General features: G+C 41.6%; 15 protein-coding genes across 19 annotated transcripts; 6 read left to right on the top strand and 9 right to left on the bottom strand.

Annotated features, from left to right (window-relative positions):
- The first annotated feature begins 2,666 nt into the window (after positions 1 to 2,666).
- agpat9l (1-acylglycerol-3-phosphate O-acyltransferase 9, like) lies at positions 2,667 to 8,164 on the top strand. Its single transcript, XM_061072057.1, has 14 exons — positions 2,667 to 2,736; positions 3,413 to 3,625; positions 3,718 to 3,781; positions 5,141 to 5,289; positions 5,394 to 5,539; positions 5,693 to 5,767; positions 5,857 to 5,946; positions 6,028 to 6,121; positions 6,209 to 6,324; positions 6,654 to 6,709; positions 6,815 to 6,900; positions 7,004 to 7,132; positions 7,250 to 7,329; positions 7,658 to 8,164. The coding sequence occupies exons 2-14, from the start codon at positions 3,482 to 3,484 to the stop codon at positions 7,764 to 7,766; spliced, it is 1,338 nt and encodes a 445-aa protein (XP_060928040.1). The 5' UTR covers positions 2,667 to 2,736; positions 3,413 to 3,481; the 3' UTR covers positions 7,767 to 8,164.
- Positions 8,165 to 10,540: 2,376 nt separating this feature from the next.
- On the bottom strand, positions 10,541 to 12,454 carry myl7 (myosin, light chain 7, regulatory). Its single transcript, XM_061071618.1, has 7 exons — positions 12,413 to 12,454; positions 12,081 to 12,179; positions 11,449 to 11,524; positions 11,092 to 11,196; positions 10,914 to 10,992; positions 10,783 to 10,831; positions 10,541 to 10,707 (listed from the first exon to the last, which is right to left on the bottom strand). Exons 1-7 carry the CDS (start codon positions 12,413 to 12,415, stop codon positions 10,603 to 10,605), a joined length of 516 nt encoding a protein of 171 aa, XP_060927601.1. The 5' UTR covers positions 12,416 to 12,454; the 3' UTR covers positions 10,541 to 10,602.
- Positions 12,455 to 13,403: 949 nt separating this feature from the next.
- Positions 13,404 to 18,351, bottom strand: gck (glucokinase (hexokinase 4)). The gene is made up of 11 exons (XM_061071401.1): positions 18,153 to 18,351; positions 17,562 to 17,724; positions 17,275 to 17,429; positions 17,024 to 17,143; positions 16,848 to 16,943; positions 16,660 to 16,759; positions 16,379 to 16,562; positions 15,572 to 15,727; positions 14,813 to 15,046; positions 14,542 to 14,657; positions 13,404 to 14,149 (listed from the first exon to the last, which is right to left on the bottom strand). Exons 1-11 carry the CDS (start codon positions 18,231 to 18,233, stop codon positions 14,109 to 14,111), a joined length of 1,446 nt encoding a protein of 481 aa, XP_060927384.1. The 5' UTR covers positions 18,234 to 18,351; the 3' UTR covers positions 13,404 to 14,108.
- A 5,502-nt stretch (positions 18,352 to 23,853) lies between these two features.
- ykt6 (YKT6 v-SNARE homolog (S. cerevisiae)) lies at positions 23,854 to 28,558 on the top strand. Its single transcript, XM_061070940.1, has 8 exons — positions 23,854 to 24,042; positions 24,371 to 24,551; positions 25,123 to 25,205; positions 25,315 to 25,415; positions 25,511 to 25,615; positions 26,220 to 26,285; positions 26,584 to 26,685; positions 26,792 to 28,558. Exons 2-8 carry the CDS (start codon positions 24,448 to 24,450, stop codon positions 26,825 to 26,827), a joined length of 597 nt encoding a protein of 198 aa, XP_060926923.1. The 5' UTR covers positions 23,854 to 24,042; positions 24,371 to 24,447; the 3' UTR covers positions 26,828 to 28,558.
- A 956-nt stretch (positions 28,559 to 29,514) lies between these two features.
- sb:cb288 (uncharacterized) lies at positions 29,515 to 33,395 on the top strand. The gene is made up of 5 exons (XM_061071251.1): positions 29,515 to 29,646; positions 30,012 to 30,066; positions 31,294 to 31,365; positions 32,359 to 32,443; positions 32,660 to 33,395. The coding sequence occupies exons 1-5, from the start codon at positions 29,578 to 29,580 to the stop codon at positions 32,706 to 32,708; spliced, it is 330 nt and encodes a 109-aa protein (XP_060927234.1). The 5' UTR covers positions 29,515 to 29,577; the 3' UTR covers positions 32,709 to 33,395.
- A 2,308-nt stretch (positions 33,396 to 35,703) lies between these two features.
- Positions 35,704 to 74,610, bottom strand: LOC133001911 (rho guanine nucleotide exchange factor 28-like). Of its 5 annotated transcripts, none has more exons than XM_061071621.1 (40): positions 74,447 to 74,610; positions 73,276 to 73,319; positions 69,588 to 69,729; positions 68,634 to 68,743; positions 68,142 to 68,328; positions 64,429 to 64,612; positions 63,764 to 63,965; positions 63,438 to 63,513; positions 62,660 to 62,706; positions 61,337 to 61,409; positions 52,365 to 52,486; positions 51,785 to 52,170; positions 50,866 to 51,043; positions 49,959 to 50,070; positions 49,660 to 49,740; positions 48,707 to 48,749; positions 47,282 to 47,371; positions 46,547 to 46,670; positions 45,623 to 45,767; positions 45,312 to 45,367; positions 44,116 to 44,173; positions 43,083 to 43,221; positions 42,822 to 42,952; positions 42,574 to 42,714; positions 41,941 to 42,191; positions 41,739 to 41,864; positions 41,517 to 41,634; positions 40,503 to 40,757; positions 40,344 to 40,420; positions 40,059 to 40,237; positions 39,881 to 39,978; positions 39,600 to 39,791; positions 39,019 to 39,150; positions 38,764 to 38,900; positions 38,628 to 38,675; positions 38,256 to 38,360; positions 37,954 to 38,118; positions 37,364 to 37,615; positions 36,911 to 37,274; positions 35,704 to 36,821 (listed from the first exon to the last, which is right to left on the bottom strand). In XM_061071621.1, the coding sequence occupies exons 2-40, from the start codon at positions 73,306 to 73,308 to the stop codon at positions 36,628 to 36,630; spliced, it is 5,553 nt and encodes a 1,850-aa protein (XP_060927604.1). In that variant the 5' UTR covers positions 73,309 to 73,319; positions 74,447 to 74,610; the 3' UTR covers positions 35,704 to 36,627. The 5 variants fall into 5 exon arrangements, with proteins under 5 accessions (XP_060927604.1, XP_060927605.1, XP_060927607.1 ...); XM_061071622.1 differs by having other exon boundaries at positions 35,704 to 36,818; XM_061071624.1 differs by lacking the exon at positions 47,282 to 47,371.
- A 1,198-nt stretch (positions 74,611 to 75,808) lies between these two features.
- Positions 75,809 to 81,546, bottom strand: utp15 (UTP15 small subunit processome component). The gene is made up of 12 exons (XM_061071489.1): positions 81,410 to 81,546; positions 80,744 to 80,858; positions 80,549 to 80,641; positions 80,239 to 80,423; positions 79,758 to 79,936; positions 78,934 to 79,059; positions 78,662 to 78,797; positions 78,477 to 78,561; positions 77,246 to 77,398; positions 76,937 to 77,038; positions 76,639 to 76,772; positions 75,809 to 76,547 (listed from the first exon to the last, which is right to left on the bottom strand). The coding sequence occupies exons 2-12, from the start codon at positions 80,831 to 80,833 to the stop codon at positions 76,256 to 76,258; spliced, it is 1,575 nt and encodes a 524-aa protein (XP_060927472.1). The 5' UTR covers positions 80,834 to 80,858; positions 81,410 to 81,546; the 3' UTR covers positions 75,809 to 76,255.
- Positions 81,547 to 81,940: 394 nt separating this feature from the next.
- Positions 81,941 to 84,514, top strand: LOC133001594 (transcription factor BTF3-like). Its single transcript, XM_061071205.1, has 6 exons — positions 81,941 to 82,002; positions 82,817 to 82,885; positions 83,013 to 83,126; positions 83,514 to 83,715; positions 83,804 to 83,866; positions 84,142 to 84,514. The coding sequence occupies exons 2-6, from the start codon at positions 82,817 to 82,819 to the stop codon at positions 84,186 to 84,188; spliced, it is 495 nt and encodes a 164-aa protein (XP_060927188.1). The 5' UTR covers positions 81,941 to 82,002; the 3' UTR covers positions 84,189 to 84,514.
- Positions 84,515 to 86,612: 2,098 nt separating this feature from the next.
- il12b2 (interleukin 12B 2) lies at positions 86,613 to 88,887 on the top strand. Its single transcript, XM_061071302.1, has 7 exons — positions 86,613 to 86,677; positions 87,021 to 87,102; positions 87,217 to 87,465; positions 87,716 to 87,818; positions 87,965 to 88,155; positions 88,523 to 88,671; positions 88,765 to 88,887. Exons 2-7 carry the CDS (start codon positions 87,021 to 87,023, stop codon positions 88,885 to 88,887), a joined length of 897 nt encoding a protein of 298 aa, XP_060927285.1. The 5' UTR covers positions 86,613 to 86,677.
- Positions 88,888 to 91,178: 2,291 nt separating this feature from the next.
- Positions 91,179 to 94,448, top strand: LOC133001674 (protease-associated domain-containing protein 1-like). Its single transcript, XM_061071303.1, has 5 exons — positions 91,179 to 91,328; positions 91,532 to 91,632; positions 92,434 to 92,543; positions 93,179 to 93,346; positions 93,438 to 94,448. The coding sequence occupies exons 1-5, from the start codon at positions 91,226 to 91,228 to the stop codon at positions 93,556 to 93,558; spliced, it is 603 nt and encodes a 200-aa protein (XP_060927286.1). The 5' UTR covers positions 91,179 to 91,225; the 3' UTR covers positions 93,559 to 94,448.
- Positions 94,449 to 96,364: 1,916 nt separating this feature from the next.
- LOC133002155 (G-protein coupled receptor 183-like) lies at positions 96,365 to 98,497 on the bottom strand. Its single transcript, XM_061071917.1, has 2 exons — positions 98,467 to 98,497; positions 96,365 to 97,221 (listed from the first exon to the last, which is right to left on the bottom strand). Exons 1-2 carry the CDS (start codon positions 98,495 to 98,497, stop codon positions 96,365 to 96,367), a joined length of 888 nt encoding a protein of 295 aa, XP_060927900.1.
- A 2,468-nt stretch (positions 98,498 to 100,965) lies between these two features.
- Positions 100,966 to 101,856, bottom strand: LOC133001304 (G-protein coupled receptor 183-like). The gene has a single exon (XM_061070849.1). It carries the CDS (start codon positions 101,854 to 101,856, stop codon positions 100,966 to 100,968), a length of 891 nt encoding a protein of 296 aa, XP_060926832.1.
- Positions 101,857 to 105,565: 3,709 nt separating this feature from the next.
- On the bottom strand, positions 105,566 to 106,456 carry LOC133001306 (trace amine-associated receptor 1-like). The gene has a single exon (XM_061070851.1). The coding sequence runs from the start codon at positions 106,454 to 106,456 to the stop codon at positions 105,566 to 105,568; it is 891 nt and encodes a 296-aa protein (XP_060926834.1).
- Positions 106,457 to 112,740: 6,284 nt separating this feature from the next.
- On the bottom strand, positions 112,741 to 113,631 carry LOC133001305 (melatonin receptor type 1B-B-like). The gene has a single exon (XM_061070850.1). It carries the CDS (start codon positions 113,629 to 113,631, stop codon positions 112,741 to 112,743), a length of 891 nt encoding a protein of 296 aa, XP_060926833.1.
- Positions 113,632 to 115,503: 1,872 nt separating this feature from the next.
- LOC133002153 (G-protein coupled receptor 15-like) lies at positions 115,504 to 116,556 on the bottom strand. The gene is made up of 2 exons (XM_061071916.1): positions 115,694 to 116,556; positions 115,504 to 115,540 (listed from the first exon to the last, which is right to left on the bottom strand). Exons 1-2 carry the CDS (start codon positions 116,554 to 116,556, stop codon positions 115,504 to 115,506), a joined length of 900 nt encoding a protein of 299 aa, XP_060927899.1.
- Between the last annotated feature and the right edge of the window lie 2,245 nt (positions 116,557 to 118,801).

The following is a 118,801-nucleotide window of genomic DNA, read 5'->3' as shown; positions in this document are numbered from 1 at the left end:
TTGTCATCTGATGCTGAGTGTGAGACAATTTACTGCCTCTCCCACAAAGAAAGAGAAAACTACCTGGAGTCACTTCACAGGAATGAAAACGTGCAAAGAGGGATTACTTTAATGAGACTGTTTCCAAATTGTCCATGTAGTGGAAGATAAGATTTGATACATACACTAAAACAACTTCCAACAATATACACTTGAAAATCAGTCAGATAACTAATTGGAATCCATTTCGACTATCAGTTATTTACTTTCTTAGTTTCCAGATTCTCAAAATGTCTATAATTTGCTACTTTACCTTCTCTTAAATTGTGTGTTTTGGGGGTTTTGGACTCTTCGGTCTTTAGGACCTTTTAAAGGAGATTTTTCAGTTTTCTGATGTTTTAGAATCCAAACAATTCTTCACTAAACCAAGAGCGTTGTCAGTTAAATGGAAACACTGTGTATGTGTCATATGAATGCATATAGGAGAAGACAGGTTTGCAAAGGTATGTGCACAGGTTATTTTATCATGCATTTTCCTGTGACATCTGTACAGATCTCTTCATTCATGAAGAAGATCGGGTCAAACAACAGACAAATCCTCTGCAAACACAGGCTCTCTGTGGTTTTGTTTAGACATTTGTTCTATTCATTTAGCTGCTGCTGCTGCTTTTGAAACCAGACTTATATGGACTTCTTTTATTGTGCTCGATCCTGCTGAAATGTGACTAAATCCTCAGGAAGAGTCCATTGTGCAGGATTTGTGAACAGGACGTCAAGAACCTCTTCATGCAACTACAAATATTGATTTGCTTCAACCCTCTGTTGAATTGAAATATGATCTTATGTTTGTGGAGGACATTATTTTTTTATAACTGTGTCACACTGTAGCTCAGGGTTTATTCTGAGACATCCTTTGAAGGGGATCCTTGAGGATCTCGTCTCTGCCTGAGCATGAAAGAAGTCTATATATAGACATAAATGGTTATGGACCAACCACATACTTGTCATCTGCTGAGTTTTCCGAAGATCGGCCAAAATGAACAAAATGTGAGTCAATGAGGCAAACGGGGAAAAATCTCTTTTGGAGTAGAGAATATAGGTCATTTTGGAAAATGTAGGACCCTGCTAAAAATAACCCTGGATGGCCCACAGTTCCAGATTATGACACTGGAGCCTTGAGTTGATTTCAGTCAGCTCTAACCTCACACCCACACAGTGAGGTGTTCTCCCCTGACACGACCCAATAAAACAGTGAGCAATGCGTTCTTTGTTTCGAGACTTTAAGATGAATAACAGTTATTTGAGAAGTAACAAGCCAGGCCTTACTGGAACTGACACACCCGGACATTAAAGGATAAATAGTGTGTTTTACCGCACATCTGGAATGTCTGCCTCATATGAAGTGACGGGGCCAATTTGTCTGAATTATTGTGAACAATGGATGAAGATGAAACAGTTCACAGCTCGATGATCGCGCAGATTTAGACAAGTGGAGAGATTCTAGACTGCCACCAACATATGGTATGCGTGTGTACTCCTGTAAGTAACTGTGGCAGAAAGCCAGTTTTGTATTAGAAATGGATCTCTCTCGATTATGTTAGATCCCAGAATGAATCATTTCATCATTTACCCAAACTGCCCCCCCGAAGCAACCCGTTACAGTAATGTGCAGCAGACTGTGAAATGTCTCAACCTGGGAAATAATCAGGTCCTTTTGTTAGTCTTAGGTGGTAGACAGAGAGGGGGGGGGGGGGGGGGGGGAGGAGAGATTGTGGCTGCATTCCTTATAAAGGCCTTCTTGTGTTGTGATGACTGAGGGGTTTGTGGTTTTTTATTACAGTAGAGTGACTGTTACTCAAAAATCAATTTCAAGTCATCGTTGTTGTCAGATGTCAAAGTATCAAACGACAAGAGGAAACTATAGTGATCAACGAACAATTGAAGCATCAACGTAACATTAAGTTAAGTAAAGCTCAGATCTTTATTTTCTCAATAGTTTTTTGAAAACATCTAATCATGAGTTCTACTTTCTCTGGACCTTTCAGTCGTGTCCTGTGGTCTTCATCAGTGGCTTTAGAGTTCACTCAAAACAAACTGTTCTCATGAAGGCTATTCAGACTTTTGTCATTCTGCAATTTCAATGGTCAAGATCTTATTATATTTGAGCTGTTATGACTCTGCTCTGACACCATAGCAAATAAGGGATGACGTGGAATGATTGAAACAAAGAGATTTTATCTCGAAAAAAGATAAACAGAAATGGCAAATTCTACGAATGAGACTGGCAGGAGTTCAATGCCAGAGCAACAAGCAGACTTACTGATAGTTTCTAAAGTCTTGGTTGAAAATGAATGTCTCACAACCCTCTGCTTATCTTTTAATCTGCGTATCTGCCTGTTGGAACGTTTTATCACTCACCACTAGAAAATGTGAAGACTAAGTTAATAAAAAACAAACATTATTATTATTATTATTATTTGTATTGTTATTATTATTTGTATTGTTATTATGATTATCATTAGTAGTAGTAGTAGTAGTATTAGTATAATTATATTTATATCATTATTGTTATATCATTATTAGAACTGGAGGAAAGTCCAATATTTGTAATCCCCCCGGGTCCACTTGTCTCTTTCTGCAGGGGGCGCTATTGCAACGCAGCTCAGTGAACTTTGTTCCAGTGGTGAATGGGTTGTTTGCTCCTCGGGTCCTCACAGTTATTCTTCAGGAAGTGAAGACATGGACTGACGCTTGCAGGTAACATGAGCTCCGATCACTGGGAAACTTTGTCGCTGCAGACTTTTTAAAAGAACAGACCGAAAGAAATAACGCAGATTTGTAAACAGTCATTCAGTGTTAGTCAAGATTATCACAGTGATAAGTTTGGTTATGTGTGGATTTGTTTATGTTGAAAGGAAGACATGTGACACCGATCATGTGTGCGTGTGTGTTCCTGCACTTCTAAGCATAGACCCAGAGTGAGTAGGGTTATAGTTAGGGTAAGAGGCTAGGGAATGTCTTATTTCAAGGGTGTGTGTGTGTGTGTGTGTGTGTGTGTGTGTGTGTGTGTGTGTGTGTGTGTGTGTGTGTGTGTGTGTGTGTGTGTGTGTGTGTGTGTGTGTGTGTGTGTGTGTGTGTGTGTGTGTGTGTGTGTGTGTGTGTGTGTGTGTGTGTGTGTGTGTGTGTGTGTGTATGTGTGTGTGTGTGTGTGTGTGTGTGTGTGTGTGTGTGTGTGAGCGTGTGTGAGGGTGTGTGTAAGTGCGTAAGTGTGTCAGTGTGTGAGTGAGTGAGGGATTGTGTGTGTGTGTTGACACTTTCCTGCTGATTCAATCAACTGCAACATTTTCGTGACATCATGTTGCCCCCTCTGTCATTGTGTGTTATGTTGACCTGCAAACTGCTGACACCCCCCCCCCCCCCACCCCCCCTGCAGGACGACCTCACCTGAGCCACTGAGCTGCACTCACACCTGTACACACGTACCTCGGGGAACAAGGCGGAGATGGAGGACTTCTGGGCCGCGGCCCTCTCGGTACTGAAGACCTGGCTGTACCTCATCGTCGGCCTCATCATGATCCCGGCCATGTTTGGCTTCTCGCTGGGCATCTCCGAAACATACATGAACATCCTGGTGAAAACCTTGGAGGTACTGTCCACTGTGCAGCACTATGTAAATATTCTGATTGAGTGCAGATCAGAACTGACCCTGACTCTCTCTGTGTCTGTCCTCGTCCACAGTGGGCCACTCTGAAGATACAGAAGGCAAACATAAAGGAGCGGTTCCAGGCCTCGCCATCCAACAGTGAGAAGAATATTAATACCTAGCTGGTTGTGGCTCAGGGGGGAAAGCGGATTGTCCACTGAGGTCGGTGGTGCGATGGCTGCCTCCTCCTGTCCACATGCCGATGTGTCCTTGGGCTTAATAATGTGTTAACAGTGTATGAATGGTGTAATACACGTTTAGTGGTCAATGGGACTGAAAAACGCTTTTTAAATACAGTCATATACTACATGCCTGGAGATACAGACAGACAGACAGACACAGACAGACAGACAGACAGACAGACAGACAGACAGACAGACAGACAGACAGACAGACAGACAGACAGACAGACAGACAGACAGACAGACAGACAGACAGACAGACAGACAGATAGACTCTTCTAAAGTAAATTAGTCATTTCCCTTATTTTGAAAGATTGGCATTTGGTGACAGTTACGTGTTGAGCTGCAATACTGGATTTCATAAGATATTTGATGACAAGTCTGGGCAGGCATGTTGCAATGATATTGGCAAAGAGTATTTGATTTACATGCGGAGTGAACAATGCCTCTTCACACACGATGAAAACCCTGCGACTTAACGTAGAGAAATGGGTTTATCTTGTTCTTCTAAATGTGCGTCTTGTAAGTGTGTGAGAAGGTTTTTACAATCAGTAACAAACTTTATCAAGATGCAAATACACAACTCTCTATCAGTCGTTAGGCGACACAGGGTGGGATCTCCTGCTGTGACGCAAAGAGATGCATGTCAGATAAAAAAGACACGGTCAAGGCAAAGTTCAACGTTTGTCACTGTTACATTTTTAAATGTGGACGATGAACAATAGAAGTTAAAGTGATTAGTGACACATGTTAGTTTCAGGACTTTGTTCATAGATTTTTCTAATGGATATTGAATGCGGGTTTTGGACTTTGCCCTCTGAGTTATAAGATAATGTGAAGTCTGAGCTGAGGCCAACTCTGAACTGTTCTGAGACCTGTTACAGGTGAAAAGTGTTTGAACCCAGGTGTTGCAGTCGTCCTGACTTCACACTGCTCTCTGAACAGATCAGCTCTTGTCCTATTGAGGTGTATTTCAGGTAAAAGCCATGTTTAAGATGCGTTGGTGATAAATTCTGTTGGTTCATAAAACATTTCTGCTATAATTACAACAGGTAAAGACGTATCTCCTCGTCTGGTCTCTTATCAGTGCCAGTATTTCATGATAGGTTATACTGCAGAGCTCTTGTCCTTTCTAGAAACTCCTCCCTGCATTCTCGAAAGAACTTCATCTCCTAACACCTCTGATATGGAGATATATTATTATCCGGATTGCTTTGAAGATAATGATTCGTATCAGATGATTGAGTCTGGGTGTGTTGCTCTGTGTGTATATCAGGTCTCATCCAGAGGGAGGATGGCTCCATGGAGAAGGAGCTAGAGGAGCTCCGACGCACTCGCCCCAAACCACCAGTGGGCGGTGACTTTACACTAAGCGACTGTTTTTATTTCACCCACAGAGGCATTGAGAGCATCGTAGAGGATGAGGTAACGTTGTACATAGCAAGAACACAGTTTGACATGTAAATGATAATAAGTTTGGTTTTTTTTGGACCTGTAAACACTAGGTGTTTGTTTTTTTTTAAATCCAGGTGACCCAGCGGTTCTCTTCAGAGGAGCTGGTGTCCTGGAACTTACTCACTCGCACAAACATTGATTTCCAGTACATCAGTCTGAGGCTGACACTGGTTTACGGCCTCGGCATCTTTGTGAGATACTGCATCCTCGCTCCGCTCAGGTAAAGAGCTGACTGCCAAATGAAGCTGTCAGTTTGAGAGGCGTTTTCTATCAGACCAATGCGTCTGGTATTTAAACTGATATTTTAGATTTCAGTCAGATTAAGTTTTATTTTCTGTTTGAAAATTGACAGCTGTGATTTCTGTCCCTCCAGGATAACACTGGCCACTATCGGTCTGACCTGGTTGGTTATAGGAACTTCAGCAGTTGGATTACTCCCAAATTCATGGTGCCCACAAAATATAACGGGTCCAGAAATACAGATTTTGTGCATCATACGTTCTTTTAACACTTTCACTCACTTGTGTTGATGTTCAGGGTGAAGTCTTGGCTGAGTGAGTGGGTTCACGTCATGTGCTACAGAATCTGTGCCCGAGGACTTTCTGCTACTATCCGCTATCACAACAGGTGGGTGAGCCCTCTCTCACTTCTCACACAACAATAATCATATTGTTTTACCTCCTCATGTTTTCTCCTCACAACCCGTAGGGAAAATAAACCCAAAAAAGGAGGAATCTGTGTGGCCAATCACACGTCTCCCATCGACATTGTGATTCTCTGCAACGATGGCTGTTACGCTATGGTATATATTTTATGACTCCTTTTTTAAAGGTGATTTTTCATGTTGAATCATGACGTGCTGTTGTAACCGTCCTTGTGTGTTGATCAGGTTGGTCAGATCCATGGCGGCCTGTTGGGAGTTATTCAAAGAGCCATGGTGAGGTCCTGTCCTCACGTCTGGTTTGAGAGAGCAGAGATGAAAGATCGCCACCTAGTGACTAAAAGGTCAGTTTCTCCAGCTCATCTTTTCAGGCTTGTCACTGCAGGTCTTTCTTGCTCGTGTTTTCTCTCCATGGAGAAAAAACACTGGCACTAAGAGCGGTTGGCGTTTTCCTGGCAGTGAGTGAAAGTCTTCTTAAGTTTGACAAGGACAAATATGTTTTGGAAAGTTGCTCCTGAGCAGTGACTCATAATATCACATACTCACCCAGACACTCGCTCCAGATGTTTGAAGCATTGTCCGTAGCGTGAAAAAAAAAATCTTCAAAGGTGCAACATGTAGATATTTGTCCAGTCTGGGAGTGGTTTCCATTACCTCTTTGTGTTGCCCTTAGGTTGATGGATCATGTGAACGACAAGACAAAGCTTCCCATATTAATATTTCCAGAGGGTAAGTGTGACCGTGTGAAGGAGACAGAGATACAGCAGACAGAGATCCAGTCTGATGTTTGTCTTTGTCTGTCTCCTTTAATACCTCGATGTCTGCTTTCTGCAGGAACCTGCGTCAACAACACATCTGTCATGATGTTCAAAAAGGGGAGTTTTGAAATCGGAGCAACAATATATCCAGTAGCCATTAAGGTACTCTATTCCCCTTCTGTCACTCAAATCACACGTCTACTCATACACGTCTGACTCATATATTTCAAAATACTATTCATCACTACACCCCTGTGTTATTTAGTACGACCCGAAGTTTGGAGACGCTTTCTGGAACAGCTCCAAGTACAGCATGGTGAATTACCTGCTGAGGATGATGACCAGCTGGGCCCTTGACTGTAACGTCTGGTACCTGCCAGCCATGCATCAGCAGGTGTGTATGTACACGTCCCGGAGCACGTGAGCACATGCTCCCCCCCCCCCCCATCCCCTCCACACACAGAGACACATGTCTGACAGAGTTTTTTGTTGTGTATTAAAAAATTTGAAGGACGGGGAAGATGCTGTGCAGTTCGCCAACAGAGTGAAGTCGGCCATCGCTCACAAGGGAGGACTGTTAGATCTACAATGGTGAGATTCAACCTGTTTACATATATAAATCTCCTCTAAAATTAAAAACTTACTCTGTGATTGAGAAACTAACCCACTGTCTTTTAACACAAAAATGATTTAACCACCACACACACGATGGGAGAAAAACTTTTATCAACTGAGATTCCAACTATATATAGTTTTACACCACAGGGGGGCATGCCATCCTTTGTCTGAGTGCAGGCACAACTTAAAAAATAGATGATTTTTTTTGTGTGAAAATGAAGCACTGTATTGATCGTACAGTCTGCTGCATGTGGCTGAATGATGAGTCACCACTCTCTGTTTGTCCCGTCTGCCGCTACAGGGACGGAGGCCTGAAGAGAGCAAAGGTGAAGGAGACGTTCAAAGAGCAGCAGCAGAAGAAGTACAGCAGCATGGTGGTGGGAGACGACAGCAGCGGCAGCAGCGACTGAGGCCTCCCGTCGGTGTGAGGGACAAACAGGCCTCGCTCCTCCAGCAGGTTCTTATTCGCTGGACTCGACCTGCAGATGCAGCTCTGCCGAGTTGGACTAAATGAACACTGTGAAAACTACAGGAGCGTCTTGGTGATTTGGAGGAAAGACAAGTGCAATATTGACCTTCGACCTTTACGTGGAACAGACTGAAGATGAAAAAAAGGGGGAAGCGCTTTGTTTTATCGCTGCCTGAGATGTCTACTGTTGTGATTTAATATTATTGCTGAGAAAAACTAATTCTCTGAATGTGGGATTGAAGACAAACTGGATTCACAAAAGTCTCGATTCTCACATTCGGTCATTGGCTGCTCCTTTTTTTTTTTTTCTTTTAAATAAAATTAAGTTTACAAATTGAATTTTTCTTATTAAAAAGGGCCTACAGATCCTGGACATACTTTTATAACAAAACATGAGTATTAAAACAGATTTAAGAAAAATACTGAGAAAGTATTTTAATATAGACTTTAGGTATTTAAATCTTGCAATGCTGTGGAGTAATTAACACTTAATCATAACATATGTTTTCAGGTAAAACAAAACCTGCTCACACAGTTTTCCAACTTTGAATTAAACACTGTCGACATTTTACATAGTTTTACATGTGCTTTTACTAACATTTGACCCCTCACGCCTTTTTCTACAGAACACAAGAGACACAAGATTTTGGCAATTACATAATACATGACCACATTGGGAGTTAAAGCCCAGTGCATTAAATGTCCACATTTAAAAGAGAACACACATCTGAGACTTTTTGGAATTCTCTCCGCTGGAAGGTTCCTCCTGACCCTCGCTGCCTCCGTTTGTCATGGGGCTCTCATCTTTGTCCTCTTAAAACAAACGGAGAGAGATTTTAGTTTCACTTGCTGTAACTGTGTGAATGTCGACACAATCCTGTTTCGTATCGTCTCACCTTCGTTCTCATGATTGCTCGGTTCTGTGTTGTCCTGTGTGACCTGCGAGGAAAGACAAACATCTCTTAATCTGCTCAGCGGCAGTCGCAGTACATCAATGTGCAAGGCAGTTTTCGAACCATTCAGTTCTGTGATGACAGCACTAACCTGCAGCACGTTACTTTTGTTTCTCTTGTTTAGCTCCTTGTATCTGCGAACGTCATCAACAACGAGAAGGAGTTCAGATAAGATGTATCTACAGTAACGTGTGGTGGACAGCAGCCAGTGAGTCCTGGCCTTGTTTTTAAATGGGACTTCCTGCCTCTTCCTTTTCATTAACTCAGCCAAGACAAACAGTACGGTGAAATATTTATGAGGCAGATTAGTGCCTCACATCTGTGTCTCCCTCTGTACAGTTCAGATGACAAACAGGCCGCTGTCGACTCACTCGGGCGAGAAGATGCTTTTATCTCTGAGCCATAAAACACGAACACATGAAATCGCTCTGTCACAAATCATCTGTGGTTTCACCTCGATGGTTTTTACATCCAGCTCTGCAGACTTTAATTGCTTTGTTATGATTGTAAATTTAGCTACTAAGTTTTTGTAATTTAGCGGTAACTTAATTAGTGAAGTTAATATCAGCCTGCTGCTTGGTTAAAGTAGCATCTCTATCTGGACCAAGCTAAATGGTGACGCCATAAAAAGTCCCAGTTCCACACAAAAACATTGAGTTTTGTACTGAGAAGACTAAACATTACTGTGAGTTTCCCATCATCAAACACTGTGAATCAATCATCCTTCAAAGTGCAGCTACATGTCAGAACACACATGCAGGGATCAACCCACCGTTGCAGATAAGAGTCCCAGCTCTTGTTTGCAGCTTTGGGTTTCCTCTTCAGTCCATCTGGGCTCCATGTTGTACTCGCCTCTCCTCCCACGTCCACCCGGCCTGCGGCTCCAGATGCAATCGGCATCTCTGCCAGCGCAACCACAGATTTCACAAATCAAAGATAAGCCCTCTGTCATCTGGATGCGACTCCTCTGTAGCTGGACGTGCTGAAAGAAGAGCAGCAGCTCTGCAGAAGCCTCCGTCCTCCTGCTGATGACCGGCTGTTTGCTGTGTGAGCAGCCAAATGTGGCCGTGCGGTTTATGGACATGTTTGTTGTTGTATCCACGGCAACAGTGTCCGAAGAGAAAGGAACAGCAGTGAGGCCTTTGTGAATGTGATGGATCCACTGACATCTAGTTTAGTTTACTTTACTTTACTTTACTTTACTTTACTTTACTTTACTTTACTCACTTTGTGATTTAAGAATTTAAATTTGAAGTTAATGTATTCGGATTTTATATAATATTGGATATTTTTCAGTCTGTACAATGATTTTAACACTTTTCTTTGTTGTAAAATATTGAGAAAATAGACCTGTCTGCTTTCACAAGCTGTGTAAGTAAAATCTAACATTTTAAATAAACAATGGTAAGCATGCGTTTTTTGAATCTATTCACATTTGTAATAATAATAATACATTATTATAACAAATTACAAATTTGATATTAACATATTACTATTATTATTGCTATTATTATAACTATTATAATTATTACAGCAGTGAGGAGTTTTTAGTCTTGTCCCATTTGCAGTGTTACTTCACAGAAATTAGCATAATAATTATAACATAATAATCAATAAAGAAGCTTTTGATGAGCCACCGCTTTATTCTCAGAGAATACAAACAAATGAGCTGATGAATACATCAGACATTCCAACATTATTCGATCTTTTATTAATTTTTCTGAATGTTACAAACCAACATTAAACACCCTGTCATCAGCAGGTTTAGATGACCTGACACAGTTAGCCCACAGCAGGTCTCCAGGGTGAACTGCCTCTGGCTTATTAGGATTCTTCCTTCTCATCTCCATGTGTGATGATGTAGCAGAGCGACTTGTAGTCGATGTTACCAGTCGGGTCAATGGGAGCGAGAGAGAAGGCCTGATCCGCCTGCAGGTTTATAAAGGTTTACATATGATCTTATTCATTTTGAAATCTCTCAGTTGAAAAAGAAAAGACACAAACCTCCTCAGCTGTGAATTTGTCAGCTTGGTTCATCAGTAATCGTCTAAACCTGGATAAACACAACAGTACAGTGTAAAAGGAGAAATTAATGTTGAATTATAGTGAAATCTACTGAATATAATGTGTCTTACTCGTCCTTGTTGACAAAGCCTGTGCCATTGGGATCAAATAGTTTGAAGGCAGCAAGTATAGTGTCCTCAGGGTCGGTACCTGACGACAAATAGAATTTCACCCAACATCATCTCAACATCTTTCATTAATCTAAAATGAATAAAGAGGTTTATTTCATCATCTGTGAAAAGTTCTCACCATTGAGTTTCTCTCCAAACAGAGACAGGAACACGGTGAAGTTAATGGGCCCTTTCCCCTCGTTCAGCATCTCATCCAACTCCTCGTCATTGACATTGAGCTTCCCTGGTACACACACACACACACACACACACACACACACACACACACACACACACACACACACACACACACACACACACACACACACACACACACACACACACACAGACACACACACACACACACACACACTCAGTTGAAACAAATACAAATTATCAAATGCAGTGCGAAAAAAAATTGTTAAGTTAGTCGAACCCTTTCTTATGTATAACCACAGATTAAAAACAGGAGGATTTAAAAAGTAGATCTAAATACCCAGCTGTCCATACGTCTCCTTCAGGTCTTGTTTCTTGATAACACCGTCTCTGTCCTGGTCGATACAACCAAAGGCCTGCGGAGTAAAGCATGAATAAAAAAGTTTTCAAGTGCTGATAATGATTCGTATTCTGCCCTGCACAGTTCACAATGATTAATCTTTCCTTAACCAGTTGTATTAATGAATTTTTCAGTTTTTGGTCTTCCACAAGCTGCTACCAAATTTCATTTGGTGAATCTCCACGAAAGTTGTAAATTTCTCTTTATAATGGGAAAATTCTGCAAAAGATTCTGACACTAATCTTTTATAGAACAAGAAGCTGCTCATCAATATATCCAATGTTTTTTTTGTCCGAGATTATTGATGGTTTTCTGAACATTGTGATATTTTCATTGTTTGGTTTAAATTTAAAAAAAATGTAGGTTGCTGCTTGAGAGAAAATTATAAATCATTTTTAAAACTATCGTGCACGACACAGAATGATTTACAATGGGTGTATACTTGTCTCAATCATTTTGGTAGAGATATATTTATCTAAAGAAGTTAAATTGAATATTTTCCTTCCCTTGTATCAGTTTGAAAATCGACAATCACAGGTTCCTGTACAAATTTTGAAAGTTCAGTAGCGTACCTCCTTAAACTCCTGAATCTGGCTCTGCTCGAACATGGAGAAGACGTTGGAGCAGGACTTCTGTCCCCTCTGTCTCTTATTGGAGGCCTTCTTACTCGCCTGACAACATGAAACTCAATCAGTTTACACACAGATACTTTAACTGCAGGCTCAGGTTTTGCATTCAAATCAGTTAGAAGGATATAAAACAAATATTTAAACCACTGCAAAAATATCAAAAATACACATATACCCTCTATACAACACAATAATGAGATTCAGATATTTCGTGATTTCTTTAAAATCACTGAAATCTGAAAACATCACATGGCTGTAAAGGCTGACTGACTCACCATGTCTGAATGATCGTGTGTGGACTCCCAGCAGAGGTGTGATGCTGGGGTGGGTTTTATGTATGGACCCATCTTATCTCCTGCCCTCTTATAATAGCCTGCGGTGGGCAGCACAGTCCCTTACATGGCCATGGCTGCTCTCTGTGTGTCACTGAAGGGACCTGATAAGAGGTGAAGCAGCCAGGATTCCTCCAGGCTGGAAAACAGAGATATGGGAGAGAGGAGACGGGGGAGAGTGACCTCTGACGTTCGACAGGCACTCAACCAAGTAGTTATCGTATGTCAGAGTCCAGATCAAGCTCGAAATGTTAATTAAATGTACATCTTATGTGCAATTTTATTAGGAGTTTAGCAGCCTCCGTCTGTGATGCAACACAACAGCATACGAATATAATAATTCCCTGCAGCAAATGAGACATGATAAGCTGAGAAGTCTCCTCTTGGGATTTTTTGGGTAATTCAGTTTATCTCCTACTTCTATCAATTCTTAAATGATAGAAGAATCATTGCTAAATTATAGAAATATGGGAACTGTTGGGTTCTCTCTATAAACTTCAGTGTTTGACCTTATTATGTTATGATTTGGCTCTTAACTTGGACTGAACAGAATATTTTATATCACAATCGATTCTTCATTTTGCCATGGACTTTTGTTTGAAGCACTATGTAACCTCGTTTAGATAAGTGCCATAAAAATAAAGTTATTATTATTATTATTATTACAAGTTTTTGTTTGAAAATGCTGTAAACAAATAACACCAGTTTAAAACTGAAGATTTTAGAGCTCATCAATGATCACATTCCATTTTCAAATAATTTAGCCCAATAAGACTGCAGATGAAAATCAGTTGCTTATTCTTGAGAGGAATGTTTTGAACAAGTTAATACTCCCGAATATCAGAAATAAGTGAATCATGAAGTAAATTACTGAGTTAAGTTATTGAGTATGGATGTGAATATAATGATGTTTGTGTATTACAAAAGCACAAAATTTAGCAAACTGATTGTAAAAGTTTATTTAATCATATTATGTTCATGCTTGGAAGCTTCTACTTCATTTATGTAACATTAATAGGATTATTACACTACAGGCTTCAGTTTACTTATTGTTTTAATGGGAGATAAATCTAAAAAACATACAAAACAATAAGATGAATTAAATTCAATTCTTTTTAATTCTAATTGAGTTGTTTTATTTACAGTTAAGCGTATTCACATACAAATTACATTTCATCGTGCACATGTGAAAAAATTACAAATTACTGGCAAACACACACTATAGAGTTATAAACATTTAGATTTAAACATAAGATCTCAAAGAAATATGTTGTCGTTTACAAACAGGATTTACTAAACAACAAACAATGAATTTGACGTGGTCGTATAGTTTACAACAGCATTTACAAAAACAATCCATCATGCTTCACATCAACCAGTTTTTACTGGTGTTATCATAAACTACCATCAATAATAGATTTGCCATTTTCAAAATGGAGCAGCCCACTATCTACAGGCAGTGATACACAAGTTGATAATATTTTAAATGACTCGTCCAATGTTTTGGTTGCTGGAAACCAATTCTTTAATTTACAATAACACTGATATTGCTACGACGTGGTTCAAAACTATCAAATACCGTCTACAATACTGTTTGCTGATTTCTTGTCTGTACATCATCCAGTGTTGAGTGTGCAGCTCACTGACACACATCCCTCAGAGCCTGGAGAAGCTGCACGTCTGTAGATGACAATCATCATCATCATCATCATCATCATCATCATCATCATCATCATCATCATCATCATCATCATCATCATCATCATCATCATCATCATCATCATCATCATCATCATCATCATCATCATCATCATCATCATCATCATCATCATCATCATCATCATCATCATCATCATCATCATCAACATCATCATCATCATCATCATCATCATCATCATCATCATCATCATCATCATCATCATCATCATCATCATCATCATCATCATCATCATCATCATCATCAACATCCTCATCATCAGATCAGGGTTCAGGCTAACTTCACTGCTGTCCTGCGGCGGGCAGCTCAGTGCACAGCTCCCTTTATTGTGTCAGCATGCATGCGGCCATCTTACAGGCAACTGCTGAGATCAGAGCCGCTCCACGGCCGCTGCCCTCCTCCGACTGGATGAAGGTGGTCTCACAGTGAGGCGTGAGGGCCCTCACCACTTTGTGGAACCTGTCACGGAAACTGAGACACAGAGGCAGCACGTTTAATGTTCATATTCAGTCAGATCTCAATCTGTCTTTTCACTTTATCCTGCACTGTTCAATCATATAATTATATATAATTTCATGTATTAGGGTGGACTTGGAAGATGAGGATATTTAAAAGGCTTTCCTCACCACGGGTGCAGCTTGTACACAGACCCGTCAACCCCCACTGTGATCTTCAGGGCGTCCTGGCTGCGTCGCTCCCGCATTATGTTGATCACACCTGCGAGTCCTGCACCGCACATGTGAGCAGAGCGGGTGGAAACGCTCTCACAGGCCAGACGCACAATATCACAGTCCAGCTCGGACGGCAAAACGCCCAGTGATGACAGGATGTTGTAGATTTGTTTCCTGTCTCCAGTATCACTGGGAAAAGGCAAATGGCAAAGTCAAAAAGAGCAGCAGCTGCAGAATGTGTCTCATCTTCAGTTTTCATACGTATCTCTCATTGTTTTATTCTGAATTTGCCCTGTTTATATATATATGTCTAAGCACACACATATATAAATAATAGAAATTCTAAAAAGTATATTTTCATTTTTATACGTTTTCAATCAATATTATGATTTTAAATCAAGCCAATCCAAATAATGTAACTTTATATGAAGCAAATGGGTCTCATCTATATGTTAAAGATATTCTGAAATGCTCAACATTGTTTTAAAAATTTAAATGCTGTTTAATCTAATTCTGATCATGTGGTATATATATATATGTATATATGTGTGTGTGTGTGTTTGTGTGTCTGTGTGTGTGTGCGTGTGTGTATATATGTAATGTTATTTATCATATCTACTTGTCTCATGTGTTTTATACTGTACTTCTTTTTTACATTTAGCCATCTGTAGCTGGTGGAAGACGGAAGCCAGGCATGGACTGGCTGATGCTCACCTCTCTACCTGTGAGACGTAACGCGCCTCAAAGCTGCCGCGTGTCTTCAGCAGCTCCGAGGCTTCCCCGTTACACAGCAGGTCTTCATTTACCAGCTTCATCAGAACAAGCCGCACCAGCTCACCCATATATTTCCCACTGATCATCTTCTCATACCTACAGGAGGCAGCAGCACCAGAAGAGGTCTCTTTAAAAACAAAGGAGTACTCACGGAAGGAAGGGGTGAGCTGAAGAGAGGATGTAGAAACAGTGGGAAAAGAAGAGGAAGTTTGTGAGAGTCATGCAACGTGCGAGCAAACAACTCTCTGTCTCTGCACCAGGACGATAACGTCAGTGCAGAGGCTGGGCTCAGCAGTTGTCTGTGTGAAGGAGCTGCCAGTGCAAAAAGGCAAACAGCCATTAGGCCGACAGGCACAGTGACAAGCACCAGAGAGAGGTCATTAATCTGACACCCCCACCCACTGACGTATGAGGGCTCTGGCCATTTACAAACATCCTCACGAAAAAAAAACAGCTGGTAGCTTAGCACCTCCCCAGAGACCCCGGAGGAGAGTCCGGTGAGGATCGGCACAGAGGCTTGATTGATTCAGAGAAACAGTGAGAGAGTGGGGTGGGGGGGGGGGGGGGGATTTCAAACTCCATCATTACTACAGTGAGCATGTATAGCAGTTGACTAACACTTGGATTGCATGGGCGTGCACCAGACGAAGTTGGAAAAGAGGCAGAAAGGTTTTGCGAAATGTGTGTTGACCTTTCCCACGTGGGAATTTGAACTTGCGGTGGAACTGACTGCGCCCTTTCACTCACAGCTGTTTTCCGGGGTTAATGGAGGTCTCGTCCACCACCCGGTCGTACTCCAGTCTGAACTCCTCCAGCTCCCCGTTGCCCCCGAACGCCCCCCACTCTGTGTTCACACACATCCGGCCCTCCTCCCCTTCTACCAGCTCCACAGTCCTCATCTCCTCCATGTAACAGGCGTTACAACCAGTTCCTGGCAAAGAAAAAGACAGTGATGAGATGAGTATACATATGTGTACATAATTGTTGTTAATTTATAAGAGCGTGTGTGGGCGTGTTCAATTTCTTACCGACAATCATCCCGACTTCGCAGCTGCGGTCCTCGTAATAGCAGGAGATCATGGTGGCAACTGTGTCGTTCACCATGGCGACCACGTCCATCTCAAAGTCCTGCGTGATGACAACATCACAAGACATCGTATTCAGTCTCAAGTGGCTCAGTATTAGAAAAGATAACTCTTGATGAAACGTAACTCACTCCTCGTCTCTTGATGGCATCTCGGAGTAAACCCACAATGTTGTTCCCCTCGGCCCCAGAGGCCTTGAAGCCTTTGGTCCAGTTAATGAGGATTCCCTGTGGAGAGAGAGGGACTTGAATATAAACAACTTTACAATACAATTTAGAATAGAATGGCAGAAAGATCCTCCCCCCACCTTGTCAATGTTCTCATGTCGCACTGGAAAGGAGAAGGTGAAACCCAGAGGAAGCTTCTTGTGCTTGATGTGATGTTTGTCCAAAAAGTCCGACATGCACTCTGCTACGTAGTCAAACAGCTGCAGGATGTGACAGGTGGGGAACATGCACAATAATTAGTAACGAGGGCTTTTGTGTCAACAGCACGCTCGAGCTCACAAAGACCAGAGCAGAAGTTTGAGTTTTGTATCTAATTGCTGGGTTCCCTGACCATTTCAGCCGTGCCTGTCATGGCATCTTCAGGAATGGAGTACATCTGGTTTTTGGTCTCTACCTTCCAGCTCCCATCTTCGTCTTCACCCACTATGACCAGCATGACACGGAAGTTTGTACCCCCCAGGTCCAGAGCCAGGAAATCCCCCACCTCTGTCAAAAACACACGCTACATGTAAATGCACATACTGGCTTCACCTGCCCCCAAGTGATGAGGTTTTAAATCACATATTGATAACTTCTGTAGGATTTTACGAATAAAGGTTTCATATTTTGACTATCTACCTGAGCCCTCAGGGGTGGAACACACGTAAGTTGGCAGCATTTTGACACTGGACTCCTCGTGCGTCTCTAAACGAAGTCCCCTCTCCATTTCACGCTGCATCCGCTTCATGATTTCATTGAGCTCTTCCTCATTCACTCTGAACTCTGACAGGATCTGCTCTACCTGCAATGAGAGGGAGAGGAGAGCAGGTCAGGAGCGGCACACAAAACTATAGTTTTACACGTGTGTTCTGGACCAAATGTTCAGGTTTACTTATAATAAAACTCATGGTGCAGTGAAAACCGGAGGCAGAAACAGAAAGAAGGAGCAGAGGTGCAGAAACAAATGAGAATGAACAAGACAAAACTTATTTACAATAGAAAACATTGGAATAAAGTGAAGAGGACTCTTAGTTCTGGGACAGAATTCCCACATTTTTTATAAAATACAGTTGAAAGTTGCATCTGAATTGTCCAGTTTCTTCTCAAACAGCATGGACAGACTGTTGTCAATTCACACAACTGTCAAGTGAGATGAAAACACAAATCCATTCCAAGGTTCAAATCACTTAAGTCTTATTTCAGCGCTGGAGGCAGAAATGTGAATCTTACCATGAGGATTTTATCATCCACAGAGATGTAGCTACAAGGCATCTTCCCCGTCTGGTCGAGACGAGAGCGGGCACACGGCATCGTCACAGGTCGGACTAAATGAGCTTCCCTGTGTGTTTCCCGGTGTGTGTGGAGTGTGTGTCCACCCTGTGTGTGTGCAGAGTCAGTGAAGTGTGAGTGCCCCTGAATGAGAAGCTCAGCTGTTTTTATGCTTAGGTGAAGTGGGCTGGAGGCATCAGACGTACATTCACACCCCTTCCCGCTACCTCACCCCATCTGCCCACGTAGGTTCACAGACATTACACACACACACACACACACACACACACACACACACACACACACACACACACACACACACACACACACACACACACACACACACACAACACACGCAGGACACACACTTACAACCTCTGTACAAAGTTAAAAAACTAATAGTTTATCAATTTTATTATATAACTGAGTTGCCAGGGATTTTTTAAATGCATATTCATATATTTCATCCACAAATGATTTGAACAAGAGCTGCATGATAATTTAATATGCACAGTTTTTTTTCCTTTATTGAAAGAAAATCTCAAATCAACCATGGAAAGATGATCAACTAAAAGATATTCTGAACTATATTGCTTTTATGAATGAGATTTTCAATGGATTTACAAATGCTGATAATTAAATTCATCACAAATTATTCTTATCTTATTCCGACCTGGTTATATGTGTTTTGAACAAGTTGGCTCATGAAGTTCGTCTGTGATTCAGTAACTCAGCAGATATTGTCTTTGCCTTGAAAAGGAGACAATTTTTATAGTCTACTAAGATTTTCCTTTTTGATATGAAAAATTAAAATAATCACGTTCTTTGTCAGTGTCAAGAACAATATACAGATTTCTATTGATGAGCTACATCAGATATTTTAATCCAGCACAATAAAATGTAAGATTTGACTTGGTGAGTTATTCTTTGCCATCACGTTGCAAAGTGTGATATGTGACCTAGAATCCACAGACTGAGATTTTACAGCCCATCAATATGACAAAAGTATCATCGCAGTCATCATTTTATTTCAAAGAGCAACATGCAGCGCCGCAGGTTTACTTAACGAGTCAACATCATAAGTCTGAGAGAGTTACGCATATATTTGTAAAAGAACTATGTTACTAAAATTAGAAACAGTGAGGGATGAATGACCTGTAAAACCAACACTACTCTTTGCAGGTGAAGGCCTTTTGGTGCTTATCTGCTCCTGAGGTTTACCTGACCAGAGGTCAGAGCTTTTCTTAGCTCGGGCTTTCGGCTGAAACTGTGACCCTGTCCCCAGTGACCTGACTGCAAAACCACCCCATTGGTGACAATGACCCAAACCCACACATTTATCTAAATATAACCACATATTCTACATTGCCTCCGATGTAATACACATTTTAATCCTCTTAAATATCTCCTCAGGTAGCTTTAACTCTGGGGTTAAATAATAATATACAGTATATAATAGTTTTACACAGTTAAAACATTCAAAAGATAATATATTTGTTTTGATTCTAATATTGTTATCATGGGATGCTCATAATTTTCCACACTTTTCCACAAAATAGCCGTACGTACAGTATTTGTGTTTGGTATATTATGTATATAAATTATATATTTGGCATTAATGTTTGAATCTGTGATCGATATAAAACGCAGAGCTTCGAACAAAACCTGTTTGAACAAAACGATTTTGTAAAAAGTGTAATCAATGGAGTGGAAAAGTGGAACTCAGAGTGATAAAGTGATTAATTATCAATTTGCCTATAAACTCCAATTTTTATAGACATGTATTTCATCAGCTGCACTTTCAATTTGAGATCTTTAGTGCTGCCTTGACTTTGACCGGGCGACGTGTATTTGTTGATGTAACAACAGTTCATTTATGGCTAAGAGTTGAATGTGTGCCAAGTACTTGTCAATGGCTGATTATCTGCTTAATTTAACCTGCTGGCTTGTTTGCACAGAGAGCTGCCTGATGGATTTCCATTCAGCCGGCTGTCTCCCATGACTGAGCCGACGTGTTACTCGATTACAGCAGAGGGACATGTAAAGATCGACATTATGGTATATTACCTCATACTTTACATCCAGGAATTTGTGTCACAGCGTGTTCACTGCTGAACGTGAGTTGATTCATTACAGTTAGTCCAATGAGGGGGAAAGATTTCAACTCAGACTGGTCACATGCAGCCTCCTGGCACATGTATCCATTTAAAGCAACAATCGAAGAGTTATGGCAGTTTTTTTCTTAACCTGAAATTGTGGGTTTTCATGAACATTCTTTCACCTTTATTTATTTTCAATTTTTTGCGTCAGCTCATCTTTTAAAGTGCTCTTACACTATGAATGAATAATTGTTTATCCTGTAGCCATTGGCCCATAAGGTCACTACTTACTAACATAATATCTTTCATTTATTAACCTAAATATGCAACATTAATAATACTTTATTTAACTACTTAAATAGGTAGGTAGTTGTAGTTATGTCCCTGAAGCTGTTTACCCACAAACATTTAATCAATTAATAGATAGATAGATAGATAGATAGATAGATAGATAGATAGATAGATAGATAGATAGATAGATAGATAGATAGATAGATAGATAGATAGATAGATAGATAGATAGATAGATAGATAGATAGATAGATAGATAGATAGATAGATAGATAGATAGATAGATAGATAGATAGATAGATAGATAGATAGATAGATAGATAGATAGATAGATAGATAGATAGATAGATAGATAGATAGATAGATAGATAGATAGATAGATAGATAGATAGATAGATAGATAGATAGATAGATAGATAGATAGATAGATACATAGATACATACATACATACATACATCCATAGCATGAGCATGAGCCCTATGTCAACAGTTATACATGAACTTGAACTTTCTTGAGATAAATCTTTATGCTTTTTCTATCTTACCTTATCCATCGTATCACGACGAGGATTAAATCCCAACTGTCCTCTCGACCATCAGGGCTTTCCAGGGGATGTTCACTCTTTCTTCAGGAGTTGAGGAAATTCCCAAGTTTCAGTTGTTGATGTTTTCACTCCGAGTTTGAAGAGTAAAGAAAACGCTAAACTTTTATGGGAAACTGTCCAAACATTATGTTCCCAAAATGTTTGACATAATGTTCAGCAGCTAGTTTCAAACACACAGGCCGATATCTGCAGCGGTTTAAATAGTCAAATGAGATGTTTAGGAGCAGATACGTTTCATAAAAAACAAATGGATTTGTCTTCATTCGTGACAAAAGGAAAAATAATGCCAAATCTTGATTCTTATTCACATGTTATGAAAAATAAATGCTTCTATTTTCAGTCTTAAAGACATCAAATAAAACATGTATTCATCTTCATCTCTGTAGATAATATTGTCTAAATAAAAACCTGAGGATTTGTCTTCGTTCTTCCTTTCAACTGGTCCGGTTAGAAATATCCGCATGTGCGCTAAGCCTGGGCCATCAGCTCCACCAGTCAGTCAGGCCACAGAGGAGATGGAGTCCATCCAAGTCTTCGTTCCACTGATGAAACAATATAAGTTTAGAGCATCAAAATCTGAGAGAAGAAAATATTGAGACGACCTCTGGTTCTACAGCTGAACGTCTCACTGACACTGTTACTTCAACATCTATTGACCTATTCCAGGAAAGAAAAGGGAGTTCTTCCTCTACTGGTGCAGCAGCAACTGGGGAACAGATGCACCTGGAGGCTCAGCCGTTTCCATGCCAAACTGGTTTCAGTGTGTTACCTTGGAAATGAATTACGGACACACTTCTACCATGGAAAACACTTAACCACTGAGTTAAGTGGCCGGGGGACATTGTTAAATGGAGCAAGGTCACCAAAGAAAACATCAGGGGGGGGGCAGCTGAGGGTGGCTTGTTTTTGTCGCCAAAACACTTGAGACTCACAAGGACAGCAAGCTGTTTCACACTTTTTATCATAATAATCATAAGAAGAAGAAGGATGATAAGAAGAACAGTAACGATAATAATGATAATAATGATGAGAAGAAGAAGAAGAAGAAGAAGAAGAAGAAGAAGAAGAAGAAGAAGAAGAAGAAGAAGAAGGAGAAGAAGAAGAAGAAGAAGAAGAAGAAGAAGAAGAAGAAGAAGAAGAAGAAGAAGAAGAAGAAGAAGAAGAAGAAGAAGAAGAAGAAGAATGACGATAATACTGATAATAATAATAATAATTAAATATTTGAGTTAAATTAACTTCAAAAATTTAGTTAAATTAAATCAAATATTTTAGTTTAATTTAAGTAAAAGTTAAATTAAGTTGAAAATTGAGTTGAATTAAATTCAAGAATTGAGTTAAATTAAATTCGAAAATGTAGTTAAATTTAAGTTAAAAATCGAGTTAAATTCAACTTAAATTCAGTTTAATTTAATTCAAAATGTAAGTAAAATTAAAGTTAAAAATTGAGTTAAATTAAATATGTGAGTTAAATTAACATAGAAAATTGAGTTAAATTAATTTAGAAAATTTTATTAAATTAAATTAAATACCTGAGTTAAATTAACTCATATATTCGAGTTAAATTAATTTAGAAAATTTAGTTAAATTAACTCAAATATTCGAGTTAAATTACATTTTTGCAAGACATAAAGATTCCTTTGATCTTTGACCACTGACACTGCCATGCAGGAGTGGAGTTGTTTGTTTATGGCTCAGCATCAAAGGATTCATGGTCCATGTATGTCCGCAATACAGAACATCGTGTTTTAATGGCATGTAGTCAAACTTTGACGCCACACCACGGTCACACCGTGTGATGAAAAATCGATCTTTGAGTTAGTTTGTATCTCCATCTTTTTGTGATAACACTCATCTCAATTTGAAGTTGATCTGATGTAAGTCCTGGGACAATTACCTCATAGTAAAAATGTGGAATATGGCCAAAATGGCCGCTAAATTCCTCCAGAATACGTGAATTGTCACCACTTTCTAGTTTTCTGTAAATTTTGGTACGAATTGGACCATGTTAAAGCCCTCAAAAAGCCAATTCATTTGCCTGACAAAAAAATTAATAATAATCCTTACAATTTCAATAGGGCCTCACTGTCTGTCAGTGCCTGTCAGCGCTCGGGCCCTAAAGACATCACCATTATCATCATCATCATAATAGCATTCGTGATAATTCATTAATTACATTACAAAATTATATTTGAAAATAAAATGTAGTTGAAGATGACTATACTGGGTACTTATACTAATAATCAATATTCTTATAGTCATCATATTGAAAATATTACTTTATACAAATGTTAACTTCTGCGTTTATCGTATTAGTGCTTTTACTGTTTAGCTTCATGCAGACAGGTAGTGAGTGGTAACACTTAATTAGAACATGACATATTCAAATTAATTGGGTTATTTAAAAGACATTTGACCTGAATTATATTTACTTCCCCAAATATGATGTGTATTTCTCTTTGAAACATTAATTAGTTTCCGTCTTTAATCACCTTAATGTATCAGGGTTGTGATTATGGGGTTTTGCAATTCTTTCCAGATTTACATTTATTAGAACAATTGTTTAAACAATTGTATAACGATGACATTTGATTTTACTTTCTCCAGCGGAAACTACGAGGAACAGCAGACGTCTCTGTTTCCACCGGAACACATTTCGCGTCGGACCGTGTGAGGATCGTGACGTGGTGATTGGTCGCTGAGCTGCACCTCGGAATTTATCAACTTAGCTCAAACTCCTTCGTGACCAGGTCTCCGGGTTCGACCCACGGACACGACTCGCTTGACGTGGACTGAAGAGAACATTGCCTTGTTTCTGGTTCTTGACTCAAACAGGTGTTTCCTGCGGGATTGTGTCTGGTAAGTTCCCCGCGGCCTCGGGACAACTGCAGCTAGCATCGAGCGTCACTTCGTTTCTTGTGTGTTGTTTAAACTCGTTTTTTAAACCCGGGTCACTCCGGTTTCGGTCTGTGGCGAGTAAGCACAGACCGGTTGTCAGTGACCCACTCGATCTAGCCCGGGTTAGATAAACAAGTATCTAACCCGAGCGTGGCTGGCTAGCATTAGCCGGTTAGCTTGCTATCTCCAAACAATGCGTTTACTCTCACTTGTCGCTGTGAAGTTCCCCGAGCCGGTTGAGTGGGGGGGTAATGCGTCTCATGTGATTCTGCTTGTGTTGTCCTCTCAGATCGGATCATCAGGGGCTTGTGAGTGTGTGTGGTTGTGTGTTTGTGTGAGAGAGAGAGGAAGAGGGACGGCGGCAGCATGAAGCTCTACAGCCTCAGCATCATCTACAAGGGATCCAGCAAGTCCAACCTCCTGAAGGCGGCCTACGACCTGTCCTCCTTCAGCTTCTTCCAGCGATCCAGGTGCGTCACCACCTACACACCTTCATCACACTGCTATCCATTAGATCCCCAGCTAATAGCCTGTGTTTATCTTCACTTTGTATACATCTCCTATATCTGTATTTTTCTATATGAACTTGTATTCTTGCACTTACATCTGATGTACCATTAGTCTAAGTCAGAACTTTATATCACTTCAGTTATTGATCTTTTAATCTGTATTTCTATTTGGCTCCAGTACTCTGCCTGGGTTACTTGTGTCTTTCCATCACCTTATACTTCAAATATTTGTATTGTCAGTATCTCCATCAGCACACACTTCTTTACAGTGAGAGTTTTGTAGTAGTTCTGGTGGTGAGACTTTCATCTCACTGCTGTGAACTTGTTCTTGACTCATTTTGACCTTTTATTATCTTTATGCTTTTATGACTGTTTTGTGTTATACTGGAGGCCTAAAGCTCCCTCGGGGTCAATAAAGTATCTATCTATCTATCTATCTATCTATCTATCTATCTATCTATCTATCTATCTATCTATCTATCTATCTATTGATCTCTTACTACGTGTTTGTTGTTTGTTTTGGTTTGTTTAGTATTCAGGAGTTCATGACCTTCACCAGTGCCTTGATCGTTGAGCGAACATCACAAGGAAGTCGTGCCTCTGTCAAAGAACAAGGTAAAAAAAAGTTAGCAGCAGTGTAATGAAATCTGAGCATTTCTACTTAACGTAAAATAAGCTGATTTCTTTTTGATGGTGGCACATTTGTGGTTTCTCATTCCTTCAGAGTACCTGTGCCATGTGTATGTGAGAAACGACAACCTGGGTGCCGTGGTCATCGCAGATACTGAATACCCACAGAGAGTCTGCTTCACATTGCTGGAAAAAGTGGGTACAAAAACATGTGAACAAAGATGTATCAGTATTATTGTTATGGCACCTTGTTGTCAGCGTCAATACTGAGATTTCTGTTTGTTTTTCAGGTACTCGAGGAATTCTCCAGGACAGTGGACAGTATAGACTGGCCCTCTGGTAACCCTGGAACCATAACCTATGCAGCCCTAGATAGTCACCTCTCTAAATACCAGGTCAGTGTGTATGTTCTCTGTTTATTAGAAAATACACCAGAGGGAATCCTGATCACTTAAAATGAGTCGACCATCATCACAGTCTCAGAACGATATCAGTTCACTTTAATGCCTTCAGATTTGTTTCTCATTTCATTTAATATTGTTTAGTTAATAGAACTGAGAAGGGTTACAATACAAAAAATGTAGTAGTTGATACACGTACCATGAAATTTCTACGATTCTCGATACTCATTTAGATACCACGGCAAAAAACAAAACAATAAATCCCATTTACTTCAACACACTCTCCTTTTTAAAATACTTAAACATACATAGAACAACAGTGAATATTTAGCCTTCAAGTAATAAATACAATAAAAGACCATTAACATTATAAAACAGAACAGTGGCATGTAGGAAAATGAGATTTCAGTTGTCAGGTGTAGCTCAAAGAAAACAGCAGAGGCTACACAGGCAATGAACTCACACAGAAACACACACACCTCTATATACTCAAGTATATTTGTTTGTGGCCAAACAAAAAGCTTTTTCACAAAATTCTGAAAGTAAAATCGGTGTACCTGACAGCTTGTTGTTTTGATTTCTGTGTTTTTGTTCCCAGAACCCCAGGGAAGCAGATGCAATGACCAAAGTGCAGGCCGAGCTGGATGAAACAAAGATCATTTTGGTGAGATAGCTCTCGAGACGCGGATCACTGGCTGGAAAAATATGCACAGTCCTCCAATAATTAAAGTTAAACTGAGCGTGGTTAGAAGCAGTTTCTTCTCAGCCATGAGATATGGGCCTCACCACTATAGATATTAAGTCTTAAGAATGGTGTCAGTTACCAATGCATCAGTTTTATTGACCGATTTGCGACTCTCTCCACATGCCTGAAACATTATGTGGCATTTCCCAAGCACTGGTCAAGTCATAATCTCTTTGCTGCTCAACATTTTCTTTAACAGATATTTTGTTTCATGTAGCACAACACCATGGAAAGTCTGTTGGATAGAGGAGAGAAGCTGGACGATCTTGTTCAAAAGTCGGAACACCTGGGAAACCAGTCCAAAGCCTTTTACAAGACTGTGAGTATTGATGACTCAGCTTATTAATATTGGACTGTCATGCTGTTGTCCAGTCGCTGTTCAAGTGCCTGACTTGTGTGCATGTGTGTTCATGTTACTCCTTCAGGCACGGAAACAGAACTCCTGCTGTGAAATCATGTGATGTCGCTGCCTCGTCCTCGTGGACACACTCGTCTCTTGCCTTTCTGCTTTTCCTACATCTCCCATCATGCACTGGTCACCACCTCTCAACAACCACAACGGACAGAACTGACGCTGTCTGGCGCGAGGATGTCAGCAAGAAAGGGTGGACGGTGTTGGCCAGTGATGAAGTGTGACGAATCTGGATTGTGACTGATGGGGGCTGAAGGAGTGATGGGATTTGGTCAGGGGAACACGTAACCTTTGAATTATTTTTAACCTCTCAAATGGTAATCATCCGTACGCTGTTTCGATACCAGCTGGGGACATAATAGTGTGACGTTGTGTATTGGTGATGTTTTACCTTCAAACCATTCAATGTTATTCAGATTGAATCAAATCTCAAAAGTTTGATCTCAGATCTTAATTTGGTTTGATATTAACCACAGTTGTGCTTTTGCTTCAAGGCATCTCTGACAATCCCACAGTCTTAACTTGTGAATTCATACAGTGTGTCACTGCTTAGGTTCAATTCTTCAAAACTATTAACTGATTCTTTTGCAGGCTTAACCTCTGCGCCCACTAGGTGGCCCTGTTTATATACTTTATCGCTCCAATGAGCCTCTGTTGAGGTCAAACAAAAAACTCTAATGTCAGCGAGAGACTGCTTAGACGTGTGAAATCAGAATCTCACAGAATTTTACATAGATTTTTAAATCTCTTTATGATACTGGATTAAGTTACATGGTTTCTTTGATTATTTTTTTTCTGAATCTCATGGTGTTAAATGAAATCTTAAACATTCCCACTCTGGATGATTGAGTTATTGTGTGATGATGCATCTTAAAAATGACGAGAAGTTGGAGATTAGATGTTCAATGTAGAAATATGTTTCTCCAGAGATGCAGCCTTATTGCAGTGTGGCTTAACATGTGACTCTCCTGTCCTGTGTAAGAATCCTCACCTACAATGAGCAGGACTTGTGAGCTGTTCTCTTCGTCTCTGTGTACCGTAGCTGCGCTCTTTGCTGTGGAAGCAACACATGACACTTTTTGCAGGATTTAGTTCTTTTGCCCACTCAGACCGCTGCAGTCCACGGCTCGTCTGTACCTCAGGTGCTGTTGCACTTCCCTTCCTGTTGTGTGCTGTCATCTCAAAATGAGTGATTCCATATAACACTTTTATTTGAAGACACTCCACGGTTGACTCTTCGTTCCTGTGCTTGCGTTGTGTCCGGCTGGTTAGAAACGTCTTTCTTCGTGATCTGCTGATCGGTTTCAAATGACGACATGCCTTTTGGTTCTGTATTTTAAGACGCGTCTGCTCTCTCTCTGCTGTATGTGAGTATGATTTGCGGATATACAACATCCTCAGGCTGCATTGATGTTGAGTGCCTGTGTGTGTGTGTTTGTGTGAGATCAGAATTGGCTCTTTCGGCTTTTACAGTGTAAACGTTTGTGCAATATCTCTGCAGACTGTTGGTGTCTCTCTCTGAAGCAGGGGGAATAAATGGAAATATTTCCCATAAATGACAGTAAATTTGACCTTTTGTATTTGCTATATATTATGACTAACTCATATGTGAGGCTTGTCCAGGGTTCTTTCTGAGATATTTGTCTGATTTCTTCTTTTCAAAAAACAAATCCCAATTCATGCGCTGAATTTGAAGTCTGTGGAGTTGTATTATGGCTTTTTGCAGGTGAGGTCTTACCGACCAGTGTGTTAAACGGTCTGCATTAAACGTTTTCCTCCAGATGTGGTCTACACAGTTTAAACAGTTAAAAATGACTTCAGCTTATAAACAGTTCTTTCCTATCTGTATTAACAGTTTGTATTTGGAACACTGCTTTGTTCAAACACAGATTATGTGATAAACAGAACAATAACGTCCAGTGTGCCACGTCTTCCTTGTAAGAAGCATGCAGGTGATGCAAATTTCTCTTCTTCTCTTCTGGCAGTGGTGTCGTAGGACATCCTGTACAACAATGTAAAGGTAAAGCAACAGGAAGGCAACAATCTTATCTTAAGTGTTTATATCTTCGGTCAGCAAACTGAAGGTTAGCTGATAATCTGGTGCACCCTTCCTGTAGTAGGAATTATTTTAACTGAATCAGTGAGATATTGGATTTAGTGTTTTGGGTTAAACGAACAAGATGTAATCAACGGGGACAGAAACAAATAGATTATCTCTACAAAATAAAAATATAAAACGGCATGTTCAATGTACACAAATAATAAGGATAAGAAATAAATTCACTCCGCACTATGTTGACGGAGGTGGTGGGTGAAGTGTTTGAGTCCCTCAAAACACTTTTTGGAGTTTCCAGGGTAAATAGTAGTGCAGCCAAATCCAATACAACTGAAGCAGCTGGTGACCACTTCTTCAAAAGTTAAAAAAATAACAAAGTGCCTCCACGCTGCTCCTGTGGTTTCATCCAAGTGTCTGTAAGCCCAGACATTCAGATTCAACTCCAAACGAGGTCATTTACACCAAGTTTTTAGCCTAAATGTCCTCTGATAACCTCATTCATATTCGTGACAACTGTAACCTGTAAAGGAATATGCATGCAGAAGTTATTGCATATCCAAACTATAGAGATAACAGTGAACGAGAAATGCCTTGAATGTGCACCGACTCAGAAACACCCTCGATCCGCCCCCTGTAAGAGTCTGTAAAGAACGCGATCTGACAGCTGCCCCTGAACGCAGCACGGGGACGCGCACAGCTGAGAGGAAAACAACGTGAGAAGCGGATGAGGACAGAAAGCAACAATGTGGACGGAGGAGGAGAAGAAGAACCAGAGTGAAAGTTCCACCATCGCAGCCGGAGACAGCTCGAAGGTGAGTGGGAGAGGGGATCCTCGGAGGGATTCGAACCCTGCACGCTGCGGTCACTTCTCACTGGAGTTTCCATGACACTAACTGGGAGTGTTGTCTCCACTGGGAAACGTGTGTGTGTCTCTCTCCTGCTTTTTTTTCTTATCTCTGCTCCTGTCGCTCTTGTTTTCCACATGAACTTCCTCCTGCAGCAAGTTTCCTTTCTCTGCAGCAGACAGCACCACTTCTCTTTTCCCCTTCTCCACCCCCCTTAAACTAATGTCCATGCAAGAAGTGGCTGATTCTCTCACCTGCACAAGTTGGGTTTAACCTGAGCTTCCTTCACTTCCTTTTTGTACAGACATGATTGTTTTTGCTGCTTTTTTCAGATGGGCGACCCAGATCTGACAGGGCAGCTCTTCCAGGCAATTCAGCAGAGAAACGGTGAGGAATCTTATCTTATCTCTTCTATCTGCTTCTCCAGTTCCAGTCAGGAGGCTCATCAGGGAGCTTCAGGATGTTTACTCTGTCAGGCCCATAATAAATCTAGTGTCATTAGAAAGTTTGAGTTGGCATCTGTAAGTCCTGGTAAGAAGGGGAAATGCTGGTGTGCACCACAGTCAAATGTATAATCTTCACATGGATATTAGAAGAATAAAAAGTTTCAGATTACTGTGCCGCAGTAATCACATTTAGAAAGAAAGAAAAGTTTTCTTTAGATGGCCGTGAATTAGAACAAGTGTAACACAGGAGCTGCTGGTCACTGCGAAATGTGTGATATGAATGTTTAAAAACACAAAGTGCATCTAATAAAATATAGTAAACTAGAATGGCTCTCTGTCATAATAATAATAATAAACTTAATTTATTCAGCACTTTTCAAAACCAAGTTACAAAGTGACTTGGTTTATTACATGAATAAACAGGGATTAGGCCACTTCAGGGCTGAGGCAAATAAATGAATGCACAAAAGAAGATGGAATAAACCACCTAATGGTAATAACAATAGACGAGAAACAAAGAGGTTTTAAAAGGTATAAAAGGAATATTGTGCCACTAATAAATGTCAAAAAAGGCCCGATCTCTCAGAATGTTAAAGATAATTCTGCTGAAAAAACACTACTAAGAAATAAACAGGACTGAAAACATAACATCCTCGTTTGGGGTAATTAGTTTATCAGAGAAGGGAGGAACTGACTGGAAGTGAGATCAGGGAAGTTTATCTGATGGGTTCTACAGGGGATCATAACAGACGTGGTTACACTGCAGGAAGTAAACACAACACTGAACAAAACTGTAATACTCAGAAATGGCCACACGTTTTAATGAAAAGCTGACACAGTCCCAGCAAACCACAAGCCTGAGAAACCGGTTTGGAATAAAAGAGCAGAACCAAGATCCACATAACTAAGGATTTATCCTTCAGGTTAGTTCATGTTTATACTTGCATTTTAATAGTGAGTCGCTAAAGTGCATCATAGATCATTAGCTCTTTGACTCACAGACATTTTAAATCCATCCACGATCTATAGCGCTTATCCTATCAGGGTTGTGAGGGGAGAGCTGACGTTTACATTTAATTCTCATTAATTACTCTATTCCCTAACCACACACACATACACAACCTTTTAATATCACCATTGTTTTCTGTTCTTTCTCCTCGTCATGAAGGTTCAGCCGCAGCGGTCACTCTTCCCTCCAGCACAGAGGACCCTTCAACCACCATCAGTGGGATCATCCCCGGTGAGCACCACAGGCTCATGGCTTCATAGACCCACAGAGAAACACCTGATAAGTCAGACGTTTCCACCTTCAGTCAAAAGTGGAGACTCACAAATAAACAGGAATCGTGTTACACCAGCAACAGTCGGCCCAGAGTTTTAAAACATTTAACTTGGCAGGTGTTGATGGCGTGACTGCAAAGCAAAGGAGGCCTTTTGATTTTTGATCAGGTTTCTTGGTGGGGGTTGTTTTCATTGGCCGAGAGCAGAGTTTTCCAAAAATACTCAGACAGTCAAAAATATCACACTTCCATATATGCACTCTTCTGTGTTTTTAAATACGCAGTGTTTTGGTGACTTACTCAGCCTGTTTCTTTCTGATCGGACTATCGGGACCCTTTGTAGCTGCACCTTGACCCCAGGTCCTTCATGTCTCCGTGTCTCTGTTTGCTCGGGCAGGGTGGAGATGGTTGTGTGTCTCTAGTGTTTCACTGTGAGAGCAGAGCAGACAGGAGGCAGCATTTCTGGGAATTGAACCTGGAAAGTGTGCGTCACGATGAATTACCTTTTCAACACAATCCCGTTAAACCGTTCACTTCTTAAACTCAAACTAATGCTTACTGTCTACAGCTCAGTTTTGAACCACAACTTATTCCTGGTCTTGAAAAAATACTGTGTATGGATGTTTTCATTTTTTTAATTAAATTTGTTGATGTAACCAGACCCAACGTAGAAATGTGGACAGTGAAATTCATTGGGTCTAAAAAGCTCTGGAAGGAAGCTTTTACAAAATAAAACCTTTGACAGGAAGGAAGTCATGAAAAGTGGATAATGTGGATGGTGCATTTACACAATACCTTTTTATTCTGCTTCATTCAAATCACCAGGTAAACAAATTATTTCCACGGTAGCAGAGGATACAGCCTGAACGGCACTTGGTTCTCATCAGGTCGTATGTATGAGACATGAAGTTCTATTATTAAGTGCAATTCCTTCTATGTTTTGTGCCTTTTAGGTGCGATCGCAGCCGCGGTGTTCATCACTTTTCTCCTCGCTCTCTACGCCGTCCTGTGGAAGTGCATGGTGTCGCCACCACAACGGTAAACAACCCACACACCAGCCCTAACGTCACGCTGCCGGAGCTTTAATTCCACGTTGTTAACCCAGCGATGATGCAAACTGCTTATTTGTTCACCTTCCTCTTAGCGTCACATGTCCGAACTTTGTCTCCCGGCACATCAGAGAAATCACTTTATACACTTCACATTAAACTTTTACTGTAGCCGTCACGTACTAACACTCGTGTCCCTTTTCAGAAAGCACAGCAAGGTGAGGGTGAGACTGCAGCCGAGGAGTTCTGTGTGAACACCGGCGCTCTGGCTTGTCTGCCCAGCAGGTTATTTTGGATCGTAATGGTGCGGACTTTGCCCCCCCCCAGTCAGGGAAAAGCACCAGACTGACATTATACCACTGAAGAGGATCCTCCTAATGGATCCAAAGATCAAACCACTGAGGTTTGACTGAACTGGAACTTTACTGTGGCTCCATGATGACGTGAAACTCTTTTTATTACCAGGTCCGATTGTGCAGCTTTTAGTTTTTTTTCTGTGGACTCTGCACTACTGAGGAACGACACAGCTCGCTCCACTGACCAACAAACTGTGTATGACTGAGAGAGGCCTGATATTCACTGTATATATGTACATATTTTATAGCTGCACCAAATGGACAGTTGCCTTTTAAACACGTCGTCCATTCCTACCTTTTATTTCTAATGACATCACCAGGTTCCATCTACATCCATTTTATTCTCTAGTCTAAGATCTATTGGAAAGTCTCCTAAAGCTGTGAGGATGTCCAGGAGGGTTTGAGACCTGTACTGTGGAAATCTTTCACTTCAAATTTGCTTTAAGATTTTTCCTTTTTCCGTTTTGAATCCACATTTATTCAATTTTCTCAGGATGATGTAACTACTGAAACAATGACTCTATAATAAACTGAGTGTAAATATAAATAAACAGTGTCTGTATCACCACTTGGTAAAATCTCGAACCAGACTCAATCACTTGTTTTTCCTTTGCTTCGCGGTCTTAAATTAAATTATCTTGTCTCGAGACATATTCTTCACTGTGGATAGATTTATGCAGAACTTTGTCCCGACTCAGCAGTAAACAGATTAAGTGTCAGTGTGAATGTAACAGGAAAGGAATGCTCATCTCTCATCAACAATGTCTGCTCAGACTCTATGGTTCATGTGCTGCCCAGTCTCCTTGAATCTAAATGATAAACATGATGAAAGGCACAGTGCTGCACGTGTCCTCAGTCCCTCGGCCAAGTGGACACATCCACATCGAGGACACAGTTCAACTGTGATCTAGTGTTTCACAGTCACAGCAGAGGTCGGACATGTTGTCAGGACCAGTTCTGCAACTTAAAAATACAAAAAAACAGGGTGAACAGGGTGAAGTAATGAGCAGGGAATGTAGTCTGGTGGAAAGATTTCCTCAAAGCAAAGAATGTTTAACAGATAATTCATTATACCTGATGGATGAGATACGTGCTATGCGAATGTTGAAATCAGGATCTTGAGGAATATGAGTGCAACTGAATGCAAAAAGGTTTAATGAAATTTCAGATAAGAAGCTGCATCAAATTAAGGATTATATTATTTACTGTTATTCCAGAGTGGTCAGACTCTTTTGAAGATCGGAAAATCCTCTGGTCTGATGAATCAGGAGAAATTGGCAGGATTCAGTGTAAACAACAATTGGTGGTTGTGTTTCCTTGACTCACTTTGGGCACGTCCACCACTATAATGCATCAGGTCACCGTCTCAAACTGGTTCCATGAAAATGACAATGGTCTGTGGACTTCACTGGCTTTCCCAGTCACCAAATCCCGATTTAAAGTCTTTGTGGTTTGGTAGAACAGCATCATTCTAACCTAGAGACAAACCTGATTCATATTTACACACAGTTGTGTTCTGAACAGATATCCGTCTCTCGGTGAAGCTCCTCTCTTCTCCTTTCGCTCTATACTTTCAGCTAAGTTATCAGTGACACCATCATCATCCTGGAGATAACAATCTCTGGTTGTTTCAGTTTAGAAAATCTGTTCAGTGACATTCCTCTCAAATGTCTCTGACTCAGGTCTCTGGGCTTCTGGGGAACTACATCACTGACAACAATGAGATTCAGTGGAAAACAAATGTTTCAAGAATGTCAAACAGAAATGACAATAATTCAAATTCCCGACTGACACACGGATCAAGACTGAGCTGAGGTTTTGAACTTTGATGAGTGGTGTTGTAATAGTCTCGTTTCCGGCTCCAGTGCTGATAAGAGAATATTTGCCGTCACTGAAGGTTATGCTGGTGATATTGACTGGAACAGTGGTGCCCTCTCTCAGCTGCTGGTGGAATCTTGGTCTGTATACAAATAAAGTTATTATTATAAGATGCAGACAATCAGTGGTGCAGCTAAAACATCTATAATTCTGTGTAGGTGAGTGTAATTCCTATACTTGCAAATACAATTTACAATAGAAACCTTACACATTTAGATTATGTGCAGTCTTGAAGAGGGAGGAGCACTGCAACACACACAAGCAAAGGGGGAAAAAAGCATTAGAGCCTCACTTTAACTTTAAGTGTCTATGTCTATCTGATGTAAACAATCTAAAAGTTAAGGAGAATACTTGTATTTAGTTTAGTTTTTCTAACATACGTACGTTGATGATTCATTACCTTTTTGCTCCTGGGACTTCGGACAGACTGATAATGTGGAGCCCTGAGTGGCAGAGGCAGATCAGAGGTCCATGTGCAGAGGGTCCAACGACATTAACAAAACAGGGAAACATTGTGTTGCACATCCATTGGAGTTGATGATTATCTTTGACATCCTGTTGAAAGCAGGATAATTGATACTGTGTAATTACCAGGATGCCTTTTTAACAACATGAATTCCAGGGGGAGGAAAAAAACGAAAGTACTCGCAAAGTAAAACAACGGTGCTGTTTTCAGTGCGGCTGATCTGGATCTAATTAATGTGGCCCACTGAGTCACTGTGGTTTACCAGCTCACCATCGGGCTTCGCTCGTCACCGACAGGCTGCCGAGGTATGAAGCTCGGTCGTGGTGGAGGATAAATTGGCACAACATAAAAACGCAATGTGTGTAGAGCTACAGAACATATCTGTGGAGGAACTCAAAGAATTTCTAGAAACGTAAAACCAGATTCAGACATTAACCAATCGCTGTGCACACTGACTGAAGTAATAATGACTAATATCATCATTATATCACATTTTTATGTCACATCAAACCTGTGATTTTACAAATGTCACCTGATGTTTCGTTTTTGTTTGACAAAGCAAAACGCACTAAAAGCTGATGATTTCCACAGTAGTTTTATGTACAGCACAATATTAATATGGCACATCACAGTTTGTGATTACAGAGATTACAATAGAATACATATCAAACGCACATATTATTACTGTCGACAGTGCATGAAGCAATTTACACACAATAAATAATCAGAAAAGGAGATTAACAGAAAAAATACAGCCGTTTTTTTTGTTTGTTTTTTACAGAAATCAATTACGGTATCAGATAGATAAAGATTTTTGGCACTTGTGTGAGAAAAATGGAGTTCCTCTTCCAGAGTAGTGTGCATAGGTAGCCTTTCCATAAAACTATACATATATCAGATTTTTATACAATAATGTCAGTATATTTGTTTACTTTTAGATGCTCATAATCCCTCATAAATATTATTAAAAGGTGATGTGGAGAAATATTTGCACTCTCTAAATAGACTCAAATAATAATTAGCTTCTCAAATATTTTCTTTTAAGTGCTCCCGGGAAAACACAGCACAACTTCTGTCCACTTGTCCTAACGCCTCAGGTCCCAGTGTTTGTAGCACAAAGGTGCGTCGGCCATCCAACGTGTCCGAGTGATATTTTAAAAAACGAATCGTGACAGAAGTGAAAGTATAAGAGCTGATCTACAAAGAGCTTCTTTGCAAAAAGGCACAATGGCTTGATCACACTGCAGGAAGAGAAGGAATAATGGCGGATATACGCTGATAAAGGCACACACAGTATTTCGGCATATACTCCCTCCTTGCAACTATTCCCTTATGTGATTATACAGGTTTTTAAACATGAACTCTGCATCCGTCACATTCAGACGGATGCAAATGCAAACATTCACAAACACATATAAGCAACAAGTACATTTCTGTTGGTCCAGTTATACGTCAGGAAGCTTGGTTTGTTCCTCAGAGATAAACAACGTTCTCCTCACCTCCCTCCTCCCCGTTCTGTCCCTCCAGGGAGAGGTAAGCCTGCGGCGGAAGGAGCGGGGTAAGGGAGGGGGAGGAGGAGGAGGAGTAGTCCTCGCAAAGTCCGTGACCTGTGACCTCAAACCTCCAGGGACCCAGGGATCGCCTGTCCAATGGTGGGCTGAAGTCTGCTGGAAGGAGAACAACAGACGCTAATGAGACAAAGTAGAAACCTGAATTAGTGTCTCCCTCTATGGTCTGGCATGGTAACTCGTCTTACTGTTGTTGCTCCTCTGCGGCGGCGCGGTGACCCTGCCGCTGAACGGGTGGGCCGAGTCAGTCAGGGGGCAGCTGGGGCTGTTGCTGCAGTTTGGGAAGGTCAGGCCGTCTGGAGGCTGTTTGCTGTGAGCCTGACTCAGCAGGGCGTTGAGGCTGTTGTAGAGGCTGGCGCTGAGGCCCAGGCTGGCGGTGTAGCCGGAGCCTGGGGGGCCCTCGTGGTTCTTCCTGGACGTGGAGTGCAGACACTGGTTGTTGATCCCGGGCTGGAGGGGGTGTTTCTGCTGGAGAGAGACGAGCAGAGCCGCCTCGTTCTCGTAAACCGAAGAGCTGCCATCCAGACTTCCTGTGCGGCTGTGGCTGGACACCTGTGAAGAAAAGCAGAGGGGACACGGTTAACTCAGCAGTCGGTTTATTTCCCCCCCCTTCCTGTCTGTCGTCGTCCTCCCTCTCCTACCTTGACTCCATCCAGTGGTATTGTTACAGGCAAGCTGCTCTGGCGGCTGTGTTTCCAGCTCTGGAGAATCCTCTGCTGGTTCTCAATCTGCTCCTTCTCCCTCTCCACACTCCTCTGGCCCTCCCTCAGTCGGTCCAGGTTCTGCTGATACTCCAGCAGCTGCGCCTCCAGCTCCTCACGCTCACAGCGGAGACGCTCAGCCTCCAGGAGGCACTGCTGCTCTCGCTGTTCCAGGACGCTCTCCTGCTCATTCTGTTAACAAACAAGGCACATCAAAAATCAGGCACCATAAAACCCTTACTGCAGTGGTAATAGATTTCGTGCACAGGATATAAAACTTTAAAAAAATGTGCTTGTGAAACTTCAGTGCAACTGGGGTTTCGATTTGCAGGGTTAAAAGCTTTACATAAACATATTTTCTATTGTATGTAAAAAAGTGCTAGTGCATGAGTGAGAGGGCAGGAGGAAAACATGGCTCTACCAAAGGGTATATAATGGGGTTTTTTTCAGATTATATTCAGATGTGGTGGAATCAGCACCTTGCAGAGGTGAAAGACGGGTGAACCTTCCGTGGAATCAGAGATGCTCACCTGCTGTTTCTCTCTGACCAGACACTCTCGGTCCCATCGCTGCTGCTCCTGTTTCAGCCTCATGTGGAGCTTCTGCACCTCATCCACCTCCTCTTTCTTCCTCTCTAATCCCTTCTTTTCCACTTCGTCTTTCTTCTTGTCGAGGCTTCTCTGCTTCTCCTGCTCCTGGAGGAAAACAGAACCTGGTCATTTAAAAGAAAAGGTCACAGAAGTAAACGTCTAGTTTAAATTCCTCAAACTGCTCGATGAACTGGTGTGAGCCTACATGTGGTAAAACATATTGAATCTTATATGACTGGTACCAGACAGTTTTGGAGAGAGGAGAGGGTTCGGAGCTGAGGTCTCTCTCCCTCCTGGAGGAGGACTTTCTGGACTTCATAGCAGCTGTCCTGAAGCGTCACAGCGGCCTGCAAACACAAAGAGGAAACACGTTTATAACTTGACATAAAAACTGCCATTTCAACGGTGGATATTTAACATAAATTTAATCCAAATCTCTTGAAATCCCACATTTAAGCTGTTCAGGTTTAGATTTAAATCATATTTACTTGCTACAATATCAAATTCAATTGTTCCTTTTTATTGACATGCACTGTACCAACATATCTTATATTAACTATGTGCTTTCAATCCAGTTTTAAACTCATCACAAATGCCCAGATGTGTTTCCTCACCTGCAGACTGTAGAGGAGCTGAGTCAGGCTCTGCACGCTCTCTGCCACCTACAGAACAAGCCGTTATTACCGGGGAACACTAACTTACAGTTATCCACTCAGAAACATTGCTTATGGGGAACTGCATTAGTTGAACCTTTAACATGGTCCCTTTGTTGTCTCCTCTCCTCAGCTCGACGGCAGAGCTCCACAGCACACCGTCCAGCCCCCCCGTCAGCTCAGAGTCCGATCCGAGGGACGTGGAGCTCATGCTGAGCGTGCTGAGATAATCGGCTGTAGGGACGAGAACACGGTAAATGCTGCGTCAGTAAAGGTCAGGTGAGATGCGAACAGCAGTGTCAGGACAAACATGGATTTGCATTCAGAGTTGCAGTGCATGTCTGTGGCTCACGTTCAGAGGGAGACTCCTGGATGCTGCTGCCGTGACTGTTGTAGCTGCAGCACTCGGGTCCTCGGACAGGAGAGCTCGGAGTTCGGACAGAGACGCCGTCACGAGCCTGGAGAATGCTGACCAGGTTCTCTGCTGCAGGGGAAGCACACATCCGTCAGAACTCAAGATTAAGTCTGATTTCCAAATAGGCTATATAATATCGCTTAAACATAAATATCACACTTCATGTTTTTCATTTTTTTTATGGCCACATGCAGTTTATGTGCGATTCTTTTACTGACAGGTCCAAATGTTTGTTGTGAAAAAGCTCTATAGGGCAAAACAACTAACAGGACGGAAGGGGCAGTCGATAGAGCAAGGTGAGCACAGGCCTGTAAAGAGGGGTCATCAGCCAAAACAGGTAAAGCTGGTTTAATTTAATTTTTAAAAATTGTCTTTCAGGAGGGGGTCAGCTTGTTTCTCATGTTTAGATATTGTTCGAAATTTCTTCTTAAATGGATTTGCCACTACCAAAAAATAATTTGTATATGAAAGTTCATGTGGCTGACTGAGGCTGAGAAGAGAGTGAGCAGCTCCGTCACCTTCTCTGAGTGCGGCTGTGAGCAGTGAGGACGCCTCTCGCATAGTCTCACTGTCTGTGTCCGGTTGAACCAGCAGGTGGCGATGTGGCACAGCTTCTGGTGAGTGGAGGGTTAACTCGGTGAGCTCAGCGTACAGATGCAGCTTCTCCTCCAGGCTGGTGCAGATCTGCTGATCCTGACCCAACAGATTCTCTGCACAAAATGTAATAAAAATAAATAAATAAACGCTTGATAAGAAGGTATCAGATAACACGTGCATGTGGATACTCATATTTTCCTACCTTGGAACTTGGTGATCTTCTGGCCCCTCGCCTCTGCAGCTCGCCTCACCTCCTCTGACTCCGCACTTCGGTCCTCCTCCTCCTCTTCCTCAGGACACCTGCCAGGGAGATCAGTGGGTTAGATAATGAGTAACACGTACACACAGATTCCACATACTGTACACTGGACTTGTCGCACCTCTCTACAGCTTGGCGAATGTGTCTCATCCACGCATTCCTCTCCTCTCTGGTGGTGGTGTGAACTTCATACATCTCTGGTCCCACTGCGGAGGCAGAGATAAGGAACATCCCTCTCTCCTCGTTGGCCACTTCTCTGACAATGAGCTTCTGCAGAGGAATCACTGGAGGCTTCTGGTCCTGAAACAGTTGATAAAACGCCATAAACAAACGTGGGTGAAACTGGTTAGGAGGTATCGAGAAGCGGATGGACGGCAGGTCAGGGGATGTTCGGGTTGAAACTTACAACAGCAGCAAATACGAAGCGCTGGTCTTTCTCTTGTAGGAAAACCACGACGTCTGTGAGCAGCAGTGCCAGAGTGTCTGAAACAGGAGTGAAAATATATCTTAGACTTGTTGGCCCAAAACTTCACAAACCAACTGGCGATGATGACGTCATACAGACCTTTCAGACGTCCTGTGGCAGTCTTCCAGAAGACCAGCCCTTTGTGCTGCAGAACCCTGTGTTTGTTGAGCAGGTCCTGTTTGCGGAACACTTTGTCGTTCTTCAGCTTGGCAAAGCTCTTGTTCTCCAGCCGGGCCAGAACTTCCTGCAGCTCCTGCCACCTCTCGTACGTATTCACAGTCAGGTCCACGGCGGCGATGACGTCACGGATCTGAGCCAGGGCACGCGATAGGTCAGCGTGTTCCTGACTTCCCTCTGTCAGGAGAAAGAGTTTACAGAAGCGTAATTAAGAAACATGCATTAAAATGACAGGTTTTCAATTATACTGGCCTTAAAGTTAAGATTTAACTTTCAAATACTTGGCACAAGAAAAGAGCAAAATCAATCTTATTTATAATATTCTGCCACTTTGAAAAAAACAAATAGCTGAGTCACATGATGAACACAGGAAGTAACAGGGTTGTTTGTTCAGTGGAAAGTTATTGTATCCTCCTCTTCCTGCTCTGCTGGTGTATTGGGACTTTTACAGTGTTTAACCATTGTCCTTGTTCTCTCACAGCAGCAGGGATGTTATGTGAGTGTGTTTCACTCAGAACATTTAGACCCTGAGCCACGGCGCTGTCTTTTTTATTAAGTAAATAGCTAAGTTGTTGATTTCATTACTTTATATTCATGTAATAAAAACACATCTATTAGCTGGTAATGTGCATGAGAAATTTAAATTAAAGTTATCATAAACCACCTGATTGTAGAGATCAATTTGGCCATTGACAATTTGATGCTTTGATGCTGTTGCTAATACAGTATCTAGTTGCATAGTACACAGCAGTTGTAGTAGAAGTAGTCATAGTGACAGTAGAAGTAGTTTGGTAATATGTAGTAAATAAATATCTGCAGGATAATGTTTAAAAACATTTAGCTATAAACATACTCACATATTGGAATGAATTGTAAAAGGCTCTGGGGGCTGCTTGTGTTTACAGTTCAGTGCAGGACACAGAAGACCTGACTTACCCTCAGTGTAATGTAATATCCTCTCCAGCAGCACTGGATACTTGGTGATGCGCTGAGTGACCAGCAGGATGAATTCAGGCACCTCTCTCCGTCGGACCAGAGTGTTGTTGCTCTGTTGCTGTGAACGGAGGTGATAATCAAAAGGAGAACATCAGCAGCTCAATCAAGATGTTTTACTGTGAAACTTTAGTCTTTACAAGCACAAGAGGTTGAGGAGCTTACTCTGACAAAGTTCTGGAGCTTCTTGTTCTGCTGCTGCAGCTCTTTGAAGACGTTGACAGCCTCAGTGTGGTGACTGCAGAACTCACCGTACACCTGCTTCATCTTCTCAGCATTTTCATCTGAGAACTGAGAGAGAGACCGTCAGCCAGCGAGTGCAGACACGTTTCTGTTAGTTTGGATCCGCGAGTCAATCTCCACCAACCTGCTGAAGCAAGATGTCTCCAATCTGGTGGATGAGATAGTTCCGGTGGTTCTCGGGTTGGGATTCGGCCTCTCGGCGTTCCTGCAGCGCTCCGAAGAGGTTCTTGTGGAAGAGCAGCAAGGGATCCAAGCATGGGAAGATTCGGGCCACGCATTCCCAGTCGAGCTGCAGCTCCTCTACCATCCCTCTCCGGAACACCTCGGACATGACCGTCAGGGTCTGGATGTGGTGCAGCTCCGTCTGCATCAGCTCTGTGGGGGGGAGGCAGTGAAAGTGGATTATAGGAAACATCTGGAACTCCATGTTAACTGTTGCAGAGGAGATTATTTGGGCAAAGGTTTATGACATATTCCTTGTAGTGGAAGAAGTGTTGGATAAAATTGGTAAAACACTTTTTATAGAGGTTCACTTTAATGTGCAAGAAGGACATTTGAGGAAACATTTTGAGAAGCAAAGGTTTTCCACTGAGCTACAGAGAAGTAACTCTTTGGTTGAACCCAATAAAACCCATATATAGGATCTGTTTTACAATCACAGATAAATGTTCCTATAAAATGACACACCATTAAATACGAAAAGAAGTAGTAAGGAATAAGAAGAAACGAAGGATAGAAGGAAGAAGAAGTATCTCACCGTAAATGACATCCTGCCGTTTGATCGTGTGCCTCTCGTGTAGTCGACAGAACTCCGGACAAACCGCCAGACTCCACGACTCCACATCAAGTCCGAGCAGGTCGGCTGAGAAGTCGCTCAATAGAGGAGCATCGACAGCATCTGTGAGAGCAGAAGATAATTAACAAAGTCTTAACTCTGGCTCACAGCTCCCTTTACGGTAATTACCAATGTGACGGCTGAGAGCTTTAAAAGTCTCTCTTCCTCACCCTGTGCGATGATTGGCGGGTCCGTGGATGGGGGAGTGGCTGTGACCGGCGTTCCCTCATCAGACTGTGAACTGTTGGTGCACGCCGTCACGCTGAACTCTCCGTCCACCGCTGCTGAGTCACTCAGACGTCTGTCGGGGAAACAAATCCAGTCGGAATTGAACACGTTTGCATCCGGCATTGATCATTCAGTAGAGGTCATATTCAAATGATTCATATTGATGTACTGGTGACACCAGCGTGGGAACATTGTCATCCTACCTGCTGTCTATAGAGAGGGAGAGGCTTTTGGTGAGAGGGGCGACTGTTTCCCTCTTCTCTCTGGTCATTGCTGGCAGTGACGAGGAAGAGGAGGAGGCAGAGGAGAAAATGGAGGCTTGAGAGTTGTCTCTCAAAAAGTCTGAAGGGGGGACGAGGAGGAGGAGCAGGAAGAAGGATCAGTCACAGTTCAGATGTTTTATCTTTATCTTTGTGGACACTGAATGTAACAGTAACTGGATTAAAAAACAGGAGGTCTGCGTTCGTTATCTGTCATCGTTTTACTCTGCCTGGAGTTTACAGTTATAATTATGTGTTATAACCATAAGGTGGATTGGGTTTGAAATCAGAAACCAACAGGGACTACAGTAGAGCATGATCGATATGGATATTTATATATCGGCTGACATGTACTTTTTTTAATCGAGATCAATACGATTTCGTTATGAAAACCTTTTGACAAAGAAATGTAATTGAGGCTTGATATTTAACAGTTTAACCATAAACCTTATTACAAATAACTTTGAATGAAAACACAAATTCAATCAAATATATAGAACTTAAGAAAATAAACATATTTTGTAACATAAAATGTACATAAACGCACATATATTCTAAATCGTTTATTCAGCAAACACTGATATGTCTGTGAAAGGCACAATCGGACGATTTTTATTGGACAACCGATAAATTCGTCAGACTCAAGAAGACAGAGCTTCACATTTAAACAAAAATTCACGTTGATGAGAGAGACGCACTCAACCTCAGCACTCGGGCACAAACACACGTAAACACAGTCCAGGACAGATCCCCCACTGAGATGGATTAAACTGTAACTTCTTCACCAGGGAGAGAACAACAGGACGGAGGAGGAGGAGGAGCGAGTGGGGGGATGAGGAGAAATGGTTTACTTAATGCACTACAGGAGGAACGAGGGAGGACAGGTGAAAACCACATGAACCAAAGACAGAGGGGAGGACATGATGGCGGAGGAGGTGAAGAGGGGGGGGGGGACACATTGTAATTTGTGACTCACTCTGTGGGAGAGACGAGGTTTTGCTTTTCACCAGCGATAAATTCCTCTCCTGCAGCTTCTGGGGAAACACACGCTCACATTAACATCAACAGACGTAAATCATACTTTCAACTATAACATAACAGATTATTGGAGTCTAATAATGTCTACATGAAAAATATTTTTAAAGGACCCCCCTACAATACAATGATCGTGTTATTCAACACATTCCAGGAGTTCCTTTGTCTCACAGTGTTGGACAGTTGTTACCCTGCTGTACCACCTCCTCTCAGCCTGCCTCCACTTCAGGAATTGATTTATGTATGTGTGTGTGTGTTTTGTCTTTACAAAGAATAAAAAGAGGAGAAGAAGGAAACACAGGGAGCGAAAGAAGGAATAAACTGATGCAGAAGATCTGAGCTGGGGATGTTGCTGCACACCTCTCAGACTGATGGATATGGTGAAGAGACAGAAACAGATTTCTAAAAATGTCCTTAAAATGTATAAAAATGCAACATGAAAAGCATTAAGGATGACTGCAAGCTAATAAACACAGATGTAAACACAGCTTGATTGAAAAAATTGATAGCACCAACGTTTTGCATGGGACTGAAATGCGCCCAAAATATTTGCCGGAATTCACGAATGCAGAAAAACACTTTTTGGGGGGGGGGGGGATTACAAAAAGTAAACATAATTTTTGTATTTGCATCTCCACAGTGCTTCGTTGATTCAAATGAATACAGTAAAGAAGCAGTAAAGAGTGGAGGATTTGTCAAAGTCCAACAAATTCTGACTTTCCAAACTAGAGGTTGAACTGTGATAACACGAGATCCTACACTACCTATAACTTTTCTGTTGCAGAATATTTTAATCCTGCCAAGATTACGTCATCTGTTATTTTCTCTGACTTTATAAAGACAAGTAAACATTGTTTGACTGATGAGATCATACAAAAGGAAGCCCGTGTGTGACCCTTGATGTTCTTGCAAACATTTTAGAATAACAACACGTGATCTGTATCTGCGTTTTTTATCCGTGGCTGAAAGAAAAACACCCTCAAACATGCACTGTCCTTCCCTAGCAGCTGTTTCTTCTAGTGTTTGTCAAGTAATTTAGAGTGAACGTTCCCCTTGAGCTATCATGTGACCGTTCATCATTCTTGCTGGTTAGCTGGTTTTGGGGGATGGAATGAGGTGCGTGAGGTTGGTGGTTACCTTCCCACAGGCTGCAGCAGACTCTCTGCAGTTTTTATGGACGTTCAGGAAACAGTCTGCGGAGACAAAAGCAAAACCCGGATAATCATCATCGGTCAGGTGATAATAAACAAGATTGTCCAGATGTCCCTGCTCCTCCTGCTCGGCTCCTCGCGAGTGATGCTAAATGAGTGGTAGGAGGAGAACGGACTTCATGTCCTCTACTAAGCAAAACATCAAGGTGACACGTGCGAGGAGATTTAGACAAACCTTAAACAGCTCGGCCACCACAGGACATAAAACAACAACAGCACTGACAGTGTACTACTTACTGGAGCACTGCAGCAGCTCCTTCCCAGAAACCGACTTATCGCAGGCCACACAGAGAGCGGGACCAGATGGAGACACGGGAACAAACTGGTGGCCGTTGGCGGCTCCCGACTTCTCCTTCCCCTCCTTCACCTCTTTCCCCTTCACCTAGAATACAAGGCGTTCACAGCTGACGTTTACAAAAATCACCTGAACCACCAACGCAGAAATAACACAACAACGAGCAGTGGGCAGGAAGAGGCCGGCGGCGGCTGCGGCTAAAACACACCTGTTAAAGTGAAGCTGCGATAAAGAGGCCTCTGACTGAGCGTTTGTGTTTACTTGGTTAAGGTCCACAGGGACGGCTGCTGTTGTGCTGCTTCATCCTAGGGGGGGGGGGGGGGGCGTTAGGGGGAATCCTCTGTGCATGTGTGTGATATAGTTCTGTGTTTATTTTCTAATCAAACTTTACAAGGAAGTCTAAGAGTGCATGTTTGTTTTTGTTTTTGGACTGTTCGTGTGCATCGTGTGTGTCTGCACATACATGGAGGCGCGTTGTCGGACACATGTACCGTGTTTAGAAGAGTATACTATGGAATGTGTTTTGGTTCCTCACGCTGTGTGTGTGTGCGTGTGCATGTGTGTGGGGGGGTCTTCGTATTATGTAAGAGGATATTTTCTCTGTGTCCCGTTGCTAAGACCTGTAGAGAGAGCATTTTTCTCCCTCGCCAAATAAAAGCACAGTGAACATACAATGGCTCCCCAGCAGAGGAATTCTGACCTGGCTGGTCGGAGAGGTGGTAAAACCTTTTACTGCTCCACGAGTCAGACTGTTTTTCTCCACGGTTCAACTAAAGGGGCTTTTCAGTTATGTATTTAACACATGCCCGTGAAATCATAGCCGACAGAAATCACATTTTCCACTGGCGCCCAGTGTGTCGCCTCACCTTGGTCTTGTTGCGGGTGCTGGACATCCTGCTCTTCAGGAAGCTGAAGGTCCGGCTGACTTTGTACTTCTCCGACTCAGTCTTCGATGGGATTATGTATTTATCCCACTCCTCGTCCTCGATCCTGTTTCATGGGAGGGGGGGGCGGGGGGGGACATTTCAGTCAGCAGTTGTCACGTCTCCTCGCATCATTTTGGCTTGTGGAAGACTGCGGGATTCAAACCCAACATGCACACGCTTCATTTACCATATCTACATTTTGATTGGTGTTAATACACTAAGAGTTGAATGTTCAGGTTACACTGGTGTCATGCTGGAGTGGAGGAATGTCCAGACAGTCTTCCAGGCCCCCTGGTCTGCAGATTATTACTCTTAACAACATGCTTGGCATGCTTGGAAGTCACTATGGACTCTAGAGGATACTATTTATAGGATGACCTTGGCAAGATGCAATTAATAATGTGTCAACTATTTGTAGCAACTTATGCCAGGTACATTAGACATATTAGGTGATGGCTACAACAACACATCTAAAAGAAGGAGAAACACATGCAACAACTAAACTGTGGCATGACAATAAACGTGTAAACATGATTTAAGTGTCATATGTGACCAAATACAGCTGCAGAGAATCCGCGTGGTTAATGGATGAGTTGTGGAATGATTTGAGGGCGGGGGTTAGAATGAGTTAAGCCACGCATGCAGGGCTGTGAGGTTGCTCTGGTGAAAACATACTCTTTGAGGAACTCTGTGAGGGTGAGGTGTTGGACTGGTGCGCTGCTCTCCTCCTCTGCTGACTGGGCCCGCTTACGGAAACCCAAAACCCTGCATGGATACAACACACCTCAGACCGGGTCGCTGTTGTTCAGCTCATCAGGAGACTCACAGTGTTTATGATAGGTGGGACGTCTAAGATGAGAGACTACAAATCGTTTCTGGGCCTAATAAATATGAAAAGCTAGATGGAGACAGGATTTACATGTTGTTAACATTGGATGGACTGAGATATAGTGAGGGACAAACATGAGCCGATTTCAGACATGAACTCCAGAGGATGTCCAGACTTTCTCCAGAGTTTCCTTTCGAACACGAACAAAGCAGCAGGAGAATCTCTGCTCAGGCTGGTGCAGCAGGCAGAGTCAGGACGTAACGTTAATTCTGCTGCGGAGATCTCGTGTTTTTGTCATATCAACACTGCCGTTGATCTTTATTGCCAAAAACTCTCTTGATATCTTCGTCTGTGTATCTTCTTCGTGTGTGGCACCACTCTTTCATCCATTTTGCCGTGTATTAGGAACGTTATCAACACGCTCACGGTAAATCCTGCTGTGTCCTCACATGGGCTCCTCTGGACATTCTGCTAACTTTTTACTAAGGGACTGCCTGGAGAAAGTCCGCAGAAAGTCTGGAGGCTTTCACTCATACAGACTCTCCGGAGTTCAGTGCATGTCTGAAAGCAGCTAAGGTGAATGCACAATCTGGGGTTCTTCATATTTTAGTAACAATATGTTCTATTCTAAAATAAATAATCAAATAATCGAAAATGATCATCTAATTAATTGAAACAATCGTCTCAAATGTTTCCACTGTTAGCAAGGCATGGTCAAATAAATTGCATTAGCACATGATACATTTACGAAGGCAGTGAGATGAGCCATGAGGTGAATTATAACATGAATATGGATTAGAATAGTTATGGAATAAAGTAACATAAGCAAATGGCCACATGGCAGGAGACAAATGTTAGGTAAGTACAAGTTGAGGTCTATATCCAAAATAAATACTAAAATACTGTATGTACACACGGCCAATACCATAAATGTGGTCTGGAAAGAAGCTTGATGTTTCTGAGGTTTTTACATCGAGGAGAGACCTGAGAGTTTCTGTTTACTCAGGGTTATTTTGAGGTTAAAATCAGAGCATAGTCTGGCCCCGGCCTTGCAACAGGAAGTACGTCACATCCTGCACGCTCAGACCTCAGCCACAGGTCTAATAGATACACACACACACACACACACACACACACACACACACACATATATACCATACACACACACACACACACACTCGTCAACACCGGTGCCTAAAAACGGAGGAAGATCTGAGCAGGACTCTGCACAATGGAGTGGATATCGCCTGAAAAGTCACACTGGCTTTTACCTCTTCTCTCTGGGCGTCTCCGTCAGGCTGAACGCTCGCTGCTCTGTAATGTAGAGTAACAAAGACAGGCACATGAGTAAACCAGAAACACACGTCAATGAGACATCATTACAGAGGTCGAGACATTATTACAGAGTGAATCAGCCGAGGAGGTTGGAAACCATCATCACCGAATCAGAAGTGAGTAACAGGCAAAATGCAAGAAGTCCTCAAAGAGTCTGGATTCAGCAAAACCCCTCAAGAGAAAGAACAAACACAGCCAACGAGTTCTGCTTTGAAAGACCAGATGAGTGTAAACACGGAAAAAAATAAAGAGGGAAACAAATCCTATGCCCAAAGGGAAGCTAAAAGAAACCTCAGAGTAGAAACAGCTCCTCCTTCAGATAGAAAGTTATGCAGAGAACATTTTTCCAAAGCCTCAGGATTCCAACCTTTATTTGTGATTCATCGCAGAGAAGACAGAGGATTTTTGTTGTTTTTTTGACTATTGTTTCACTACTGAGAAACAAGTCCTGGCATCAGGCTTTGGAGAACGTCTGCTTCTGATCATCCAGCAACTCGAAATAATATTTGATACGTTCTTTACGGAGACAGTGATTGATGCATTGCACATTTGTGAGTCACCGACAAGAACTAGATCTCACCCCACACACAGAGCTGCACAATGTGGACAACGACGAGCAACATCATCGCTTTGTGAAATCATTTAACACCAAATGAAATGATTTGATTCCTCTGAGATGCAATTGTGGTACTCCAGTTTCTCCATCTTGTTTAAATATCAGCTATAAGCGTGTTTAATACATAAATTGTGTTTTTGAAATATAGCAAGCATGTCTTTGAATTGTGCAGCTCTTGATAATCAGCAGTTTGTCCAATGGTTCCCCAGAGAGAGCAAAAGAAGCCGCAGTGACATGACCTGAGCGACCAGCCGGCAGCGTCCTTGTACTTACTAACTTGGTTGAGGCGAGAGAGGGATTTAGAGAGAGATAGAGCCTGAAGTAGAGAGCGACCGCTGCTGCTGAACGCACCATCTACACGGGATAAAGCAGGGCCTTAATGCTGCACACTGCCACACTCCAGTAGTGGTGTTTTGCATCAAAACTGTAAACACACACGTAAACGCTACACAAGTTGATATATGACACCTGTCTGCCCCCCCGCCCCCTGTCAGACATGTGGCACATGTGTCCGTTCAGCTGGCTCCTGGGAACAGAGAGGTCACAGGGCCGAGGGGTCAAAGTTCGCTCACCTTCTGCCAGGTCGCCGATGGCTGCGTCTCGGTTTAGCAGCGGCCGTGACGGCTTTGCTTTGGGGGAGGAGTAGGAGTAGGAGCGCAGGCGGACCTCGGCTTCCTCCGGGTTCTTGGGTGAGAGAAGAGATCAGGAGTGAGCACAACAAGTTCCCAGGTTCGACTCCTGTGAGGAGCACAAAGCTGCAGAGTGCACAGATGAATCTGACTTTTCATGTTATTGATGGTTTTGGGCCTTTCAGCTGACGTTTGTCCACGTGACAGTTGTGTCTGCTGCAGTAAACTTCACTGGATTTTAAGTGTTTTATTGTGATTGATTGTGAAACATTTTCAGTTCAAACTGCTGTAAAAATATTTTGAAAACCTCTGATAAGGAGGGGATGTTTTCACCCCCTCTCCGTTTGTTTGCTGGTTTGTTTTCTGAGCAAGATTAAATAATAACAACCCAACTGGTTTCCACGAAACTTGATAGAGGAATGCTGCAGGGGTCAGAGAAGATTCAAGTTTGGTGCGAATCCAGAATTTCTTTCATCACTTTCTTGTTATTTTACATCTTCACTGATTTCCCATTGAATAATTCATGGATCTTGATGGAAATAATAAGGGAACTGATATCTATGAGTGTGTGGAAATTTAGTGCAGCTTGATTGAATTAAAAGGGAATATAGTATGCTCTTTAATGTCAAAACATAGGATACATGGAGTCTGTTCAGCACATCATGACTAAGTGAAAAGAGATCCTAAGGTGACCTGCTTCTCTGATCTGTCAACAGACTCTTCTACTCTGTCACTCTCAATTCATTCAATGAGTTCACAAAGGTCTGCATCAATTAGAAGAATCAAAGAAACTTTTGTATCTCCATCTAAAGGAGGGGGGGGGGGGTCTCCTGTCCTGATGAGGGTGTACCTTGGTGGACGCCGGTGTGCTGTTGGAGTGTGTGTGGTGGTTGAAGTCGGGCGATGTGTCGAAAGAGTCCCTCTCCTCTCCGGAGCTGGATCGCAGGAAGGACTGCTTCTTTAAAGATGAGCAGGGGTAGGAATGTCCCAGTATGTCCTCTTCCCCACTGTCACACTCAAGACTGGGACTATTTATACATACACACAGAAAGAGGGAAACTCACACACATGCTGAGGTTGTGATCCTGCAGCTACGTCAGCCTACATGGTTCAAGGAATGCTGTTCAGATTTATGTCAACAACAAACTGAAACTAGAGGATTTACTTAAATTTGGGTCAGTTTAGCTGAGGAGGCAGTCTTGTACACTACATCCTACAGTCTTGTACACTACAATATAATATGCTGCTTATGTCACCAAGATAAACATTTAGTATAAATCAATGCAGACAATCTCTATTATCTTAAAAAACTCATGATTGCTACAATCAGACAAAGATCAGGCTTTGAATCCTGCAGCTTCTGTCCCGACACAGAAGATCCTGCAGCTCGGAGGAAACTGGAAGGAATGTTCAGCAACTTCAACGCACAAACAGCTCAATTGTGTCCAGGCTTCCTGTCACTTTCCGCACCTTCACTGACGACAATCGCTACACCAAAAAAAACACTTTGCTGAAATTCCAGACGGATGATGCTTGGTTGTCTCAGTCTGAGTTGGTCACAGGAATGTTTATGTTTCTTATCAAGGAGATCAAAGCTTCTGCATCGGAGCAGAAGTTTAATCAGCTGCATTGATTTTTCAAATAGAATAAAGGGATTAAGTTAGTGTAGAGCTTTCATATTCTCAAATCAAAAGTTCTTCAATGAAACTGTTTACCCTGTGAGCGTGTTTGTATTTTTAATGCAAGGATCAGCGGCAGCAGTGTCCTACCTCAGGCCCCGGCTCGGCTCAGTCAGGCTGCATACCCTGCGATTCAGAGCAGGAGACGCTGGCAGGCACGACTGTCTGTGACGTCTCTGCGCTCCATCGAACAAACGGAAAGCGGAAGCCAGCGGGGAGGAAGGAAAAGACGGGGAGGCAGCAGAGGGAGAGAGGGGAGAGGTGCGCGGGGATGGCTCCCTGGGATTCTCCGGGCCGGGGCCTTGGATTCCCCTCTCCTCATTGTGGGGTGAGGATCTGTGCCGGCTCTTGGAGAAGTTCCCTGAGTCAGGGGGGGGCGTCGTGGAGAAGGATTCCCAGCACTGGCTGCCTACACGGGCCGCGGGGTTCACCTCCTCCTCCCCTGGGGAACGGTATCTGATGTCAGCGTCTTCCACCTGGAACAGATGAGCCAGATATTGACGCCAAGGAAGACGGACTTCACTGAGTGATTTGTAGCCACGGTAACAGAACATTTTACATCATATTGAGACTATTCTTGACTTGATGATCTAACTATGTAACGTACACTGTGTATTGTTTACCCAGTAAAACAGCAAAGTAAAATAGTACCAATGTCAGCTTGACTCACCTGGTCGACCAGCATGGTGTTGGCGTAGACTCGGTCTTTGCCGTGTATCATTGCCGACAGTCGGGCAGCGGCAGCCAGAGTCGGAGAGGAGGCCTGGCTCTCCCTTATGGACTGGCTTTTCTCTACAGAGAGGAAGGGAGCCACACAGAGAGAGAGAGAGAGAGAGAGAGGGTGTGTGTGAGAGAGAGAGAGAGAGAGAGAGAGAGAGAGAGAGAGAGAGAGAGAGAGAGAGAGAGAGAGAGAGAGCGAGAGCGAGAGCGAGAGCGAGAGAGAGAGAGAGAGAGAGAGAGGATTTTTCTATATTACATTTGGTTTCCACAGCAACACCGAATAACTCCTCACAAACACAGGAAGTGACATAGACATCCTGGGCAGTTGCATATCATTGTTCTGGACCAAGTTTCTCTGCATGAGTGTGTGAGTGTGTGTGTCTTTACACACACACACGTGAATGGGTGTGCATGGACTTGTGAGTGGGCATCTGTAGACATGTTTTTTTCCTCCACCCAGCCTTCGATACAGTGGCTGAGTGGAAATAACGCCCGGTGAGCACACAGTAGCATTGACTGGAGCCGCCTCAGCACAGTGGAGTCACTGTGAGCCGTCAGCCTGGGCTCGCTGTTAAACAGGAGAAAACACTCCTGCTCTCAACACACACACACACACACACACACACACACACACACACACACACACACACACACACACACACACACACACACACACACACACACACACACACACACACACACACACACACACACACACACACTCAATAAGTATTTGCAGCCTAACGTTATTAACCACAGCGCTCACGACAACGGGGCTTTGATGAGGCCTCCGTGCAGCACAGGGAGATATTGTTCAAGCTTGTTTGTACAATGTCGAGAAACTTAACACAATAAAGACTGAAGCTAATTGTGGCAGTTACATAAGCAAAAATAAAATCATGTTGAATCATAAGTAAAAAAAGAATGAACTCAGTAAAACTGAAGTGAGTAAATAATGGAAAATAAGGATCATGTGATCTGATTGGAAATTCCAAAGCAGCAACTGAATGGACCTGAAGCTGGGATTCTTTGTCATACAATGTTTCGAAGGTCTTGAACATCCCTGAAACTCGACTAAAGCCAACATGTACAAAACCAGTTTAAATGTAAAAATAGAAATGCAACTGGGCCAGCCCCAACTGCTGGTGAAGATCATGTGACATGATCGAAGCCTCCAAAACAGCTACTGACTGGGATTTGTCAACTCATTTTAAGGTCAAGCAAAAACTGGAACTCCCTTTGTTTTCTCACGGATGTGCAGCTCCAGATGTGCAGTAGTTTCCATTGGGTTTTACAGAGCATAACATTGTTACCTTTGTTTGTTAGTTAGCAGGATTACACACACACGACTCAACAGATGTCCATGAATCATTCATGGATCTTGATGTAAACAATCAGACCTGTTCATTTATGATTGTGTGCAATCTGGTGTGGATCCAAATATACGGTTTCATAAGGGTATGTAATGTATAAAGGTTTGTGCTCTACTGAGTGACAGTTTTCTTTTCTGTCTCCCAGCTTTTGAGCACGACCAATATGGATTTTTGGGGGCCGATACTGATACCAATTCTAGAGTGTGAAACCTTACCGATAATGATATATTGGCTGATAATTACTTAAGAAATGTGTTAAAACCCTTATGACAAAGATGTGCAATTTATAAAAAATAATATACTTTATAAAGTAAAATAGAAAAAACAAATAAAGCCAAATATAGAAAATAAACATTATTCTCATAAATAATTTAGCGACAAGTGCACATATTTACTGCATTGTTTATTATAAATGTTTTCATATTGCTGCATATCAGCAAATTCAGAAACCATTGAGAGTGTAAAAGGCTCATGTTGTCCAAGTGTTATTGGCCAACATGAATCACGTTATTTACTAATCTATCATCAATGTCTGTCTTACTCAGAACAAAGATTCAGTTTTTGCTGAATAATTACTGAACATCAGCACTAACGATGTAGAAATGTACGATAAAGTCTAAAAAACAACAGAAGCTTTTCTAATCTGGCCAGTAACTACCAGGACTAAGAAAATGACATCACCCCAATAAAATAAATCTGCCATCAGTTTCCAGTGAAGCTTCTAATGACCCTCACAGAAGCAGGTTGTGGTTGAATTCTTCTGCGCATGGGTTATGACTGTATTGTGCATGAGATGTGCAGTATTTAAACGTCACATTCTGCTAAGTATTCACTGTAAAGCCTCAGTAGCCCAGTTATATTGTTATATTCCTAATGACAGTCTCCCCTTACAAGGGTAAATGGCTGCAATGATGCCAGCGATGCCAAATCATGCATTTGACTTTTTCACCTAAACCCTTTAAGCAGCTATTAAAACAAGACTTGACCGTCTTCTCTCAAAACAAATCCAAAGTTCCTAGACTGCAGGCACCGCAGAATAAGAGGAGTCCAGCATCTGTAACAGAGAATAAATCAGACCAACAATTGGCTGTGCTTCCTGCAGGCGGTGAATCCAATAAATCCGAGAGGCAACAGGGAGTCGAGCAGACATTGATGAGGACAGCAGATGATCCCTGTTCCATCCCCATCACATGGACAGGAGCAGACTCGGGTTCAACCACTGCAGGACAGACCGCTCTGCCTCTAAACAGTATCTGCATAATGCACATCTCCCACAACCCCAATGTACTGTGAGTCACTACTACAATGGGAAATTAGCAGAAAATGGTAAAAAATGTGTTTTTTCTGCAAAAATAAAACCCATCTAGGTCTAGAAGACTGTGCATAAACCTGAATCCAGATCGACAACACCTGAGCAAAGTCCTGTCAGACCTTCTCCCATGTGGATCGCAGGACTGTCTTCAGTCTAATGTCAAATCCAGAGACCGGGGGTCAGACCCTGGGTGAGGGACAAAGAGCTGTTTGAAAGCAGATAGTGTTTCATATAAACCCACTTCGGGGACTTGACAGACAGGCCTGATAGTTCAAGTTCTGGGCCAGATCCAAAGCCACAGCTGGCTGCCACGGGCCCGATCGTTCACACACCTCTGACCCATAAACACCACCTCAGCGAACATTACTGTCAGCCGCTGCGATCTGTGTTTAACATTAGTTAACTGGGGGGGGATAACAGAGACGCAGGGAGTTCATATTACTAATAAGTTAAAGCCGCACAAAATCAATCTTTCTGCCGTAGACGCCGAGACAAGAGAACTCCATCTGCAGGTTGTCATTTCAAAGGGAGTTTCAAAGAATGCTGAGCCGTGTGTGGGGCTGTTTGTGTCGAGGCGCGGGGGGGGGGGGGTCTGCACACAGAAAGTATATTTGGAGTGATGTGATATTCAGAGCATGTCCCCGAGTGAGAGAGAACCCTATACAGTAGCAAGGCCTGCAGCGGCGGCGGCAGCAGTGGGGAACGCATGAGAGCCCGAGCTTTACTGAGAGCCAGACAAAGACAGCAGTCACTGCCAGGTTTCCAGCACAGGGCAGTTAAACACAGAGAGTGACCCTTCAACCCATGCACACCCCTGGGAGAGAGAGACTGAGGAAGGCAGGATGGAAAGGGGGGGAGGAGGGAGGCTGTCACAAGGCTTCTTTCTCAAGCTTCACTCTAATTTAGAAGCTGCACGGCAAAACACAAAAAGTTCAACGTAAACACAGAGTTATCAGTTGGAAGAGTGTAAGCACCCCGGCCTGTTTATTGTGATTACAAGAGGATCATTGGCCCGGGCTGCCCCTCTCCTTTATGAGGTAACTCTGGTTTTATGCACGGCACTAAACAACTGTCACTTTGGAGAGAGCTGGGAGAAATTAGGAGCAGAGAGAAATAATAAGCCCAGTCTAAAAAAGGAGAGAAAATAATCACAACAGAGGGTGTTATTACCTTATAAAAGGAGAGGGGTAATTATTTGGCTTTAGAGTTCTGGGAAGGCCGTTTAAATCATTATAACAATTGTCTACCAAAATCTACAAACCCCACTCTGAGTTATGACACCTGCGGTCGGACATCCCGCTCCAAGCATCACATTTTGTGCTCCCACAGTGTTTACATTTCAGCGTGTCACCCGGCCCTGGAGATCCAGGAAGAGGTAAACCGGAGAGAACGGTTGTCAGAGTGAAGAAATAAGCTTGTGGCACCGCAGCACCTGGAATCACACAGAGCTTTGCAGGTGCAATGTTACACCAGAGCTGTTTTCTGATTTCTGACTCCTCAAAAAAAAAAGTAGGTCTACGTTCCCTTGAATGCATGTTTAAAAAAAATTGGGTTAAAATGTTCTTCTGGCTCTGCTCCTCAGCTGAACAGCACCGACAGGCGTGTGGATAGAACTCTGCCGACGTCAGTCACAATTAAGAAGCAATAACGTGGATAATCTTGCAGAGGTTTGAAGTGAAAGATGAGGAAAAGACCACTGGAGTTGAGCCATGACACAGACATGGCAGTAACTTGATCTCACTGTGTGTGTGTGTGTGTGTCTCTCTCTCTTCTCCCCCCCCCCCCCCTCTATCAACACACAGCCATTTTCACACAGGCAGGGAACTGTTGAACCCTTCTGGTTTAATTTTATACTATTTTATGCATTCACTTTGGCTCCATCATGAATAATGATGAAGCACAAAACTTGTTTATCAAGATTGAGCAAAAGGACTAACTTCATTCACCTTCTATTTTTGATAAATCTACAGTAAACGCTGATAAACACTGGACTTCAGCTCCGGTGACACTTCAGTGACACCTTCACAAAAACTATGATTATCAAGTGCAGGTGCATGAGCCTGTAGACGCCACATGAAAGGACAGATTAAACCTCCTTTTTTGCACTTCATGGACACCAGCAGTCCCACGAGGGTAAAGCTCCCCACCAGGGTTCATTCATGCAAACAACAGTGTGGCCGGAGAGAAGCCCCGAACCACTCAATCAGCCTCGAGTGGACATCTGACATTCCCCAACATACTGTCAGATATCGGGTTACATCACCGGCAAACACGCAGCTATCTCACTCCCGGGGACCTGGTGATGCAGTGGAAGTTCTGACTAAAGAGTCTGCAGTGGGAACAGTCTAATTTTAACTTTATTGTTCCACAGTGAACGGTGAAACGTGGCTGCCAAGAGAGCAGTTTGCACTAAAGTTTTCCAGTCGCCATCTGTGACATGATGTAGCTGTAAGGCTGATCTATGCTGGAGGTGTTTACAGCCAGCAGCTTCCTCTCTGACATCAATCCACATGTTCAGTCTGATACCTCAGAAATCAATGTGCCTGACAGATGTTTCTGTCTGTGGAGTGCATAACCTGTCAGAGTGAGAGGAGGACAAGACAGATTTCCACATTGCTTCTCCGTTACCTTTCTTTCCCGTCTTCCTGCGCATCCTCATCTTGGGAAACGAAGGCCACGAGTAGTTGAACGGAGAGTCAGAGTCGGAATCCATGATCTGCTGCCTTTAAAGAGAGTCTTCCTCCAAACGGCTCAATGAATCAACAGCGCCTCAGTTTACATCATCCATTTCCCCAGTGGCAGAACAGACTGCAGAGTGTATGGCTGCAGCACTCACTCTCCTTTCTCCAGAGCCCGGCTGTAGACACTGACACTTCAGGAGTGAGCCAGCATGTTCCCCTCTGTCTCCCCCTACTACCCCTCCCCCTAAACTCCTACCCTTCCCCCTTCACAACTCTGAAACAACTGTCCAACAGAGCCGGGACCGAACTCTGCCTGCTCCCCTCTGCTCCTTCTCTTTCCTGCTCTATCCCTTTTTCTCTGGTCCCTCTGACTGACTCAAATCTGTGAGTCTCTCTCTTTGCCCAGCCTCACACAGCACTAGAGGGAGAGCGGTGAGGACGGGAGCAGGGGGAGGACGGTGTTGACGGCCGGAAAGAGTGAGTGAAGGAGGGAGAGAAACAGAGGGAGACAAAGTCAAATAGAGGAGTGACTTCAGAACCTACGGGGAAGACAAACATGGGGGCAGACAGCTCAGTGGAGGTGAGTCTCAGACACGGGAGGAATCATTAACCCTGTGGGTTCATGATTGTTTCACAGAGTCAGGAGCAGCACACACTCCAAGGTACAAACCCTTCACTGTGAACACGCCTGATGCCACGTCTGAAGAGAGTTGGGCTTGATCACTCCATTCTCTCTCTGTGTATCCTAGCATGTAAAAGCTGAGCTGAGGGGAAAGGGGTTTGTGTGTGTCTGTTTGTGTGTGTTTGTGTGTGGGTAGGGGTGTCAGCAGGTCAGCAGCCTCACCACTGTTTTCTTCTTCCATTTTCCTCCCCTTGCCAACCTGCAGGAGTACAGTGCCCCATTTGCAACCGGCGAGAACACATGTAAGTTTGGGCCGAGGTGGTGGGAGCGAGAGAATGGGATGGTGAAGGGGGTTTAAGAGACACCTCAGACAAAAGGCGTCGTGGAAAGAGGCCAAACGTGGGTTTACAAATGCACGTAAATGAAGGAATGTGATAAAAAAAAGACACAAAACAGGGAAGAGAAAAGTTTTGTAGGCAGAATACACATGGATGGTTGAACAAGAGGGGCACTGCTGCTATAGAAGTGTGTGTCTGTGTGCTGGCACTGTACTAGTGAACATTAATGCTGCCTTTGTGGGGTCTGTGTGAGGTTTACTCCTTTTTCCGTTCTCCAATTAGATCCCTCTGCTGGGGTCTGAGAATCCGGTTAGCGTTCCTGGTGCTGCGCTGATCGTCTGCTGCCACCGAGCCAAACTATCACTATCATAAAACCTTTCACTTGCACTCTTTCTTGTGTGTAACCCCTGTTACACACACACTATATTCGCACACTTCTCCACTCTCCTCGCCCTGGGGATTTGATCGAGCTGCTGGAAGACTGCATTCAGCAAAGCCCTGGCAACCCCCATTCATCCACAAACACCCCCTTTTCTCACTTCCCCATACCCCTTGCCCCCTTCAGAGCGCTCTTCCCCACTGCATGCTCCCTCTCAAACACACAAGTGCACACAAGTGCACACACACACACACACACACACACACACACACACACACACACACACACAACAACAACCCTCTTCCTTTCTTAAGCTGTGGGGAGCAGAGCTGCTCAGGATGAAGTGGTCTTTGCTGTTTGTTCACTAAACTCACATTAAAATGCTGACCTGGGAGGATGGGCCAGGGAGCACTGTTGCATGGGTCTGTGTGTGTCTATGTGTGTGTGTGTGTGTGTGTGTATGTGTGTCTCTAAGTAGGAATTTGGGTGCAAGTGTGTGCTTTGGGTGGGGTATTTGAATATTGGGGGCATTAGGAGGGCAGAGGTGGGGGGGAAAGGAGAAGGAGGGGGACTGGTGGAAAGTGGAAAAGAATGATAACCATTTATCTTTCAAAACCAATAATTAGTACACTTGTACTACAAACCTTGTTGCAATACTGTATTAAATTACAGTCATGCCAATGAAGTCACAGTTATTGGAATTGTGAGGAGGAAAGAGCTGACATCAAGTGGACGGGAGGGGGGGGACATAACAGCTACCTTCAAAATTCCTCATCCTCTGCTGAAGCTCTGGCTATAGAAGTCCTGTCTGTGTATTTGATGACGCATTAGCGCCAAAAAAACAGATGTGATAAAAACAGACTGGAATCCCAATATGTGCCTCACTTCCCTGTTAGAAAAACAAATACCCGCAGGTCACTCGATGCTCGACAGCAACGAGGAAAGGGTGAAATAAACTCTGTAATCCCGGAAGGACGGCAAATGTAGTCAGAGGTTTTTTTCCCCCATTCAGTTTTATATCAATTCATTCGACGTGAAGAAACTTGAAGGAAACATTATTAATGACTAATGTTATTCGTCTGTGCCACAGAAGGCCTTTGAGGGGATTGAACGAGGTCACTGGCAGGCAGTCCTCAATGACTTCACAGAAAAAGCGAAAATCCTCCACCATCCAAAACACACACACACAAACACATGCACAGAGAACAAAATGGCAATATAGGATGGAAAACAACAGAAGCCACAGGAAGTTAGGATTGCAGATGTCCAGCGCCAAGTGTTGTAGAGCCTGAAGCCTCAGCTTGTAACCACAGCATTCTCACACTGAGGCATCAGCAACACAGGCCAATTATTAACCCACAGGATGTCCCCGTTCTCAGGTCCTTCCCATGCCGAGGCAGATGAGAGTGAAGCCACCTTCAGACACCGGGGTAGGATTCTCCTCTGTGGCTGCAGACAGGAAGAGAACCACTCGGGACGACCCACAGGGCTCTTCTGTTCACACACACACACACACACACACACACACACACACACACACACACACACACACACACACACACACATCCCTCTGTGTTGCTGTTAAGAAGACACCTTGTTATGCCGCCTTTGCTCATTGACACCGAGCAGAATAAGCCGGCACACTGATGCCTCTGTGTGTGTTATTAAAATAGCACGCCGGCGTTCCAAAGCCATGATGTGTAACGCGACAGCATCTGCGTCCTGTCCCACCAGCCCCACATGCCATCTTTGACTACCTCTGCTGCCGGGATTAAGCCGGAAAGAGAATACCCCCCTCTCCATTCTATGTGTGTAGCTTTTATACAGAACGGCAAGGCTGAAATAAAAAGCACAACATTCCCTCATTGAGCAACAGAGGCACAAGGGTCCAGAGAGAGGGGCACACGACAGGCCAGGGGTCTGAAATGTGACCCTGTGGTCCATGGGGAGGGCAGACACTCAGAGGTGAGGATCAGAGCCGAGTCTCAAGTTCTGTTCAGGAAACAAAACGTTTCCTGCGGTTGCACTCGCTTGGAGGCTACTCGGAGAACTTATTAAGCATAAAACAGCAGCTTAAGCAACAACAATCGGTTCCAGTCGGCACAAAACATGATCTACAGCTGCGGCACCGCAACATCTACAACAAAACCAAATCTAAGAATAGGCTTCTGAGAAACTTGCTAAGAGGAAGTTTGAAAGGCTAAATAAAATCCTTACCAGAATCAGACGGGGGTGGGTCGTCCTCTCCGTCCTCCTCGTTCAGGCAAAACATGAGCGAATCCTCATAGTCCTGAGTGAAGAGACAGAGGAAGGGACATTTCACCCAGCAGCAGGGATACCTCCACACTCAAACACGAGGGGAAACAAGTAAAAAAAAGGAACGGTGCATGCGTGTGTGAGAGAAAATTAATTAGTTAACCATCTGCATCGCATTAAACAGGACCTACTGGGTAACCAGAATCACGAGCACGCACCACACCTCCCAAACCATGAAATACACACTTGACGGTGCACAGTCAGCTATTGAGTGTGTGAGCAAGGTGCCAAATCCAACACCTCAACAATGAGAGTGGAACAATGTGGAGCATTGAGGGGCGGTCACTGCCTTGTTCTGCCCATGACCGCACTCTACCACCGGCTGGTGCAGGTGTTCGTGATGACGTGAAATTTGAAATGAGATATCCAGGAGTTTTTAAACAACACCTGTTGCTGCCAAATAGAACAATGAACAAGAATACTGGAGGGACAGGTCGCTTATGCCCATTTTTGACTCATGTCAGTCGATAAAGCTGTTTAAGAACAAGATCTATGGACATTTTACGACCATGAAATATATCATGGTCATTTTTCAGTCTGTAGCTTTCTGTGTATGTGATTTCATAATAATGATCTTTGATACAGATGTGGAAATTTGTGTTGTTGGTTAAAAATCACATACAATACAGGCAGCAATGATGAGGATGGTTCTAGTTGTTACTCTTTACGTCCGCCAAGAAGTTGTGTTTTCACGCCGGTCCACTTGTTTGTTTGTTTGTTTATACGCAACATAACACAGAAACAACTGCACGGATCTCCAACCTACAAATCTTGGTGAGGGTGTGGATCCACAAAGGTTACACTTCACCCTCTTTTCAGGGAACAACTCATGGATCTTGATGAAGACATATTTTGGAGACTGATCTGATCTATGAGGGTGAGCAATTTCTTGAAGCGTGATTGGATTCAATGACCCTGTTTGGCCGTGGTGGAGGTATGTGCTGGAGTTGGAATGTTCTTGGTTGCTGTGACAGCTCTACAGCGTCTTCCTGAGGACAGTTTTATTATCTCTTCACACAGGGGATGATCAGGATTAGACACAATCCGTAGGGATTTTTGTTTCAGCTGGGTTTTGTGTAAACATCCTTCTTGTTTTGACTCTTTCCCATTGACTTTACTGGTCATGTTTGTGATTAAACACAGCCCCCCATATCTAAACCACATGCATATATTCAAAGTTAATAGACTTCCAACAAGGCTTGTGTCCTTGGGTGAAATACGCACATTTTCTTCAACGGCAAAGTTCCCTTCGTTGAAATCTGGATACAGCGCTGAAAGCAGAAAATATACATTCAGTTATACAGCAGTCATTAAAACTTCAAAAGAGTCTCCAGTGAGTACAGGTGTTTGTCACTTTTTAATAATTATATTATTAATCTCAATTTTGTCTTCTTCTCATAACCTGGGGGGGGGGGGGTCTTTACCTTGTGGCCTTGATCTCATTTCTTTTAATTAAGCCAGCACGTGGATCCCAGTGTATGAACACATAAACAGCGACACATGGAAATTAGAGCTTGGGCAGCCTGGGGTAACGTAAAAACATAAAGGCAAAGGAAATGTAGGTGGGTGGTAGCAGCCCATAAAAATATATTTATCTGACAGATGTTTCAGTAACTCAGTGTGATGCCTTTAAAGACAGTCAATTATTTGTTTATGATTTTTTACTGTATTTTTGGGAGGATTAATTATGATTTTTTTTTTTTTTAAAGGGTGTCATCATCCTTATTATTTATTCATTTTGTGAAGATATTTGTTATCATTATTAATGCTGCTCGGTGGTTCTTTCTCTCTTCTCTTCTCCTTTCCTTTCCGAAGCCTTGCAGTGCTCCTAATAGCCCAGAGGGGGGCAGTCAAAGTCTATCAGTCCTGCAGCCTGACTGTCTCTGGCCTCATAAAACACCAGAGCAGAACCGTGCAGATTGCAACATGAAAGAGAAGAGTTAAAACTGAGCGGCTTAGTTTTAAATCCCACAAAGCAGGCAGATTAGGGAGAGTATGATACCGTTCTCTGAAGGATCATCCACCAGCTCTTCCTTCCCTAAGATGGTCTCCACCCGTTCTCTCCTTAGAGCTTTTATCTGAGGGAGGACAGGTGTTATTTTAAAAAGGTTGATCATGTAAACTAAAGAATATCAAGATAGAAAGACCGATATTGAATTACTTAATGATACATCTACTATCTTATTTGAGGCAAATCACTCTTGTCTTGCACGAGGTTCCTCGAGGTTTATTTCAGTGCTTGGTCATAATCAATAATGCTACTCTGTTTCAGAGACTCATGTAAACACGTCTTTTCAATCAGCGGCTAACACTGATCCACACGCTCACCTCCCGGAGGAAGTCCTGGTCTCTGAGCCGCTCTCTGAGCAGCAGGATGTCAGCGTGGCGACTCTCCTCTGTGCTCCACCTCAGGTTCTGTCGGACGGTCAGAGTCAGGTTCCCCGTGTCGTGGCAGAACCGCAGCAGGCGGGAGCGGTCGGCCCACACCTGGGACAGACCTGCGGGGGGCGTGGCCAGGGGGTTGGGTGGGCTGCGGCACAACAGCCGGATTAGTTTCATCACAAACATAAACAATCTCAGAGTGCAGTGTTTTTATCAGTAGAATCATGATGAGAACAGCTACGTGCATTTCTTAAAGGTACTGTCACTCATTGAGGATGAGGGCTGTCGGTTTTTTCAGGACAAGTACAGCTGTGCTTAAGATTTATGAATCCAGCTGGAGGCCGACTGACAAACCCAAATCATTCCTGAGTGTGACAGGTAATACTAGCAGGTGTTTGGCATTTTATGTGTTCATAAAATGGACTGCGACATTTACAGTCGCCGAAAAATCTGAAGAATGCAAGTTATCTGGGGTACGAGCTAACGTGGTAAAACTGGGTTGCGTTCCCTCGCTGCTGTTTGAGAAAGCTTTGCACTGATGATACAGCAGAAAAGTGAATGGTCTGTCAGTGTCTCTCTCTCAAGGGCCTTGTTGGAGCTGAGAACAGTACTGTGTGAGCAGCTCCAGGAGGTCCAGGTTGCCCGCGGCCTGTGCCAGCTGCAGCGGCGTGACGCCCTCTTCGTTCGGCAGACTGACGGCCATCAAACCCCCCGGCTGGCAGAGCAACAGCTCCGCGAGCCTGCAGAGACCCCAGCGTACGGCCAGGTGGAGGGGAGACTCCCTGGGACTGTGCTCTGGGAAGGAGGGGAGACATAGGATTAAAAAAAATAAGTGAGCGGTGGAACAACAGAGGGAAAAGAACACGCAAAAGAATCTCATAGTAATAACCACTTTCCATTCATCCATTCATTACCCGTCCCACTTATCCTCCAGAGGGTCATGGGGGGGGGGGGGCTGGAGCCAACCCACACTCTTATGACCACCTCCTCATGATAATTAACCCAAATGTCAATGATTGATTTCTTCTCTTGCGCAGCGCTGAATCCCTCTGCTCCACTGACCCACTTTTAGAGATAGTAAAAGCTTTTCAATAAAGTGGCGACAGTTTCTTATTTCTGTGTCTCCCTGCAGACGCAGACCTACAGGATCTGAATGCAGGTAACTGACCAGCATCAAATCAGCTGTAAAATGAACTGTTGTTCCTCGTTAAAATGCAACGTACATTTACTTAATCTTAAAATATTTCAATATCTTTAATTTGTCATGAGTGAAGGTTTTATTATTTAAAAGAGCTGAAGGAAATATGGTTATAATCTCCCTTCTGTTCCTGACTTTGGGTTGATTAATGGGCAGAAACGTGCATTTGTAGAACATTATGATGTCACAATGAAGACAACCTTTGACCTTGGATATAAAATGTCGTAATTTCACCCTTTGATCCTTGTAGACATTTGTGTGACACCATTAACGGATGAATTCTTGTTTTACAGACAAGAATGTGTTTTGTGCAGGAACTGTCACTTTGACCTTTGACCACCAAACTAATCGATCAGATCAAATCTGAAGAAATTCTCTCAGAGCATTACTGAGATGTTGGATTGACGAGCGGGGGACAGATGGACGGATCTCCTGGCAACATAATCCCTCTAGCCATGGCTGTGTGGAGGCATAAAACATATATAGAAGGGTCTAGTGCATTTCAGCCTGTGGGGAAGATAAACTAAATGGGGCAGAATCAAAAAAGAAGTTCTATGCAAAGCAGCTCCGTTCCCAGTTAGTGAAGTAGTAAAATACATAAAAATGTACAGCATCCAGGGGGGTCATGGTAAAAAATGGAATATGATATTTATGTTTTCATTAGGTTATAATCCCCTGAAACTAAGAAAGGAGCCTTTCAGGGAGAGGATCCTCTTCCAGAATTTCTACAGTAGCCCAGAGTGGACAAACCAAATCATTGGCTCAATTACCTGAAGGTTTTCCTACGAGACTGGAAGAGGAGGATGATACAACCTCACCACTAGATGCCACTAGATATTTTTCAAGACAACATAAGGTTACAGGCAGCATCTGTCATTCTTTGCACATCAACCTACCAACAACACTTATTTCCTTTTAAATACAAGTGCAAGAAACATTCTGAAAACATTCACTATTGTGGGGTCATTTGGTGACGGTCTCATCAACATGAATATGGCCTCATGAACAACAGGTGTAAAGTCTGTGATCCCAACCATATTAACCAAAAATGAAACAACTGACTTGACACCGTCCTTAATTTAAATCTCCAGCAAGATCTGACATTCAATCTGCCAGAGAGCTTTTTTAAATTATTATTATTATTTAGGGCCCGAGCACTGACAGACAGTGGATTTTACTATTGAAATCGTAAGGATTTTTTTTTTTTTTCAGGCAAATTAATTGGCTTTTTGAGGGCTTTAACATGCTCAAATTCTTACCAAAATTTGCAGAAAATAAGAAAAGTGGTGAAAATTTACTTTTAATTTTTTTTTTTTGAATTTAATTAATTATTTTATTTACCTCTTGCGCAGAAGTGGACTGCGCAGGATTCATTTAATTTAATTTACTTAATTTTTTGATTATTTAAAAAAAATATATTTTTATTTATTTATTTTTGTTTTTAAATTAACATAGTGTAAGAAATTAAAAGATGGTTGAAGTCCTGCCAAGTGTTGGGGTTGATTATCTTGCCAAAGACACTTCGGCATGCAGATAGGGAAGAGTGGGGGTTGAACCGCCAGCCTTCTTGTTGGAGAACGACCTCTCTACCCCCTTGGCCAATCCTATATTAACATTAGTGGTTGGATTACCTGTTTATATCCATGAAAAACTAAGCACAGGAAGAAGATGGAAAAATTATTGTGTGTGTGTGTGTCTGTGTCATTCTATGCTGCTTTTGATACACATTTCAGAGAAAACCATGTTTTTTTCTACTTTACTACATATACTTATTATTAATATATTATACATTCTCTAAGGCCAGTTCAGGCCAGACAGCCATATGTTTAACATCCCTGGTCTACACTGACTTCTGTCTTTTGTCCTGTTTGGCTTTGGATTACAGTTGAGGATATAACTTGTTAAATTATTATTGTAATAAAAGCTAAACTGGTGCAAGAAATACTTGAATTTACTTTTAAAAGGTTAAAGTTTTTCTTTATAATAAACAAACAGACAATTTGTCAAGTGATTTTCTGCTTTAAAACCCCATCAGGCCTTCTGAAGCTATGGAGACAGATTTCACAACAAAACACTTCAGCCTGACACTAGAGAGAACATAACAATTCCAAGCTCGGATGATTTTGTGAAAGTAATGAGTTTTACCAGTGCCTCAGAAATGCAGATCACACTGTAGAGAAGTGCTGACTTCTTAAAGGAAAGTTGGGGATTGATAATTCAGTCACATATACAGCATCAGCGACATAGTGATGTCATGAGCAGCGTTATCAAATTAACTGCAGACATTTAGAGGGAGACGCTGCGATGAAACAGACTGCCATAACTGTATTAACGCTAAATCTGGTTTGTTATTTATGAAGGGAGCCCTACACAAACACTGTCATGCAAACAGATGGTGGCATCTACTGGTGGTACACACACACACACACACACACACACACACACACACACACACACACACACACACACACACACACACACACACACACACACACACACACACACACACACACACACACACACACACACACACACGCACACACACACACACTTAGATTTATTGTGCTCTGCCTAGGACTACTTCCAGATGGAAATGCTCTATTAACCACATTACATGCCGCTTAATTGGCTTTGATGAATTCGACAGGAGCACACGTGACCATGTTCAGTTCCGAACCTCAGCCCAGTGAGCATGGAAAATGTAAATGACGGCGGAGAAAGTGGACGGAGGATGAATGAAGAAGCACAGAGTTGAAAAGTTCACTTTCTTTGGATTGAAGCGGCTCAAAGTTCCCAGCGAGAAGGATGGATGAAGGATGAAGTTATCAAACCTGTCCATCTTTTCACTTAGGATTTTTCTTTATGAATTCACATGAAAATGATAAATTATGTCCCTTCTTTACTCAAATCCTCTCTATTGAACCTTCTTCAACTGTTAACATGTACTGTGATGTGTCATTTATCCATTGTTGTTTGTGTAATACTCAAAAAAGAAAGTAGCATTTTTAAAAATAATATATTGACGTTATCACATAATAAAAAAAAACACATCGATAAGCTTCTGATCAACACATCTGTGCAGAAATGTCTTAGACTTAGGGGGAGATAAGATAACCCTGCGCTCACCGTCTCCACTGTGGCTCCCCAGTACATTCCAGTTCTGCGGGATATCCAGGTTGGCCACGGCCAGGGCAACGCGACGATCCACGGCCCAGCGAGAGCTCTCCTGGCCCACGTTGAAGAGGCTTCTCAGCTCCTTGTGATCTGAGGAACTCAGACAATGTGCGTGGATTACCAGGTGCTCCGCAAGGTCCTGGGAATAAAAGACGTTGGAAATAAGATGCAATTGGTGATAAGTGGTGCACAATGCAAAACCACAGCCATGAAAAAACTCGACTCTGCAACAAAGGTGAGATGATTTAACTTAATTAATTAATTCTATACCATTTAGTTCTTATAAAAGAAAAAAAGAAAGTAACCTGAATCAACTGCACCACCATTAAAATGTCACTGACTCCTTGGAGAAGGTAATGAACCCACACTACAAGCACTTTTTTTCACCAGATGTACACAACCTGGTGTGTAAACGTGTGCATCATATTTGTGTATCTTCCTCACCTGAGCATCATCTTGGATATACTCCAGTGAAGCTCCGCCCGCCCAGGTGAGGGGCGTGGTGTCAGAGCTCAGGTAGGCCTGGACAGAGACCGTCTCAGCCAGGTTGTGTCCTAAAGAGACAACAACACTTAACTCCATGCAGGTTTTATATTTCTTCGTGCAGGGGAAGGCACATACAGCCGTCTTTCTCTCTTAGATAAGGGTTTGCTTCCAACTGTCGTCTCATGCAACAAAATCCATTGCAGAGAAATGGTTGATTACGATTTGCATGGTTGAAGTTCCTGTTTCAAACTAGTGAAACTGAATGTAAGTGACCTGGGTGTAAAGAAAAAAACCTTTGTTGTCTCTTATAAACGAATGAACACAATAACACCAGACAACACAGCTAAAATACAAAACCACTAGCATGGCACTAAGTCTAACTGGAAAATATTCTCAGATTTTATTTTTGTATGTTAATAAAGGCATGTTCTCTTTTTGATGGAGAAGGGAAACTGGTTTTTGGAGTCCATCAGCCCCCATCTGTAGGAAGCACACTACCCTGCAGGACTGATGTGTGTGTCAGCCTACACAGACACTCAGTGATGTTGACATACTGTTTATGGCACTGCTTCCCTCCTGAGAGGAAGCAGATAAGATTCTGTGCAGCTCCAGACCTCAGCGCACAAACTGTCCATGTACTGTAAGTGTGTGTGTGTGTGTGTGTGTGTTAAGATTTAAATACTGATAGACTGCTCCCTGGGACACAACAGGCAGGAGAGGAAAACCTGGGACTGTCAGGGTGAGCAGTTTGAATTCTGAAGATATTTCTCTGAGGAAATTCCCATTCTTGGATGTTAAACATGCAAAAAAAAGATAAAAGGGAAATAGAAAATCCATCCATCCATTCTCTTCTACTTATCTGAGGAGACAACATACAGGGATAGCACAGTTCACACAGACATATGTACGTACCAGGCACTATAAAGTAGAGCATGACGTCACTCTGAGCTCTGGCGACATGGACCAGTGTGGATCCTTCCAGAACAATGTAGACCTCTGCATCCAGCGGCACCGGATCTAAACCCTCCAGCAGCGCAAACACTTTGGCCTGGCCCTGAGACGCAGAGAGGTGAGAGAGGTCGAGATGCAAAATAAAAGAAAGGCGACGCTAGAGAGCACAAGGTATTTCTATTCCTAAAGATGCAGGCTTGTTTTAGAGCAGGACTCTAGTCGGATGCAGTGTTCTACATTTCTGTAAAGTACACCAAATCCCCTGAGAGCATTCCTCTTGAGGGTATAATAAAACATTACCCCTCAATAAAAACAGGAATGTCTTAGTGTCTATTGTAAAGACCTGCCCTGATCCCAACAGGCCAGAACGCTTTAGACTTCTGATCGGAGGCAAGAGATGGTGAACCAGGGCAGAACAGTCGCACACATGTGAAGCCTGATTGGTTTCTTTTAAAAAACCTTTAGTGCGTATTGAGAAGTTCACGCTCAGTCGTTCTTGGTCATTGATTTAGTATCGTTTGAAGTTCAGACACGAGAGACAATATTCAAACTGAGCTTCGATACTGAAACCAGATCTTTTTATACACTTTAAGAATAATAGGACAATGCACCCAAATAGCCGTACACAAACTTTGCCTCTATTAAGTGATCCACAACTGGCACAATGTGTGTCTGATTCTGGATCTATTAGAACTGAATATGATATATCGAAGATTATCAAATGTAATCAGACATTCCTTCCATGTTTTTAGTATCGACATTTTCAATATACTTTATTTATACTAGTTGTACTGAGACATTTTTTATCCTATGAGTACAGCTGAGTTATTGGCAACTACACAAATTAAGGACATTTTTATTTACTATAGAGCCCGACTGATATTATATTTTGGGGGCAGATATTTATACTGATAGTAGGAAGAAGAAAATTAACAATACCAATATAAGGGTCGTTTTTTATCATCAATAACAAGAAATTAAATAAAATCACAAACACATATATAGAACTTGACTTAAGAAAATAAACATATTTTTAAGTAAAATGTGAACACAAATGCACAACTTTTCTGCATTGTTAGCTATTTCATTTTTTTTGTATCTGAGCATCTCGGCAAACTTTAACATACATGTATGTCCGTGAAAGCCTCTATGTGACATATGGATACATTTGAGTGATATTAGTTTGACAAACATGACACGGTAGTTTAAAAACAACCTTTTCAATATGACAACCAAGCAAGCATGTCAAATAAAAGCTGACAGCAGTTCAAGATGTACTTTCCCCTTAAAATTCAGTGTCAAGCCAACAGAGCAACAGGAGGCGGTGAGAGAACTGGTTGTTCCCCGAGATCCTGTCCTTATTAGGATTTTGGAACCTTGATGAAAACACAACTTAAAATATCTGAAGCACTAATAATTTGTTTCCCGCTCTCTCGAGGACAGAGGTATTAGTTTCAGCCCCCCGGAATAATAAACATCCTGCCGGGCCTCCAGCTCAGCCACCTCTCTCGTCCTACAGTGGCCTCGATAGCGATGCAGCCGCGAGACCACGGTGTGTGGGTTATTCTGGGAAACATATCAAACCACTGACGAGTGAAGGGGTGTGGGACGCAGGTTGCAGTGAAACCCGCACAGCAGAAACGTAAATAGTGAGGCTTAGTTCCAAATGCAGCAAACATGCCAGATTAGTGTTGGGTGGGATGAGGGTGTTTCCAATCAGCCTCTCACTCTCTCGCCATTTTCTTGAGAGAGTCCACATTAGTCTTACATCAGCCCCACAGCTGACCCGATTTTTCACGCCATAACTCTCTCTTTACTTCTCTCACTGTCTCAGATAGAGACGCTGGGAGTAATTCCTTCTCTTCGTCTCACATAATCCTGCTTTCAGGTTGACTCATCATTTCTTTATCCCTAGGCGTTCATTCTTTTCCAATATATCGACTCTTATGTTTGCCCAAAAACCTTTATTTTACAGAATAAACAATGCAGAAAAGATGTGCATACATGTCTTGATTCAAGGTATATGTATGAGGTTGTTTTTTATTTTTTTGTATTTTATTTTTTTTGTATTTATAGCTACCTCAAGTAACGTTAAAGGTTAACTTTGACATAAGGGTTTGACACTGACATCTTAGGATTCACACTTGACATTTTTTTGTTTTTTAGTGAAATATCTTGACCACCATTGCACCGGCAGGTCTGTTTATAATTCACCAGTAAAATATCTCAACATCTGTGAATAGACTAGCACAATACAGACCATTATGTGAAGATATATAAAATATGTACCTTTGTATACAGTCAGTGGTGCAGACAGTCAAGGTTCCCAGAATAAATGTATCCTAATGACACCATTCATTAAAATGTAATGAATAATAACAACTGGTAACTTTCTTTCTGCAGCAAGTTTTAGGTCAATGTCAGTGTCCGATGTTTTGTTTTCTTGACCAAATACTTGAAAAACTATAGATGTTCATATTAAATTTAAAGCTGTACATTATGTTTAGTGCCATTGAGCTAATGTTAGCTTGCTTAAAGGCTAATTTAATGAACATGGTAAACAGTGCCTGAAAAATATCAGTATTGTAGCACGTTGTCCTTGTGAGCATCTTGTTGGCATTTTGCTCCAAACCTCTCGGAGGCTGTAACCTTCCTCTGTTCAGTGTTGCAATCTGTCCTCTGCATGTAAATCTGAATTATTGCATGAACCCATTCATTTATTCACTCGTTCATTTGTGGGGCTCCACAGAAAACAAGTTTCTGAGCGGCAGGTGTTTAATTGCATGTATAAGTGGATATGGTGCATCAACATTAAACGTTTGGTAAGATTACCTAACAATTTACGAAAGGAAAACAGCCTGAAAAACATGTCAAAGGAGTATCGACTGAACACAGCGTGAGCAGTGCTTTGATCTTCAGAGGAGCATTAGTTCACATTGTTAAGATCCCAAACAAAGAATATTTGACTGCAGTCCTCCCTTGTTTAACTACGGCTTAACCTCACAGACAACAGATCCTTCAAAGCTTTAACACGACCACAAACATCACAAATCAAACGCATGGTAAATTCAAGTTCCTTTCCAGCTCTGACTAAGTTAAACACAAATAAAAAACATCACTGTGAATGAATCACGGAGTTACTGATTTGCTAGTCATATACAGAAGTGCCCCGCTGCTATTGTCACTGTTGTGCTGATGGATCAGGTTATTTCCCCCCCCCAGAGAAACTATGATTCAGTGCTCAAATAATCCAACAGCAAAACCCACAAATGTTTCATTCAAAGACCAATAAACTCAATGTTTGATCATCAAGGAAAACATCAGTGTGCTTTCATCGCAGCGCCCTCGTCAACCCCGGTGTCAAATCTGATCTCTCCGTTATATAATCGTACACGCAGAAACTTCAGGGAATTCATCTACAGAAAACATTTGTATCCTTTCAAATATTGGATGTTATGATGTTGGATTTTTAGATTCAAATGCGCAAAATCTCTCCCATAGACTTTTGGTTTGTATAAATGAAGCTGCCGATCTCTCACCACTTTCCAAACCTGATTTGCAGAGATTTCAGAGGCGTAAGTAACTAACTCTTGAGATTAACTGGAGACGCTGGTGTCAAACCTGACTGCAAACTGGAGCACATACTCACATACAAAGGCACTTTCCTCCTGCTCAGCTCCATCTGCACAGCAGCTGCAGGTGGACAAATGAGAAATATCAAAAACACTCAAACTCAACTCACACGTGTGTAGCCACAGGATCCTCATTTCTTCCCAGGTCACTTTGGTTATTCGGCCTGGTCCTCTGATCCCCAAGAGATTATCAAAATGTATCTGTGCCAGGCCTAGCCAGAGGTCGTCCGACAAGGCACGATAATCCTTTGATCCCAAGTATGTGAATAATGATTTTAATGATGACACTTTCTGCCGTGGTGCGTAAAGACGGTGGCAGATCACCAAATGTGCATGTGTGTGGGGTCCATGCAGGTATTACTCATGTTGTGGGGACCAATACATCTGTTCGATGTCACATTATCGAGACTTGACTGTAATACGAGACCAAAAATCAAGTCCCCATGAGATTGATCATTTAATTTCAAGGTGAAAACGTGTTTTAAGTTTAGATTTAGACAAGTTTCTATGGTTACTATTAAAGTCTCCAGGGACTGATGGAGACATGACTGTGTGTGTGTGTGTGTGTGTGTGTGTGTGTGTGTGTGTGTGTGTGTGTGTGTGTGTGTGTGTGTGTGTGTGTGTGTGTGTGTGTGTGTGTGTGTGTGTGTGTGTGTGTGTGTGTGTGTGTGTGTGTGTGTGTGTGTGTGTGTGTGTGTGTGAAATCGATTGAATTCATTGGTGCAGGGTTCAGATCTGTTCTTCATCAGTGGTCACTTTCTAAACTGAACTCAGCAGCAAGGTCTTATGCAAACAACTAAAAAACTCTTCCCTATAAATGATCCCATTGTCTTTTTACATGTATTATATATATATATATATATATATATATATATATATATATATATATATATATATATATCCATATATATCCATATCCATATATGTATATACACACATCTAACATAAACATTACAGTGAGTAAAGGTAAAAAAAAAAAGAACAGGACTTTTTATGTCTGGATTATTTTGAGTCTTTTAGATCATGCATATTAAATTAAGTTTATTGTTGACCTCTTTGGCTACATAATGAATGAGACTCTATTTGTATCATGTATGATTAAGGGGTTGACAGTCACAGGGAAACATTCAGGTTGTACAAAGTGAGTAGCAGCAGGTAGAGAAGCTTTCATTCTGTGGATGTACTCACCCCCACGACAGGCTCACACTCTGGCGGAGGAAACGTGACAGTCCGCGGTGACCACAGCCTCTAACTGGGACTCACGCCTCCCAGTGCGGCCGCTGGAGCCACAGGTGGAGAAATGACGCAGGGTCTGATCCGCAGCTGCATCCAAGGAGAACATCCTCCCCTCGGTGTCTGTCTGGCTCCAGTCGATGCTCGGTCTTCCGTCTGCTCACACGCAAATTCCTCCCTGTATAAACCAACGTGTTTCCTTGCGGTTACAGCGACCTCTAACGAGCGAGGCAGTCATTGGAAGAGTAATGATCCCTTCAAGTGCCCCTGTTAAATATTTATATGCAGAATATAAACACTTGATGGTTTTATAACAGACTGTAATGTACTGGAAGAGATGAGACTGGTTCTAAGATCATTAAGTAAATGGTTTCCTGGTTTTAGTCCATGTTTTACTCTCTTATACTCTGTATTTTTATATATATATTAATGATCAGTTGTTGATAATTTGCAGCATTTTACTTTTCCTCCATTAATGCTTTTCACGCCCTTTATGAGGCTGCTGGGATCAATAACCCATTCTCTATGGAAGCTGTTGTATATACAGATAATTAAAATATAGTAAAACAGTTAAATATTCACTGCACAAAGAAATGAAGGCAACACGGACTCATCACAGTAGAACTCCAGGTCAGGTTAACTTCAGGGAGTTCAATCTTTCCATGTAGGAAGCTCCAGTGATTGGGAATCAGTTTTACCTGCTTTGGTGCAACAGGTGCAACCATCTGTTGGTGGTTTGAACAACTCGAGACCTATTTCTATGATCTTGCTTTTAATCCTCTTATTTTTTTAAACACTAATGTCTTTAATCTATTCTCATACCTTTTGCTAGTTTTATGGGTTTTTACTTTATTGTATGCAGTCTTTGTTTTATTGCTAACATGTTCTTATTGACTTATTTCATGACTGTTTTTAATTGTAAAACACTGAGCTGCATTTTATGTATAGAAGGTGCTGTATAAATAAAAATGTAAGATGACAGCTGGACCAGGCCGTATGAGGGAATCAACCCAGCAGCAGGACCAGTATCTGCTGCTTTGTGTGATGAGGAACAGGACTGCCAGAGACCTACAAAATGACCTCTAGAGGGCTCTGAACTGTGTGTGATTTAAGTGTCCCCTTCATTTTTGAGCAGTGTATAAAATATCTCCAGACAATTTTATTATTAATTAAGACTTAATGATGCTCTTGATTGTGTTTAAAAGTTCACTGTTCTAAATAATTCATCAAATACCTGTAAACGTTGCATGTTTCAGTGGAAATAATCAGTGGAATTTTAACAAAGTGAGCCGAGACAATTGTTCAACACAATTCTGATTGTCATTTTCACTATTACAAAGATTTATTTTGATCTGCTTATAAAACATTTGTCAACACCAAATATTAGGAAAACGCAAAGCAGACACACAGTCAAATCTTTCAAACACACAAGTGTGTATACATATACACACACACACACATACATCCACACGCATTTACAATGGAAAGTGTAATTACGAGACTTCCAATAACAGCAACACTTTGCTTTAAATCCATGTTTCTCATACGGCAAATGCATGTTCTTTGTCGTCTGTTGTGTTGTCAGTCACACCGAGTTAAAACACCAGAGTGAGACCGTGGGTTGTTTCAGTTTCTTAAAACCTGTATGAAAATGTTACTGTTTGATGACATGTAGCCTGACACGTCCTTTTGTGTTGGACAGTTCAAAAAGATGTTTTAGGGTTAACCCAGTCTAAAGCAGTTTCTCTCGCCTAGCTCCAGGTCTCAGGTGGCCGGGAGCTGTGTTCCTGCTTCTCCCTGAGCCAGACCATTAGACCTGCTGACGGCAGAGCAGGGCACTTGCTTCCTTGGGAGGGAGGAGGCGAACATTGTGTCCAACATGCCCAGCACCTCCAGCAGTTCCTGCTGGTAGTCAATCTCCCTCTCCAGCAGGTCCTGCAGACGAAGCAGCTGTCGGTCCACGACTGGCGACTGACCGATTACTGACTGATAGATGTCCAAGATAATCTCCGCCGTCGTTACAAGCACAGGAGCAAATCTGGGGTCAACCAAGTTCCTGCAGAAGAAGCAGAAAAAGTTTAAGTATTAGAAAATGTGTTAACGGCTTGATCTACAATTGCAAGCTAAAACATTTCAGTGCATCTTACCCGACGAGGAAGTTGAGCAGTTGAGAGAGACCCTGTTCGTCCCTTCCTGCCAGAGCGTTCTTCAGCGTTCCTCTTCGATCCAGCTCCTTTATTACAGCGACCGTGACCTCTGGTTTTCTGAATCTTACCCACGTCTATAAATAAAATTGAATTATTCTCATAAATAGTGAAATGTTGTTCAGCTTCCATATCCAGGGCAGCCACTCATTCCTACGACAAAGCACCAGGACAGTTACTGCTTTATATTGCAAATGAAAAACAACATTCTAAACTAATGTTATAAATAAATGAAATGTACCTCCAGAGCTGTATCCAAAGCCTGAGATACATTAAATTTCTTGAGCTGCTTGTCGTATTTGGCCAAATGCTGTTTCACTGGCTTACTGACGAGATAATCATCCTAGAGAAAGATGGAGAAGGAGAAATTAATCAACAATGGTTGTAAAGAAAATTTGTTCACAAGCCTCAAGTATAAATCCACCAGTGTGTAGAAATAGAGGCCTCAGTAATGATGAGACAGTTTGACCTTGTCCTTACGGGTCACTCAGTGCATCTCTTGTGGAAAAACCTGGAAAGAGCTAGTGCATGTTACTGAATGTAAACGTACCTGTTTAGGGACATAGTTCTTCCCCTTCACAAAAAAACGATACGACGGTCGTCGCCTCTGTTGAATGACTTCTTTAGACTCTTCAGGATTCTTTCTGTGTTTCATACTCAGAATACCGTTGGTCATACCCACGACAATGGACTCATCATCAGGCTGAGAAGACAGAAGACATTCATAGTTTTACTGTAAATTTTACTCTTTTTAGCCATTTCTTTGAGGCCAAACAAAGTCAATTTAATACTGTGATCCATGTTAGAATGCATTATTGGCCAGAAATTTATTTTTTATGAGAGTTTTTCTAACAAATCTGAGACTGATTTTACAAAAAGGAAACAAGAAAGCACAAAGTAGAAAAGTTCCTCATCAGATCATGATCTGAGGTTGGACATTGTGTTCTTGTAACCCTGCACCCTCACACCAACACCACGGGGAGAGGTCAACGGTTTCATCTCCTTTGGATCTTAATCTCTGGCAATACTGGATATTTCTGTTGGCTACAGCAGAGGTGAAGTCTGTTACATGTACGGCCCTGAACACAAATAAAATTAGACAAATCTCAAACCAGTTTCATCTTCCATGTAGAAACCTTTATGAGTCGGTGACAGTTACGCAGGTTGTCAGAATTCTTGAGATCATCACAAGATTCAGACGATGGATCACTCAAGATATCATCATTCAACAAGTCCTTCACACTACGCTCCAGATCAGACACAATATAATTAAATAATGTTTATGCTGATACCGAGACATAAATGCAAACTGTAGACATTTTAAACCGTCAGGGACCAGTTCTAATGCATTATCGGACAGCAATTTACTTTTTATGAGAGTTTTTCTAACAAATTTGCGACTGTGATTTTACAAAAAGAAACACGAAAGCACAAAGTAGAAAAGTGCCTCATCAGGTCACGATCCGAGGTTGTACATTGTGTTCTCGTAACCCTGCACCCTCATACCAACACCACGAGGAGAGGATCTACGGTTTCATCTCCTTTCGATCTAAATCTCTGGCAATACTGGATATTTCTGTTGGCTGCAGCAGAAATTGGATCTATCGCTTTGCACTCAGAGAGCTGGTCTCAGATAGCAGCTTCCTCTGAGACAGGCACCTCAAATACAAGCATCTGCCTGTATTGTATTTATTCACCTATCAGACTGCACGTTTCTACATTTAATTCATCTTTAAACATGGAAACTCATAATGATCAAAGGGTTGAATGTAATTTCTTACAGCTAAAGCCAGACTGAGGATGGAGGCAGCATAGTCAAAGTTGTGAACCACTTTATAGTTGGTTGTGCTGTACACCTTCACGTGCCTGAAAGACAAACAGAGGTTCTGCATTAGACCAGATGCATATAAAATCACTGATGAAGTAAGTCTGGAACTGCTATGAGAGTGATTTCCCAGTCCCATACCTGTCCAGAGAACCCGACAGGAGTCTCTGTCCATTGCTGCTGAGGCACAAACAGGTGACAGTTTTGTGATGATTCTTCAGGGAGACAAGAGGCTGACCTCCTTTTAGAAGGTCCCAGATTTTCACATAGCGTCCGCCTGAAGAGTGACAGGAAGAATTTCATCAAACATCCTGATTGAAAATTAGTAAATATAATGTAGTAGCGTATGGGCCTGAAAACAGGATGGTACGTTAACTGGATGCAGTGAACATGAAGATTATAGTGCTGAATACCTGCAGAGACGAGGAGACCCTCAGAGGGATAAAGAAGGAGACTCTCCACTGGATGGCCGTGGTCCATGGTCATCACACTCTTCTCCACTCTGGCATCAAATACTTTCAGTGTGTGGTCGTATGATCCTTGGATAAAAAGAATAATTAAGTCTCACGTAACAACAAATGTTTGAACAACAAACATCCTGTGGCATGTAGTGCTAAATAAAAGTGTTGGTAGATTCTGGTTGAACCTGTTAAGTCACTTTGATCTAAAAGACGATGACATCCATCACATTGTGGATCTATTCAAATGCTACTGGATAACTCCAGGATGAACCAAATGGGATGCAAATAAATGCTATAACTTTACTTCCTCATTTTCCTCGCATCATTTTAAAAATAGATTCCTTCTCACCAGTAAGGAATCTATTCCTTTCGCAGGTTGTCAGAATTCTTGAGATCATCATAAGATTCAGACGATGGATCACTCAAGATATCATCATTCAACAACTCCTTCACACTATGCTCCAGATCAGACATACTAATGAAATAATGTATATGCTGATACTGACACATATGCAAACTGTAGACATTTTAAACCATCAGGGACCAGTTATACATTTTGATTGAAAAAATCCATTGTATTATGCAGTAGATATTAGGCTATAACTAATCAGACTGTTAAGTCACTTTGATCTAAAAGACGATGACATCCATCACATTGTGGATCCATTCAAATGCTACTGGATAACTCCAGGAAGAACCTAATGTGATGCAAATAAATGCAATAACTTTACTTCCTTATTTTCCTCGCATAATTTTAAAAATAGATTCCTTCTCACCAGTAATGAAGAGATCTCTGTTGAGCTTGCTGGTGACTCCACAGCGGATGTAGTCTGTGTGTTCTTGGTAGGTGTTGAGCTCTGTGGTGTTCGGCATGTCCCACAGTCGACAGGTGTAGTCGTCAGACCCCGTGAGGATCTGGTAACGGTCTGAGGTGAAGTCTGTTACATGTACGGCCCTGAACACAAATAAAATGAGACAAATCTCAAACCAGTTTCATCTTCATGTAAAAACCTTCATGAGACAGTGACAGTTTCGCATGTTGTCAGAATTCTTGAGATCATCACAAGATTCAGACGATGGATCACTCAAGATATCATCATTCAACAACTCCAGATCAGACACAATATAATGAAATAATGTTTATGCTAAACTGTCGGGGACCAGTTATACATTTTAATTGAAAATGTAAAAAAATCCATTGTATTATGCAGTAGAAATTAGGCTATAACTAATCAGACTGACACATTGAGTACTTACTTTGTGTGCCCTTTAAACATCCTGAGTGCCACCTTGCCACTAACGTCAAACAGCCGGACCACAGAGTCCTCACATCCCGCCACGAGTAGCTGACCGTCGGCCCTGAACCTCCCACAGTAAGCTGTGTCTTTAAACCGTGTGTACGTCTTCACAGGTTCCTGGGAGAACGCCCCATAAATGTGGATCTGTAGAGAAAATAGAGTAGAAATGAAAATAAATCTACGGCTGATTAAGGGCTGACTGCAAACCAATATGAAGTGAATATTGACTGAACTGTAAACAAAACTTCATACAAGGAAAACCAACATACTCTTGTGAACGCTGTCACAGCAAAGTTGTGAGGCGCCACGGGGGAGACGTCTATGTTTGTGATCGCTCCAAATTCTTTTATCTGGACCGGAGTCTGTGGGAGGAGAAAACAATGGCGCCAAGTTAAGATGGAGAAACAAATCTGAAGAACTCTGCACATTTTAAACCCCCGGAACCAACAATAACGGAGACTCACCTTGTAGTTTTTCCAGTAGAGTGTGTCTTGTGTGACTTTCTCCCCAAGTTTGGGATAGACTTGGACTTTCGTAGGTTTAAATGACGCCATTTCTGTGCTGATCGGGAAACACTGTCTGTAAATACACAGAAAATAAAAACATTTGGACATTATTAATGCAAATATTGGACATCTGGGATAGTTAACCACGAATCTACCGTTGAGACGTCTCATAAAGTTAGGAACAGGACAAAATTACAACTAGAGGTATTAAACTATAAAGGCCAATATTTATTCAAAGGGGAATACACGTGGTGACGTGGTTGTTGTGGGGATGAACTGTTTAGCCAATATTAGCTTGAACACGTGAAGAAAACTCAACAACATCATAACTCAAAGTGAACGAGTGCAGTTGGTGAAAGCTAAGCTAACAAGCTCACCGTTTCGAGGTAATTTAATATTTCATTCAAGTTGAACATTTGGCATAAAACACCATTAACACATACAAAGTGTGTGTGTAGGCTTCTTGGTGTTTTTAAAACGACTCGTAAGGAAACTAGTGTGAAAACAAAAAGAGCTCACGAGACTGAAGGAAACGGACGCAACGTGTTCAGTGCAGCACAACTCCGTTAGCTAGCTTTAGCCGGTTAGCATCTTCTATTAAAACCTGATTTTGACTATTCTCACCTTAAACCGAGAACCAACCAGGAGTGGAAACTTGTTCCCTTGAGTAAGAGGTGATGAAATTAGAAGAAACCTAAACTGAAAGTGGATCTAAACGAACAGTTGCTCATTTTAACGAATGGTCACGTTGCCTCTCGGTGCACAGGAGGACGCCATGACACTTGGGACGTCACTACCGCGGATGTATACCTTTTCACAATAATTTTTTTTTATAACTTTCAAAAATAATATTATCATCATCATAACGTAGTATATTTACTTTCATAAAACATAAGTTAATGTTCCTTATTATTTTAAACTACAATTATGGTGTTATTCTATCGGGAAAAAGACAGACGTTTACCGAGTTCACTTCTTTAAATCAATTTTAGACAGTATAACATTGTTTGGTGTTATTTGGCATCTTCCAAAACATGACAGTCTGTATATAACAACAGAGAACAACTGGATAAAATAAAAATCCCATTAAAGTTTTTGAAAAAAAACTGTGGGCGCACCCGGCAAAAAGTTATCGATCATAGTGCGTCACTTCCGGTCCTCGCTCCTTTCTCCGAACGCCTGTCTGCGGTGGAACCCGCGTGTTTACACTCTCACAGGTCAGTTCACGGCTCTGCGGCCTCATCGACCCTCGTCACACAGGTTCAATTCCCACTGAGAGAAGGGGGAAGAGTCCCCGGTGTCCCCGTGTGCGTGGACGTGGGAGGAAAACCCGCAATTACACCTGAACGTTAGCATCCAAATGAAAAGAGGCCTGTGTTAGCCGGTTAGCATGGCGTGCTAGCTAGCCACCCGGCAGTTCAGTGACACAGTTCCACACACCCCGGGCTTCACAGCTCCGGTCCTCGGCCTTGGAAGCTGACAGTTCAACCATTGGCTTTTCAATGTGAAATGAGATGGTGGCTTCATCGGCTCTTCTCCTCTCCCTCTATGGGAGCTCAACTTTAGCCTCCAATTTAGGGTTAGGGTTAGCCTACTCGAGCACCTCTGTCTCATTCTACCGGGGCTCGAAATGCATGCAGCTATTTCTGGGAGCCCCGGCAGCTGTGCCCACTCTGTAGATTGAAGTAAAAGCTGTAGCAGGAGGGTTTCTGGGGAGTTTTCAGGTTTGGACACACATCACAAACCCGAATGGTTTTCCAGTGAAATGTGATTTTGCATATTGTTCTCTCTCAGATCCCCACGCTCGCAATCAAATGTTATATTAGTGTGCATGTAGATTAGAGTCTCTGATAACAAATACAAACAGGTGATGAGTCAGTATTGACTAATTTCTATAATGTCGGGGTTGTGATGTCATTTCAAGTCTTGACTGTTGGAGCATGTCTTTCTGCCCAGTCCACTTAGAATTATTTTTTATTTATAAAAACACTAATAAACCCATTTATTAATTTTTATCATGTGCCGTTGAAGATGAAGGAGTTCATAATGAACCAGGAGAAACTCGCCAAACTGCAGGCGCAGGTCCGCATTGGCGGCAAGGTGAGTACATGCTGGTTTATAATACATACAAATACATACATACACATGTGGCTGTCAAATTAGTTTTTTTCATAAGTCGTGTACTTGGGTTATGGGTTCTTTAATGAAGCTTGTCTTTGTGCTCCAGGGGTCGGCCCGTAGGAAGAAGAAGGTTGTGCACAGAACAGCTACAGCAGACGACAAGAAGCTGCAGTTCTCCCTCAAGAAACTAGGAGTCAACAACATCTCTGGCATCGAGGAGGTAAAGCACATTCTCACAGAAGTGCACAGCAATACGGAGACCGACATGTCGTTGTCATGAAATCCTCATTTTAGGGTCAGGTCACTCCGCTTAATAAAGCTGTAATAAATACGATTTGTGGATTCCAGAGCTAAAACTATGAAGTAACTAATAAAGATATGATGTTGGAAAAGTTGTTGTTGTGTTTATCAATGTGTTAATTATAATAACAGTTGAAAATAGTCTTATTATCCCTTTTCTGAAAGCTCACAACTATTGTCCAAAATGTTGGACAAGAGACCAAAGTCCATCAACACAAGCATTTGCTTTGAAAGCACCTTTTTATATCATCAATTGGAGATCAGCGGTTGCATTTTTCAACTCAACTCCTCTTGTATTCCATTGCAGGTGAATATGTTCACAAACCAGGGGACGGTGATCCACTTCAACAACCCAAAGGTTCAGGCCTCCTTGGCGGCCAACACCTTCACGATCACAGGGCATGCTGAGAACAAGCAGCTCACAGAGATGCTCCCAGCAATCCTCAACCAGATGGGAGCTGACAGTCTCACCAGCCTCAGGAGATTAGCAGAGACCCTTCCCAAACCAGGTAAACTCTTTGCTGACATGATGACACGCATCACTTCCTTACTGTTAGCTCTTTGTCAACAATCTTTTAATTTAATGTTCCTTCATAGGTGGAGAGAACAAAGCCCCCATGGTTGCTGCTGAGGAGGAGGACGAGGATGATGAGGTTCCAGGTAAGCCAATTTATCCACATTATTAACAGTGAACAATAGGTCAACTAAGGTTTTGGTCTTTATATCTAATCACATGGTACATTTAAGACTTTATTAAATCTAATATGTTTAGTATGGATGCATTTATTAAGAAGGGCAGAGTTAATGACGTATGTCCTAATAAATTGTCATGTTTTCAAGTTGAATCTATATGCTATTAAAAGTTACTCTTATTTAAACCTTATTATTTGGTACAGATTTCTGACCTCCACTGTTTCTTACTCTTCTGTTTTCAGATCTTGTTGAAAACTTTGACGAGGCTTCAAAGAACGAGGCAGACTAACAAACACCAGTGAACATTTCAAAGCTCCTCTTTACTCATTACACTTTGACACGGCAGCATTTCCCCCTCTCTTATTCCCCTGTGGCTACAAGCAAAACACGCATTTTAATTGTAACATTGACAATTGGGATAAATCAAGTAAAATTTACTTTTTAGGGCAACTGTTACTGATCATTTTCCTCATTTTGCAGTACAAGCGATATTTAAATTCAGTGGAATGTGCAAACCTTTTTCTTTCTCACACTGCCTCTCCGACGCCATGATGCCCACACATCATAAATGTATTGTTGGAATAAATCCTGTAATAAAGATTACATTAAAATCGATCAGTTCCCCTCAACCATTAATGAATAACATATTTACTTAGTTTGCATCATTGTTTTCATCATTGTTTTCAATATATATATTTATTATAATTTATTACAATGTTTAATTATGAATCTCAAATCATTACCTTGTTGTTTCTATGTTAACATCAGAAGCTTTGGACGAAAGAACGGCAACATACTGGGGTCAAGTTTTTATTATGTTCATTCATAATAATTTGACATCAGCAGCAAGTTGTTGACACCTTGATATCAGATAGTATCTGTGATTCAAAAACGAGTTTCTAATGCATCAGGTATTTTATAATTTTAACTAAATGATGTGGGTGTCATTTATGAAAGGGTTCAAATTTTTTTTTAGATATATTTTTTCTGAATTCGGAGCACAAAGAGAAGAAATCAAACACAGTAGATGGTGTGATAAACGATCACTTCAGGTAGCTCGACATCTTACAGCTACAAATGATTATAATTAAGTGAGCATTCTCCACGGCCACATCAGATACTGAGAGAGGTCATTCAAGTACATCTTGGTCTTCACTGAAGCAGACGAATACATGATGCTATTTAGGAAAGTGGAATTCCTTGAGATTCTTGAAGTTATATTTCTCATCCGAAACTGAAGCAGGCTTTCGGGTGGGAGGTCTTGAAAAACCTCAAGTGAGTCAAGTTGCCCTCATGTCAGACTTCACACTAATATTCACGCAAACAGATGAACTATTTCGGCTTTTAAGGAAATGAAACCAACCATTTCGGTTCATCTGACCTAATGGATTTTCGTAGAATCTCAGATCCGAATTGTGATTACAAAGTTCATGTCACATGCAGGGTGAATTATTTTACATATACAGTATCGTGTATCTACTTAGCAAACTGTTGGAGGACATAGAGGCTTCACAACACCAAAGAGCAGCAGAGTCTCCCAGCACGCTGCTAAATATGGAAGTACTTCACTCACTGTTTAACACATGATAGGATCTCTTGATGAATGTACAGTGTGTGAGCAGAAAAACACATAAGCAAAATGTGTGATGTACAAAGACCAGTCTTAGTTCATTCAAAGCAGACATTTGGATAAACAAAATTGTTTAAACCCCACGTATGAGTAACGGGAAGGGGAAGTCCAGTTGTCGACCCGTCTCTTTTTCAGTTTGAAGGTGCGTGAGTGTGTGCATGGCCTGGAACTTTAAGGTCATCACATGTCCTCACAAGGTGGTGTGATGGGGAAAACCTCTGAAAGACTTAAAGACACTTATGTTTCTCAGTCTTTGTTTTAGCCACAATAATTCTGAATTATCTTTGGGGAAAATCCAGGATTAATGTTCCAGGATTAATGGTCAGGACGATTTTGATCAGAGAAATATCATTAAAGAAAAAAAAAAAACTATGTGCAGACTTGTTTCAACTTATCAATCATCTCAGCTAGTCGCGTGATAATAATATATAAAGAAATATAAAAGAATGAGGTTTAAATAAACACAAAAGAAAGATTAATAGATGATGGTGATCAATAAGGAATTTTTAAATTTTATTCTCATTTTCCATTAGGTCCATTCATAAAGATATGACACATTTATACTTTAAAGTTGAGATCAACTAAAAATGTATGATACTATTCAGATCTGCCTCGAAAATGAATGTATGTTAAGTTATAAAGACAGAAGATCAAATGTATGGATGTGATTGATGTGGGTGTGTGTGTGGGTGTGTGTGTTTGGGGGGGGGGGTTCCAGTTTTGTTAATCGGACACAGTATTCGTCAGATACTGATATACAGCAGTATTTCATCTTAAAGACTGAGGGTAACCCCCCATGAAACGCCCACACCTAACATTTCTTATCACCGCCTCTCAGTCCCTTGTTTGAAACTCACTGTTTATCTGTTTACAAAATTTGACATTCAAAACAGGACTGAGGAAATGCACTTCCCGCTTCCTCTGTCGACAAGTCTGTTAAGCAGTTTCTCTCTCACCTCCAAAGGTGCTATGGCAGTGATGATGATGGTGATGATGCTGATGATGATGCTGATGATGATGATGATGATGTACGCCAAGATATAAAAATGAAGCTCAGTGAACATTGAGAGCAAACAATTAGCAGGATCACTCCAACTGGACCTTTGCTCTTCATTTTTCAGCATCACTTGACTTATTTAATCTAAACGGTAAGAACTATCTTCCAGGAGCCACAGCAAAGAGTGCAATGCTGCATATGCCTCATGTTTTATTCTACTTATAAGTAAACATCATTCTATTGTATTAATTGATGTGGCACTTGATTTTTTATGGTAAATAATAGTACAGTACCTACATTTTTCTGATATTATTAATTTTCTTTAACCAAAAGCATTCATTCATTTAAAATGTTTGTTGATCATTGATAATTATTATAATTAATTGTAACTTTATAGGTTATAATCTTAAGTTTTAATTACAATCGTTTACCTTTAAACAAAAGTAACGTGTGCAATAATCTGCTCCTCCTCTTGTTGTCTCTCTTTTCCTCAGATGACTTTGTCTCTGTGGAAATTCGGACTTCTGATCATCAGCCTCATAGAAGCGAATGAACTCCACGACTTTCCAAAAAATTGTACGTCTCATTAACGGAGCCATATATTTTCACTCCTAATATTTTCTACATCTTCTGAGGTTTTAAATGTATTGATCTTGATCTATGTGCGTGTATGCCTGCATGTTTCTGTAGTTGTTGTGGCAAAATTGAACGACGCAAAGCCAGTCACGCTGACCTGCAGCACAAACAGTGACGAAGAAGTCATGTGGAAGTTTGAAGGGGAAGTGTTGGAGATTGAGGATAATATCGAGCAGGTCGGGCAAAATCTGAACGTGACAGACGTGGAACCCGCCTTGCTGGGAGAGTACAGCTGCTGGAGAGGAGGAGAGATGTTATCCTCGACCCACCTGCTGCTGGAGGCTGAGGATGAAGAGGAATTAGGTGAGATGCTTGTTTCATTTTTCATCTGTTCTACTGTCTAGAAATGTTAGGTCACAAATAGAGGAACAAAGAGCAGGTTTAAACTGGGCAGTCAGTCTGGGTGGAATATTTCCTAAGTCTCGAGGAGGAAACTGAAAATGAACTCAAACTGAAAAGAATGATGCTGCACTTTCAACAATAATGTCTTTCATTCTGTGATATCTCCTGCCGAAAGACTCAATTTGCTTCCACTCACATTGTGTCTTTATAGATTCCCTCATCACTTGTATGGCAAAGTCTTATCACTGCAACTTCAGCTGTATGTTGAGCAACAGTGTATTCAAAGCAGTGCGCGTCGGACTTGGCCAAGACTGGTAAATACCACAAAACACAATTTACACTGGAAAGACCACACTGTTGCGTATAGTGTATAAAGATGAACTATGACATAGCCAGAATTAGATCTTTCCAAATGACGTATTTCACTCAGTGTCTTATTTTATTCCTTGCATCATTGAAGCACTGAAGGAGGGAAGTTGTGTCACTGGATCAGCAGTGGTGATCAGAATTGGGACGGGGGATTCCAGTTTGAGCTGTCGCACTCCCTGTCACCCTACGCTGAGGAAAGCACCAAGCTCGAACTCACCGCTGAGGCCATTGTTGACCTCAATTTCCACAGGACAACAAGGAGATTTTATCTCCGAGACATTGGTGAGCTGAGTGAACATGGGCCACACCAAAGGCATTCAGCAGAAGGTTATCAAGATTGGAAATAAACAGTAAAGTTGATCACAAAGGACAAAAATGAAGTAACTTTGTGATAAATTAAAAAAGGAAATTCAAACTAAAGCTAGATAAAAGTATAAAATTAAATTATTTTCAAAACCATTTATTTTAAAATGCTAAATTAAGTGACAAGCAAAAAAAAAGGAAAAATGGCAAATATAAGCAGTAATGAAATTGTTCATGTCGAAACATGTACAAATATTTGTTTATTTACTTACACAGTATTGTCTTTAAATGATTTTCACCTGACAGACTTTGATGTTTCATATGTTTTACTGTTTTTTCTGTCAAGTTCAACCCGACAGTCCCCAGATTGGCATGTGTCAGGAGTTGGAGCTGGACCTGAACGTGACCATCGATCCTCCATCCAGCTGGTCCACGCCTCACAGTTTCTTCGGTCTGGAGCATGAGATTGAATACGTGTTCAAAGATGATGGGACGGTAAACACAAGCTCTTGTTGATACAAAGTCTAGAGATCTCTTAATGCCTGTCTTTCGTTCTGTTTCCTCATGTTGTTTCCTGTCTGATTTTAGACTGGCCGCTCTAAATCTTCACTGGTACCGAAGAGCATCAGCAAGCTGAGGGTTCGCTCCAGAGATTCGCTGGTGCTCTCAACCTGGAGCGAGTGGACTCCTTGGAAAAATGTAACCAATTGATGTTATTTGAAGCTGCTTCTGTCTGCTGCTGCTCTGTGTTTGTTCTCACATATACACATTTTCGTATAAGGTCCTTTATGGATGTCAGCCCTCAGTTTAGATTTAGACCATACATATGTTATTTATTTTTTAATTTATGACTGTATTTAAACTATTTATTATAAGTATATTTATTATTTATTGTAAAACATCAAGCAAAACACTGCTATTCCCCAAATGTATTTTTGGTAACTACACATACAGTAAATGACACAGACACACATCAGAAGTTTAATTTCCATTTCAACAGAAGAGTGCAGTACAGTGGGCACTGCTCCCAGGATTTCACACATTTGTTCTTGTCCCTGTTATTTCTGTGTAAGTGTGTTGGGGTTTCCTGTGCAAGTTGAATGTCTATTAAAAGCTTGTGCTTCCTTCCTTTTATATGTTCCTTCTTCTTTTGAGTGATTCTCATGACATGTGTACACTTCCTGAACAGAAAAATAGAGGGTCCCCCTTTGATGTTATCTAGTGAAAAATCCTGTTTATTTAGTTTATGTGCAAAATATACCTGGGTTTTTAAATGAAAAGTCAAATCAGATTATTTTAACCTCTAATGTCTGGAGCTTAAAGTGGTTACATTTGTAAAATATTTTTACTAATCATTCATTCTTATGGAACTTACAATACCCCAGAAACATTTATAACAGATGTTTTATTTTATCGTGTGTTGGTATGCAAGTTTCTCTTAGTAGTGTATACTACTTAAACACTTATCTGGTTTTAGTTTTTAATGATTGAGACATATCACTTTTTATATTAAAGAATATCACCTAATATACATAATAAAAACTGTAATTTTGCTTTACAACTATTCTATCATCTATATGTAGTTTATAAAATTGGCACATGACTGGGAAATGTTTTCATCCATTATTCAATGAAACTGGTGGACGTAAGATAACAAAATGCATCAGTTTAGATCCTCTTAAACTTTAAAATATAAAATATTTGTCAACAGTCGACAGTAAAAAAAAATCCCTTAAGATGTCTGTAGAAACTTAACTTGGCTGGAAGTTCTTGCAGTAAAAAACATTTATGTTGAAATGTAACGCTCCAATGAAGAAATATATAGATGGCACTGAAAGTGAACTAAACTGCACTCTAAAGATTTTTATATTCACAGCCAGAAGTTACAGGGACACATTGAAAATGTTTTAAAGTTTCAAAGATAGGATATGCAAAGCTTATTCACTTTTATTGTCCCTTTGTAATATGTCATTACCTTGTTACAGGTGAGGACGGGGGAAGAGAACTTGTGCAAATGCAGAAACAAAGTAAAATATTGTTGTCCAGAGTTGCCAGCCGGGTTGTTGGACCTCTGCAAGAAGAAGAGGAAGAAGAAGAACAACAACAACAAAGTTGTCAGACATCGCTGCTCGGGTCGTTCTGGTGCAAAAACACACCACACTTTGTAGAGAATAATGAAAAAATATTTGTATACATGCATGTGTGTATGAAGTAAATAAAGTGTCTGACCTGACGAAGATAATATCTTGTGTTCTTCAGTGAATTACACTCAGTTGCCTGTTTATTATTAACGACTTTATTATCTTGTTAATTCAGAAATGTAGTCCAAAAAAGAAAAGGTGCTCTGTTTTACTGAGTTAACAAGATAATCTTCTTTAAAAAAAAAATTGGTCTGTCTAAATAAACTATATAATTTTCCCTTAAAAGAAGTCTGCTGTTCTTAATTAAAGACTTAATTATCCCGTTACTTCAGAAGAACAGAGCAGATTTATTTTCTCATGTGAATACAACACGCTTCCCTATAAAACAAAGGAATTACACAGTCAAGGAATTTTTTTTCATGTTACATTACATGTCATTTGGCAGATGCTTTTATCCAAAGCGACTTACAATTAGTGCATTCAACATTTATGTTGTCTTTCATTGGTATAAAATATCTATGAGATTAAACCTTTTACACAGTCTACGATAAAAACACATTTGCACTATTGCACATAATTGCGCTATTGTTTTTTCTTTAGGTGTATAATGTATTTATATATTTTTTTTTTGTCTATTGTTTTTTTGGTTGTAATTACTTGCTAGAAGAGAGCCTGTGACTCAAGCATTTCATTGCCAGCGACTGCTTAATATTATTGTTGTGCATTTGATAATAAACTCTTGAATCTTGAATGTGAGGGGGGCTCGGGAGGGGCCCAGCAGCTCCTTCTCGCCCAGCGGCCCCCGGGCGTGTTGATCCGGCTCTGTTCTGAACGCGCATGCGCACTGCACACTGACCGGAAATGGCCGCTCACCTGCCGCCGTGTTGTTCCTCGGTGCAGCCGCGGACATGGAGGAGGCTCCGCCGGCACGCGTCCTGAACATGGCCGCGGTTCTCCGGACAGCAGCTGTGGTGTTGTGCCTGTGGAGCAGCGTCTTCAGCCGGACGTCAGGTGAGAGGAGGGAGCCATGGCGACCGGCGAGTTTAGCTAGCTTGTGTTAGCATTAGCTTTGGAGAACCTTTGTTTACCCGGTGTAGAGACGACACGTTCCCCTGCTGAATGTCCAGGAGCAGTTCCGACTTCACGTGGCTGATGCAGTTCCGTATATTGAAAAGGGTTTGTGTTTTGTTTTTGGTGTGGGGGGACTGCTGCAGGTCTCGGGGTCAATGAACTGTTGTACTTCCGGGTCATCAGTCCGGAGGAGATCGGCTACATCTTCAGTGCTGCACCTGCTAAAGACTTTGGAGGAGATTTTGTAAGCACTTCTTCCTCTTTTGTGTTTCATTCATCAGCCCTGATCACTTCCTGTCCATCACATGTGTGTATTTATATTTGGCTTCAGTACTCTGCCTCGGTTACTTGTGTCTTCTATCACCTTATACTTCAAATATGTGTCTTCTTAATATCTCCATTAGCACATTCTGTACTTCTTGACAGTGACAGCTCTGTAGTAGCTCCGGTGGTTTGACTTTCATCTCATGGCAGTGACCTTATTATTGACTCATTTTGACCTTTTATTCTTTTCATGCTCTCTTGTGTTTTGAGTGTTTTTGTGTGATACTGGAGGCCTATATTTCCCTTGGAATCAATAAAATATCTATCTATCTAATTCTTACTTTGCCAGTCCTTTGTCTCGCAAGATTAAACCATCACAGTAATAAAGTACAAGCAGAAAAATGTAATTCAAATAAAGATGTGTTGGGGGTGTACTGTGTACTGTCCCCGATGAGGATGTGTTCCCTTCTTATGACCCTGGTCTGATAAATGTCCTGTAGTGATGTCAAGACTGTTCCTGAGATGAGAGCAGCTCTGATCACACGCTGGTGGTCTTCCTGTCCTGCGCACTGCAGTTTCCACGCCACACTCTGATGGAGCTGATTAGGCGCACTCCACTTTGCACCTAAAGACGCTACTGAGGATTTTTGGTGGCTTCATTAGCCTTCTCAGTCACTGTAGGGATGTCTCAATAATGTGTGTGTGTTGTAAGACAAAGGCAAGGTTTTCACCTCCTCTACCTCTTTGTCTCCTATGTACTTCTCTCTCCCTGGGTTTCCAGACTTCATCCTACGATGAGATTTTCCTGGTGCCTGCAGACCCAGCGGACGGCTGCTCCGACCTGAAGGACAGAGATATCCTTCAGGGACAAGTCATCCTGGTGGAAAGAGGGTAAATACTAACTTATAGCTGCACCTGTAGAGGCCATAAACAAACCAGTGATGGGAAACTGGAACTGCAAGCTTTGATATTTAAGCCATGTAGTTAAGGGGCGAAAAGGCCTGAGACTTAAGTTAAGATAAGCAGCCCAGGGTGTGGCTGCAGTCAACGTATAGTAAGATATCTTATATAGGCTTAGGTGTGGTTCTGTTCTTGATTCTTCTATTACAGCCTTAAAAGGACGGAATATGATAAAGTATTGAATAAACTTATTTATTCTCAATAAAATAACATGCTCGTATCATTTATGTATAAAGGTTATTCAGCTGTGTTTTAAGATCGGGGGGGGGGGGGGGGGGGGGGGACTGAAGCAGAAGATTATTTATCTACAAAATGCACCTCACAACACCAATCCCTTACTGGGTGTGACACTATTGGGCAATAACAAGATATTGGCTTTGACTTTTAACCTTGTAATTTTTTATATGATGTAAACATTTTTTCCGTATGTATTTAATAAATTATTATTTATAGTAACTTGCAGGGGAAACAGTGGCATTTCTAGTATTAGTTGCAGTGTTACATCTTGTTTTTTTCCAGCTCATTTTAAAATAGTTTCTTCCGTTTCTTTATCTGTTTTTCTTCAGTGGTTGCTCCTTTGTACAAAAGGCCCGTTATGTGGAGGAAGCCGGAGGCAAAGCGGTTCTGATAGCTGATAATGCAGCGGACAACGACAGTCAGTACCTCGACATGATCACTGATGGGACCACAACCAAACCAAGCATTCCTGCTCTGTTTCTGCTGGGACGCGATGGGTAAGACACGTCATTCAGAGCTGTTGTATATTATCTAAGGATTGATGCATTGCATTTGTTGGGCTTTAACAGTTTTTTCCATGTACTCTAGAATGATGATCAGACGAACTCTTAAGAGACAAGAGCTGCCGTGGGCTGTCATTTCCATCCCTGTGAACGTTTCGTCTTTGGCCTCATTCCCTCTGAAGCAGCCACCATGGACCCTGTGGTAGAAGTGACACATACCTACAACTTCATTGTCTTCCTCACTCAGCTCGCTCTCTTTCATCGGTGCATTTCCTCTCAGCAGTGAATAAACCCACAGCCTCACAGGGAAGTCTTGGTGATAACCTTGTGGTGGTGGGTAACATTTCACATGTACTAGTGGTGAACCAATAAAGCTAACAGATGTTGACATGATAAGATCACACTCACAGCCTTTATAACAAGTAAAGACAAACAAATAAGAAACATTCTTGGTTATGCTTAGTGCCGAGCTGAAGTTTGAATAATTACTCCAGTGCCCATTCATAATGTGCCTGCGTGCAGGGGCTGATTGCTTAGTGTCACAGTGTATGTGACACAACCAGTCACAAGTATGATTTAGGGTTTGAATAGATTAATTCATGTCTTTATTTTTATTTTCTTGACAAATATTCATCCACAACACTCTGCAGTCAACTGTGCACTTCCTTGGATCCTCAGCTTTACAACGGACTAGTCTGAGGTTGATCAGATGAGAAACAGTGATACTTTGATTTATAGTTTGAACAGTTGTTGATCATGACTGAGTGTCTTCCAGTAGCTCGGTCTCCAGGAACCTTTTGTTCACATGATCTGTTTGTTACTAGTGAGACTGGAAATCTCATTATGCATTAATGTAACACTAACACAGCACCCGTCTCTTCTGCCAGGTCTAAGTGTGGTGGTTTGATATTCCTCTGAGGGAAAGAAACTATTCATGACTGCGTCTGCTTTATTCACAATACAATATACTGGGAAAGTCGTCTCACTGTACAGATGTAAATAATTTCTGTTCATCTGCATGAACTTTAACAGGATAAAACTGATTATTATTGTGCATTCCTTTTTTTATGGTAAATAAATCTTAAATGAAACTTTTTTTCAGAACAGACCTTCATTTGTTTGCATTCTTGCGGTTCACATTTATAAAACTTCTGGGTATTTTTGATTAGTTGCTCTCTCTCTATGCTTGTAACAGATTACTAATGTTAGTAGGTCGGTAACTTTATTGATCCATGTAGCCCATGTGTCAGCATATCATGAATAATATTAAGGGGTAAGGGATATACATTGCAGAAGTGAAAAGGATAAATCTAACCTGAAGTTAGAGCGGCCAGGCCTTGATCATAAACACTCTAGCACAAATCTGATGGTCCTAGTTTTCACCATGAAAATAAACCTGTCTTGAATGTGTAGTGCAACAGTTGAAGGGAATAAAATCTGGGATATAAAAATTAAATAGCCCTCAGTATCTCCTCCTGTCAGGGAGGGTGTGATGTTGAAGAAAAGTGATGTTTAGGCTGAAGTGGTGAAGTGAAATGATTCTTTCATATGTAAGATCAGCTGTGGAGCCACCAGCCTTTTTTCTACGAACAACAAACACCAGCCTCGTGCAAATTCAGTGTCAAGCTTAAACTTCCACTGAAGTCACATGGTCAATTATTTCCCTTCTTTAGGCTTTTATTCAACTTTTATTGTGCTGTCACATAAAAAACATCCTCATCCTGATGCAGCAGAACTATATAAATAATGTTATTATAATAATACTATAATGAATAAAGTATAACATTTATCCTTTTCTAAGACACATGCAATGTTGTTGGAAAGTATGAACCTCAGAGCTTCGAAGACAACTTTAAAATAGAGAATCGAGTAGCATATATCACATATTAATAGTATTTTATTTACAAGAGCTTTTATTACTCGTTTGAGTTGTAGTTGATCCAAAATGCCACCAGAGAGCGCTGTGGTGTCATTAATCTATAGGAGGCATCTGCTGAAGATCTTCCTGCGATGAAAAACAAATCAGGACAGAAACGTTATTTAACACATTTAGACAAATATCAAAACAAATCAAGGACAATCTGGAAATATTTACACAGATGGACAAAAAAAGATGTTACAGCAATGTTCCGGAACAAGGATCAAAAAGCTGGTTTCAAACTCGTCATCATTTGCTTGTAAGACGCAAATCTTCTTTGGTGAAATAGTGATTTGGATCCAAAACTCATTTCAAATAAGAGACACTTGAATATAACTTCACTTCAGCACCAGGATCTGCAGTCACATCAGTAAACTAATGTTATAATATAGGTTATAGTATATATATATGAGGACAGTTTCATCACACTATTGAACATTATCAGCTTATCATGCAGATTATAGTATATTTATGCTTAACGTTTTATGATGAGGGAAGTTTTCTGTACTCAAGGAGGCCTGAAAATAAATAAATAATAATAAGAATCAAAGAATAATAATATTGGTTATTTAGTGACTAATAAAACATAATATTATATATTATATCAAACTATAACAACTATTACAGTAAGCCAGCAAACTGATGGACCAAACAACAAAGTTATACATAAAACCCAAACTTGTTTCTGTTGAATGAGGGTTTGGCTTTATAAATTAATTCCTTCTTTTGTATTAGAAGATAAAAAACATTAAGAATTCTAAGGGCGTCTGGAACAATGAACATTAACATCAACAAGGTCTGAATAGACGGGAAAGCTGCAGTTTATTACCAGGAACCTGTCAGAGTCGACATGGTGAGATAATGCGATAAATAATACATATTCATTCATTTGTAGTTACATTGACATTTTTCATTTTAGCTGGATGAGTCCTCGCTCATCTCACCTTTCCCAGTCAGTGAATCTCGGTCGGCCTCCCTTTACTGGTTCCCTTCACAGGACTGGGGACAACCCTGAGAAAGAGACGCATCAACATCTGCTTCACTGCACGTTCACTCCTCAGAGAAGCAAATTCACCTTTTTCCTTTTGTCCCTCTTACCTCCTCCTGCACCGAGGACACACTCTGCCCCACACCGTCCGCACCGTGGCCTCCCTCAGAGCTGGGCTCCCCCACAGGTACACGGCCGGTGTGCACACGGCGTTCAGACGGGCCATGATGGCGAACAGGTTGGTGGCCTCGTTCCTAAACACGAGCCCTCGCCCCACTATCAGTCTGAGCACGATGTTTACAAAGGAGGGGCACCACAACACCAAGAAGCTAATGACAACAAAGATGATGATTCTCAGAGACTCCTTGTTGTTTTCTCTCTCTGCACTGGGGGGGTCTTTCTCGAGCTGGTACCTGGCTACAACGTACAGTTTGATGGTCATGACCACCTTGGTGAGCACGATGACCTGCAAGCTGACGATGCTGAAGACGTACACCTGCATATCTTTGGAGAGAGGCAGGCAGTTCTGAATGAGCAGCTGCATGTAGACGTGGAACCAGCAGTACACGTTCGTGGAGATGATCACCCTCCGGGTGACAAAGCGCGTGTAGGCGAAGGGGTGGCACACGGCAAAATATCTATCAAACTGTGCGAATAAAAAGGTCATAATGTTTACCCCGAGCAGAGAAGGTAACACGTGATAAGTATGGTTTCTGGACGGGAAGCCCTCCTGCACATCGAACAGACCCAGGTAGTACACTGACAGCCCCACCAGCGTGTCACAGATGCTGGTGTTCAGCATGAAAATGAACCGGTTCTGCAGCCGCAGCGCTTTGGTGCACAAGATGCTGATGACCACCAGCCCTGCTAAAAGAACCGCGGTCGTGGCGAATAAGATCTGAAAGATAAAGATGAGATAATCGACAGGACTGTTAAAGTCCACAGAGAGACGAAGCACCGCTCCTGCCAGGGGGGTGTGAGGTTGAAGACGAGCATGGTTTCTGTAAAGCCGCCTCGTTTAGTTTTTCTTTATAGTGTACAGGTGATACCAAACTGTGCCCACGAGGAATGACCTAATGTCACTCCCCCAACATGTTATTATCTTAAAGAAACTTTGTCATTTAAAACTGCAAAAAGTCTGAATTTAGTATTTCAGTATTTCCTTTAATGCAATTCAGTTTTAACATTAACTTGCAGATAGGCCCATGTTAATAAAAACCGCCTCTTTGTTAAATTGACAAAAAAAATTATCACACAATATTTCCCCCAAACCTTCACAAGCCAACTGGCTTTTACTTTTCTTCTGCTCGCCACAATTACATAGATCAACAGCTTTTGATTCATTATTCATTTGTTCACTGATCACTCATTGTTTTCTGGTGATTCACCTACTGAACCCAACTTATTATACTTATTATATGTATAGTTTGAACAGTGCATAATCTAAATGCAGACGCTTCTTAGTTTTCCATCGTAATAACTTTTCCAGCTTGAGACGATGTTATCATATATTACAACGCAGCTATACTTGGACACATACTATACATAATCCCCTTTATGGAGAGGAAACGGCCTCATGTGAAGGGATTTACAATCAGCAGGTCAACACATCACATATGAGACAATAGAGGCATCATGACTTTAATTCCAAGAAAAACTCTAAATTGATATAAGTGCTTTACCGACACAAGAAATCCACTTGCACAACGAATAGAAATTGATATGAAATACAAAAATAATATCGCTGAACGATTTTATCTTAAAAGTGCATGAATTTAGAATTTCACAGAGTCACAGAGTACGCTGCGATAACATTGGGAAGTAAAAAATAAGGTTGTGGGCCAGACTGCAGAAGTAAAGTTAAGTTAAGATAAGTGTGATATTGACTGACGGGATCATGATGGTAGTAAATGGAAGCTTCACCCACACAGAGATGCCTATAGTCAATGTTTACTTCTTGCAGACCTCACACTTTCCATGATGAAGTTCAGGGATGTATAGGAGGGAGACAGTGACAGATTGACTGATGATCATAAATATCCCATTTCTCTTTGAGTATCATTTCATTTTTGAATTGTAGAGGGTAGCTATAGAAGTTAAATATAGTTTTTATTTCTGCTGGAGGCGTTGCCCACATACCATGGCTCGTGTAGTAATTAGTCAGTTTTATTTATCAACAACAACACAGAGCTGTCCGAGGTCCTGAACCTGCCGGTATCTGTGGAGCTGTCCAAGCCATGGTGCTGAACCTGCCAGTCACATGTATGATTTACGGTTTGAATAGATTAATTCATGTCTGTATTTAAATTTTCTTGAAAAATATTCATCCACAACTCTGTGCAGTCAACTGTGCACTTCCTTGGATCCTCAGCTTTACAACGGACTAGTCTGAGGTTGATCAGATGAGAAACAGTGATGCTTTGATTTATAGTTTGAACAGTTGTTGATCATGACTGAGTGTCTTCCAGTAGCCCGGTCTCCAGGAACCTTATGTTAACATGATCTGTTTGTTACTAGTGAGACTGGAAATCTCATTATGCATTAATGTAACACTAACACAGCACCCGTCTCTTCTGCCAGGTCTAAGTGTGGTGGTTTGATATTCCTCTGAGGGAAAGAAACTATTCATGACTGCGTCTGCTTTATTCACAATACAATATACTGGGAAAGTCGTCTCACTGTACAGATGTAAATAATTTCTGTTCATCTGCATGAACTTTAACAGGATAAAACTGATTATTATTGTGCATTCCTTTTCTCATGGTCAATAAATCTAAAATGAAACTTTTTGCAGAACAGACCTTCATTTGTTTGCATTCTTGCGGTTCACATTTGTAAAACTTCTGGGTATTTTTGATTAGTTGTTCTCTCTCTATGCTTGTAACAGATTACTAATGTTAGTAGGTCGGTAACTTTATTGATCCATGTAGCCCATGTGTCAGCATATCATGAATAATATTAAGGGGTAAGGGATATACATTGCAGAAGTGAAAAGGATAAATCTAACCTGAAGATAGAGCGGCCAGGCCTCGATCATAAACACTCTAGCACAAATCTGATGGTCTTAGTTTTCACCATGAAAATAAACCTGTCTTGAATGTATAGTGCAACAGTTGAAGGGAATAAAATCTGGGATATAAAGATTAAATAGCCCTCAGTATCTCCTCCTGTCAGGGGGTGTGTGATGTTGAAGAAGAATGATGTTTAGGCTGAAGTGGTAAAGTGAAATGATTCTTTCATATGTAAGATCAGCTGTGGAGCCACCAGCCTTTTTCTCCTAACATACAAACACCAGCCTCGTGCAAATTCAGTGTCAAACTTAAAATTCCACTGAAGTCACATGGTAAATTCTTTCCCTTCTTTAGGCTTTTATTCAACTTTTATTATGCTGTCATATAAAAACACATCCTCATCCTGATGCAGCAGAACTATATAAATAATGTTATTATAATAATACTATAATGAATAAAGTATAACATTTATCCTTTTCTAAAACACATGCAATGTTGTTGGAAAGTATGAACCTCACAGCTTCGAAGACAACTTTAAAATAGAGAATCGAGTAGCATATATCACATATTAATAGTATTTTATTTACAAGAGCTTTTATTACTCGTTTGAGTTGTAGTTGATCCAAAATGCCACCAGAGAGCGCTGTGGTGTCATTAATCTATAGGAGGCATCTGCTGAAGATCTTCCTGCGATGAAAAACAAATCAGGACAGAAACGTTATTTAACACATTTAGACAAATATCAAAACAAATCAAGGACAATCTGGAAATATTTACACAAATGGACAAAAATAGATGTTACAGCAATGTTCCGGAACAAGGATCAAAAAGCTGGTTTCAAACTCGTCATCATTTGCTTGTAAGACGCAAATCTTCTTTGGTGAAATAGTGATTTGGATCCAAAACTCATTTCAAATAAGAGACACTTGAATATAACTTCACTTCAGCACCAGGATCTGCAGTCACATCAGTAAACTAATGTTATAATATAGGTTATAGCATATATATATGAGGACAGTTTCCTCACACTATTGAACATTATCAGCTCAGCATGCAGATTATAGTATATTTATGCTTAAACGTTTTATGATGAGGGAAGTTTTCTGTACTCAAGGAGGCCTGAAAATAAATAAATAATAATAAGAATCAAAGATGAATAATATTGGTTATTTAGTGACTAATAAAACATAATATTATATATTATATCAAACTATAAAAACTATTACAGTAAACCAGCAAACTGATGGACCAAACAACAAAGTTATACATAAAACCCAAACTTGTTTCTGTTGAATGAGGGTTTGGCTTTATAAATTAATTCCTTCTTTTGTATTAGAAGATAAAAAACATTAAGAATTCTAAGGGCGTCTGGAACAATGAACATTAACATCAACAAGGTCTGAATAGACGGGAAAGCTGCAGTTTATTACAGGGAACCTGTCAGAGTCGACATACTGAGATAATGCGATAAATAATACATATTCATTCATTTGTAGTTACATTGACATTTTTCATTTTAGCTGGATGAGTCCTTGCTCATCTCACCTTTCCCAGTCAGTGAATCTCAGTCGGCCTCCCTTTACTGGTTCCCTTCACAGGACTGGGGACAACCCTGAGAAAGAGGCGCATCAACATCTGCTTCACTGCACGTTCACTCCTCAGAGAAGCGAATATCACCTTTTTCCTTTTGCCCCTCTTACCTCCTCCTGCACCGAGGACACACTCTGCCCCACACCGTCCGCACCGTGGCCTCCCTCAGAGCTGGGCTCCCCCACAGGTACACGGCCGGTGTGCACACGGCGTTCAGACGGGCCATGATGGCGAACAGGTTGGTGGCCTCGTTCCTAAACACGAGCCCTCGCCCCACTATCAGTCTGAGCACGATGTTTACAAAGGAGGGGCACCACAACACCAAGAAGCTAATGACAACAAAGATGATGATTCTCAGAGACTCCTTGTTGTTTTCTCTCTCTGCACTGGGGGGGTCTTTCTCGAGCTGGTACCTGGCTACAACGTACAGTTTGATGGTCATGACCACCTTGGTGAGCACGATGACCTGCAAGCTGACAATGCCAAAGACGTACATCTGCACAGCTTTGGAGAGAGGCAGGTAGTTCTGAATGAGCAGCTGCACGTAGACTTGGAACCAGCAGTACACGTTCGTGGAGATGATCACCCTCCGGGTGACAAAGCGCGTGTAGGCGAAGGGGTGGCACACGGCAAAATATCGATCGAACTGCGCGAATAAAAAGGTCATAATGTTTACCCCGAGCAGAGAAGGTAACACGTGATAAGTATGGTTTCTGGACGGGAAGCCCTCCTGCACATCGAACAGACCCAGGTAGTACACTGACAGCCCCACCAGCGTGTCACAGATGCTGGTGTTCAGCATGAAAATGAACCGGTTCTGCAGCCGCAGCGCTCTGGTGCACAAGATGCTGATGACCACCGGCCCTGCTAAAAGAACCGCGGTCGTGGCGAATAAGATCTGAAAGATAAAGATGAGATAATCGACAGGACTGTTAAAGTCCACAGAGAGACGAAGCACCGCTCCTGCCACGGGGGGTGTGAGGTTGAAGAGGAGCATGGTTTCTGTAAAGCCGCCTCGTTTAGTTTTTCTTTATAGTGTACAGGTGATACCAAACTGTGCCCACGAGGAATGACCTAGTGTCACTCCCCCAACATGTTATTATCTTAAAGACACTTTATCATTTTAAACTGCAAAAAGTCTGAATTTAGTATTTCAGTATTTCCTTTATTGCAATTAAGTTTTAACATTAACTTGCAGATAGGCCCATGTTAATAAAAAACGCCTCTTTGTTAAATTGACAAAAACAATTATATCACAATATTTCCCCCAAACCTTCACAAGCCAACTGGCTTTTACTTTTCTTCTGCTCGCCACAATTACATAGATCCACAGCTTTTGATTCATTATTCATTTGTTCACTGATCACTCATTGTTTTCTGGTGATTCACCTACTGAACCCAACTTATTATACGTATTATATGTATAGTTTGAACAGTGCATAATCTAAATGCAGACGCTTCTTAGTTTTCCATCATAATGACTTTTCCAGCTTGAGATAATGTTGTTATATATTACACAAGCTATACTTGAACACATACTATACATAATCCCCTTTATGGAGAGGAAACGGCCTCATGTGAAGGGATTTACAATCAGCAGGTCAACACATCACATATGAGACAATAGAGGCATCATGACTTTAATTCCAAGAAAAACTCTAAATTGATATAAATGCTTTACCGAGACAAGAAATCCACTTGCACAACGAATAGAAATTGATATGAAATACAAAAATAATATCGCTGAACGATTTTATCTTAAAAGTGCATGAATTTAGAATTTCACAGAGTCACAGAGTACGCTGCGATAACATTGGGAAGTAAAAAATAAGGTTGTGGGCCAGACTGCAGAAGTAAAGTTAAGTTAAGATAAGTGTGATATTGACTGACGGGATCATGATGGTAGTAAATGGAAGCTTCACCCACACAGAGATGCCTATAGTCAATGTTTACTTCTTGCAGACCTCACACTTTCCATGATGAAGTTCAGGGATGTATAGGAGGGAGACAGTGACAGATTGACTGATGATCATAAATATCCCATTTCTCTTTGAGTATCATTTCATTTTTGAATTGTAGAGGGTAGCTATAGAAGTTAAATATAGTTTTTATTTCTGCTGGAGGCGTTGCCCACATACCATGGCTCGTGTAGTAATTAGTCAGTTTTATTTATCAACAACAACACAGAGCTGTCCGAGGTCCTGAACCTGCCGGTATCTGTGGAGCTGTCCAAGCCATGGTGCTGAACCTGCCAGTCACAAGTAATATTTACGGTTTAAATAGATTAATTCATGTCTGTATTTTAATTTTCTTGAAAAATATTCATCGATAACTCTGTGCAGTCAACTGTGCACTTCCTTGGATCCTCAGCTTTACAACGGACTAGTCTGAGGTTGATCAGCTGAGAAACAGTGATGCTTTGATTTATAGTTTGAACAGTTGTTGATCACGACTGAGTGTCTTCCAGTAGCTCGGTCCCCAGGAACCTTTTGTTAACATGATCTGTTTGTTACTAGTGAGACTGGAAATCTCAATATGCATTAATGTAACACTAACACAGCACCCGTCTCTTCTGCCAGGTCTAAGTGTGGTGGTTTGATATTCCTCTGATGGAAAGAAACTATTCATGACTGCGTCTGCTTTATTCACAATACAATATACTGGGAATGTCGTCTCACTGTACAGATGTAAATAATTTCTGTTCATCTGCATGAACTTTAACAGTTTAAAACTGATTATTATTGTGCATTCCTTTTCTCATGGTCAATAAATGTAAAATGAAACTTTTTGCAGAACAGACCTTCATTTGTTTGCATTCTTGTGGTTCACATTTGTAAAACTTCTGGGTATTTTTGATTAGTTGTTCTCTCTCTATGCTTGTAACAGATTACTAATGTTAGTAGGTCGGTAACTTTATTGATCCATGTAGCCCATGTGTCAGCATATCATGAATAATATTAAGGGGTAAGGGATATACATTGCAGAAGTGAAAAGGATAAATCTAATCTGAAGATAGAGCGGCCAGGCCTTGATCATAAACACTCTAGCACAAATCTGATGGTCCTAGTTTTCACCATGAAAATAAACCTGTCTTGAATGTGTAGTGCAACAGTTGAAGGGAATAAAATCTGGGATATAAAGATTAAATAGCCCTCAGTATCTCCTCCTGTCAGGGAGTGTGTGATGTTGAAGAAGAGTGATGTTTAGGCTGAAGTGGTAAAGTGAAATGATTCTTTCATATGTAAGATCAGCTGTGGAGCCACCAGCCTTTTTCTCCTAACATACAAACACCAGCCTCGTGCAAATTCAGTGTCAAACTTAAAATTCCACTGAAGTCACATGGTAAATTCTTTCCCTTCTTTAGGCTTTTATTCAACTTTTATTATGCTGTCATATAAAAACACATCCTCATCCTGATGCAGCAGAAATATATAAATAATGTTATTATAATAATACTATAATGAATAAAGTATAACATTTATCCTTTTCTAAAACAAATGCAATGTTTTTGGAAAGTATGAACCTCAGAGCTTCGAAGACAACTTTAAAATAGAGAATCGAGTAGCATATATCACATATTAATAGTATTTTATTTACAAGAGCTTTTATTACTCGTTTGAGTTGTAGTTGATCCAAAATGCCACCAGAGAGCGCTGTGGTGTCATTAATCTATAGGAGGCATCTGCTGAAGATCTTCCTGCGATGAAAAACAAATCAGGACAGAAACGTTATTTAACACATTTAGACAAATATCAAAACAAATCAAGGACAATCTGGAAATATTTACACAAATGGACAAAAATAGATGTTACAGCAATGTTCCGGAACAAGGATCAAAAAGCTGGTTTCAAACTCGTCATCATTTGCTTGTAAGACGCAAATCTTCTTTGGTGAAATAGTGATTTGGATCCAAAACTCATTTCAAATAAGAGACACTTGAATATAACTTCACTTCAGCACCAGGATCTGCAGTCACATCAGTAAACTAATGTTATAATATAGGTTATAGTATATATATACGAGGACAGTTTCCTCACACTATTGAACATTATCAGCTTATCATGCAGATTATAGTATATTTATGCTTAACGTTTTATGATGAGGGAAGTTTTCTGTACTCAAGGAGGCCTGAAAATAAATAAATAATAATAAGAATCAAAGATGAATAATATTGGTTATTTAGTGACTAATAAAACATAATATTATATATTATATCAAACTATAACAACTATTACAGTAAACCAGCAAACTGATGGACCAAACAACAAAGTTATATATAAAACCCAAACTTGTTTCTGTTGAATGAGGGTTTGGCTTTATCAATTTATTCCTTCTTTCGTATTAGAAGATAAAAAACATTACGAATTCTAAGGGCGTCTGGAACAATGAACATTAACATTAACAAGGTCTGAATAGACGGGAAAGCTGCAGTTCATTACAGGGAACCTGTCAGAGTCGACATGGTGAGATAATGCGATAAATAATACATATTCATTCATTTGTAGTTACATTGACATTTTTCATTTTAGCTGGATGAGTCCTCGCTCATCTCACCTTTCCCAGTCAGTGAATCTCAGTCGGCCTCCCTTTACTGGTTCCCTTCACAGGACTGGGGACAACCCTGATAAAAGAGACGCATCAACATCTGCTTCACTGCACGTTCACTCCTCAGAGAAGCGAATATCACCTTTTTCCTTTTGCCCCTCTTACCTCCTCCTGCACCGAGGACACACTCTGCCCCACACCGTCCGCACCGTGGCCTCCCTCAGAGCTGGGCTCCCCCACAGGTACACGGCCGGTGTGCACACGGCGTTCAGACGGGCCATGATGGCGAACAGATTGGTGGCCTCGTTCCTAAACACGAGCCCTCGCCCCACTATCAGTCTGAGCACGATGTTTACAAAGGAGGGGCACCACAACACCAAGAAGCTAATGACAACAAAGATGATGATTCTCAGAGACTCCTTGTTGTTTTCTCTCTCTGCACTGGGGGGGTCTTTCTCGAGCTGGTACCTGGCTACAACGTACAGTTTTATGGTCATGACCACCTTGGTGAGCACGATGACCTGCAAGCTGACGATGCCAAAGACGTACATCTGCACAGCTTTGGAGAAAGGCAGGTAGTTCTGAATGAGCAGCAGCACGTAGACGTGGAACCAGCAGTACAAGTTCGTGGAGATGATCACCCTCCGGGTGACAAAGCGCGTGTACGCGAAGGGGTGGCACACGGCAAAATATCTATCAAACTGTGCGAATAAAAAGGTCATAATGTTTACCCCGAGCAGAGAAGGTAACACGTGATAAGTCCCGTTTCTGGACGGGAAGCCCTCCTGCACATCGAACAGACCCAGGTAGTACACTGACAGCCCCACCAGCGTGTCACAGATGCTGGTGTTCAGCATGAAAATGAACCGGTTCTGCAGCCGCAGCGCTTTGGTGCACAAGATGCTGATGACCACCGGCCCTGCTAAAAGAACCGCGGTCGTGGCGAATAAGATCTGAAAGATAAAGATGAGATAATCGACAGGACTGTTAAAGTCCACAGAGAGACGAAGCACCGCTCCTGCCACGGGGGGTGTGAGGTTGAAGACGAGCATGGTTTCTGTAAAGCCGCCTCGTTTAGTTTTTTTTTATAGTGTACAGGTGATACCAAACTGTGCCCACGAGGAATGACCTAAAGTCACTCCCCCAACATGTTATTATCTTAAAGACACTTTATCATTTAAAACTGCAAAAAGTCTGAATTTAGTATTTCAGTATTTCCTTTATTGCAATTCAGTTTTAACATTAACTTGCAGATAGGCCCATGTTAATAAAAAGCGCCTCTTTGTTAAATTGACAAAAATAATTATCACACAATATTTCCCCCAAACCTTCACAAGCCAACATGCTTTTACTTTTCTTCTGCATCGCCACAATTACATAGATCAACAGCTTTTGATTCATTATTCATTTGTTCACTGATCACTCATTGTTTTCTGGTGATTCACCTACTGAACCCAACTTATTATACTTATTATATGTATAGTTTGAACAGTGCATAATCTAAATGCAGACGCTTCTTAGTTTTCCATCATAATGACTTTTCCAGCTTGAGATAATGTTATCATATATTACAACGCAGCTATACTTGGACACATACTATACATAATCCCCTTTGTGGAGAGGAAACGGCCTCATGTGAAGGGATTTACAATCAGCAGGTCAACACATCACATATGAGACAATAGAGGCATCATGACTTTAATTCCAAGAAAAACTCTAAATTGATATAAGTGCTTTACCGAGACAAGAAATCCACACAACGAATAGAAATTGATATGAAATACAAAAATAATATCGCTGAACGATTTTATCTTAAAAGTGCATGAATTTAGAATTTCACAGAGTCACAGAGTACGCTGCGATAACATTGGGAAGTAAAAAATAAGGTTGTGGGCCAGACTGCAGAAGTAAAGTTAAGTTAAGATAAGTGTGATCTTGACTGACGGGATCATGATGGGAGTAAATGGAAGCTTCACCCACACAGAGATGCCTATAGTCAATGTTTACTTCTTGCAGACCTCACACTTTCCATGATGAAGTTCAGGGATGTATAGGAGGGAGACAGTGACAGATTGACTGATGATCATAAATATTCCATTTCTCTTTGAGTGTCATTTCAATTTTGAATTATAGAAGGTAGCTATAGAAGTTAAATGTAGTTTTTATTTCTGCTGCAGGCGTTGCCCACATACCATGGCTCGTGTAGTAATTAGTCAGTTTTAATTATCAACAACAACAAGGAGCTGTCCGAGGTCCTGAACCTGTTGGTATCAGTGGAGCTGTCCAAGCCATGGTGCTGAACCTGCCAGTCACATGTATGATTTACGGTTTAAATAGATTAATTCATGTCTGTATTTTAATTTTCTTGAAAAATATTCATCCATAACTCTGTGCAGTCAACTGTGCACTTCCTTGGATCCTCAGCTTTACAACGGACTAGTCTGAGGTTGATCAGATGAGAAACAGTGATGCTTTGATTTATAGTTTGAACAGTTGTTGATCATGACTGAGTGTCTTCCAGTAGCTCGGTCCCCAGGAACCTTTTGTTCACATGATCTGTTTGTTACTAGTGAGACTGATAATCTCAATATGCATTAATGTAACACTAACACAGCACCCGTCTCTTCTGCCAGGTCTAAGTGTGGTGGTTTGACATTCCTCTGATGGAAAGAAACTATTCATGACTGCGTCTGCTTTATTCACAATACAATATACTGGGAATGTCGTCTCACTGTACGGATGTAATTAATTTCTGTTCATCTGCATGAACTTTACCAGGATAAAACTGATTATTAATGTGCATTCCTTTTCTCATGGTCAATAAATCTAAAATGAAACTTTTTGCAGAACAGCCCTTCATTTGTTTGCATTCTTGCGGTTCACATTTGTAAAACTTCTGAATATTTTTGATTAGTTGTTCTCTCTCTATGCTTGTTACAGATTACTAATGTTAGTAGGTCGGTAACTTTATTGATCCATGTATCCCATGTGTCAGCATATCATGAATAATATTAAGGGGTAAGGGATGTACATTGCAGAAGTGAAAAGGATATATCTAATCTGAAGTTAGAGCGGCCAGGCCTCGATCATAAACATTCTAGCACAAATCTGATGGTCCTAGTTTTAACCATGAAAATAAACCTGTCTTGAATTTATAGTGCAACAGTTGAAGGGAATCACATCTGGAATATAAAGATTAAATAGCCCTCAGTATCTCCTCCTGTCAGGGAGTGTGTGATGTTGAAGAAGAGTGATGTTTAGGCTGAAGTGGTGAAGTGAAATGATTCTTTCATATTTAAGATCAGCTGTGGAGCCACCAGCCTTTTTCTCCATCAAACACCAGCCTCATGCAGAAACCCAGTGTCAAGCTTAAACTTCAACTAAAGTCACATGGTAAATTCTTTCCCTTCTTTAGGCTTTTATTCATCTTTTATTGTGCTGTCATATAAAAAAACATCCTCATCCCGATGTAGCAGAAATATATAAATAATGTTATTATAATAATACTATAAGTAACAAGGCATAACATTTATCCTTTGCTAAAACACATGCAATGTTGTTGGAAAGTATGAACCTCACAGCTTGGAAGAAAACTTTAAAATATAGAAAAGAGTAGCATATATCACATAGTAATAGTATTTTATTTACAAGAGCTTTTATTACTCGTTTGAGTTGTACTTGATCAAATATGCCACCAGAGAGCGCTACGGCGTCATTAATCTATAGGAGGCATCTGCTGAAGCTCTTCCTGCGATGAAAAACAAATCAGGACAGAAACGTTATTTATCACATTTAGACAAATATCAAAACAAATCAAAGACAATCTGGAAATATTTACACAAATGGACAAAAATATTTATTACAGCAATGTTCCGGACCAAGGATCAAAAAGCTGGTTTCAAACTCGTCATCATTTGCTTGTAAAACGCAAATCTTCTTTGGTGAAATAGTGATTTGGACCCAAAACTCATTTCAAATAAGAGACACTTGAATTTAACTTCACTTCAGCACCATGATCTGCAGTCACATTAGTAAGTTAATGTTATAATATACACCGCGTTCCACATTATTATGCAAATTGGATATAAGGGTCAAAAACATTCATTTTTTAGTTTTTGAATTAAACTCATGGATGGTATTGTGTCTCAGGGCTATTTGGATGATTGAAATCAATCTCAGACACCTGTGATAATTAGTTTGCCAGGTGAGCCCAATCAAAGGAAAACTACTTAAGAAGGATGTTCCACATTATTAAGCAAGCTACATGTTTCAGGCAAAATAGGGAAGAAAAAGGATCTCTCTGCTGCTGAAAAGCAGCAAATAGTGCAATTCCTTGGTCAAGGTATCACAACATTGGATATTTCCAAAAGAATTGCGCGTGATCATCAGACGGTGAAGAAATTTGTCACTGATTCACAGCACAAGCGGGTTCGTTCAGACAAAGGCAAAATAAGGAAGATTTCTGCCAAACAAATGCGTAGGGTTAGGAGGGCAGCCACTAAAATGCCATTGAATAGCAGCAAACAGGTGTTTGAAGCCGCTGGTGCCTCTGGAGTCTTGCAAACTTCAAGATGAAGGATGCTCAAGAGGTTTGCAAGTGTCCTTAAACCTGTTATTCGTTCCTCTAAACCAAGCTCACAAGCAAAAAAGGTTGCAGTGGCCTCAGGACTAGGGATGGGTATCGTTTGGTTTTTATCCGATACCGGTTCCTAACCGATACTTTTAAAACGATTCCGGTGCCTAAACGGTGCCTGAACCGATACTTTTTTCAAAAAAGTGCACAAAACGATGCTTGACTAAGGAAGGCTTTTTTTATTGCCAAATATATTAACTGTTTAAAGTAGATTATAAATATAAATAAATACAAAACCCTTTTTAACTTAAAACTATGAATAACATACGAACTGTTAACAAAAGTTTACACTATACTTAAATAAATAAAAATAAATACAAAACACACACACTCTGACTCGTGACTCAAATGAAGACTGAGGGTCGCTTTTCACTCAGAGACCCCCGTGTCTCCGCGGCGGGGGCTGTCGCAGGCAGGCTTCGGCCCGCCTTCGCCCCCCTAAAATGCGGTCGCTTTTATGAAACATTTCTCGGCGTGGTCTCCGTTCCTCCCGCCCCGAGCCTTTCCAAGCCGACCCAGAGCCGGTCGTGGCGCACTGCCACGGAGGAAATGCGCCCGGCGGGGGGGGGGGGGGGCAGCGCCGGGGAGAGGTGTCGCGAGGAGATCACCTGCCACCTGCACGGGAGCCCTGACGCACGCGGGGCGGGCAGCGCGGGGACAAGAGTCTGTCCACCGGCCGCGGGGGCCCGGCGACAACCGGTACCTACCCGGACCGAAATGAAACGGAGATTTCGGTGCCTCATTTCGGTACCTGAGCCAATGGAAGACTGAGGTCTCCGCTCGTCCCGCCTCCTCACACTTCCGCCGCTTCCCGTGAAGGAAGGAGCGGAAGTGTGAGGAGGCGGGACGAGCGGAGACCTCAGTCTTCCATTGGCTCAGGTACCGAAATGAGGCACCGAAATCTCCGTTTCATTTCGGTCCGGGTAGGTACCGGTTGTATTGGAACCGGTTCCATATTGGAACCGGTTCTCGGTTCCCAACCCTAGTCAACAAGGAGGTGGCGGAGTCATGTTTTGGGCCGGAATCATGGGGAGAGAGCTGGTCGGCCCCTTCAGGGTCCTTGACGGTGTGAAAATGACCCCGGCAAAGTACGTAGAGTTTCTGACTGACCACTTTCTTCCGTGGTACAAAAAGAAGAACCGTGCCTTCCAAAGCAAAATCATATTCATGCATGACAATGCACCATCTTATGCTTCAAATAATACCTCTGGGGCATTGGCTGCTATGGGCATAAAAGGAGAGAAACTCATGGTGTGGCCCCCATCTTCCCCTGACCTTAACCCTATTGAGAACCTTTGGAGCATCATCAAGCAAAATATCTATGTGGGTGGAAGGCAGTTCACATCCAAGCAGATGCTCTGGGAGGCTATTATGGCATCCTGCAAAGAAATTAAATCAGAAACTATCAAAGAACTCGCAGGTTCAATGGATGCAAGAATTGTGAAGGTGATATCAAAGAAGGGGTCCTATGTTGACATGTAACTTGACCTGTTAAGATGTTTTTGATTAAAACCTTTTTTTGATTTCAGTAAATATGACCTCTTAATGCTGCAAATTCAACAAATGACAATTTTGAGTTCTTTACAACCTATAAAATATCTTGAAACTCAGAAACTCAGAGACTGCATAATAATTTGGAACACTGCATTTTGAGTTTTTTATTTTAAAAAAAAATACAGTTATCATTGGGAGGTTTGTTCAATAAAATTTGAATTATACTCTAACAGTTGATGACTTGAAAAATATACTGACTGGCTGTGCATTAATATTTAGGAAAATCTGAGCAAAGTGTAATCTGCATAATAATGTGGAACGCGGTGTATATATATATATTTGAGGTCAGTTTCATCACACTACTGAACATTATCAGCTCAGTATGCAGATTATATTATATTTATGCTTAAACTTTTTCAGATGAGGGTAAGTTTTCTGTACTCATGGAGGCCTTTTACATTACATTACATTACATTTGTAATGTAGCGACTTACATTTTTAGTACACTCAACATTTACAAGGGGCCATTTAGGGGTTCAGTATCTTGCCAAGGACACTTCGGCATGCAGATGGGGAAGAGTGGGGATTGAACCAGCAACCTTCTTGTTGGAGAACGCCCACTCTACCCAATAGGCCACACCGCCTTAAAATAAATAAATAAGAAGAAGAATCGAAGATGGATAATATTGGTTATTTAGCGACTAATTAAACATAATATTATATATTATATAAAACTATAACAACTATTGAAGTAAACCAGCAAACTGATGGACCAAAAAACAAAGTTGCACATTAAGCCCAAACTTGTTTCTGTTCATTGAGGGTTTTGCTTTATAAATTAATTCCTTCTTTCGTAGTAGAAGATAAAAAACATTACGAATTCTAAGGGCGTCTGTAACAATGAACATTAACATCAACAAGGTCTGAATAGACGGGAAAGCTGCAGTTTATTACCAGGAACCTGTCAGAGTCAACATACTGAGATAAATCATAAATCATTCATTTGTAGTTACATTGACATTTTTCATTTTAGCTGGATGAGTCCTCGCTCATCTCACCTTTCCCAGTCAGTGAATCTCAGTCGGCCTCCCTTTACTGGTTCCCTTCACAGGTCTGGGGACAACCCTGAGAAAGAGACGCATCAACATCTGCTTCACTGCACGTTCACTCCTCAGAGAAGCGAATATCACCTTTTTCCTTTTGCCCCTCTTACCTCCTCCTGCACCGAGGACACACTCTGCCCCACACCGTCCGCACCGTGGCCTCCCTCAGAGCTGGGCTCCCCCACAGGTACACGGCCGGTGTGCACACGGCGTTCAGACGGGCCATGATGGCGAACAGGTTGGTGGCCTCGTTCCTAAACACGAGCCCTCGCCCCACTATCAGTCTGAGCACGATGTTAACAAAAGAGGGGCACCACAACACCAAGAAGCTAATGACAACAAAGATGATGATTCTCAGAGACTCCTTGTTGTTTTCTCTCTCTGCACTGGGGGGGTCTTTCTCGAGCTGGTACCTGGCTACAACGTACAGTTTGATGGTCATGACCACCTTGGTGAGCACGATGAACTGCAAGCTGACGATGCTGAAGACGTACACCTGCACAGCTTTGGAGAGAGGCAGGTAGTTCTGAATGAGCAGCAGCACGTAGACGTGGACCCAGCAGTACACGTTCGTGGAGATGATCACCCTCCGGGTGACAAAGCGCGTGTAGGCGAAGGGGTGGCACACGGCAAAATATCGATCAAACTGTGCGAATAAAAAGGTCATAATGTTTACCCCGAGCAGAGAAGGTAACACGTGATAAGTCCCGTTTCTGGACGGGAAGCCCTCCTGCACATCGAACAGACCCAGGTAGTACACTGACAGCCCCACCAGCGTGTCACAGATGCTGGTGTTCAGCATGAAAATGAACCGGTTCTGCAGCCGCAGCGCTCTGGTGCACAAGATGCTGATGACCACCGGCCCTGCTAAAAGAACCGCGGTCGTGGCGAATAAGATCTGAAAGATAAAGATGAGATAATCGACAGGACTGTTAAAGTCCACAGAGAGACGAAGCACCGCTCCTGCCACGGGGGGTGTGAGGTTGAAGACGAGCATGGTTTCTGTAAAGCCGCCTCGTTTAGTTTTTCTTTATAGTGTACAGGTGATACCAAACTGTGCCCACGAGGAATGACCTAAAGTCACTCCCCCAACATGTTATTATCTTAAAGAAACTTTGTCATTTAAAACTGCAAAAAGTCTGAATTTAGTATTTCAGTATTTCCTTTATTGCAATTCATTTTTAACATTAACTTGCGGATAGGCCCATGTTAATAAAAAACGCCTCTTTGTTATATTGACAAAAATAATTATCACACAATATTTCCCCCAAACCTTCACAAGCCAACATGCTTTTACTTTTCTTCTGCTCACCACAATTACATAGATCAACAGCTTTTGATTAATTTGTTCACTGATCACTCATTGTTTTCTGGTGATTCACCTACTGAACCCAACTTATTATACGTATTATATGTATAGTTTGAACAGTGCATAATCTAAATGCAGACGCTTCTTAGTTTTCCATAATAATGACTTTTCCAGCTTGAGATAATGTTATCATATATTACAACGCAGCTATACTTCGATACATACTATACATAATCCCCTTTGTGGAGAGGAAACGGCCTCATGTGAAGGGATTTACAATCAGCAGGTCAACACATCACATATGAGACAATAGAGGCATCATGACTTTAATTCCAGGAAAAACTCTAAATTGATATAAGTGCTTTACCGACACAAGAAATCCACACAACGAATAGAAATTGATATGAAATACAAAAATAATATCGCTGAACGATTTTATCTTAAAAGTGCATGATTTTAGAATTTCACAGAGTCACAGAGCACGTTGTGATAACAATGGGAAGTAAAAAATAAGGTTGTGGGCCAGACTGCAGAAGTTAAGTTAAGTTAAGATAAGTGTGATATTGACTGACGGGATCATGATGGGAGTAAGTGGAAACTTCACCCACACAGAGATGCCTTTAGTCAACGTTTACTTCTTGCAGACCTCACACTTTCCATGATGAAGTTCAGGGACGTATAGGAGGGAGACAGTGACAGATTGACTGATGATCATAAATATTCCATTTCTCTTTGAGTGTCATTTCATTTTTTAATTGTAGAAGGTAGCTATAAAAGTTAAATATAGTTTTTATTTCTGCTGGAGGCGTTGCCCACATACCATGGCTCGTGTAGTAATTAGTCAGTTTTATTTATCAACAACACGGAGCTGTCCGAGGTCCTGAACCTGCCGGTATCTGTGGAGCTCTCCGACCCATGGTGCTGAACCTGCGGCTGTTTAATACCATCACATTATAATTGAACATAAGCATTAAAGGGATAGTTCACTTATAGTTCAAAATTGAATTCACTTATCAACTCACCACTGGACCGATCGAGGGGTGGGTGATATGTTTGAGTCCACAAAACACTTTAGGAGTCTTAGGGGTAAAGAGGGTTTCAGCCAAATCCAAAACATTTCAAGTATAGAGGTGACCACCTTTTCAAAAGTATAAAAACAACTGGAAAATATCACGTTGGGTAAATGACACATAAAATGCCGGGGCTCACGGACACTTGGAGGACACCATCAAACGACAGACGTATAGTGACCCTGCCCCATGTCTGTAATGGATTTTCCCAGAAACACGTGGCAGCGGCACATTAATACATTTCACCAGTCTTTCACCTTTGATTTCATATCTCACTTCACACACCACACAGTCCATGTTCTAAAACTGTGCGCTTTAAAAAAAGAGGGAAATAAAGAAGGAAAAATTAGAAAATAGATTAATTTCAGATTATTAAGGACTCATGTTAATTCAAAATCAAACACATGACATATTAGACCCGTGTTCTGGTCATTTAGTCTGTCTCCGTATGATTCCTGCTGATGAGGTTGATGCAGATTCAGCTTCGTTGTCATTTGTTTGTCACTCCATCAACAGCAAAACCAATTCTGAAAAGAGACAGGAGGTGAGGGTGGAGAGAAAGAGAGGGCTGCAGTCAGTGTTTCACATAGCAATATTATTAGTTACACACTACATTCTACAAAAGTCAAATGTCTCACATTCAAACAGTGACATTTTAAATTGACTGTATTGAGACCGACCTCGCTCTCCGCGCGGGGCAGATCCTCCGCCACACAGTAACCCACACGGCCCCCCGCAGCGCCGGGCTGCCCCAGATGTACAGAGCCGGGGTGACTAGTGCGTTCAGTCGAGCCAAGATGGCGAACAGGTTGGTGGCCTCGTTCCTGAACCGCAGACCTCCCGTGGTCATCTGTCTGACAATGATATTCACGAATGACGGACACCACAGCGCCAAGAAGCAAATCACCACAAACACAATGATGCGCAGCGACTCTTTTTTGTTCTCTTTTTCCGCGCTGGGCACCTCTCTCACCAGGTGGTTCCTGGCGATGATGTATAATTTAACAGTCATCAGCAGTTTGACAATAAGTATAATCTGCAGAATCATTACACCGAATGCGTTCATCTGAGCCGCTATTGAAATTGGCACCATGCTCTGCACAGTGAGGATGGAGTAGGTGTAAATCCAACAAAATGCGCAGATGCCAATTACAAAGCACCTGCTTATGAAGCGGTTATAAAAGAATGGATGACACACAGCGAAGTAACGATCAAACTGAGCGAACAGGAAGGTCAACACATTGACACCGAGGAATGAGGGCAAGATGTAAAACGTGCCGTTCCTGGAGGGGTAGCCCTCCTGGACGTCGAAGAGGCCGAGGTAGTAGACTGAGAAGCCGGTCATCGTGTCACTGATGCTCGTGTTCAGCATGAATATGAAGCGGTTCTGGCCTCGCAGAGACGGGGTGCAGGAGATCCCGATCACCACCGAGCCGGCGACCAGCACTGCGCTGGTGGCGAACACGATGTGGAAGATGAAGATGAGGAAGTCCTCCGGAGTGTTGAAGTCCACCGACAGAGGGACGGTGGCGTTAAGGAGCATCCTGGTGCTCCACCAGAGGAAGAGCACGAGTGACACTTATAAAGGCCACATCATAGATGGATCGTAAACGCACACCTCCTGATCTCTAGAGGGCAGAGGCTTTGGCATAAAAATATGATATGTTGTGTAAAAAAGCAGGTCTGAATGATGCCTTATTTGAAGACGCTTGTGCATGGTGATGATGAAAACATCGGGATGTTGGGTTATTCTGTGACCCTAAACCTAAAATGAGTTTCCTCTCACCTGAAGCCTGAAGTCTCCATCACCCTGGAAATCCTTTTTCAAGTTTCTATCACTTTTTGTTCAACACTTTCATGCCTCTCATTCAGGGTAAACCTTGTTCAAAAGAAATGGTGTTTTATTCACACTGACTAATCCAGCATTGTCTCCTGAATATAACGTTTCTTTTTAATTTAAGTGCAACATCTAATGAGTTTTGTTGGAAATGTATATGTTCATGTGGCCTATATTTAACACTACAACGTGCACGACCGTCAAACCCTCAGAATTAAAAGGCAACGAAAGAGCTGTGACCTGTAGATAAAGACGACTGAAGTCATCCCCAGGCCACACTCTTCTCCTCACCTCAAAAAGCCACTGTCAAAGTTGAAAGTCTAGACCAGGGGTGTCCAAACTACGGCCCGCGGGCCAACTGCGGCCCGCCATCCATTTTAAATTGGCCCGCCTCAAAAAAATTAAAAATTTAATTTTTTTTTTTTTTTTTTTGAAACTAACAATTTAGTAGCACTTAAATGGCACTTACTTATAGCACACTTATTGTAGTTTTGCTCTATTTTTGAAGAAATTGTACTTTCTTGATTTTTTTTGTTCTGGGTTTGTACCCTCGGGTACCCTTGAATGCACTTATTATAAGTAGCTTTGGATAAAAGCGTCAGCTAAATGTAATGTAATGGACTATGGCCCACTGTATTGTACTTCTCAGTTAACACCGGTACGCCCCCCCCGCCCTGAGCGACGCGATTGTCAACAGTCCGCTCCAGGGCAGGGGGGCGTGGCGGCGTGAGTGGCCCAGACCTTCGTATTTTTTTCTGTATGTGGCCCTCGGGATAAAAAGTTTGGACACCCCTGGGCTAGACTAACAATGCTGGAGGGACTTTCAAAGTTTTAGTTTGTAACATTGGTTATTTTGAAAAAATGATAAAACAGAACCAAACACGCTGTATATGAATTCCCTCTAATGTTTAAAGGGAATTCATATACAATGCTTTCCTTCATCATAGTTTTGTCCAGGACACAGGCTGTTTGTTTTTGACGTGTATGAAACAGGGCTAAACAGTGAAATGAGACCCAGTTCTGTGTGAGTCCTCCTTTTTTCACCTATTCCAGCCGTGAAGTCACTGACCACTGTTACTCAGAAGGCGGTGCAGGTTCTGGTCCAGGCCCTGGTCATCTCACACCTAGACTATTGTAACTCCCTCCTGGCAGGTCTACCTGCTAGTGCAATCCGACCTTTGCAGCTCATTCAGAATGCAGCAGCTCGAATGGTTATTAACCTAAATTCACTCACACTACTCAGCTCCTCCGCTCCTTCCACTGGTTACCAGTGGCTGTCCGCATCCGTTTCAAAACATTAGTACTTGCGTATCGTGCTGTGAACGGATCGAGTTTAGTCTACATCCAGGACATGGTCAAACGTTACACCACACTCCGTTCACTCCGCTCTGCTTCGGCCAATCGGCTTGTTGCTCCCTCACTGCGAGCTAAACACTCATCAAAATCACGACTGTTTGCTGTCGTGGCTCCTAAATGGTGGAATGAGCTCCCATTCGACATCCGGACATCAGAAAGTTTACACACCTTCCGCCGCAAACTTAAAACACACCTCTTCCGACTATACCTTGAATAACAATGTTTGAAACTAACAATTAAGTAGCACTTAAATGGTACTTACTTATAGCACTTTGTAGTTTTTCTTTATTTTTGAAGAAATTGTACTTTCTTAATTCTTGTTGTTCTGGGTTTGTACCTTCGGGTTGAATGCACTTATTGTAAGTCGCTTTGGATAAAAGCGTCAGCTTAATGAAAATGTAAACGTTAGATGATCATCATCAGAATAAGCTTTATTTGCCATGTATGTGTACAAGACACTAGGAACATGACTCGGATTAAATTGTGCTCAGTGTACATACACAGATACAAAGACAATTATGAACAGAATACAAGAAAAAACCACAACAAACATATTATGTGCAATTAGAGTTAGACTGAACAAGACAGAGGTGCA

This window comes from Limanda limanda, chromosome 5, assembly GCF_963576545.1.
Source record: "Limanda limanda chromosome 5, fLimLim1.1, whole genome shotgun sequence".
Classification (NCBI taxonomy): domain Eukaryota; kingdom Metazoa; phylum Chordata; class Actinopteri; order Pleuronectiformes; family Pleuronectidae; genus Limanda; species Limanda limanda.
This window is presented reverse-complemented; position numbering and strand designations above follow the sequence as displayed.

What these genes read in the sequence shown, in the direction of transcription:
- agpat9l (XM_061072057.1), top strand. Translation starts at nt 3,482, where the DNA reads ATGGAGGACTTCTGGGCCGCGGCCCTCTCGGTACTGAAGACCTGGCTG. An exon ending in TGCATCCTCGCTCCGCTCAG is followed by an intron (nt 5,540 to 5,692) that starts GTAAAGAGCTGA and finishes CTGTCCCTCCAG; the next exon opens with GATAACACTGGCCACTATCG. An exon ending in TGCCAGCCATGCATCAGCAG is followed by an intron (nt 7,133 to 7,249) that starts GTGTGTATGTAC and finishes AAAAATTTGAAG; the next exon opens with GACGGGGAAGATGCTGTGCA.
- myl7 (XM_061071618.1), bottom strand. An exon ending in AGATTCAGGAGTTTAAGGAG is followed by an intron (nt 11,525 to 12,080) that starts GTACGCTACTGA and finishes TTTACTCCGCAG; the next exon opens with GCCTTTGGTTGTATCGACCA. An exon ending in ACAAATTCACAGCTGAGGAG is followed by an intron (nt 10,708 to 10,782) that starts GTTTGTGTCTTT and finishes ATAAACCTGCAG; the next exon opens with GCGGATCAGGCCTTCTCTCT.
- gck (XM_061071401.1), bottom strand. Translation starts at nt 18,233, where the DNA reads ATGCCGTGTGCCCGCTCTCGTCTCGACCAGACGGGGAAGATGCCTTGT. An exon ending in TGACAGGCACGGCTGAAATG is followed by an intron (nt 17,144 to 17,274) that starts GTCAGGGAACCC and finishes CACATCCTGCAG; the next exon opens with CTGTTTGACTACGTAGCAGA. An exon ending in TCTGATCTCAGCAGTTGCCT is followed by an intron (nt 14,150 to 14,541) that starts GTAAGATGGCCG and finishes TGTCATCTACAG; the next exon opens with ACGTGCAGCTTCTCCAGGCT.
- ykt6 (XM_061070940.1), top strand. Translation starts at nt 24,448, where the DNA reads ATGAAGCTCTACAGCCTCAGCATCATCTACAAGGGATCCAGCAAGTCC. An exon ending in GCTTCACATTGCTGGAAAAA is followed by an intron (nt 25,416 to 25,510) that starts GTGGGTACAAAA and finishes TTTGTTTTTCAG; the next exon opens with GTACTCGAGGAATTCTCCAG. An exon ending in CCAAAGCCTTTTACAAGACT is followed by an intron (nt 26,686 to 26,791) that starts GTGAGTATTGAT and finishes TTACTCCTTCAG; the next exon opens with GCACGGAAACAGAACTCCTG.
- sb:cb288 (XM_061071251.1), top strand. Translation starts at nt 29,578, where the DNA reads ATGTGGACGGAGGAGGAGAAGAAGAACCAGAGTGAAAGTTCCACCATC. An exon ending in CATCAGTGGGATCATCCCCG is followed by an intron (nt 31,366 to 32,358) that starts GTGAGCACCACA and finishes TGTGCCTTTTAG; the next exon opens with GTGCGATCGCAGCCGCGGTG. An exon ending in ATGGTGTCGCCACCACAACG is followed by an intron (nt 32,444 to 32,659) that starts GTAAACAACCCA and finishes GTCCCTTTTCAG; the next exon opens with AAAGCACAGCAAGGTGAGGG.
- LOC133001911 (XM_061071621.1), bottom strand. Translation starts at nt 73,308, where the DNA reads ATGGAGCTGAGCAGGAGGAAAGTGCCTTTGTAT. An exon ending in CTCACAGAGTTCCTCAAAGA is followed by an intron (nt 46,671 to 47,281) that starts GTATGTTTTCAC and finishes CCCATGAAACAG; the next exon opens with GATCGAGGACGAGGAGTGGG. An exon ending in AGCTCCAGAACTTTGTCAGA is followed by an intron (nt 41,635 to 41,738) that starts GTAAGCTCCTCA and finishes CTCCGTTCACAG; the next exon opens with CAACAGAGCAACAACACTCT.
- utp15 (XM_061071489.1), bottom strand. Translation starts at nt 80,833, where the DNA reads ATGGCGTCATTTAAACCTACGAAAGTCCAAGTCTATCCCAAACTTGGG. An exon ending in TCTACTGGAAAAACTACAAG is followed by an intron (nt 80,642 to 80,743) that starts GTGAGTCTCCGT and finishes CTCCTCCCACAG; the next exon opens with ACTCCGGTCCAGATAAAAGA. An exon ending in CTGTGACAGCGTTCACAAGA is followed by an intron (nt 80,424 to 80,548) that starts GTATGTTGGTTT and finishes TTTTCTCTACAG; the next exon opens with ATCCACATTTATGGGGCGTT.
- LOC133001594 (XM_061071205.1), top strand. Translation starts at nt 82,817, where the DNA reads ATGAAGGAGTTCATAATGAACCAGGAGAAACTCGCCAAACTGCAGGCG. An exon ending in ACATCTCTGGCATCGAGGAG is followed by an intron (nt 83,127 to 83,513) that starts GTAAAGCACATT and finishes ATTCCATTGCAG; the next exon opens with GTGAATATGTTCACAAACCA. An exon ending in CGAGGATGATGAGGTTCCAG is followed by an intron (nt 83,867 to 84,141) that starts GTAAGCCAATTT and finishes TTCTGTTTTCAG; the next exon opens with ATCTTGTTGAAAACTTTGAC.
- il12b2 (XM_061071302.1), top strand. Translation starts at nt 87,021, where the DNA reads ATGACTTTGTCTCTGTGGAAATTCGGACTTCTGATCATCAGCCTCATA. An exon ending in CCACGACTTTCCAAAAAATT is followed by an intron (nt 87,103 to 87,216) that starts GTACGTCTCATT and finishes ATGTTTCTGTAG; the next exon opens with TTGTTGTGGCAAAATTGAAC. An exon ending in TGTTCAAAGATGATGGGACG is followed by an intron (nt 88,672 to 88,764) that starts GTAAACACAAGC and finishes GTCTGATTTTAG; the next exon opens with ACTGGCCGCTCTAAATCTTC.
- LOC133001674 (XM_061071303.1), top strand. Translation starts at nt 91,226, where the DNA reads ATGGAGGAGGCTCCGCCGGCACGCGTCCTGAACATGGCCGCGGTTCTC. An exon ending in CGTCTTCAGCCGGACGTCAG is followed by an intron (nt 91,329 to 91,531) that starts GTGAGAGGAGGG and finishes GGACTGCTGCAG; the next exon opens with GTCTCGGGGTCAATGAACTG. An exon ending in TTTCTGCTGGGACGCGATGG is followed by an intron (nt 93,347 to 93,437) that starts GTAAGACACGTC and finishes CATGTACTCTAG; the next exon opens with AATGATGATCAGACGAACTC.
- LOC133002155 (XM_061071917.1), bottom strand. Translation starts at nt 98,497, where the DNA reads ATGGCTTGGACAGCTCCACAGATACCGGCAG. An exon ending in AGCTCCACAGATACCGGCAG is followed by an intron (nt 97,222 to 98,466) that starts GTTCAGGACCTC and finishes CCCCCCTGGCAG; the next exon opens with GAGCGGTGCTTCGTCTCTCT.
- LOC133001304 (XM_061070849.1), bottom strand. Translation starts at nt 101,856, where the DNA reads ATGCTCCTCTTCAACCTCACACCCCCCGTGGCAGGAGCGGTGCTTCGT.
- LOC133001306 (XM_061070851.1), bottom strand. Translation starts at nt 106,456, where the DNA reads ATGCTCGTCTTCAACCTCACACCCCCCGTGGCAGGAGCGGTGCTTCGT.
- LOC133001305 (XM_061070850.1), bottom strand. Translation starts at nt 113,631, where the DNA reads ATGCTCGTCTTCAACCTCACACCCCCCGTGGCAGGAGCGGTGCTTCGT.
- LOC133002153 (XM_061071916.1), bottom strand. Translation starts at nt 116,556, where the DNA reads ATGCTCCTTAACGCCACCGTCCCTCTGTCGGTGGACTTCAACACTCCG. An exon ending in TGCCCCGCGCGGAGAGCGAG is followed by an intron (nt 115,541 to 115,693) that starts GTCGGTCTCAAT and finishes GTCTCTTTTCAG; the next exon opens with AATTGGTTTTGCTGTTGATG.